Below are 144,179 nucleotides of genomic sequence, written 5' to 3'. Positions count from 1 at the left end.
CCAAGATTTTTGGATTTTTTCCATGTCTTCTACCTGTAACCCCAAAGTAAAATAAAAAAAGGAGAATCAAGATTTACTGAGAGATCATGTCAGCGATATATTCACAAAAAAACATGCTTAGGAAAAGAAGAGTATCATAGTACAAATACATTTAAAATATGTTATCACAATGCAATTGAAATAAAATGTTGTCTATGCCCTATGCAACTCTAGAACCCTGGCTAAGCTATGTTCAGTTGGTGTGTTTGAAGGTAATCACTGTTATGGAAATATGCCTTGAGTCCCCTCCTCCTCCTCTCCCCCCATCCGCCATTCTATCCATTTTCTACTGTCAGGAATAATTTTATAATAACTGAGGAAACAAAGACCAAGCTATGTGATTTATTAACAACTTCTGCAATTGCAGAACAAATCAGGTGGAGGAACCCCTCAATAGACATAAGGATCTTGAAGAGAGATTTAAAGGTTTTTATGTTAAGTAAATTTACTATTTTTAGCAGTTACTATTTTTAGGTTTAGGGACTTTCTAGAGCTCAGGGTCTTTTAATTGGTTGATCCACCTGCATCCTGCAAAATAATTAGTGGCACAATAATAAATGACTTTCCTGAAATCATGCAATTTACAGGAAAGCCAAACTTAACTCAGGAAATAAAACAACTCCAGAGCTGTATAAAATGTCAGTGATAATATAAAATGGAGTCCATTTGGTTCTCTCCCTTTGATCCATGGGAGGGTTAACTTCCGTAATATATGAAATTAGGGACCAGAGGAACCTCACACCCTTTCTATGTTGTTTTGCATGGTTTTTGGATTATGACCATATCCAACTAGGGGGGCTCTTTCCTTTTTGATGTTTAAACCACCATGCCTTCAGATTTCTGCTGGATTTTTTTCCCCCATTAGTTCTATGGTGTGATAAAAAACTGGTATTACTGGCGAATTCAAATTCACCAAATAGGTGAATCCCATATATCTCAAACTACTTTTGAGGAAGAGAGTAGTAAGCCTTGTCATTAGGAGTCACCAAATTCACTAAGGGCTTCAAATGAGGCAGATAAGACATTTTGCCTGGCAGAGGCATCTTAGCAGAATGATATCTAATAGACTAAAGGTTATTACTAAAATTACCAGATGTAGTACCTTTGAATGTCTGATTGCCAAGAAAAACTTAATTTGGAATGGTCTTGTTATTGGAGATCATGTTGTACACAAATGCAATAGCTCACAGAAAAGGATTCTGGTTAATGACATAGAGGGACTGGACAATTCACTGCACTACCCAAATCCAAAGTGGCATTAATTCCTTCTTTCTGTTTAAATGCAGAACGCAAACAGAGAGGTTAATACAGCTAAATGCAGCATTTCAACTTTTATTACACGGTGATAGAATCACTGAACTGTCCAAGAAATATACCATTTTCTAATTCAACAAAGATAATAGCTTAGGGAAATGTCCAGTCACTTCCCTTCCTCTCCCCCCTCCAAAAAAAACTGGATATATTAGTCCTTAGTTAGCATAAAAGGAAAAAAATCATAAGGTGGTTCCCTATCTCCTCCAGAGACCTACAAAATGCCTCCAGCAATTTGATGTGTTACAAAATGATTTCAATCTCCATAATGGGAAAGACTGCCCATGAGTCAAGTTCCCTTTGATGTATATAATGACAAATCCAAACCCAAATATCCATGAAACTTAATATATTTGAGGTGTTATAAATTGTGACCCATCCCATTAGGAAAATTACTGAGAGCATTGTCTTTTCCATTCCTCCTAAGAGGAAAAAATATGGGAACACAAGGCCAAAAAAGGAATAATACAAATAATAATTTTAAAAAATAAAAAAAGGAATAATATAAATCACATAGAGCAAAAGCATGAAACAGCAAGACGAAGGGGGTGGGAGACAGGTTTCATACGGGAACAATGTATCCAAGAGTCTCTTTCCCTCATCTTGATAGAGGTAGGGCTAGTCATTAGCACTTGGAACAGGCTTTCCCAAATAGGCTGAGTTCCTTTGGTTGTCTAGAAATTCTTGATGTGCCCCAGATGAAAGTCATGTAGTGAAAAATCTAAGTGTCCATCCTATGTGAAGTCCGGGCTAGCTCCCTGGAGACCTCAAGAACAGCCGGAGTCAGGATAAGCAAAACTCCTTGGTCTTTAGGGGGAGGAGTACAGAAGATGGACAAAACTGTCAGGAGTTTTGCCAAAGATCTAGAGTCCAGAATCTCCATACCTTTCTCCTCTTCCTGAGGCCAAGTGAAGTTCTCTCACCTCTCTCACTCCACCCCCTAATCCTTACCTACAATTCTCTTAACCCCAAGCATTGAGCTAGCATTAACTGTGAGAAGAGAAATTCCAAACATTCTAATAGAGTTATTGTCCAATAGGTAATTAGCCTAAGTACTCCATTATCTCATTCAAGAGCACCTTTTCAGAATTTCAGCCCTTTACCATATAGCCACTTTCTCATCATGGAGGAGACTTCACCTGGGCATTACTTTTAATTTCACCTTTAGCCTTTTCGTGCCATCTGAAGTAATTCTTATGAAAGTACTTTTTTTTTTTTTTCTGACTGGGATTAAATGAAAAAAATCAAATGAATAATTTCTGCACCTCATGTGCTAAGTAAATCTAGATCTGCATACTGTTTAGCACCTTTACATAATCTATTATTTTTTTTAAAAGTTTCATTTCGTTTTTGAATTGTCTCTTAGAATTTACTCCAATTTTCAGTGCAGATGATATAAGCTTCCCTAGCACTAAGGATTCTCTAGCCTGAAGTCATCTAGTATTATCAGCAAATTGGGGTTCTATTGTGGATCCTGTAATGACCAATTTGGGAGACCTGTAGAGACAGAAACCCTCTCCCTTGTTGGAGTTTGTGATTAGTAATTTTAATAATGTCAACTCTTTCACAGGGGGAGAAAAGGTTTCCATCAAGTCAACCATATCCACCAAAGTGGAATTATAATCCCTAAAGGTAGCTTGAAATATAATCACTTCTGGATCTTTCTCAAATTTGGGAATGTCCCTTCTCCAGGTAGAAAGATCAGAGGGACTGAAAGACTGATGATTCTTAATCATGACAATGACCAGACTGTGCTGTATTATGTACAACCCTTTTTTGAAATGAGAGAACATTTGTTGTGGGTTCTTGCTCATAAGTAATTAAAATTCCAGTTAATTCAAGAAGAGAATAAGATGGGAGCACAGAGGAGATGAAAGGAAAAAAAATTGGCAATGGCAGAAGATGGAATAGCCAAAAGGGGTTGCAAAGGAGCAGGAGAGAGAGCAGTCAAGAAAAGATAAAAAAAATATCTGCAGGTATATCGGGCATATGCCACAAGAAAGGACAGTCCAGCAGAACCAGAATTCCACCTGACTTGGATGTTTATCTTCTATAGCTAGTCCTAGATGATTTAATGTATAATACTCAAATATACTGAATTGAGGCCAAAACAAACTATCAGTTGAAACTGCAAGAGTGGCTTCAGACCAAATTTTTTATAACTTAATGGTGCAATTCTTGGTCATTCCTGGCTCAATAGAAAAGTTCCCCTGGTGTCGTGCTATAATGAAATTTTTTTCAGGTTGTTTCCCTTAGTAGACTATTACCAGATTACATTATTCCCTTATAGGGACTTCCCCAACAGGAAAAAGACTTACCTTAGCTCTAGAATTGAAACTAAAGAGTCTGACCTCTGAAGTAGATTCAGCAGAGAAATCCTTTAGTGAGAAAGTCAGCCAGAGCACTCAGCCAGCAGCCACTCTCTACCTCCTGACTGGCTTGCCAATTTTCATGACTAATTTTATAACGACTGAGGATAATTGAGAAAACAAAGTTGAGCTGATTTATTAGCAAGGCATGCAATTGCAAAACAAATTGGGTCCAGGGCCCCTTCAGTAGGCACAAGAATCTTGAAGAGATTTACAAGAATTTTTATGATATAATTATGATTTGTGGCATTTGCTATTTTTAGATTTAGAGATTTTTTTCCCCATAGCTTGGGGACTTTGGTTGCATTCATCTGCATCCTGCAAAACAGTTAGTGACATAATAAAAAATAACTTCCCTGAAATCATGTAATTTATAGTAAAACTAAATGAGACAACTCCAGCAGCTGCACAAAATGTAGGTGATGATTCAAAATGGAATTAATTTGGTTCTCTTACTACCAGAAGATCAAGAACCAAAAATCAAACAGCAAATCTTTTAGTTGGGACAAACAGCTAAGCAAATAACAAGTGAAAATCCCCCTGAAAGGGTAGGATTTCCCACAGATTCCCATGTCACAGTGGAAGAAGAAATATTCCTGGCAAACCAAGGCTCCTAGGGTTGAATCTTAGCTAGAACACCTTCCATGACTTCATCTCCCAGTAACTGGATATACCCCACTATTAATAATCCTAGGTTCATTATCATTCCTCTCTGTCTCTAAAGTTGACATGTATTGCTTCTCCACAGAGCTATTGCTGCCAACTTTTGAAAAAGGTAGCTTCAGCTGCTAGGGCTTCTTCTTCCCTAAGAGAATGTGATATCACTATTTTGTGAGATTGGTCAGCTAACATTTCTGAGGATCATTAATATATCCCTGCCCTTTTATTAAGCCCTTGGCCATGCCCAGGAAATTCATGAAAGACTCCTTACATCAAAGATGTTTTTAGCTACACTTGCCCCATCTCTCAACAACAGATTCCCCCAACTTTCTTTCATATTTAGCTTAAGACAAGAAAACACTTCTCAACTGTTTGGCAATTAGGCATAAGAGGCAGGCAAACTGCCTGAAAGTTTCAACAACCTTTAGACATATTGCTATAACTGAGTCCCTGTCCTCCTCAAACATAACTTCATAAACATAAGGAGGTTCATTGTAATATATTATTTTTTTATAAATTGGGTAAAATTCTAAGGACAGCCTTTAAATGTGAAATGATTTTCCTCTACCACTACTCTCAAAAAAACAACTTTCACTGACTTCCTATTTTCAATTCTATCCAATTCTAACTTCTCTAGGGCACTTCCAAAGCTCTCCATAACCTGCCCCTACTCTAACAATCCAACTAGTTCTTAAGACAATTTTTTGGTTAAAAAAATAATAATAATAAATAAAAATAAAAATCAGGTCCATCTCCATGCTGTCCCCCACCACGTCACTCTCATTTTTATCTTCTTTTCTTGGCTTGTCTCCCACACCTAGAATGACCTATCTACCATCTCTCCCTATCTAATCCTACTCTTTATTTCAGGCCCAGCTTCAGGCCAAGATCCTCCATGAAATCTTCCCTTATTTTCCCAGGCTTCATTGATCACTTTTGCTCTCAACTATGCTTATACTAGTTTCGTATGTGATTGTCTTTTATTGATTTATTTGCTTCCCAACTAATTTGTGACATCAGTAACCATATGATATGGCCTCTGCATAAGCATGCCAGAAAGAATAGGGAATAATTTTAAAAGTGTCATCAAATAAGAAGCTTTGACTCACCTTCTGGTGTCAGATTATCACCACTTGAGTCAAGTAATGTATGTGATAGACCAGATATACTATCAGCCTCAAAGTTCTTTTTCTTGATGAATGGAAGAAAAGTTAGTTCAGACCTCAGGGCTATTACTAACAGGATTGTTATATACTTACTGTGGAGATTTTAGGGGATTTTGGTTCTTGAGGGGTTTTTGTCTTTAAAGAATCACTGATCGGAGCTCCAAAAGACATCAGAGGTTTTATATATATATATATATATATAATCCAACTCCTTTATTTTAGAGATGAGGAAACAGAAGAAGCCCTGAAAGGTTAAGTGATTTGTCTAAGATCATGCAGCTAGGAAACAAAGGAGCTGGGATTTGGACATGGTTCTGTGACACCAAATCCATTGCTCTTTTCTTAGTATCATAGCATGGGTGCTAGGTAGCATAGTAGGTAGGACAACAGGCCTGGAATTGGAAAAAATCTGAATTCAAATTCAGCCTTAGACACCTAATAGCTTTGTGACTTTGGGCAAATCACTTAAGTTCTGTCTCAGTTTCCTGAACTATAAAATGGGTATGATATTTGCACCTACCCCACAGAGTTGTTGTGAGCATCAAATGAGATAATAATTGTAAAGCACTTAGAACAGTATCTGGCTCATCATAGATGCTATATAAATTTTAACTATTACATAAATAGGGTAGCTAGGTGGCACCATAGTACCTGGAGTGCTAGACCTGGAATCAGGAAGATTCATCTTCCTAAGTTCAAATCTGGTCTCAGACACTGAATAGCTGTGTGATCCTTGTTAAATTACTTAATCCTGTTTGCCTCAGTTTCCTCATCTGTAAAATAAATTGAAGAAGGAAATGGCTAACCAGTCCAGTATCTTTATCAAGAAAACCCTAAGTGGGGTCAACAATAACAAATTATTAAAGCTCTTATATTTTTTGTGTATTCCAACATGGCATCTAGCACAGTGCAGAAGTTATGATCATAACACATAACTTATATATGCCTAATCCTGTGTTAAGCACCTTCACTTATATTTATCATTTCAATAACTATACTATCAGAAACTATGTGGTATAGCAAAATGAGTATTGGATTAAGTCAGAAGACCTTGATTCAAATTCTGATTCTGACATTTATTGATGGGTACCATGGGCAAATGGCTTTGCTTCTCTGGGTTTCATTTTTCTTATTTACAAAAAGGATAGAATTGAAAATAGGAAGTTAGTGAAAGTTGTTTTTTTGAGGGTAGTGGTAGAGGAAAATCATTTCACATTCAAAGGCTATCCTTAGAATTTTACCCAATTTATAAAAAAAAGATACATTACAATGAACCTCCTTATGTTTATGAAGTTATGTTTGAAGAGGACAGGGACTCAGTTATAGCAATATGTCTAAAGGTTGTTGAAACTTTCAGGCAGTTTGCCTGCCTCTTATGCCTAATTGCCAGACAGTTGAGAAGTGTTTTCTTGTCTTAAGCTAAATATGAAAGAAAGTTGGGGGAATCTGTTGTTGAGAGATGGGGCAAGTGTAGCTAAAAACATCTTTGATGTAAGGAATCTTTCATGAATTTCCTGGGCATGGCCAAGGGCTTAATAAAAGGGCAGGGATATATTAATGATCCTCAGAAATGTTAGCTGACCAATCTCACAAAATAGTGATATCACATTCTCTTAGGGAAGAAGAAGCCCTAGCAGCTAAAGCTAGGTAAATAAAAAATTTTATTGTAGTTATGACATATGGATCAGTAAAAGGAGGTGAGGTTGACTAAATAGGGCTTCTTAAACTTTTCCCATTCACAGTTCCTTTTTGCCTAAGAAATTTTATGTCACCCCAGGTATATAAATATGTAAAATAGGTATATAAATCAAATATTTGCTGATAATAAACCCTAATTTCACAATCCCCACATTCAGTTATAAAAGATATATTGGGTCATGAACCACAGTTTAAAAAGATAGGAACTAGGGAGCATAAATATGATGTTAGAAAATGTTGTCTGAAGATTAGAAGGGAAACAATAAACTGGGAAAACATTTCTATATCCAAAGAATCTGATAAAGGTCTCATTTCTAAAATATATAGAGAACTGACTCAAATTTATAATAGTTCAAGCCATTTTCCAATAGATAAATGGTCAACGGATATGAACAATTTTCAGATGAAGAAATTGAAACAATTTGTAGCCACGTGAAAAGCTGCTCCAAATCACTACTGATCAGAGAAATGCAAATTAAGACAACTCTGAGATACCTCTACATACCTGTCAGATTGGCTAAGATGACAGGAAAAGATAATGATAAATGTTGGAGGGGATGTGGGAAAACTGAGACACTGATAAATTGTTGGTGGAACTGTGAATGGATCCAACCATTCTGGAGAGCAATTTGGATCTATGCTCAAAAAGTTATCAAATTGTGCATACCCTTTGATCCAGCAATGTTTCTACTGGGATTATATCCCAAAGAGATCTTAAAGGAGGGAAAGGGACCCACATGTGCAAAAATGTTTGTGACAGCCCTCTTTGTAGCGGCAAGAAATTGGAAACTGAGTGGATGCCCATCAGTTAGAGAATGGCTGAAAAATTATGGTATATGAATGCTATGGAGTACTATTGTTCTGTAAGAAATGACCAACAGGATGATTTCAGAGAGGTGCAAAATGAAATGAGCAGAATCAGGAAATCATTATACAAGGCAACAACAAGACTATATGACAATCAATTCTGATGGATGTCGCTCTCTTTAACATTGAGATGATTCAAACCAGTTCTACTTGTACAGTGATGAAGAGAGTCATCTACATCCAGAGAGAGAACCATGGTAACAGAGTGTGGAACACAACATAGCATTCTCACTCTTTCTGTTGTTATTTGCTTACATTTTGTTTTGTGTTTTTTTTTCCCTCAGTTTTTCTTTTTCTTCCTTCTTAATCTGATTGTTCTTGTGCAACAAGATAACTGTATAAATATGTATATACATATTGGATCTAACATGTATTTCAACATTTTTAATATGTATTGGATGACCTGCCAGATAGGGGAGGTGGTGGGGAGAATAAGGGGAAAATTTGCAACAAAAGATTATGCAAAGGTCAATATTGGGGAAATTACCCATGCATATGCTTTGTAAATAAAAAGCTTTAATTAAAAAAAAAAAAGAAAGAAAAAAGAAAATGTTGTCTCAATCAGTGCCAATGGGAGAAAGAAAAGGAATTTTGGAGAACTGAATTGATTTTTTTGGTAATTTTCAGTGCTGCAGAAAGTGACTAGGCCTTTTGTTTGGTTTTGTTTCTTTATTTAATTATTCCCTTCTGAACAAATTTTAAAATGTGATCAGCTGAAAGAGCCAAACAACCTGATTGTTTTCAATCTAGCAACAACAAAAAACCTACCCAAAAAAGTGCTTTCATATATACACAATAGACATTAAAATAAATAAGAGTAGAATGAGAATGTTAGTAATAAAAGATCTTTTTAAACAGATTCAACCCAATAGCCATAGTTTTATAGATAATTCTAGATATACATTGTGTCATAAAGTTCTTAGAGTTTAATGACATTGGAAGAGAATCAGCAATCTATAATAAACTTTGTATTAACCATTAGCTACTGTACTTCTAGAAGAAAAAAAGATTTTTTTTCAAAGTGAGAAAATAATGAAAAAGAAAACTAGATTAGAAAAGTGGAGTAAAAGAAGGAATACCAATACAGAGAACAAGAAGGCTACCAGACAATAAGGGAGCAGAAGTCATTCATCTCTTCTCTATATACAGATACAATTCAAGCACATAAACCCTGTGATTTCTCTAGGTGCTGGATATTATTTTACTAAGTTGCTGGGGTAAAATATGCTTGACCTCTTACATTTTTCTTTTTCTAATGTATTTATTTTTTGATTTATGGAATAAAATAAGAACTTACATAACATAGTATGATAAAAAGATGACTTCACATGAAATCACAAATCTATTGTGTACAACTTGCTATTACTTTTAAATATATGATAAAGTATCATGCAAATATATATATTATATATATAACTATTCTATACATACTTGTATTTATCAGTTTGTTTTCTGAATGCAGATAGTATCTTTCTTCATATGTTCTTTATAATTAATTTGGGTATTTATAATAATCAAAATGACTTATTCACTCAAAGTCATTCTTAAAACAATATTGCTGTTGCTGTATATGATTTTTTTTTAGTTCTGCTCATTTTACTCTTCATTATTTCATGCAAGTCTTTCATTGGACTTTTAAAGATCATTGAGCTCATCATTTGTTAAAGCATAATAATATTCCATCACAATCATATGCCCCAATTTATTCAGCCATTCCCAGAAATAATCTGAGGGGAGATATGTATATATACAGAGAGAGAGAGAGAAAGAGAGAGAGAGAGATGTAAGGGAATGGCCCTGTTCCCATACTTTTTGAGCATCCAGATGATTCTGTTTCTAGTGCTATTATCATATGATTAAGAACTTTTAATCTTGGCTGCTCAATAAGAGCTGGGTAAGCATTCAGAAGTCACTAAGGCCACAGTGAGTTTTTCTCTCTTTCCTTCTGGCTGCGTTTTAGTGAGAAGGTACGAAACATTCTATGTTTCCAGCTAGAGAGAGAGCTATCAGCAGTAACCTACATTCACTGGGTGATTCATGTCAACCAATATAACACAGGACCATGAGTGTATGCCCCTGTTGCTGCTATTGTCCCTGTTGGATCTATTCTTTGCTACTTTAGATGAAAGATTATTGGAGACAGAGGTTAAACTGCTCCTCTATGAGCTTCCAAAATTTAGGAGAACACCAGGGTGCCAGAAACTGTAATCCATGCCAGAGTTTATGGATGTCTAAGATGGATAAGAAGCTAAGCAGTGGTATGTTGGTAAATGTTTAACAATCTCACTGCAGGTCAGGATGTACACATGACATACTTTTAAATTTAATCTGCATCATTAACATTTTCTCAATGCTCTCTTAAATTTAAACAATTAATTTCTGATTTGTAGCATTTGTCAATTTTCTGAGGTGCAAATGCATATACTGGAAGTTTAACAGTGAGTTCTCATGGCCTAGTAAGAGCCCAGCACAGTATAGAACTGTCACAAATGGCTGATTTGAATCATCATAGTAATGGATGGAAGATAGGGAAGAGGAAACAATATGGTTATATAGTGTAGATTGAGTGTTGATGAGAAGAGTTAATACCTCAATTATTGCTTGGTCCTCTCAATAAACATCCCTTTGCAAAGGCTAATTAGCATTAATGGGTTAACTAATTTGCTGGGACTCTAATTACTGATAATTGATAGAAAGAAGCACTCACTGGAATAGAAGTTCAAACCAAACATCAGAAAGGCACCAAAGATCTTCAGGAATACTTCTAAGACTCTAAAGCAAAGCTAGCCTTGTTCTCTGTGGTGTCAAATAAAAATGGATCTCTGCTGAGTCATGTAATGACTAGAAAGCCACAAATTAATATTATCTATATTGCATTATATTCATTTACAATTTCCCAATTATAACATTTCTAGTTGTACTGGGAGAGCTGAGATTGACCCTCTGTCTTAACGGATTCACCTCATAAGTGAATGTGAGGTTAAGAATCTCACAGTTTTTTAAAGACTACAGTATTATATTTATTAAATACTTAGGGGGAAATGAAACTTTGGGAGGAAGTACACTGTACATTTTTAGGTTCGTAGATTTCTAGAGTCTGAAGGAATCTTAGTGATTACCTAGCCCAATCTACTTATCTATTAGGGGAAAGAGTGCCATAACTTGCTTTTAAAAAGGTAAACCATTTAGATATGAGGTAAATTAACTCAGAAGCTATCTAGAGAGGAAAAGCAGCAGCATAGTGGTAAATGTGCTGTATTTGAAAGCCTGAGGGAAACTGATGTTGAATCTGTTTTACGAATTATAGACTGATTGCTCTTTTGATCCTCATTAGTGGAGGGAATTGTCATACTGGGAATTGCCTGCTCATATAAAATCATGAGTCCTTTGAATTACAGAGGATATAATGGAAGTATGGAGAAAGAAATAATACCAATTATTATTATTAAATTATTTCCTTTTGTTTTACTTATCTAGCTACAATATCTCAAAGAAAACTTAGATAAACTTTATCATTAGCATTTTTATTTTTAAGTGGAGTATTTCAGCAAGATAGTTGAGTGGCAATATCTAAATTGAGTTCCATTTCATTACTTCAAAACAGCAAAATATGTGTCAAATTACAGGGAAAATAATTTTAAATAGATGAGTTACAAGAAAAAAGAAGTCCTCACATGGAAAATCTCACATTAAAGCTAGCAGAAAGACTAAGCAAATGAGTAAGCCAAAAAGACCTCACAAATAAGTTTTTTCCTTAAATTATGAAATGAAGTAATAAAAAGTACAATCTCTAAGAAAAGGAAATAATGATGTAGTATCTACCACTATGGCTCCAGAAGTAAGAATGGAACAATTTCAAGAAGTTTCACAGTGGTTGAATAGCTTAAGTAATTAACTAACTAATAATACAAAATAATGGAAGAGATAAGGAGTAAAAATAGAGTTCTTAAATATATTGAAAAAAAGAAACAATGACTTAGAATAGAAAATGGAGAATCTTAACAAAGTGGCAAAACCTTTGAAAAAGAGAATAACAGCCAGGATGCAAAAATTCAATGCAATTATACAAGACATATTAGCACAAAATTTTTAAAAATGCAAAATTGAAAGAATTCTTGAGACTCCTAAAATCAAAAGCAACTGCCCCTAAAACAGAAGACAATATGATTTTTATTAGTCTCCCAGAAAAACATAAAGATGCAAACAGCCTGAATAACATACTTCTGGAGATCACCCTCATACCAATTCTTCCCAAAGCCCAGAAGTATTACAAACAGGTCAAAGTACATATGGCTAGAATCCACAGGATTCTGTTTTGCTATAAGTTAGCTAACATAGTCAGCTTTTTCTTTAGGTGCTTTTTTGTTATGCCTTTTAGTGACAATATATTTAAGACTGATATTTGGATGTTTTCATCAAATTATTGTAGTAACATTTAAAGCTATATTCTAAGAGAATATAAACTTTTTGAAGGCAGAGATTTTAGGACCATTTCTCATTTTTTTGTGTTCCCAGAGTCTAGACCATGGTTCTCAAAGTATGGTCTAGAGAATCCTGGGGATCTCTGAAACCCTTTTAGAGGGTCTACAAATTCAAAAATAGTTTTTATTTCCAATATGGTAAATATCTATAAATATAATCCAGATAAACAAAACCGCTTTGGAGAGATCCTCAATAATTTTTAACAGGATAAAGATACTGAAAACAAAAGTTTGAGAACCACTGGTCTAACACAATGCATTTCGTATCATAAGTACTTTCTTGTTATTAGGAATAAAACAAGAATGATTCCTGTTCCAAAAGTTTCTTGACACAACCTAAAAAATGCTACCTATAAAAATAGTTGACTGAAACAAAAATATAATTTATTCCAATTTGCAGAAAACATGATGCAGTTCTTAGAAAAAGTCTAGAAAATAAGTAAATAATTAAGATGATTAATAGCATAATTAAAATAACTAAAATATAAAATAAATAAACAAAGATCTTTAGCATTGCTATATGGTACTAATAAAAACCTGTAGAGAATGATGAGAGAAATTCCATTTAATATAAGTCCACAATGCATAAAATTTTAGAAGATAACCATACATGGTATTTTAAATAAATATAACTATAAAACATACTCTATATTCAAGATAATATAATATATATAATGCTATATTAATTTGACCACTTGTAAGATACAGTGTAGAACTAGCAAAATAATAACAAATTTCCTTTCTTAAAAAAGGTCTAGAATCACAAAAGAAATAATAATTTTAATTAATTAAAACAATAATTTTAAAAGTAGAAATAAATTTTAGACTTTCAAATTATTTTATGAAACAACAATTACCAAAATTATTTGGTTCTAGTTAAAATATATCAATGGAACAAACTAGAAAAGCAAAAACCAAAAACAATTTTTAAAAAGTAGTCCACTATGTGATTAATTTCAAAACATAAATTACTAGGAGACTGACTCAATATTTAACAATAACTGTTAGGAAAATTAAAGCAAGTTTAGCAGAAATTAAACTTACACAAGCTTTTTACAAACATTTACCACAAGATATTCCAAATGGATATGTGGCCTGAATACACAAGGGTTTATGATTCATGAATTTAGAGCTAGAAAGAATCTCACAGATTATCTAGTCCAAAGTCCTTTTTTTATGGGTGAGAAAACTGAGGTCCAGAGAAGCAAATGATTTGTCCAAAGTTTCACAGATAAACAGAGCTGAGATTTGAACCCAGTTCTGAATTCTAAATCCAGTACTCTTTCTCCTATACCATACTAGTGACAGAATTAAAAAAAAAAAAAAAAAAAAAGGAAGAATATTCCTTTCAAAACTATAGGTAGAGAAGTAATTTTTAACAAAATAAAGGACAAAATAGAAATTTTCAATTACATAAAATTTTTAAAAGCTTTTACACAAACAAAATTAATGGAGAAAGTCATTGAAGTGGTAAAACCTGATTTTAAATCCTAGCTCAGACACTTATTAGTTGGGTGACTCTAGGCAAGTCACTTAATCTCTGTTTACCTCATTTCTCTCATCCATAAAGCAGGACAGTAATGGTATCTACCTCTCAGAATTGTTGTGAGTATAAAATAAAATATTTATAAGGGTACTTTGTAAATTGTAAATATTAGCTATTGTAATTGTTGTTATAGAAAAAGAAGATAAACTGTCAGTTGGGAAAGAAAAAAAAGCCCAATACTTTGTATCCATATCACTAATCAAGGTGTTACATCTAAGATATATATAGGAATTGGCACAAATATGTAAAACCAAAAATTAGCATCCAATAAATAAGTGATTCAAAAAATATGAATAGTTTTTGAAGCAGTATAAATAGCCATGTGAAAACATTCTCACAATTGCTAACAAGAAACATTAAAATTAAAACAACTCAGTTTCATTGAATATCCTGTTAATTCACAAAGGTTAAAAAAAAAGGAAATCGTCAACATTAATAAGACTGTGGAAAGATAAACACTGTTGCTGGAGCTATGAATTTAAATAACCAAAATTATTTGGAATTAAGTAAGAAAACTGACTAAAAATGTTTGTATTACCTTTTAATCAGCAATCTCATTACTGAGTATAGATCCTGCAAAGGTCAAAAATAGGACAAATAGGACGAATAGTCCAACATGTACCAAAATACTCATAATAGCAATTTCTGTGACAGCAAAGACCTTTAAATAATTTTGAGACATATAAATTGGGCAAGAGAGAACTGATGCATATATTCAAGTTTTAGGCTGACAAAACAACCCTTTAGTTCCTATGATGGCACTAAGAGAAGGAAATTGCATCAGAAAGGACTTAACAGTTAGTTAGAAAGAGTAACCTATTCTTAGAATAGTGCCTGGCATACAGAAAATGATTAATAAATGTTTGTAGGGTTGATCTACTCAAAAGAAATTAACTGGCTTTGCTAAAATTTTCCATTTAATGATTGTGTAGGACTTTTTAATGCTCTTTCTTGAACTTTCAGTGAGTAGAGTGAAAAAGAGTTCCTGTTCCTTTGACTCACAGCAATGGAAGGAAGAAAATAAGTATTTTCCTACTATGTGTTGGGCATGATGCTAAGCACTTTACAAATATCGTCTTATTTTATCTCCACAACAGTTCCATGAGGTAGGTGCTACTATTATCCTCATTTTATAGGTGAGGGAACTGATGCAGACAGCAGTTCCTTCCCCAAGGACATACAGAAAGCATCTGAGGCAGAATTTGAACTCAGATCTTTCTTACATCAAGCTCAGTATTCTATATACTAGCCCACAACTGCCTCATGAATGGCATTTCAACCAAGTGTTAACCAAATGAGTCTGAAACTGGATCTGAGAGCTTTTTTTTTTTTTTTTTTCCTGTTTTGCTATTCTTTCTCTGGGCATAAGTGACTGAACAATGATCCTGTAATGTTCATTTGCAGATTTGGAAATCAGGTCATTTCCTGAATTTCAGAAGTTGAAAGCCTCTGCATTCCTTTGTGTACTTCTGGCTGTACTGGGAGAAATGCTCCCCAAAAATATATGTATTTTCATAGAAGATAATCACTACCAGAAAGATGAACCCAAGTCATGTTCTGAGTTGACAGAAGATAGTAAATTGGAGGGAGGAATTCCAACAGTACAGAGCCAAGTTAAATGGCAGTTTCATTCATTCAATATTCCTGCAAAGTGTTTCATGCTTTGATGTTTTAAGGATCAATTTCCAAGAGCATATAATTGTAGTTGTAGAATACTACATAATGTCTGAAATCTTTAGCAATACACCATCTTTTTTTTTTAATGTACTATCTTTTAAAGAGACAATTGATATAAGGCAAACTCAGGGGAAGTGGGGGAGTATATATCTCCCTCACTTCAGCTCCTTTGATGAAATCACAGAAAGGAATAGAGAATAGAGAGACCAGGTGCCATTCGGTTATACAAAGTCCAAAGACTAGTCTCTACTCTATGATCCCTTTATGAAGTGTGAAGATGTTTCTCTATAAAATTAAAAGGCCTTTTCACCATTAGCTGGCTTAAGATTTGTCATGCTTTTAGTGACCCCTAAAAAGCAAATTTGCTAGAGAGATAGTAAGATGCATAGTTAAAGCAAAAAAGCCAGTTTGGCAGTATAACTTCTATGCCTCTCCCAAAAGGGATTTTTTCCCTCCTTCCCTGCTCCATGGGGTCTTGCAATTAAGCAATAGATCTATTTTAAAACCCCACATCCAGCATGGAGTCTATTTAGACAAAGTGGCAGTCTGTTTCAGAGACAGTGAGCCCTTCAAGCAGAAAAATAGAAATAAAATAATTTAAGGAACAACTAGTCCAGGCAGCTAGAAGCTGATTGGTGGATAAGAGCCTGTCCAAGCTATTTTCAATTTTAAAGGACATTATTGCTAAAAGTTTTGGGGGAAGAGACTATATACAGTATCTGAACCACAAGTCACTTGGCCATGTGCCATGCTCATTAAGGGTATTCCTTTCTACTGGCCTACTCTTTGTGTATACTGTGGGTGAGTATGTACCAAGTTTATGAGGGAAATATTTTATAGTTATCTTTGTAGTTATTCATTTTGGTGATATATTTGAATCCCATCCATAGTAAATTAAGGCACTGGGATCCATATCAATGGAGAGAATAGAAACATTTCTCTAGCTATCTCCCATTCCTAGAAAGATTTTCCTGTTCATTGCCACTTCCTGGATTACTTCAAATCCTCACTAAATCCCACCTTGACAGAAAATCTTTTTCAATTTCTCTTAATATATATACATATATATACACACATGTATATATATATGTATGTATGCATATGTGTCCAGTACATATATATGGATTACACTATACCATACAAACATATATTTGTTTCCAATTAAGTCATATGTATTAATGGATTGGATTATGAGTTCCTCAAAGGCAGGGGTTGTCTTTGTCTTTTTTTGTATCTCTAGCACTTAGCTCAGTACCTGGCACATATTAGATATTTAATCTTACTTTAATAAACACTTATGGACTAACTGCAATCAAAAGTTATTTAAAGTATCAAAGTATTTACTTTCCCTTGTCAAATATATATGTACACACACACACATAGAAATAAAAATTGAACTTAGCCAATTAGGAAATAAATCAAAAGTTCTTCCTAACTTTCTTTCTGGTCTCATTATGTATATCTATCTGTTGAAATATACTTAGTGAATTTTCAGATGATTAGACAATTAAAATATCCTCTATTTTGTTTCACTTGCACTGTTTATTTATCTATCAAATTCTTTCCTGGTTACATTGTTCTACAGTAAATGACAATGAACAAGGATTCCCCAAGTATATTTGAATTTCACAAATTTTAAATTTTAAAAGGTGTACTGTTGCACAGGCTGTTGATCCTCCCTTTAAGAATGATTTAAAATAATAATCTGCCTTTGTAGCCAAAGTATAAGCTAAACTTGTTAAATGATCTGTTGCTTCTTCTATAAAATGAAAAGGTTGCATTAAATAATTGTTTATATTTTTTCTAGCTCAAAAGTCCTATAAATCTGTTTCTTTCCTGTAGAAGATATTAGATAAGTCTTTCATTTAGTATACATTTTATAAAATCAGTTTCAATGTAATAATCTTCAAATTTTCTTCATCCTTGACCTCCTCACACTTTCAGTTTCCTGGGACAACAAATTTTTCCTTAATGGCAAGAAAAGTGATAAGATATACTATAAGCATGTATATGTAGGAGGTTGGAAAGAGAGATGGAGATAATTTTTCCCCCTTCTCAATCTTCTTGGAATTAGAATACAGCTAGTTATTGACTAGCCAAAGGATCATCTGTGCCCCTAGTGGTCCTTTAAAAGTAGCTCCAAAAAGTAGTTAAGTAGTAAGTAGGGGTTTCTGGCAACAGAAAAGAGAGCCAGCCTAGAAATAAATAGACTTAGAATTCTGTAACTTTATTGTCTTCTCTGGCAATCAAAAAGAAAATTCAGTCAGATGAATAAAAATAAAAGAAATTCAAGTAGTATATAGGCAACTAGGTGGCACAGCACATACAGAAGTAGACCTGAACTCAGCAAGACTTGAATTCAAATATGACCTTAGATAATTACTAATTGTGTAGCTGGTAAAGTCATTTAACCTGTGTCTACTATAATTTCCTTAAAATGGTGGTAATAACAGTACTTCTCTCCCTGGGTTTTTGTGAGGCTCAAATTAGATAATATTTGTAATGTGCTTTGTAACAGTACCTGGAACATAGTAGACACTAAATAAGTGCTTGCTCCCTTCCTTCCTTTTAAAATCTTATTTCCAAATTTAAATAATATTTACAAAGTGTTTAATATAATGCCTAGTACATAGTAAGCATTTTAAAATTGCTTGGTTTTCTCCTTTAAATACCTTATTTTCTAATTCAAAGCTTAATACCTTTATTAAAGGCAAGAATAACTGATATTTAATTCTTAATTATTATTTCCTATAATCATTTCAAGGCTTTTCTTCCCTATAGATAATATTATAGGGGCCCCAGGATAATACATCATGATCAAGTAGAATTTATACCAGGAATGCAGGGCTGGTTCAATATTAGGAAAACTATCAATATAATTGGCCATATTAATAATCAAATTAACAAAAACCATATGATCATCTCAATAGATGCAGAAAAAAGCATTTGATAAAATCCAACATCCATTCCTATTAAAAACTCTTGAGAGTATAGGAATAAATTGACTTTTCCTTAAAATAATCAGTAGCATCTATTTAAAACCAGCAGTAAGCATCATATGTAACGGGGACAAACTGCAACCATTCCCAATAAGATCAGGAGTAAAACAAGGTTGCCCACTATCACTGTTACTATTTAATATTGTATTAGAAATGCTAGCTTTGGCAATAAGAGTTGAGAAAGAGATTAAAGGAATAAGAATAGGCAATGAGGAAACCAAATTATCACTCTTTGCTGATGATATGATGGTATACTTAGAGAACCCCAGAGATTCTACCAAAAAATTACTAGAAACAATCTACACTTCAGCAAAGTTGCAGGATATAAAATAAACCCACATAAGTCATCAGCATTCTTATATATCACTAACAAAATCCAACAGTTAGAGTTACAAAAAGAAATTCCATTTAAAGTAACTACTGATTGTATAAAATATTTAGGAATCTATCTGCCAAGGGAAAATCAGAAACTTTATAAGCAAAACTACAAAACACTTTCCACACAAATTAAGTCTGATCTAACCAACTGGAAAAATATTAAATGTTCTTGGATTGGGCGAGCAAATATAATAAAGATGACAATACTAGCTAAATTAATCTATTTATTTAGCGCTATACCAATCAGACTCCCAAAAAACTACTTTGATGAATTAGAAAAAATAACAACAAAGTTCATGTGGAAAAACAAAAGGTCAAGAATTTCAAGGGAACTAATGAAAAAAAATCAAATGAAGGTGACCTAGCTGTACCAGATCTAAAATTATATTATAAAGCAGCAGTTACTAAAACCATCTGATATTGGCTAAGAAATAGACTAGTTGATCAATGGAATAGGTTAGGTTCAAAGGACAAAACAGCCAATAACTTTAATAATATAGTGTTTGACAAACCCAAAGACACCAGTTTCTGGGATAAGAATGCATTATTTGACAAAAATTGCTGGGAAAATTGGAAATCAGTATGGCAGAAACTAGGCATTGACCCACACTTAACACCGTACACCAAGATAAGGTCAAAATGGGTTCATGACCTAGGCATAAAGAATGAGATGATAAATAAATTGGAAGAGCATAGGATAGTTTACCTCACAGACCTGTGGAAGAGGGAGGAATTTATGACCAAAGAAGAACTAGAGATCATTACTGAACACAAAATAGAAAATGTTGATTATATCAAATTGAAAAGTTTTTGTACAAACAAAACTAATGCAGACAAGATTAGAAGAGAAGCAATAAACTGGGAAAACATTTTTATAGTCAAAGGTTCTGATAAAGGCCTCGTTTCCAAAATATATAGAAAATTGACTCTATAAGAAATCAAGCCATTCTCCAATTGACAAATGGTCAAAGGATATGAACAGACAATTTTCAGATAAAGAAATTGAAACCATTTCTAGTCATATGAAAAGATGCTCCAAGTCACTATTAATTAGAGAAATGCAAATTAAGACAACTCTGAGATACCACTACACACCTGTCAGATTGGCTAGAATGACAGGGAAAGATAATGGGGAATGTTGGAGGGGATGTGGGAAAACAGGGACACTGATACATTATTGGTGGAATTGTGAACACATCCAGCCATTCTGGAGAGCAATTTGGAACTATGCTCAAAAAGTTATCAAACTGTGCATACCCTTTAATCCAGCAGTGTTTCTACTGGGCTTATACCCCAAAGAGATACTATAGAAAGAAAAGGGACCTGTATGTGCCAAAATGTTTGTGGCAGCCCTGTTTGTAGTGGCTAGAAGCTGGAAAATGAAAGGATGTCCATCAATTGGAGAATGGTTGAGTAAATTGTGGTATATGAATGTTATGGAATATTATTGTTCTGTAAGGAATGACCAGCAGGATGAATACAGAGAGGACTGGCGAGACTTACATGAACTGATGCTAAGTGAAATGAGCAGAACCAGGAGATCATTATATACCTCAACAACGATACTGTTTGAGGATGTATTCTGATGGAAGTGGATCTCTTCAATAAAGAGAGTTTTAATTGATCAAAGATGGACAGAAGCAGCTACACCCAGAGAAAGAACACTGGGAAATGAATATAAACTGCTTGCATTTTTGTTTTTCTTCCCGGGTTATTTATACCTTCTGAATTCAATTCTCCCTGTGCAACAAGAAAACTGTTCGGTTCTGCACACATATATTGTATCTAGGATATACCGTAACCCATTCAACATGTAAAGAACTGCTTGCCATCTGGGGGAAGGGGTGGAGGGAGGGAGGGGAAAAATCGCAACAGAAGTGAATGCAAGGGATAATGCTATAAAAAATTACCCTGGCATGTGTTCTATCAATAAAAAGTTATTTAAAAAATAAAGATAATATTATAGGGGGAAATTGTACACATGCACTATGGTTGTGATTTTTTTTTGACCAGAAAAATGTACTTCTACAAATATTTACCTAGCTATTGTTAGTAAAAATAATATAATTAAAATGTTTTCATGTTATTTTTCCTTTTTTGTCTGAATATATGAATTTGATATTCACATAATATATATATTCCTCCCTTCCAACGGGAATAAGTCATTTGACATAGATTACCTATGTGCAACCATGTAAAATAAATTTCCATATCAATCACATCTCAAAAGAACTAGACCAAAAGAAAACAAACAAACAAAACAAAGAAAATAAAAACAGTATGCATTGATCTGCATTCAGACTCCATCAATTCTTTCTCTGGATGAAGATAACATTCATCATGAGTCCTTTGGAATTGTCTTAGATTGTTGTATTGCTGAGAATAGTTAAATCATTCACAGTAGATCATCATACAACACTGAAATTATTGTGTACTTTGTTTTACTGGTTCTGCTCACTTTATTTTGTATCAGTTCATGTAAGTCTCTCCAGGTTTTTCTGAAATCTACCTGCACACCGTTTCTTATAGCATAATAATATCCCATTGCATTCATAGTCCACGGTTCGTTCGGCCATTCCCCAAACAATGGGCATCCCTTTAATTCTCCATTCTTTTCTACCACAAAAAGAGCTGCTATAAATATTTTTGTACAAACAGATTCTCAAGCTTCTTAAAAATTGAATCAAAAGGGATCAACATCTCACTATGGAGACATACTTTCAACATTTGTTCTATATTTTCCTTGCAATTTTGGATAGTCCATCAGGGACATGTCTTGTATATCTTTATATCCCTTATACCACCTTATAATGTAATAGGACTCCTTAAGTGGTAGATAGAAGGTAAACTTAGAAAAACTACAACTTTCTTGTGATAACAGTTACTCTTTCTTTTGCCAAGTGATAGGAGCTATAGTGTTACAGATCTTTCTACTGCAATCATTTCTAAAGCAGGGAAAAGTTTGGAATAGCAAATAAGTTTTCTTATAAAACATCTGTGTCTAGTTGAAGAAGGGAAACCATCTGACGCAGATTTTGTAGCCTAAATCCCCAAGAAATCCAACTAATGGCCTAGTAGTTAGGTTTCTACCACAAAGTCTAGAATTTATTCTGATAGCAGAATTAATACAAATCCAGGGATGGTTATATTGATTGAATTATACCCTATATTTAGGGTTTCTGGTTGCAAACCAAATAAGCTCTTTAAAGAAAGAGTATGATCTTCCTTCCCAGGGAAATGCATCTCCCATGATACAACCTGTAAATATGGGGAAAAGGTGTTTATTTTAAAATGTCACTGTATGGATCCTGTATGGATGAAAGCTTCATTTAATATCATTAAGGAATATCTTAATAGAAGGAGTAGATTATGATGAATTTTCACAGATTATTTGAGTAACAACATTTTTGGCACCTCAAATAGCTTAGTCTCTGCTCCTTCTGTATGTGTATTGAAAGGCTCCTTTCATTTCTCTAGAGAATGTAGTTAAAGCAAACCTGAAGTCATTTGTGCAGGGGATAGGAGGACAATTCCATAGAAATTTGTCTTTAACCTGAAGATTTTAGAACACACATTGGCTTCTGGAGTACCATAACCATATGAATCCTGAGAGAATGTGTAATAATGCAATAAGAATAAGCCATTTATCAACCACTAAAAACTTAAGAAACGTACAAGGCATAAATGAGTTTTTCTGACCATTACATAGATCCTCTCAGCAAATAGATAACTAGGGTTTCTCTGCATATATGGTCCTATATTGATATAAATATAAAATGCAAGTGGTTTGATTAATTTTATTAAGACAATACATGTGCCCACATTTTCAATTCATATCTATAAAGATCAAGATTTCTTTTATTTGAATTAAAACAAAATCTAACTTAGGCACAAAAGTTTAAATTAAGTTATTAAAGAAAAGCATAGAGTTTGTTTAACTAAGATAATATTTCAGTTTGTGGCAGTTTCTTTCTGAAAATAGACATTCCCCATAGTCTCAGATTTTCCTCCCTAATTTTTTTTTTGCCTTCTTAGTTTTATGAGTCCTTCACTATGTACCTTCTATGCAAAAATCTAGGATGACTAGCAGAATGAATTGTTTTAGTCCAAAGAGCAAAAGAACAAGCAGAAAATAAGTGGAAGATGTAGAAGTTGGTAGAAGTCTTAGCATTTCTTATCAAAAAGCTTCTAAAAGTCCTAGGGTGAGAGGTAGTCCTTGCCTGGTATGGAAGAAAAATGAGCAACAGATGTACTAGAAAGAACAAAATATACCCCTTCTCCTAACAGATTAAAATGATTAGGTTCATATAGAAATTATAATTCCTTCCTATAACAATGCTAGAAGACTTATTTAATGTGATCACAGACAAATCTCTAGACAGATATCTAGAGATATATTTGCTGTGAAAAGATTAGGAATCATCACAGACCACCCAATCTAATTCAAAAGCACAATGACAAAATCATATACCACTCTAGTGATATTCAGGAGGAATCAAAGATCCATAGAATGAAAAAGTAAGAAAAGAATTTGGAATCATCTAATCAAATCCCATTATTTTTCACACCAAGAAACTGAGACCCAAAAACATTATAAATGGTTTGTCCAAGATCAGACAGATGTTGAGTCAAAGAGATAGAATTTAAACACAGGCCTTTTTAACACAAACTAGTATTTCTTTATGTTTTAAATTTTCTAGTTTTATTATTATCTAGTATTATTATCTAGTATTATTAGATGAATAAATGAAAATAAGTCATCTTTTAAATTATTGTCTGAAGTTACAAAATATCACAAGCATGCTACACAGCAGTACTACAGAACATACATATACCACTTAAGGTGGTATGAAAATTCTGCAAATGATATTACTATACAAAAACACCAAGCAAATAGCTTTAGTTCTTTGTTTTGCAGAGCAGTACCAATCAATCTCACCTCTTTCTATTATGTAATTATTCCTGTATAATTTTCTAGAGCAAATATAGTAGCATAATCTTATTAAAAACTATCCTTAGAAACAAAATAGAAGGTGTTCTTGAAGTTTCAGTGTTGTTTTTATGCTCTGATAGTTTGTGTCAGATATCTTACATTTTTATTGTTTTAAGTATTTACAAGTTATAATTATATTCTTAACATGGTTGTTTCCAGTAAATTTTTTTTCAATTGCCCTTTAAAAGATTTCAATATAACTCATATGAAAATTTGCAGTAAGTATTACTTTAGATGCACAGTGATTAAAGTTTAAAAAAATTTAATGTGGTGCAAAAATAATTTTTAAGCTCTGATAACTTAAAATAGTATCAAGAGTTTGAGTGCATCCAGTACCTTAAGTTAGTAAGTGTTATTAATTTTCACATATGTGTAGCAGGTATAACTGTGTAACATGAGTATTTATATCAATCTGCAACAAACTATATTACTCACTCATCTCAGATTATGTGAGAGTAAGATGATGTCAACCCTGAAAAATGAAAAAATATTTTTTCAATTCGATCTGGAGAAAATTCAATTTTATTTTAAATTGTTAAAATCATGTTTTGTGACAATTTTCTAGGATCTAGAATGGAAAGAGGACATCTTGTCCAATCCCTTCATTTTATAGATGAAGAAACTGAAGCCCAATGAGATTAAATGACTTGTCACATATTACAGAAATAAGTTAATAGGAAAACTAGGACTCAAACCAAGATCAGATCTAGTTTCCTATCTTTTGGTGGTGGTAGTCCTTCCCTCTGGATGAGGACCAGTAATATCAGGAGACTGATATCTTGACTTGCAGATGAATTGGATTTAAGTAAGACAGAGCTGTGCAAAGTTATCAGCCCTACTGTCTCCTCCAAATCATCAGACTTTGTGGCAAGACATAAGTCAAGACAACTGGAGATGGCCCAGCTCTATCTATTGTACTATGCTGGTACTATGCCAGGTACCTAGCCCGTTACTTTCCCCATTGTTTGTAGATTCCATTGATTTACGGCAAATAATAGGACAAGAAAAAGAGAACTTTCCTGAGGGCAAAAAGAATGTATTCCAAGCCATAAACAAGAATTAATAAAAATGTTAGGGTCAAACCAAGGGATTGGGGAGGCAAGAGGGAGACATAAAATTGCAGAAGACTATGCAAGAAATAAAGGTTGGAGCCTTAGTCATAAGTGAGTAGCTAGTACAGGTCATAAACTGGTGTGATAATTTTAAAAGATTTGAGAGAAATAGTTTCTGTGGTAATTTAACCATTTTATTAATAAGGCTAGCGAGTATTAACAAAAAAGATGATCATTTGGCCATCTCTCTAAGACAAAAGACAATTATGGTGGCAGGAGTCATAGTTTATATATCCTTCTAAGCAATGAGGGGCTGCTACTGACTTCATGTTACCCATGAATAGAGAAATTATCTCTATTCAGACAACCTGAAGCCTTAGGCTATCTAGACAAAAGAATCTGCCTCCACTCAAGTTTGAATGGAACACAGTGGGCTTCCCTACTCTAGATTAAATTCCTTGCAAGTTTGGACCAGGATGAGGAATGTCAATGCAAACTTATCAAAAGTAATGACCTCCAAGAAAACTAAAGTTTTTAAAATGAGGAATTTAGAAAAAGCGGAGTACTAATCTCCCCCTAAATACTGGTTATTGATTACCATTTCTCTTACTAGTTAGGACAATGAATCTCATCTAATATTGCAGAAGAAGGCACTATAGCACAGTGAAATGCTATATTTGGAGTTGTTGGGTTTATTCAGTCCTGTTCAACTCTTTGGGATGCCTGTGGGATTTTCTTGGCAAAGATACTGGAATGTTTTGCCACTTTTCTTTCCTTATTCATTTTATAGATGGGGAAACTGAGGCAGAGTTAAATGGCTTAGCCAGGGTCACATAACTAGGAAAAATCTGAAGTCAGATTTGAATTCATGAAGATGAGTTTTCCTGATTCCTGGCCTGGTCCTCTGTCCTCTGTACCACCTAACTGTCTCTATCTGTGTTTGGAAGAAGAATGCCCAAATTCAGATCTGAATTCTGCCACTGATAAACCATGTAAAGTTAGGCAAAACATTCAACTAGAGCAAATTACAGTTTACCTCATACAAAGTTTAACATCAGGCTAGTTTCCTATTATTCTGGGCATTTTCTAAATGTATTTGTTTCCCTGGATACAAATCCAGGGACCTGGATAGCTTAAAGTAAAATAATTTTAAATAAAATTTTGAAACCTCTACTTAAATTAATTTAAAACAACAAACAAATCCTTCATTAGTTTAACACGAGTATAATAATTTTGTCTTCTGAAGATTAAACAATCACACACACACACACACACACACACACACACAAAAAAAAAACTACAATAAAAGTAGTGGTTAATATAGTCTGAATGTTAATGAAGATGATCAGTCAAAACAATATTAAATCATAAAATTTATTTTTGTGCTACATTAAAAGTGTTTTTAACCTAAATCATTGTGCATCTAGAGTAATATTCATTACAAATCTTTTCATGAATTATATGTAAAATCTTCTAAAAGGCAATTTACAAAAAAATCATAAAAATCTACTGAAAACAAATATGTTAAAATATAATTATGAGATATAGATATTTAAAGTAACAAAAATTTAAGACATCTGCCACATAATAACTGTGCAATGAAGAAAAAATAGAAAATTTACATTGTCATATGAAGGTATATACTGTTGGACATGACTTTAAGAATTAACTAAAAGTTTCTGGCAATACTATAGATTATCATTCTATTATTAAAATCAGCTTAATCCTAATTAGTGGAGAGTGTGTTCTATTTAGAACTGTAATTAAGAGCTTTGGCAGCTGGGGCAAATTCAGTTGAACTGGGGAGAAAGGAGACCTAATGAGAATTGGCATATAGAGTACTGCCCACAGAGGGGGCAGCCCCTTCCCCAGATTCTTTCCCTAGGCCCAGTGACACAACTGATCCCTGACCCCCCCCCCCATCTAGGTGGTATTTGTAAGTATATAACAATCAAATCTCTAAGTGGGGGCATATCTACCTGCAAGACCCTCTTTTAAATTTAATCTGAATTATTAACATTTTCTCTATTACTTTCTTAATTCTAGACAACCAACAAAACAATAAATCAAGCTCCAATTTGTATCTTTTCTGATTTCTGAGGTGTAAAATCTCACACTGATAATTTAACTATGGTCTCTCACCAGCAAACTGACTCCTAACCCAACTTTCCAACCTTCAGCATGATGCAGCAGGAGGCATGGTGGTAAGAGAAAGCAGGCTGCAGGAGAGGGATAGACATTGTGACATTGTGTGGCATGATGAACCACAGGAGAGGAAGCCAGAGAATTACTCACAGAGAGGAGGAATATCTCTAATAGACCAAAATGCCAGGATCCTATGGCAAAGCCCCAGTACCTTTGCCCTGATTATAATTCTGATTCTATTAACTTTCCAGAAAACAAAAAAGATTTTGAAGTTCTCCCATTCTTGTCCCTAATAACATTATATTGTGTCTTCAATTGAGTGGTGAGGGGGTAGGGAGAGAGGGTAAGATATAGCTGAATTTATTTCATGAGCTTACTACTTTGAACCATTTGTTGTTGTATCTTATTTATGCTGAAAGCTTTTATTTGTGTGAATGTCATTAGAACTGAACAGGAGAAAAGAAAAACCATTCTATTCCATAGAAAAGTCATAGAGTAACTTTGGGTTTAATGTTGAGCCCTAAAACGAACTCATTAATTCAACTCCATTTATGCTTTTCATTTTCTCTGGGCTTAAGGTCATTTCCAAAAGAAGAAATGATAGCTCAATTGAAATTCAAAACTATTTTGTCTATTAATTTTCCAAAGGTCTATGGGTTATAACCATCTTAAGAAGACTGCTACAGATGTCAGCGAACTCCTCTCTCTATTCTGAGGACAAGGAGGTTTTCTATTATCTTTTTTGCTAGTATTATAGCTTCAAAAGGCCCATGTCTTTGAAGTAGCCAGAAACTAATTAACAGGTAACCATGTCATATAGAAAATGATACTATTAGAATTGAAAAAAAATATGGTCCATGGGTAGAACCCAATTGGAAGGACACAATGAACCAGAGTTTGCCCCTAAACTCAGGGTGCATGTGGCAATAGACAACCCAAAATAATAACATGCCCAACTCTGGTGTAAATTAAGTGAATCATAAGTGAAGTCATTATTTCCAAGACTGACTCCTCAGTATCAGAAGCTCACTAGGATTAAAGAAATCAATCAGACCTTTCCCAGTATGACTACCCCAAGCTATAGTGATTCCCCAGTTTTGTTTTGTTTTTTTATCACATTCCTGTCAGTAAAAAATTGTCACAGCATGCCCCAACACCAGATATATTAATTTGCATATATTATGTATGTTATAAAACATACACAAAATCAGACATTTAAAAGGATAAGCTAAAAATAAAATAAATAATATTTCATTATCAGCCTCAACTTCTTGTATTTATTTAGACCAAATATCTAAGCACTTGCAAAAATCTTAGGTTTTTCAATTTTTATTTCTATTCCTATTTCATAGTACCATTTATATCTGTCCCCTTCTCTCCATTCACATAACCACAGTCCTACTTAAGGTCTTCCTCACCTCTTTCCTAGACTATAGCAAGGCCTTCTACTTGGTATTCCTGAATAAAAGGCCCTTCCTACTCCAATTCATTCTTCACAAACCTTCCAAAGTGATTTTCCTAAAATAAAGATCTGACCATGTCACCCCTTTAGTTGATGAACTCCAATGTCTCCTTATTGATTACAGAATCACATATAAACTCCATTTGCAATTAAAGAGCTTCATAAATTGGCTCTAATCTATCATCCCAATGTTTCTTTCTCCATATGTGTGTGTGTAAATATATATTTACACACACACACACACACAATTCACATATATCACCCCCTTTCCTGCCTTCTACTATACAGTCAAATGTACCTACTTGCTATTCTTCACACATACAAAAGCACAACTAACATATCCACATGAATGGGACATTGAGATATGATATCATTTATTAAGCAACATAAAGAAAAGGGAACAGTTTTGTATGGAAAGCTTTACATTAAGTTGAAATCAGAAATAATTCATGTTGGTTTATTGTTTTGCATTTTGTACCATGAGTGTCTTCATGCAGAGAAACATAATTCTTGATAGAAAATTGTGATGCTCACTGAATATTTGATTATTTTAATATTTGATTGCTGGTTGTATATCTTTCAATAAACATCTAAGAAAATGATACTCATGTGCTTGGCTAACTACACTGATCAAATTAGTGAAATAATTACTGACAAATAATTATTTATGAGACTACTCTATCACCTAGGACATACACAAAGATTTTTGAAAAATACTGAAGCATATTCAAAAATACTGGTCTCACTGAAAATATTATTAATCATAATGTTTTTAGTGAGAAAAAAGTTTTTAGAAAATAAAATTTAAAAATTCAAAAAGATTGCTTACTTCATTCATATCTCATTTTTAATTGTCAAAACATTGAATGTTTTGTAATACACGTAGGTTACATATATACTTAATGCTTGTGTATGCATATATATGATATTACAAAGTCTAAGTGAGCTATTAAAACATATACATACATATCGACATTTAGATGTCAATATATAGTTCATAAACAGAGATAAGGTATCCCAAAAGTATAATTTTTTCCAGTAATTTCAGACTCTTCATGAAATCATTTGAGGTTTTCTTGGCACTATATTGGAATAGTTTACCATTTCCTTCTCCAGTACCTTAAGGGAAACAGGAGTTAAGTGAAGTTCCCATAGTCACATAGCTTGTAAGTATCTAAGGCCAGATTTCAATTTAGAAAGATGATTCTTCCTGATTCCAGGCCCAACATTCTATCCATTGTACTACTTAGCAGCCCTATCTCACTATTGACTTAAATCTTTCAAATGTCAGTGCACCTACTACATGGGTACCCATATAGTTTACACCAATGTGACTTCATAAAGAACTGGTCATGCCAAAGTAACCTAAATTTCTTTCTGACAAAAGTACTAGAAAAGTAAGCTAGGGGAATTTCGTAAACATAGTATACCTAGATTTCAGCACAGTTTTTAACAAAATCTTTTTATTATATCCTTATAGACAAAATGTAAGTTGGGTTATATCATGGTTAGGTAGATTCAGAGTTGGTTAAATATTGGAATCAACACAGTAGTCTTTAATGAATTAAAAGAAACTTAGTTGTGTGGTATCCCAGAGATATGTCTCAAGTCTTGTAGTAGATCATATTTTTAATTTACAACTTGAAGTTTGAAGAGATAACATGATTATCAAATTTGAAGAAGATACAAAGTTGGGACAGATGAACAGCTCACATGGCAAGAGTTAAGATCCAAAAAGATGTTGACAGGCAATTAGGATAAATCACATTTAATGAGATGAAATTCAATAGTGCTGAATATAAAGTCCCATTCTTAGTTTTAAAAAGCTCAACTTGACAAATATCCTCCCCACTATCTTAGCTGAGAACTTTGCCTCATATTTCAATAAAAAAAAAATTGATACCACTCATGGAGACTTCCCCTTTCTTCTCTCCTCCTACATCTCAAATACTCAGATAGTTTCAGTTGCCATCTTCAGTCAGTCATATATGAAGGTGTGGCTATTCTCCTTGCCAATGTGAAACACTGAAAGAGGGATTAAAAATTATTCTTAACAGAAATGTTTTTCCAATCCTGCTTTTCTTATAGTTCTTCTGTTTTCTATCCATGTATGACTATCACCAAGTTCTTTTCCCTGAGGAAATCTGGGTTGTGACTTAGTATGAGGTTTGTCCCAGGAATTTGCTTCCTAAGCTACTCTTGAAGTTGAGGCACATACTGTTTGATCAGACTCATTCTTAGGACAACCATTCCCCTCTCAGCCCTGGCCTTGATGGCCTCTATCTAGCAGGGCAAGGGTTTCCTCTCAATAGAAGATGGGATAGGATCAAAATAGTCAGGTTCTCAGCATAGCTCTTCTCTCCAAGCCCATAACTGGTCTTTGTTAATTGAATACCAATCTTAGCCTAGTTCATTTGTATAGCATGGTGATCTTTTTAAAATTTAAAATAAAATGAGAGGGAGAAACCCAAAAATTATCTTCCCCAGTGGTCTTCAATAATGCTATACTTCTTCTCTCCATGACTAGAAATAACCACCATTAAAGACACCCCTGTGAATTAAAAAGAGGTAACAAAAGTATTTCCAGGAGTTTGTTAAAAGAAAAAGACATCCCTTGGGGAAATGGGGCTGGGTCCTCTCCCTTTTTTAATACATTAGTTCCCATTGATATATTAGCATGATTAGTTTTCCACATTAACCTGCAGAGAACGAAGTCCTGAGAAGTGTCCTATGAGACTGGTATGTCCTTGTGGAAAACAAAGGAGTGGTCTAAAAAGACCAAGAACACAGGGGATGTCTGGGGAGTGTAAGCCACAGTTGAAGGCATTGAAAAGGTAGGTGTGGATCTGCAATATGAGAATACAGGATACTCAATTTAGCTATAATTTTGCCTTAGGAACTCAATATCAAAATTGCCGATATGAAAGTCAGGTATTTTTACCTAAATAATCACAAATATGTGATTTCAAAGTCTGTACAACAATGACAATCAAAAAAAAAAAAAAACCCAAAGTAGAAATAAAAAGTTGGTAAAAAAGATTGTAGGAAGAATATATTAAAAGAACAAGAGGTGCATTAGACACTGAAGTAGCACTGATTTTAGAGTAAAAGAGACCTGGATTCTGCCTCTAATAAGCATTCAGGTATCCATGGACAAGTCATTTAATCTTTTCAAATCTCAGTTTCTTCATCTATAAAACAGGATAGCTGCAGCATCAGCTTCATAAGGTTGTTGTGAGGATCAAAGGAATAACGTATGCCAAGTGCTTTGTAAGCCCTAAAAGTTATACATCAGCTGTTTTTATTTTTAAGAAGCAGTTTTTGAAGTCTTCCATCTTTTAGTTACATTAATGAAATAAGAACAGCATGTGTGTTTTAAGTCTCAGGGTAATTAACAACTGTATGATACCTAAAAGTTCTGCTGAAATTCCTAAACTAATAATAATAATAATAATAATAATAATATTTTATTTAAAAAGCTTTGCAATTTGATAAGAACTTTTACATAATTACTTCCAATGATACGCAGTACAATCCTGTAAGACATGTCACATTATTCCTGTTGCCATTTTACATATGAGGAAACTGAGACCTAGAGAATTAAGTGATTTGTCTAAGGTCCTACAGCTGGTTAGTGATTAAACCAAAACTAGAACTCAGATCTTTGAATCTTAGCGTCCTACTCTTTCAAGCTGAGCAAAAACTATTTATTTTTGTGGGCTTCTTTCCCCAAAACCTAACCTGATTTATAGCCTAAAGACACATTATAAATTTTAAAGCATCATATATGAGCATGTCAATTTCCAGAAGGGATTTTATTGCTGTGGAATAACAAAAGATATTTTTTAATTTATTACTTCCATCCATGCCTTCTTTCATGTCATCCCTTAAACTTAAAATAAATTCCCCTTTTCTAACTGTACCAAAGGCCCCTTTTTCAAGACATTTTACCAAAATACCAAAAAAGACTTCCTATTAAGGAAGAGAATTGATGACCATTCCTATAGTATTATAAGATTCAGGTTTTTTTTTCCTTTTGTTTTTCTTTGCTAAAAAAAAAAAAAAAGGAAAATAGACATAAGTAAAGACAACACTACTACATGATGTTCATCTTGTTTCATAAAAATATACTCCTAGAAGAGAAAAGGCTATTTATATTGTTTTTTGAAAGGAAAAATTTTCTTTTGATACAACAAAAAAGCCTAAACAAAACAAAATAAATTAACAACACAGTATATTTCCCCAAATCAGTAGGCATGATAGCCTTAAAAAATGATTGTTATTGAATGTAGATATTACTTTATCCTTTTATGACATTTATTAAATGAAAGGAAGGGTGTGGACTCAACTCTAACAAGTTAGTAATAACATCATCCACTGTATTTTCTCTGCATTTTTAGATTTTCATTCACATAATGGTGGTCAGTGTGTATTACCTGACATATAGTCAACTATGTGTGGGTATGTATGTGTGTTGGTGTGCGCGCACGCGCATACATGCGTGTGTGTTATATGTTAGCTATCATCATCATCATCATTATTATCTTGATTTTTATTATATTATTTGACTCCAATTTCTTCCTGAGCAATTCTAATTTTTAAGCAGTTACTTTCTTTAGTGATATTTTGTACCTCTTTTGCCATATGGCAGATTCTGATTTTTAAACATTGTTACAGTAGGTTTTGGAAATGAAATAACAAAAATAAAACAGTTCCTACCCTCATGAGGTTCACAATATATCAAGAGAGGCAATAGGTACCTAATATAGAATCATGAAAAATATACAGAAAGTAATTTGGGTACTAGGATGAACAAGAAAGGCTTCATGAACAACATGGAATTTCATCTGAGCTATGAAGGATACCAGGGAATCTAAGAGGTGGAAGAAAGGAACAAAACACATGGTGCAACATAAAAGGGGGTTCAGCCTGTGCAATAAATTCCAGTGACTTTCCATTATCTTTAATATAAAATACAAATGCCTCTGTTAGACAATTCAAACTCTTCACAACCTGATTCCATCTTGCCATTGTAGCCTGTTATAGTTTACTACCCTCAACAAATACTTTGATAGAGTCAAATTGCCCTATCAAAGTAGGGCTCCTCACATATAGCATTCCATCTCCCAGAATTGGAGAAAAAAATGTTGTTCTGGAATAGAATGGAGCCTAAAATCTATAGACCGTTGAGTTTACTGATTTCTGGCAAAAATTCTAGTATATGTTTTTTAGGAGTTAATAACCTTATAGGTAGCAAAGCAGATAGAGTGCTAGGCCTGGAGTCGGGAAGACTCATGAGTTCAATTTGATCTCACATATTTAGTAGTTGTCACTTAACCCTGTTTGCCTCAGTTTCCCCCATCTGTAAAATTAGTTGGAAAAGGAAATGATAAACTACTCCAGTATTTTTGTCAAGAAAATCCCAAATAACATCATGAAGAGTTGAATATTTGGACAGTTGGAAAAATCAGCTAAACAACAACAAACATCTAGAAAAGAAAGCAGTAATAAAGAATGTACAAAGTTCAAGATCATTCATACTAACATTATTTTCTTTTTTGACATTACTAATATGATAGATGAAGATGAAGTTTCCAGAAGAGATACCATTAGCTCTAGAGAAATCTGTTTTTCAGAAGGTTGCTACAACTATGCCAATTCAAATTGCAGATAAACTAGTGCCAGTTCAATACATCTGGTACACACTATCAAAATTAATAAAAATCTGCAGGGCTCCTTTTGATTTTTTGCATTTTTACCATCCAACTATTTTTTTAGCTCCATAATTGAAAGCTACTCCTTCCTAAAACAAAAAGTCTATCTAAAGTCAAATATAAACTGAGGGCCACTAACCTGTACATAAGCATCCCTGCAGGCCATGTATTAACTTTAAAAAAGAACGAAAGGCACCACGTGTTAATATGTTTTGTTGTATTTTTATTTTAAAATAATATTTCCCAATTACATTTTAAATAATAGTAATGATGATGCTGATGATTGTAATGATGCATGTGAGGCTGGCCTTGCTCAAGATTTTTGTGGGTTGTATGTGTTGACACATCTGAAATAGTACAATTTGGTAAATTTGGAACTGGTCAAAAGGAGAAATCAAAAGAATTGTCATTAATAGTTCAATGTCAGTTTGGAAGGACATCTCCAGAGACCTGAGCCTGACCCTATGCTATTTATTATTTTTATCAATTCTTGGATAAGTGATTTACATTATCAAATTGGTTGATAAAAATTTGGGAAGGATAGTTAACACTATGATGTACAGAGCAGAGGTTTAAAAAGATCTTAACAGGCTTTGACTATCAGGCTGACACTAGTAAGATCATATTGAATAGTGGAAAACATAAAGAATATGAAGTCTTAAACTTGGCCTCAAAAAATCAACTTCAGAAGTTTAGGAAGGAGGGGAAGAGATTGGAGGTTTTAATGGAGTAACAGCTCACTTCTAATTTGCATCTCCAAAAGTTAATGTGAATTTGGCCTGTATTAAGAAAAATATGGCTTCAAGAAATAAAGACAAGTTAATTCAGCTTTATTCTGTTCCAGTCAATCAATGAACATTTAATTAAGCAACTAGTGTGATAAACCAGAAGATACTAAGAATTTTATAGCAGAAAGACAGCCGATGCTCTGCCTTGTATAATAGTAAATTTCTGGACAAGAGAAGTATTCAACATTAGATTGGACGATCATTTGTCTTGGAAACAGCAGAGGGATTCAACTAGATTATCTCTAAAAACCAAAACTACAATTCAAGATTATATTTCTTGGTTCACTGCTTTTATAAGTTAAAAGGTAAAGCAAATGTAAGTCCTAAAAGACCTCCATTGAGCTATAAATTCCAGAGGAGACTAAAAGCAAATAAAAATAATTCATTTGAATAGTGCTTTCAAGCTTGCAAAGTACTCTTCACATGGAGAAAGTTTAACAAGAATGTCTTTATTACCTGAGTGAGCCTTTGGTTGTGATTTTGATTAAATGTGTTTGAAGACATGTAAATGATTCAACAAGTACACCAAACCATAGTCCTTATCCACTCTTGCCAGAGAAATCGCTATTGGATAATAATACAAATACTATAATCTTCCTTTTATAAGTGAAGAAACTAGCTGAAAAAGATTAAGTAACTTCCCAGGTCACACGGAAATCAAATCAAACTCCAAATCTTGTTGTTGTTTGGTCCTGTCTGAGTTGTCATGACTCCATTTGGGGTTTTTTGGCAAAGATACAGGAGTGGTTTGTCATTTCCTTCTCCAATTCATTTGACATATGAGGAAACTGAGGCAAACAGGGTTAAGTGACTTGCTCATGGTCACACATTAAGTATCTGAGTCCAGACTTAAATTCAGGACTGGCACTCTATCCACTTCACAGCCTAAATGCCCCAATTTAAAATCCTACATAGCATGTTATTTATATCAATTTAAACTTTTGTTACTTACTCAAGTAATGCTAATAAAACTTGAAAACATAGGTTATATTTTACAACAGTAGAATAGAATGCATTTCATGAAGCCATGCTCACTTATATTCAGGCACAATTCACTGCCCAGACTATTCCTTACCAGTAGCCTTGCCCTGGCATGACACTCTCCTTTCTTTCTCCTCTCCACCTCTCTCACACTTTCCAGTTCTCCTTTATGTTTTGTTCTCCATTGTTAGAATGTAAGGTTCTTGAGATTTGGGACCATCTTGTTTTCCTATATTTGTATTCCCAGAACTTGGCTTAGTAACTTTTGCTGTTGTTGGTTGCCCTTTGTTCTCCAAGAATACCATGACATCAAGAGCATGCAAGTGTGGATTGAACTGAGGGAAGGCTGTGCAGTCAGTCACCTGCCTCACTTTCCCCTCCAGAGCCCTGTGGGTCTAATGGCAAGATATAGATCGAGACGACTAGAGATAGCCCTGGATGAAATGGGAGACCTTATCCTTTTTAATCTAAGGTCTACAGTCCTTAAAAAATGCTTTATCTATCTAAATCTGCCAAAGTCTTACCTGAAACTAGCCAGTATAAACATGATATAACAGGCTTATTATCTGCCTAAGAATATTCAAACATTAATAGTAACACATAAATATACAAATTTAACTCTGCTGTATATAAAATCTAACATTAACTTTCTTGAGTATTGTAAGTTTCACTTGCTTACTTCACTAGTATCATTTGTATAAATTAAAAGTGTCTTAGGGATACTTAAAAGGTAATTTCCTAAAAGGTCGGTATTTTGTAACTCTGAGCGAATATATATCTTCATGGTCTTTCAACAAAATAGAATAAAATATAACTGCTATTGGAAAAAAAATCTAGTAAATTTCATTCACTGGAATTATAGTTGTTTTTTTGTTTTGTTTTGTTTTTAAAGTTGTTGCATTTAGAAGTTTTTACTATACAGTAGTATTAGGGTAAATTTGAAATATTAGTTACCAGGAATGTTTGTCTTTTCATATGGATATTTTGTTTCTGATAAAGTTTAATCTTAACTTCCAGGTATCCACCTATTTTCTAGCTGATGTGGGAAAATTTATATTTTGTTACTTAATTTTCTTTTGGAACCTGAAGCCAATATGTAAAAAAGTACAAAGATGTTCATTTCAATGATTCACTTCTTTAAGAAGAAAGCTTTCTTACAAGATGCATGTGAAGACTAATTTTTTAAATTGCTTTTCATTCTTGTTTATATTTGATAAAAAGAACAATAGATAAACAAGATTACTCAGTGTTTAATGTTTGTCATTAAAATTTTTTTGTTTTGTTTTGTTTTTAAAGGTGCATTCATTTTACATTTTCAAATTTATTATTGCCTTTAAAAAAAGACTTGGAAAAAGCCTATTGTCTCATCATGTATGAAAAGAACTCTTCTTAAAATTTTTGCTTATGGAGTACAACCTGTCAGATTTTACTATCCTAGATGAAGTATGAAGAACGGAGTGGGCTATCCCTGGACCAATTAATCTAAATATGGGAAAGATTATCACCAGTAGGCTAGCCTTTATTACAAAAACAATAATAATAGCCTGCATTTACATAGTGTTTTAAAGATTCCAACTTATCTTACATATATTATCTGATTTGCTTCTCAAAACAATTTTGTGAAGAGCTCTTATTATCCCTGTTTACCCATAAGAAAAATGAGACTGAATTGTACAAATTCTCAGCTAGGGCAACTAGGAGGGGGCAATGATTAGAATACCAAGCCTGTCGTCAGGAAAGCTACTCTTCCTAAATTCAAATCTGTCTTCAGAGAGATATTACTGGTATGACCCTAGATAAGTCACTTTACCCTATTTGGCTCAGTTTCCTCATATGTAAAATGAGCTGGAGAAGGAAATGGCAAATCACTTTATTTATGTTTGCCAACAAAACCCCAAATTGGAGTCACGAAAAGTAACACCAACTGAAAACGACTGAACAGAAATTCTCAAATGTAATCCTGCCAGCTCTTGATCTCATTTAATTATGAGCAAAATTCATTGTCTGTCTATAGCATCTTTCTAACCTATATGGTAGATTAACCCAATAGGCTTTCCATCCAACTGCATATAATAATCTGGGAAGTTAATAATCCAGTATTCTTTTCCTGATACCCTGAGCTAGAATTGATGATCTTCTAAACCAGGGATTCTTCAACCTATTTTTGTGTCATGAATCCCTTTGGCATCCTGATGAAACATAGGAATACTTTCTCAGAATGTTTTTAAATGAATAAAACAAGACATCGGATAAAAAAGAAAACTAATTATATTGAAATAGTTAATTACAAAATAAACTAATAACATTGAAATGCTTATAAAATGTATATTTAAAACAAGCTAAGCTAAGAAACTTTTGGTTAGGAATCCTGCTCTAAACATCAGTTTGTACTACTACCTATCTCACATTCTGCTTCAATGTTATTATATTGATTTATACCACATGAGTCCTACAAAAAGCAATTACTAAAGGAGTTCAAAATAAGGAAGCATCAAGGGTGAGAGTTTATATAGGATTCCTAGATTTTTAGCTTGGAGAATTCAAGCATCTTCTGAGGTGGCAAATAAGAGGACTGTGCCTAAATGTAGTCACACAACTCTTCACTACCTCCTCTGAAACATAAAGCCACAATTGGAAACAGGAGGTCCTGGAATAAAGAAGTCACTCTCCACGGGCAGTATATCTGGCAATCCTAATGCCCCAAATCTATTTGCCAAATCACTGAATTCTTCAAGCTGCAGAAACTGGGGTCCATAACAGCTGTTTCTACACTTAATTTGAAAATAGATCAGAAAATAGTGTTTTCACCGCCAGCACGGCAGATTCTTTGACATCTGCAGATTTTCAATACCAGCTGACTGGCCCTGCTTCTACTTGATTTGTAAAAAAAATAAAAAACAAACACATCGTGAATTCTTTGGAAGGAGTAAAAGCTTAAGCATCAGTATTTCTGTATAAATAGCATGAATGTTTGCATTAGAAAAGAAAGCCTTACCCTTGGTCTGGGTGTTGGGGCGAGGGGGGGGGACAAGGGAGGATTTAATTAACGCTTTAAGAATCGGAGAAAGAGATTGGGAAAAGGATTGGGTGGGAGGCTGGAGAATGTGACCAAAAACTCCATTCTAGCCCAGGCTAGGCTGGATGATTTCTTTGCACACGGATCTACCATTAAAGGAAGCCGAGAGCTCCTCCTCCATTCTAGCAGCGGAGCGCAAAGGGCGGGAAAGGCCCCAGTCCCGAAGGACTATGGGGAAGAAGGGAGGGGGAGAAGAAAGCCGACTAAGGACGAAAGGCGCGCGCTCCCGCGGCCAGCGCGGCGCCTTCTGCCCCACCCCCACGTCTCCTCCCAGCCCGTCTCGCTCTCAGTTTCCCTCAGCGCCCACGCCTGGCCCCTCCCCCTCACGTCCGCCTTCCCACCAGCCGCCGGCGGCGCGCGGTAAGTGCGTCACGTGACGGCCGGCCCCGCCTCTTCCTCTCGGTCCCATATTGAACCCGAGTTGGAGGCGGCGAGTCCGGTCTCAAAATGGAGGTAAAACAGCCGCCCGGCCGCCCCCAGCCCGACTCCGGCCGCCGTCGCCGCCGCCGGGGGGAGGAGGTATTAGGGGGAGAGCGGGGGGTTGCTGGGCTGTGGCCGGAGCGGGTGCCCCGGCTTTGGCGGGGGGAGTACAGAGGGGGCTCGGTCGGTCGGTCGGTCCCGCGCTCTGCGCTGAGGCGGTGGGGGGGAGGGGAAGGGAGCGGGCCGCGGTAGAGCTGCCGGGCCCTCGGCCACCGCCGCCGCCCCCTCGCCCTCCTCCTCCCCCCCGTCTCCTGAGCCGCCTCCCGCCTCCCTCCGCCTCGAAGGCTGCCCCGCAAAGCCGCGGCTCGGTGGGGGCGCCATCCGGGGGCGGAGCGGGCCTGACCGCGATGGCTCCTGATTTTTAGGCGGAGTGCGGCATGGCAGGCGGGCGGGAGGGAGGGAGAGAGCGAGCGAGCGGTTGGGAAAGAGATGGTGGGGGAGGGGAGAGCCGAGCCGAGCGGGGCTGGAGAAGGAAGAAGGGAGGGAGGGTGAGAGAGGGGAGGGGGCGGGCAACCACATCCGGGAGAGCGGACGGGCGGCGGCCGCCGCCACATTGACATTGATCCTCAGCTCTATGAAATGGCGCATTGGCCCGCAATGGCCGCCGCCTCCACCGCTTCGCTGCTGCTGCTGCCTAGCGAGAGCGCGGGATTGGGCTGGGGTGGGGGGGGCAGCGGGGAGGGTGCTGGCGGGAACGGGAAGGAGGGGAGGAGGGAGACAAGGCGGCGAGGGGAGGCGCTGCTGCAAATAATCTAAACGCTTGCTGCTTTTTGCAATCACAGCGTCTCCGCCACCACGTTTCTAGGCCTGAAAGAACCATTCTTCAACCGCTGGGAGAATGCTTCAGTCTGCTCCCTGCTCCTTTCTTCTCCGAGGGGTGGTGGTGGTCCCTTAGATGTCCGGGCAGGGAGTGAAACATTTTTTTTTCCTCCTTCGGTTTACTCAAAGTATTTTTCATGGCCCTAAAAGTAATGAAAGTATGACTTGAGCCTTTTCACGAGCCACTCTTAGAGATGAAGGAAATTTTCCCTCCCATAATTTAAAAGGGAAGACTTAAGGATCATGGTATCAGCTATGAAAGTCTGATGTGTCCATAGCCAGTTTTTTTTTTTTTTAAAGAATTTTTGTTAACACGATTCCTTTTATAATGTAGATTTCCCTTTCCTCTAATAAACTATCAGATTGAAATTGAGAGGACAGGCTTTGTATCAGACTAAAATCGAAAGTTACTAGTTGGTTTTATTTCCAAGGCTTTGAATCATGGTTCTAATGCCCTGATTCTAAAAGTAGATTGGATGTTATGCGATATGAAACATTGAAATTTAAGCTCGTTTAGTAAACTTTAACGTTAACATAATACTGGTTTCTTGTAACATCAGGCTTGTCTTTAAAAAATTTTGGACGTTTGAGTTAAAACGACAAATTATTAGTGTAGATTTGACCATCCTTATTAGGCAAAATCTATCAAAATAATCAAAACTAACTCTACAAGTTGTAAATATGGGAAGTGACTTTTAAAACACTATTGTGGCATGTTATTTAACAGTTCCTATCCCATCATATTGAGTTTTTTGGAGGGAAATTTGTACCATCATGCAGTACCAGTTTGGAATCTAACAATACATCAATAAACTGAAATGGGTATGTGAAGAAATACTTAACAGGATGTAAAATGTATAGCCTTTTATAAAATACTGGAAGAAGTTTGATATCGAGATCATTCTAATTTTCTGGAAATGTACAGAATTTTTAAAAGTATTAGCATGGTATATAAGTACAAAGTTGCTAAATCATATTTTCCAAAACTTCATATTCTTAGAATTGAATTATATAATTATATATAAATTATATAAAATATAATCTTTGTGTATCTGTAGTTTGAAATTGTCTTTAAGCAATAGAATCTGGAAGAAAGTATTCTGATTTCTACACAACTGCAGCTGATTCCCATTACCTGCACAGGATTATGGGAGGGCAAGGTCTTGCTCTGTTAATATTCCCATTTGAATCGGACATACTTTGCCTAGTAACAAGTATTTCTAAACACTTCTTATGTGAATGAAGGTGTGTAGAAATATAGCTATATCTTAGTTTTGTTGTCCAAAATGTTATTTCAGTTGAAGAATAGTGGTAATTCTAGACTAACATATGAAAGACAGGCTGTAAGTTTCTTGAAAAATGACAGTATTTCTTGGATACAACAACTCCATTACATTCATTCTTACTGAGTTTTCATCTAACAAAACCACATGGAAAGGCTGCACAAGTTTTTTGTTTCCTAATATGTTGCTACACTGCATTAACTGTACAGAAAGAAATTGCTAACAAATTCGATAGTTTATTTTGCTACTCCACTCAGAATGGTAGCAACAATAATTACTCTAAAGATCTATTATCCAAAAAAATTTGATGAATGTGAGAATTATGAACCGCTAAGTTTGTTTATTTTTCTAAGGGTCATGATCCAAAGGAACCAGAGCAGTTGAGAAAACTGTTTATTGGTGGCTTGAGCTTTGAAACTACGGATGATAGTTTAAGAGAACACTTTGAAAAATGGGGCACTCTCACAGATTGTGTGGTAAGTTGTTGAAATTTGAACTAAAGATAAATAAGGTGGTATTTTAAAAGTTACTTATATAGCCATAGGCAACAAAATTGTAACCTGTAAATTGTGTTTTATAGGTGATGAGAGATCCTCAAACAAAACGTTCCAGAGGCTTTGGCTTCGTGACTTATTCTTGTGTAGAAGAGGTAGATGCAGCAATGTGTGCTCGGCCACATAAGGTTGATGGGCGTGTAGTGGAACCAAAGAGAGCCGTTTCTAGAGAGGTATGCCAATGATTCATATGTTGTAAACCTAATATGAACTTGTTGCAGAAAATTTGCATTTTTATTTTATTTTTTTAAACAGGATTCTGTAAAACCTGGTGCACATCTAACCGTGAAGAAAATTTTTGTTGGTGGTATTAAAGAAGATACAGAAGAATATAATTTAAGAGACTACTTTGAAAAGTATGGCAAGATCGAAACTATAGAAGTTATGGAAGATCGACAGAGTGGAAAGAAGAGAGGATTTGCTTTTGTAACTTTTGATGATCATGATACAGTTGACAAAATTGTTGGTATGTAACAGTTGCACGAATCTAGAAATGGCAAAAAGAAACATTCTAGCTTGAGTTCTGAACTGAATTTGTTAATACTTCTGGTACCACATTCACATAATTGAAAGTACATACTTTTAAACATGTGTAATAATTTCAAGTTATACCTTGTTTTAAACTTGCCTTTTCTAAAGATAAAATTGTAACCTTTTCTTATTAAAACTTTCTTTAGTTCAGAAATATCATACTATAAATGGGCATAACTGTGAAGTGAAAAAGGCCCTTTCAAAGCAAGAGATGCAGTCTGCTGGCTCACAAAGAGGTAAGTTGGATATAAATGTGCATATATTCATAAAGGGTTTATAAATATATTTAGTCTTGGCATTTCTAACCCTCCTAAATTATTTTAAGGTCGTGGAGGTGGCTCAGGCAATTTTATGGGTCGAGGAGGAAACTTTGGAGGTGGAGGAGGAAACTTTGGCCGTGGAGGAAACTTTGGTGGAAGAGGTAGAATAATTTTGACTCTTGTTTCTTAATATGTCTGACTAATTCTTAAGGAGTTTATATCCACTATTTTGCTCTTTCCTCCAGGTGGATATGGTGGTGGTGGTGGTGGTAGCAGAGGCAGTTATGGAGGTGGAGATGGTGGCTATAATGGATTTGGTGGAGATGGTAAGATTTTAAAACTTTTTTCCATATTTCAGTTTTTTGCTATGTGTTCTCCATTAAAGTAAAAAGGTGATTAGCTTTTCTGTTGTATAATTTCAGTTGTGTGATTTAGAACACTAAATCTAAATTTATTTTAGATTATAAATAATTTATAGACTTATAGAGGTAATTATATTGAAGCCTTTCATTTTGCAGATGAAACGTAATATAAATCTTTAAGATTGTTGATGGATTTATTGGCTACTCTTTCAAATGGTATTTCATAGCATCATATATTTAGCGCTGGGAGGGAAAGAGGATCTTGCACTATTTATATACATATGCATCTTACTGTTAAAGTCTAACCTTGCTTATTATGTAACTATATGATCTTGACCAGACACAGTTGTACTACTTCTATCTTTTGCTATTTTAAAACCATCAGTTCAAGTATATAAGTAGCATTGATAAATAGTTGGGTTTTTTGTTGTTGTTCAGAGATTTTGCAACCGCTTTCAACTTTGTGAAAAGTTTAATGTACCAATAATTTGTGCCTAAGTCTTTTTTGGGTCTTCACTTAATATTGTTCTTCTAGTTTATGTGATTAAACAATTATTAATTTTTTTTAAAATAAAAATACTAGGATTAAAGTAACTCACTTAACTAGTTAAGCTTTTTTTTTTTCTGGAAAATATTGTTAAGTATCAAGTCACAAGAGTATATGTAATCAGTTTAATGACTGCTAGAATTATGCCTCACATTCTTAACAAGGGACAGATTGTTGTTTTGGAGTACATATCAGATTAATAAAGTTATTGGGAAGTTTGATTGCAGTGTGATAGTTTTACTATAATGTGCTTAAGGATGTGAATTTAGCATAAATTAAATACTCTGTGGTATGATAATTATTCTATTATTTAGCCTTAAAGAATTAAGTTGGGGTTTTTTTTTTTTAAGTTCTTTGGGTTATAAAATTGACATGTATTCCTTGTACATTTACATCTAGTTTAGCTTTAATGTTCTTGCTTTATTCACTTTTTTTAGGTGGCAACTATGGAGGTGGTCCTGGCTACAGTAGTAGAGGGGGTTATGGTGGTGGTGGTGGACCTGGATACGGAAACCAAGGTGGTGGATATGGTGGTGGTGGAGGAGGATATGATGGTTACAATGAAGGAGGAAATTTTGGTGGTGGTAAGCTATGCACATTTCTTATTTCAATAATTTGGGTAGGTTTAAATATATTTAGAAGTATGTGTAGTTCCATCCTTATGGGTGGTGTTGAAAAAACGGTATCTAATTAGCATTCAATTAAACATTTTTAAGATGTGATCAACCTTAGAAAAGCTTTTATTAGTAAAGTAAATTTACTAGTAGTAAATTTAGATTAGTAAAAATTTAATGTTAATTGATGCTAAATTGAAAGTTGTCTTTTTACTTCTGTATGGGGTTTTTTACCCCTTTAATAATGGTTGTCTGCCACATGTTTAGCTAAAATCAAATACCACTTTTTAACTTTAGGATTTTTTGTGGGTTTTTTTTTTAACTTGATTGGATTAATGTTCATGTCAGTAGATCTAAAGTAAAGGGGCAGACTTGAAAACCCTAGGTAAAATAGCAGCAAATAACTACTAAGCACTTTGACAGTACTTGGGGGTGGTATGTAAAAAACTTTCTAATAGAGATTTTGTTACCCATGTTAATGTAATCTTGAACATTATTTAGGTGTATAACTATTTGTATGAGTTTATTCCATTTTATTACAGTTACAGTACCTGCATGAGCCTGACAGTCAACAGCATTTGAGCGCCTTCTGTGTGCAGTGCTGTATCAATGAGTTTAGAAGTTTGGCTGAGTAAGAAATAATAGCAAATCAAACAGTTGCATTAACTTTTAGGTTATTCACTTTCTGCGTAGACAATAGAAAACAGGGATAGGCAAGTTCTACCATAGTATAGGGTTCTACTAAATGTTTTCGAAGTTTTGTGATATTCATATATACATGTATATATCACCTTGATTCTTGCCTCTTTTATTGTTTTGTCATTTCTCCTCTTGCCCCATCCCTTTCCTATTCCCCTACCAATGCCTTAGGCCTGTCAGCTGGCATCCATGGGTATTGGCATAGTCCCATTAGAGACAGATTTAAAGGGTTGCTAGCCTCTATGGAGAATATTATTATGGTTGACAGGAGAACATATGCATACAGTAGTTTTACGGGGAAATGTCAAGTTTGTATTGTACAGTAAAAAAATGACTTAATCTTTGTAATTTCAGGTAACTACGGTGGCAGTGGGAACTATAATGATTTTGGGAATTATAGTGGGCAGCAGCAATCAAATTATGGACCCATGAAAGGAGGCAGTTTTGGTGGAAGGAGCTCAGGCAGTCCTTATGGTGGTAAATATCATTATTTTCTAACTTAAAATTTGAGATTTCAATTGTAAAGAAAAATGGACATATATTACTTTATTTTCAGGTGGTTATGGATCTGGTGGTGGAAGTGGTGGATATGGTAGCAGAAGGTTCTAAAAACTCAACAGAAGAGGGTAGGTATTCTTATATATTGATCATAATGATAAAGAATAAATGAAACTATTCACTGAGTAATAATTTTTTTATCCTATATTATTCAACAGGCTACAGTTCTTAGCAGGAGAGAGAGCGAGGAGTTGTCAGGAAAGCTGCAGGTTACTTTGAGACAGTCGTCCCAAATGCATTAGAGGAACTGTAAAAATCTGCCACAGAAGGAACGATGATCCATAGTCAGAAAAGTTACTGCAGCTTAAACAGGAAACCCTTCTTGTTCAGGACTGTCATAGCCACAGTTTGCAAAAAGTGCAGCTATTGATTAATGCAATGTAGTGTCAATTAGATGTACATTCCTGAGGTCTTTTATCTGTTGTAGCTTTGTCTTTTCTTTTTCTTTTCATTACATCAGGTATATTGCCCTGTAAATTGTGGTAGTGGTACCAGGAATAAAAAATTAAGGAATTTTTAACTTTTCAATATTTGTGTAGTTCAGTTTTTCTACATTTTAGTACAGAAAACTTTAATGAAATGCGGTTTTGAAGGTGTTTCCTTGTTAGTTAACAAGTAGAGAAGATCATTGTTAATTACTATTTTGTATGAATTTTGCTAAAGTTAACTGTAAAGAAACACCTGCTGACTTGCAGTCTAAGGGGAATCTATTCTCCCCAAACCAAACCATAATACCCATTGATATGAATGGGAGTTGATAAGTGGAGAGAATAGGTATTTGTATGTTTGCAATGTGTGTTTTAGATAACAACTAGGATTGGGTATTTAAATTAGTATATTTGTGAATTAATAGCATTAAGCTTTACCTTTCAAATGAAAATTTCAAATTACCTTTTGGGTTGTGCATATATATTTTTTTTAATTGTAATTCTCTATGATTTAGTGTGTTAGCTCTGCCAAGTCCTAGTTGTGTTTATTAAAAAAGGTTTAAAAAAATCCATTCTAGAGTTACCTTGGCCACCTTTGAAACTGCTGCCATAACATGATGTTGGTATAGGAGATGTCTTTAGTCTCCTTATTAAGATCTGGATGATGGAAGGGTGGGAGGTGGGGCAGTAGGTTTTTTTTTCCCCTCCCTCTTGAAAAATTTTTCTTAATGAATTAAAAAAAAAAAAATAGCCAACCACTCTGCTGTATCCAAGCAAACAGTGGAAACCTGGGGTTTTTTCTTTGGTTTTTATTTTGTATTAATTGGTTTAGGGGTGGGAGGTGGGGAGAGGCCCAAAGACCTTCAAATACTTACCTTGATTTAATGTCTTTTTAATTTATACAAGCTGTCAGAGCAAGAGAATAAAAAGCACGCATTGTGAAACACTTAAATGGCTGGCATGCTTTCCTGCTTACACCATATGCATTTTTCTGGATGAAACCAAGGATAGCCTAGGTATAATCCTCTAAAACTACCTTCTTGCAGCAGCAATGTAGCACAATTGTTTGGTACACAAGCTTTTCGCTTTTGAAGACCCTGAATTCAAGTTTGATCTAAGTAAGAGTTCATTTGCACTTCAGTGCCTAGACATGTCATCACCATCATCATATATATATATATCTACTTCAACACAATATTGGTATGAGTTAACAGTTTGTTTGAAAAACACTGATTGTGAAGGAGTTTCATGATATAGATACCTTGCCCAGCACCATGTGGGTCAATATCCCCCACATAAAGTCAACTGTTTTGCGCCAGATGATGCTTAATGTTTCTTTTAAGTAGTAAATATATATGTGTGTGTCCCACTGTTGTCCTTTCTTTGGCCGTTGAACATTTTAATCCAGAAATCTCTATTTTCTGTTCAATTAAGCACTGGGCAAAACAAGCAATAAATGGAGGGTGGAACTGGTTTTCAATGGATTTACTTTTGTTGCTTTAACTTGTGCCATTGTTCAGTATTAATATATGGATGCATGCTTTGCGAGCATGAAATGGGTTGCAGATGTGGCGATTTACCAGAAGTCAAAACTCACAAACCAATAAATGTCATAAGCAGACAACACTGATTGTTAATGAGCATATGTCAATAAAGCAGGGCAGAAAAAATAGGTAAATACTGAAATGGTTAAGTCCTTGCCAGTTTTAAGTGCAAAGACTTACACAAGAACATATTCAATGTTCATAATTTAATCCTGGATACTTGGTTCAAAAAAAAAAAAAAGTTTGCAAAGTATTCCCCAACATTAGTGATAAAGGTAGAAGGGGAAGGGAGAGGAATCGCATTCTCTTTTTAAAGTCTGAATTTGTATCTTAAATAATGGTGACAGTATTTTTTTAATAGGCCATGAGATAATTGTACCCTTGTGTTAACTATGGAATTAGTTTAATTATGAGAATGTCAACTATGATGAAAAAAAATGTTTGCAACCTATAAGCAGGGGATTGTGACCTGTTTATAAGTTCTATTAGCTTAGTTTTTGTGTACAGTGTGGAAAAAGTAAGCCATGAGGAAGGCGGTTTAACCTGCATTAAAGGACCTAAGATGTGCCTTCTAGCACATTATGGATCAAAGGCAACTCAATAAGACAGGACTCCTGCAGCCTATTGAGTGGACAAGTCAGCATATTTAAAGAATGACAAGGCAGCAGCAAGAGCTTCAACTTCAGAGAAGGTGAAGGAATAAGATACTGTGCTGATAGTGAGCTGCTTTCCAAAGCTAGTTAAAAATCTGCAATATACAGCTGAAATATCGAAGAAAGTCTAGCAAGAGTTCTTCGCCTTTTTGGAACATCCTTGAGTGATAGCTACTTGAGTTGGCAGAGTCGATAGGTCTAGCATTTAGACCTGCAAGGAAGGGCAATAAGCATTTAGGTAAGGTTTGTCTTTGAATTTTTTCACTAATTAAAGGGTATTTTTTTGTAAAGCAAGGTAAGAGTAATCTTTTTGATTTACAGGTTGAATGAAAACTACTTGCCTATATGAGGAATGCCTTGCATATCATCTTAAATTCGAAGGTTTCTGGCTGGGTAAGACTTAACAGTGTACAGAAAAAACACCTGCATATGATATCATTTAGTTGCCCTCTACATATCCCATGCACATTTTAAGTATTTCATCCCTAGCCCAATTATGAGTGATTTTCTTCCTCCTCTCTCCCCTCTCCCATATATGCATCCATCAAACTAGCCATTTTCTTGATTCTGGAACCATTTTAATAGGGAATCAAGCATTATCTTTTATTTTTCTGTTACAAGGCAGTTTGAGCCCTTTGAAATAGTCTTATCAGCCTCAGTCATTTATGACAATCTTGTACAAAAATTACTGACCAGGAAACTCATTCACATAAAATTTGAAAGGTATTCAAGGCTTAACAGTAGTGTTGTGGAGATCATTATCTCCATTTTTTACATATGAGAGAACTGAGGCTAAAATCTGTCTAACCAATGTCTTCCCATTAAGCTCTCTGGAATAAAAGTTAACTTTGCTCTATATAATTAAAGTGAAACATTGTTGCCAGTCTTTAACAATTTAGTTTGTTTCTAGGGCCTTTTAAAAGCAATTTCTTATAGAAGCAATTTTTCAAGCACAGGCATACTTTGTTACTTACGTGTGCCAAGTATATTTGGTATTGATACATTTGATAGAAATATTTATATCAGTATACTTGTGCTTGCTAAGCACTTTCTATAAAGAAATTGTTTTTATGTTTATATCAATGAAAACTCAAGGGAATGTTTTAATATCTGGGGCATTAAGAGTTTCTTAAAACTTAACTTCTGGTTCTTTGTTTCTTCAATTCACCATCTCTTAAAATAATTATGAAAATTCAACCAGTCTTTTTTGTTATTCAGAAATAGAAGCTTGTGTTTTGCCTTTTTATACTCTGAAACATTTCTTTATCCTATCACTCCACACAAAGGATTTTTTCCCCTCATGATATAGGCCAATTCCCAATCGTGTTTTTAACCCTAAAAATATTGTTTTCTAAAAGTACAAAGCTAATTTTTAGTTACAAATCATGTTTGCATTAAATGAAGTTATGTTGGTATGATTAAATTTTAAAATACACATTTGTAAACATTCTTTGTAGAATTCTTAACCAGCAATTAATTCTTATTCAGATTTTACTGTGCCCACTCCTACTTCCCCAGGCTGTTTAAATAATTTTTACTAATCTTTTGTGGAAAATGTTACATTTTACACATTTTCCCTGCCCCCTTTTCCAGAGAAGTAACCTGACTCTTCTCTTTTTAAAAGTAGAACAAAATAACATTTTTCATAAAGTGAAAGTTTGATATTTTTAGTAAAAGGTAACAATATTGCTTTCCTAAAGTACTTAGATTTTCATGGTTGAGATTTTACTTAAGTACTTCATGTATACATTGTATCTTAAGGTTTCTTCCTAAAAATAAAAAGCTATATGGAAGTTGGGGGATACAATTCCTTTTTAAAGGTGTGAGCTAATAGGAATTTAGCCAAATTGTGACTCAGGTACAAATGAATTGGTAATAAAAATTTTATTAACCTCCTACAGGTGAGTAATTCTCCAAAAATTTACCTGAATTTATAATGAATGCACTGAAAATAAACACATTTTGGGGGTCCATATTAATAGCAATATAAACAAAAGAGCAAAGAAAGTTCTTAATGATCTTCAATAATTTTTTTCACTTGGTTTAGTGGTTTCATTTCATCAGGAATTTTGGTTTGCCTAGACAACATGGTAAAGAATAACATGAATGTTTTCAAGCAAACTTGTTTTTTGAAAACTGAAAAGCAATCAAATATTTAACTTCTGGGTCTGTTTCTAATTATAATGAACACAAGTTTTAACAAGCAAATATACACATTGAATAACTGGATTCAAAACTTTTGGATGTGTTTCACTGGAAGGAGTGGGGCACTGGGACTTTAACTAGAGTGTTTGGTGGGATCTGTAGTATCTCTAGGGTAACAATTGACCAAGAAATCTTGATTTATTCCTATACAAATTTCTACTATCCTAAAACAACAAAAAAGTCTTTTAAAAGAATTTCCTACTGAGGAGACTCCTAGTTTGGCTATTTGATGCCAAGCTAACAAATAGTTCAAACTATTGCAGGACTATATACAAACAATGGTGCAGACAACTTTGTTTTCAAAGATGGCAATTAAGTGCTGCTGTTGCAGCAGGTGACGTTTCTAAAATGGCAGGGTTTTTGTCGGGACACTACACTGCTTATTTACTTGGGATTAGGATTATTGTGTAAACTGAAATTTTATACAAATACTTTAGAAACTTGATAATCTGTTAGTAATTTAAAAGGGATTGCTTATAATGCATTGAAATGCTTGTAACAACAATGTATATAGAACCACTTTTTCATTAAAATCTTTTTGTAAAATGTGTGCAGTGTGTTCTGTGGTAACAGTTTTACTTGTCAAATGTATCAAATGTTTTCAGAGCAATAATGATATGTGGTCATATTCAGTGGAAATTAAAATGCTAATAGATGGCTGATTTAAAAAAAAAAAAACCCTATTTAATTATCCAAGCTCAAAGGGAATCATTTGTCTAACATAAAAGTAACTGGTAGAAATTGGGTTGAATGAACAGATTGGTCAATAACTGTAAATGGGATGCCATTGAAAAGGTTAGTAGAGAAGAATATTTAGAATGGTTACAAAGCACTCTGGAGGGCTGTGCTCTTTTAAGTCTAATTTAATGTACCATGCAGAGTATTACTGTATTTTTAATAGTGTTTAATGTATATGAACTTCAACCATAACAGCCACCAATGTCATGAGAAAAGTACTATTAAGCATTGCTTTCAGATTGGTAGGGTCATGTCTTTAGTCATGATTGTAGTAGGGTCATGTCTTTAGTCATGATTGTAGTTTACAGTTAAGGTTGACCTCTTAAGAATAGGCAATTTTTGACAATGGACACAAGAACAGGGTGATGGTGCAATCGTGCTTTTAAGTTGGACGTTTGAATTAGGTCATTCTACCCTTCACCTATAAAAGATTGGAGTAGATAGCCTTAACATGTGGTCTACAAGATTTTTGTTGCAAAGGAAGGAGTGTTTGCAACAAACTTAAAACTTTATTGAGGTAGACAATACAATATATGCAACATACATGCAAAGTAAGTTTTAAGATTTTTAGATTGTCAGGTTATGGAAATTATGCTCACATAGGAATTTAGGCAGTTCTGACTGGGATTAGGAGCATACTTAGTTTGTCCTAATAGTCATTGTACAATTAATGCAGTTGGTATTGATTGTATGTAAGGAAATGAGTTGATAAATTTACCCAAGCTCCTAAAGCAGTAGTGTTGAACTCGAATGTAAGAATCCCTGTGAGCTACCAAATTATACATTTCACAGATCTTTTAATCTAGTTTAGGTACACATGTAACGGCTAAGTGATATCTGCACTTAAGAATTCAAGGCGACACATTTGGCAGGACTCCTGATAATTCAATGAATATTTCTTCATGATACCAAATTCATCCTTTTGTTTTTAGGCAACTAGGTTGACAAGGATGAAGAGGATCCCCTAGGTATGGTGTAGAGGTGGGTAATATGAAATCCAACTTCAACGTGAAAAAATATCAAAGCATAGAAATGAAAAATTCAAATTCCCCTTCAGAACTGTCCATGATAGTTTTTCTTTGTTGTTTTTAAGCGCTTTGATATTTAATTTTTAGATACAACTGAGTGATCATTTATTGCTGGCTTAAAGTATTGCATTCAGTGGAGTTTTTCTGTGGCTTTGATTTAAAACATAAATACAGTTGGTCTTAACATTAAGGTTTCATACCTGTCAGGCGTGGGTACTATTAATATCCCCGTCTCTAAATGGTGATGGTTTGCATATGATCACTAGTATGACAAGATTGAAATCTAGATTTCATAGAACATAAAGGTAATATGGCATAAGAAATATAAAACACTCAACTTGAGAATCAGTTCTAAAATAGCACATTATATTATTTGATTTAAGTCAAGTTAATAAAAAGTAACAATTTTGGTATGAATGTGAAGTATGTCTTTCATGGAGAAGAAATTCTTTGAATTTCAGGTAAATTTTTTTTTTAATTGCCATGGATACCATGCCATGTAAGTCCGATCAATACATTGAAAATTTGCCAATTAATTCAGTGTAATCACAATTGAAGATCAGATTAGGTGGTAATCTGATTAAAGATACCAAATTTGTATTCCTTGCTACTCCACTTAAGGCCTCATGGCCTTATACAGTTCTTAAAAAAAGGAGATATAATGAAATTACATTGTCTTTATTGCTTGAGATGTTAAATTTGTCTTTAGTACTTTAAAGAGGGTCATGTCTTAACTGTCTGAATAGCCTCTTCACTGTGCTAATCATTTTGTAGGTATTTTAAGCATTTGGGAATAGAAAATATTCAGGGCTTTGATCTTTCTAGAATGACGTTAAGTATACATATTCCTTGGGAAGTGAGTTGTCTTTGATGAATTTTAAAGAGAAAAGTCTGACATCTGCATCAATTAACAGTGATAAACTACATTTATGTGGTGGCATAAAGGTTGTAAAATATTTTTATATTGCAAATATTCCAATTTGTAGCTGAGGAAAGAACAAAGCTTATGAAGAGGATACCTGAAGACCACAATACCTCAATTTAGTGGTATCTTCAAAATTGTTAGAGGGTTTGAAGCTGGCTGTTTTTTGAGAAATGTATTAAGAAATTTAAAGTGATTTTGATTTTTCCCATATTTGAAATGTGACTTCCATAATATTTAGTCAAGTCAGTGTCCTAGAGATTAGGGAGGCTAAAATTTTTAAAGCTGGCCCAAAGATTGCTTGGATACAGGTGGGAGAGTGTTTTGACATGGTAAGTAGGACATGAGTCTTAGAAGCCAATTCTTCAAAAAAGCTAATTCTTCAAAAATGAATTGTGTGATCCAGAACAAGTCATTAACCTCTTGCTTCAGTTTTCTGATCTTTAAAACAAGGGAGTGGGGTTTGATAGCTTTCTAAGGTCCCTTCTAGCTTTGAGTTCATGTCAGTATTTTTGTGTTGTTTTATGTGTCTGCTACAATTTAATCCATTCAAAAATAGCATTCCCAAAGATTTGGATTGTTTGTTACTAAAGTCATTGCTTGCTACAAGGAGATTCTGCTACTAAGTCATATTTTTGTCCAGAACTTTTATTTAATTGATGTGAGGGAAGCAGGAAATAATGAGGTGGTTCAGTGAATGCATTGGATCTGGAGTCAGAAGGGACTCCATATTAAATCCAGCCTCAGACACTAGCTGTGTGATCCTCGGGCAAGTCACTTAACCTGTTTGTCTTAATCCACTGGAGAAAGAAATGACAAACCATTTCACTATCTTTGCCAATAAAACCCCATTCAAAGTCACTTTGAGGTGGACACAACAAAATAAGGGAAATAACTCCCTAATGAGGAACTTTGTCTACTAATCTAGACTTTGGAAACAAGCAATTTACAATCTTGGTGTTGCCTGGGATATTGAGAATATCTCAAGGTCACAAACTGATGTATTGAGGCAGTTATTAAATCATTCAGATACATTTTGAACTAATTGCCATTTATCCTTCCAACTGAAACACATCATTTGAGTCAGACCTCCAGAGACCATTACCCTCCCCAAGCCAATGAATATTCAACATTGGAAATCCATCCCAAGGCTGAAATGTCCTCTGAAGTGAGTATATGTTATCACAAGCTGTTATATCTAGAGGGATCCACTCCATGCTTCATATATATGAAGTTTTGTTTTGTACACTTCTCTTCCAATTTCTAATTCTTCCTCTGGAACAACTGCCCTATGGCTCCACTCCCTGTGTTGTCTCTATAGAATGGAGCTTATAAAGAGGATATACTTAAAGCTAGAATCAGTCTCACAATTGTATTTATATCCCCAGCACCTAGCAAATGTAGACATTCTGCAGGCTGGCTCTGTAAAGCACTTCTTAAATCTCAAACTAAATGGCTACAATATTCCCAGCCCAACAGAATATTAGAGTGTATTGGCAAATATCTTTGGTGAAAAGCATAATAGTTTAGAAATCAATGGTCTTATGAAGTCTTGCCTTTTAAGTAACTGGAATTTTACGTTGGAAAAGAATTTAGTCTTATTTTATAGATTAATGGCTTAAAACAGCTAAGTGGCTTCCAAACTTTTAAGGCCACTTATATTACATTCAACAGAGAACCTACAAAGAAGTTGAGCTCTTTCTTGAGTTCCCTGAATTCTATTGTTCAAATCAGCAAAACATCCCATGAACTCCAGTATTTTACTTTGAGGATGAATACCAAGCCCTTAATCCCATTCTCTTGACTCTTCTGGGAACTGAGCTAAAGATCATCCTTTTTTCTCCCACTTCCAGTCCTGGTAGTTTTAAATCTGCATGAGAGTTAGAATATAGGTCCAGATTTTCATCTTTAAAACATCTTGCCACCTCTTATTTCCCATTTCCTTCTTAGTTCGTTGCTTTCTGGCCCACCCACAATTTGACCAAAATGGCTCTCTTCAAGGATATAAAGGATTTATTGTAGATGTATTAAATTGAAGATTTTTCTGAAGGTTTTTTGTAAAATTGTCTTCCTTAGAGCCTAACTAGAGCTTCATTTCTGCAAATGGCATGCAAGTGGCATTCAGTTTGAGACATCTTACAGCTGGAGATACGAGTATGGAAGTTAGGAAAGAGGTGGAATCTGCATCAGATAATTGGCCTGTGAGAGCTGATTTAGATCCCCAAAGTGATGTAATCCTGGCAAAACCTACAATTAGCAGATATGACTTCGATGGAGCCAGTCAAGGAGACTAAGGAAGTTGAGTGGAAGAACCAGAATATGAGTATTATTAGGGAAACCTAGGGAAAAAATAACATCAAGAAGACAGATCATCAAAGTCAAAGGGTGTAAAAGAGTTTAAGAAGGATCTAGAAAAGGCTGTCAAATCTGATAAGAGATCATTGGTAACTGGAGAGAGCAGATGTGGTTAAATGACAAAGTTGGAAGGCACTTTAGAGATAGCTTTGTAATTTCAAAAGGAAGACAAATGGGGCAAAAGGTAGTGGAGATAGATCAACTTAAGGGAGTGAGGGAGCCATGCTAGGCATTTTTATGAGTACATCTCTAGACTGTAGGAAAGCAACCAATAAATAAGGAAAGCTAGGAGCTGAGTGGGAGCGATAGATGGGGAAATGGGGAAATCTGCTGGAGAAGATGCACTGGAATGGGATCACTTGTGCAGGAAGAGTAGTTTGCCTTGGCAAGAAGATTCCTTTTCTGTGAGTGAAGATAGAGTGGCTGAAGGTATTTGAGTGAAATGGGAGCGTTCAATGAAATGGCTTTTTTTTTTTTTTTTTTCAGTGCAAGTGAAGCAAAGTTCTCAGCTGAGAGTATGATGCAGGGCAGAGGGTGCCATGGGAAGTCAGAGGTGGGATAAAAAGTTTTAGAAGAGTCTCTATGTTAAAGAGCCACAGAGTTACAGAAATAAATTTAAAAGCATTGCCTTGCAGCAATGAAAGCCCAGTTGAGATTATAAAATATAAATTTGTAATGGGAAAGTTCTGTGATTTTCTTCCAGCTTCAGCAGTATGTTTGTAAGAACAAAGACAACTGAGAGGTGGGAGTGATCCCAAGGCTGAAGCTGGTCAGGACAATATCAGCAATATAAGAGGGGAAGGGACTCAAGTGGACAATGCAGAATTGAATTGGTTCACCAAAAGGTCAAGATGAGAAAAAAGTATTGTAACTAATACAAATATCATTGCTTGGGAAAGAATTGAGGGATCAAGGGATGTAGATCACTGTGAGAATGAAAAACAGGGTTTGGCCTTTTTCAAGGAAGGAGAGGTGGAATAACAATAGATTTTGAGCAAATAAGGGAATTTCAACCTTCATAAACATGGAAGTGGTGCAGTTGTGGATGATGACAAGATCAAGGGTATGACCATCTTTGCTTGGAGGTGGGATGGTATCTCTACAATATATCTCTTCTCCAACCACAAATGCCAATCACCTTATATGAGCCTGTTATCTCCTCTAAGTTTGACTACTGCCAATAACTTGTTACTTTATCCAATTCTCATCCCTCTTACCCCCATCCATCCTCCATACAACTGTATTTTTAAATATGTGTCATATCCATATCATTTACCTGGTCAGAAAGGTCCAATGTAAAGTTTTTTCTTGGTTTTAAGACAAAATGCAAAGTCATCTAGTCAAAATTTTCTTTCCTAATTTTGGTGCACATTGCTATTTTTCAGTTTCCATTTCCAAACTGATCACCTTGCTATTTCTCAAGGATATTACATCTCCAGTTTCTATATAGACTGTCCTTTATGCTTGGAACAGCCTCTTTTCTCCAGTTTATGCCCTCCCTCCAAGAAAATATTTAGCAGTTATTTTTAAATGCCTTTTGTGTGTACAGATAATTAATCTTACCTCATTCCCGTCATCCCCACCTCTCCCCCCATGTAAAGTTAACTACAGGGTGATTAGGGAAAGTTGTTTTTGTCTTCTGTATCTCCAATATCTGGCACAATGTCTGACAAATAGTAGGTGCTTACTAAATGCTTGGTTAATAAATGTACTCCAAGATCAAAAGTAGAAAGCAACAGAATTGCAATTCAAGCCCAGTCCTATGGTCACCAATCAGATCATCTATTCATGAAGCCATAATTTGTCAAATGGAAGTAAACCAGTTGACTACAATTTTGTGATGATTTCACTGCTAAATCCCACAAACAGAATTTATTGCCCTAATTATATTCTTTGCAGCCATTAGAGATCTCAAGACAGAAGAATACTATGATTCCTTTACAACTTGAGTTATGTCTTTGCCAGCTGTATCAGCAAAAGTTTTAATCTCAGATCAGTGGGGATGAGCAGCTCCCCAGAAAACTAACTGGGAAATGCAGTCAACATCCAAAAGGATCTTCACTAGAAACCTTTAGGTTCAGAGACATCAGTTCCTAAAAGGGCATGGGAGGGTTGGGTGAGGAGGGAAGTTGAATGGCTCAAAGGCATCAATTTTCCTTTTTTCTACATAAAAAGATCTCAAATGATGCATAACAGTGGTGCTTACTTTTCCAATACCTAAGAATCCTAAGGAAATGATTGGCTAGATGGACTGGCAAACAGACTATTCCTACTTTTTTATTTCATCAGCATGCAGAAATCTATAGGAAGCAACATTAAAAAAAAAAAAAAAAACTACTTAAATTGTGCTGATATAATTTTTAAGAAAAATTGAGCTATTTCAGCAGATAAACTGCTATAAGCCAAAATAATTAAAGACTTCAAATTGTATATGTAATATTCTAAATTCTTTTATCTACAACTTGAACATGACAATTCTGTCTCATTCTACTGAAATGCTTTGCCTTCTCAATTCAAGTTTACTCATATCCTATTTTCTGCAAAAGGCCTTTCCCAGTACCCCACACTATTGGTCCCTTCCCTCTTCCCCAATTAGGATAGTTCCATGAAAGGCAAGGGCCATATTTTCATTTTTCTTTGTATTTCCAGAGTTTAAAAACGCTGTGTCTGACAAAAAAATAAGCACTGAACAAATGCTTATTGACTGACCACTATCCAGAGAATTGCCTTGATACATGTTCTTTGATGAAAGGATAACAGATCCTTTGCTTTAAGGATTTAGAGCTTTTTTCTTTAGAAGGTTCATAGAGAAAATGCTGCCCTAAATTTTGAGAGAAAATACTTCAGAGTCCTCATAGATAAATTGGGACCCTCACCCAGTTTACCAAAACAGCTGCATGTAAATGTGTATGGATGTATAAATTCTGTAATGAGTAAAAAAATTCATTTATTTTACAAAGGATGGCACTCTTAACTGATTCTGATGACATTGTTTCTGAAAATATTTTAATAGCTATTTCAAATGATTTCTAATCCAACATACTTCATTTTATGCATTTACTTTTTTTTTTTCTGATAAAGAGATCCATAGGCTTCACCAGACTCACATAAAGATCCATGACATAAGAGTAAAAATTCCTGCCCTATAAAGAAAATATATCTAAATCATTATTAAAAGGAGAATAACAATCACAAACCATACACAAAATTGCTTTGTGACAGTGATAACAGCCTAGACACTTTGCTAAGCATTTTCTCCACATCTCATTTGATCTTTACAACTCTGGGAGACAGGTGCTATTATCTTCATTTTATAGTTAGAGAAACTGAGGCAAACAGGATTAAGTAGCTTGCCCAGAATCATACAGTAAGTATCTGAAGCTACATTTGAGCTCAGGTCTTCCTGACTCCAGACCTGCTGCTCTATCCACTGTGCCACCTGTCATAGTTGGACATAGAAAACATAAAATAAAAGGGTCAAAGATTGAATAAGAATCTTATTCCAGTTTTAAGTTATTAAAATGTAAAACTACAGGTTTTAGGACGTTTAGGACACCCTACATTGATCTTTCACCCACTTCAATAAATAAAGCCATTAAAAATATTTCTTGCAAGTGGTATTCATTATATATTAATACAGATTTGATTTCCACCCCACTCCAGACCTACCCAAGGCAACAAGTTTAGAACTTACTAGTAAGACAGCACCTTAACACTGAACTAGAAGGCACCTCTGATGTCATCTTTTCAAATGGTCAAACTGAAGGCCAGAAAAGTTAAGGAACTTGGCTGTCACAAAGTCAATGACAGCTTTTACCTCTTTCCACTTTACCATTATACAGATAAACTTGTCCCCTTTGACTTTTGAGGAGCCCTAAGGCTTTGTCCCCCTTTTGAGGGGGAAGTTCCTGAGTCTCAAACTCTCCTCTAAAGGAGGCCTACCGTCAGGGACCCAGTTGGGTGGTCTCATTCAGTTGGAGATAGAGGCCAGGGATATGGTCGCATGCTCTATATCCTTGATAATTATTCTGGAACCACTCCCAGTAGCTCAAACTCCTAAAATAAGTAATATCTTTTTGATTGGAGATCTAGGCCCGGGGCACTGTCAACAATTGAGTGAATCTCATTCAATTTTGAATGGAAGCCTAACCCTCAGATGGCTAATAAAAGACAATTCTGAACCCCAAATCTTTGCACAAATCCTAAACAGGATTATGCTTGCCAAGGAAGCTATCCTGCCAGGACTTTTTGCCCACTGGTGAAAATATTCTCTTCTCAGTGTTAACCCTTGCTATCTCCCTAACAGGACCTTGCCCACTAAGAAGTCTGTCTTCCTAGCAAGCTGGCTTCTCAGTGCCAATAAATCCCTTTTGCCACAAAGATTTCAAGTTTGCGGAATTCGCACAGGACCTGTGCCTCTGAGCAGAGGGGATTTCCCATCCAATTCTCATACCTCATCACAACTATCACTGACCTCATCAAACTCAAATGTTTCTAAGTTGTTTCATAAAATAAAAACATAAAATGAAATTAAATATGGTGGCAGACACATTAATGATTCACTGTTGAAGTTGTGAATTGGTCCAACCATTCTGGAAAATAATTCAGAATTTTACTAGAAAAAGTCATTAAATATTTATTGCAATACTTTTGGGGTACCCATCAAGTAGGGAATAGCTGAACAAATTATGGTAGAGCATATGAATATGGCAGAATATTGTTATGCTGTAAGAAAGAACAAACATACATATTCAGGAAAACAATGAACGATTTGTAATACACTCATGCAAAGTGGGCAAAACTACAGCAATTTACACAATGATCACAGTAATGTAAGGGTACAAAGCACTTTTCTCACAGTAACCATCTAGGGAAGGTGGATAATAACATTTTATAATTAAGGTATTTGTGAATTAGATGATGACATGCCCACAATTGGCAAGGAGCAGAGCTGGAATTATAACAAAGAAGTCTAGTAATATTTCCACCCAATGACTAAATGTGATTAACTGTTAACCCAGCTGATTGAATCTAAAGCAGTCTTAAGATGCATATTCACACCTCCAAATGACTAATTCTGACCTTAATTCCTGAGCAGAACATATATAACCCGAGATCAAGGAAACACCACTCTTGTAGAACTGATAGAAAATAACTGAGGTTTCCAATCATACATTTGCAAAATCAACAATCTTCTGCTTCCTATCCTACCTCTCCAACCAACCAAGAGAAGCATAGCCTATGACTAGGAGGCTCCTGCTATTAACCAGAAATAAGGTGAAAGAATGACAATAGTCAATAAGGTGTGGAAAAATGTTACATACAATTTGAGTCTCCATAGAAAATCATCATTTCTGCCAATCTGTCATTGTTTGTGGGTTGAAGAAAACCAAAATAAAGTCCACTATTAATGACAGGAAGTTTCATTGGAGACCAAATTTTGTTCAAGGATCTTAAAAGCTAATTTTACATTCACTTGGCATATAAATAAAACCTCATTTGTAGAAGCCATTTTAAGTTGCTTTATGAGCTAAGATCATCAGTAGAGCATTGTTTGTTCCCAATTCCAAGAGTAAGCTAAAATCTATGCACCTTCTCTTTTAAGTCTAAGATGTGCTTTAACTTTTTCCAGCATTGTTCTCTTTAGTATTCTGTTAAATTCATCCATACTAAAAACTTATGTTCTGCTTATGGCAAATTTGTGTGTTTTTTAGAAAGAACTCACCAAACTATGCTAGGGAAGCTGAGTAATTCATTTGACCTCTTTATGGAGAGATACACTGGTCTCCCTTATCCCTGTTATTTCAGGGCACATGCTGGTCCTCCTAGGTATGAGTTGAAGGCTCAGCCTAATGTGCCAATATCACGAAGTCCTCCAAAATCTTAGTGTGGCACAAAACCAACTACACTTGAATTCTCAAAAGCTATGCCAGTTAAATTTAAGCTCTGACATCATCCTACTATCAGATTGTACTTGCTTTCCATTGCTTAACCTGCAAAGGAATTATCAACAGAAGTGGACTAGTAAGGGATAAATTCTTTGGCCACAGTGAACCATAAATCAGATAGAAATACAAAATGGTCCTCGATCCCATGTGAACCTCCTGAAGAAATCGTGGTAGAAAAGAGAAGAGAGTATTATTCAATATGACATCTGCCCAGTTACCCTATTGGAAGAACGGAACTATATCCATGTTGACATTCTTGTTATAAATGAAGCCAGAAGAGAGGATGATGTTGACATTAACTATAAGGATGGCTCATAGGTTCTCTTTAAAGAAGCAAAAAGAGATAATTTCATGTGCCCAAATATGCATCAAATATCACTTATCTTGATCTTATTGTGCTCATAATATGCATAAACAAAATGATGATCACTGAGATAATGATGCATAAGTTGCATTTATTTCTTTGAGAAGATAAAGTAGAGCAGTTCATTAAAGAACTTAATTTAAAAAACCAAGTACAGATGTATGTTTTAATATTCAGTTAGTACAATGTGAAAGTGGGCATACAAGATAGTGAAGAATATATTGGAAAACATGGTTTAAAATTAAGATGTTCCCTTATGCCCATTAAAAAAAAAGGCACTTCTGATGTAGTATATTGTATGTACTATAGGAGAGTCGGGAAAGACCCGGGCTCACTTTGACATGAGTACTAAGGCCAGAGACTAGTAATTTGTTGGAGTCTCGGTTTATTCATCTATAAAATATCATCAGTGCCTACATAAAGCATTCTGCAAACCTTGAAGTACTATATAAATGGCAACTATTATGATGGACTGTGATAAAAGCTTCACACCTATATATCATTTTTCAAGTCAGAAGGTCCTGGATATGGCAAGCATTGAGAATGACAAAAAATGAAACTATCTTAGCAGACAAGAAATAACTGATGTCCAATATGAAAGTTATTTCCGAATCATCTGTTTTTGTATCTTCAAGTCTTTGGTCAAAATACCAAATTAGGATAAAATTGAGAAAATACTACGTACAAATTCTGTATCTTCAAATCAACTTATTTAATCAAGATGTTGACTCTGAAAAATGGATAAGACACTGAAACATTATCTCTGTTTCTTAAAGAACTTTTAATTGATGTAAAACAGTAACCAGGACTTAGCCATAAGGGTCCCCAATCTATCCTCAACCAGCAAACACCTACTTGATCTCCTTGCCATTTAGAAAGGCATGGAAGCCAAGGGCAATTTTAGTTTAGAGCTTGTATTCTAAGAGAGAAGGATAGTTGAATAGGAACAGTATTTCCTTAAAAAGTTGAAGGAGGAAAGGCAGAGAAAGGAAAAATATTCTACTGTAAGGCTGTTATTAACAAAGGTATTAAAAGCTAAGATAGGTACACTGGCAAAATTTCCAGTTTTACTTATCAAAAATATTTTTTTAAAAATCTACTATAATGTATATATCCTACTCCCATTCCCCCCTCCCCACCAAAAAAGTTCCTTGAGTTTGATTTTTGTCTTTTGTTGCTCTAGCATCCAGCACAGTGCCTGGCATATAGTAGATGTTTAATAAATGTTTGTTGAATTGAATATGCAAACTGTTTTTAAGTTTAAAAGAAAAATGAGTATTACACAAATATACTTGAGTATTTCAGTGTCAAGATCCTTTCAGGGATTAGAGTCTCATCCTCTGCATCTTTCCTTTACTAGTAGGTCCCACATATTTAAAAAAGGAACTCAGAGTACAACATAGAAGAGACGGTTAAAAGACAAGAAAATGCTGCAGAATATTTGCTATTTCTGGTACAATACTTTAGAAACCATTGAATCTAAATACAAAAAGTCATAATAAAACCAAAATTAGCTATTGTGACACTGAATGCATATATATATATATGTATATATGCACACATATACATACAGAATATAGATGAATATATATGTAAAAATATATGTATATAGACAGAGCTTTATTAAAAATCACTTAACTAAGGAAAGAGGAAGAGAGTCCTAACAGATTAAGGGAATTATGTTATAAAAGTTCTTTACTGAACCTGCTACATTTTGCAAATTAAGTGCACAAAATGAAATAATAATTTGCCTGATAATTTTTTTTTTAATTTTAAAAATTACATAGAATGCTTTCCAGGAGAAAAAGATCCAAAACTTTTTATACATGTTAACTGATATGAAATAAATGTTCTTCTTAGTTAAAATAAACTTATTAAAGTGAAGAGATGTATACTGATGTATATCAATGACCTGCTGAGATAACTATACCTAAAGCTTTGCCCGATAAAAAATTTTTATGCTTGTAAGAAAAAAAAGTATATTTTATAAACATAAAGCACCAAAATGAGATAACATTTATAATCAGTGTTATTATGTCGAAAATAGCACAATGCAAATACAAATAAATGAATCACAAATTAATCATTTAATGAATACTCAATATTAAGTTACATCTTTATTAGTATTAGTTTTTTTTGCTAAATTAAATTTTTATGTAAAGCAAAATAACTACATAAGAAAATGACACTTTAAGATCATACCGTATTTATAAAAAGGCACTTGTGGTTAGTTTTCCAACAAACTGTACTTAGGGCAAGCTAAATCATATTTTCATATAAATCTATGAATATAACAAATGAGATAGGAACAGTATAAATAAGAAGTCTGCACTATTTACACTTATACAGAAACTAGCCCAAATGATGCAAGAAATATTTGCTGTTAAAAGTGAGATTATAGATTCTGCATACACATAGATATATGTATATGTGTATATATATGTATGTATGTGTGTGTGTATTTATTTTAATGCTTTTATATTGTATGCAATTTCTATACTATTTTGGATATATATTTGCATAGAATTTTTTTTTATAAAACATCACTTAATTATGCATTTCACATCACAGTAGGAGCTTTTAGTAAAACAGTACAAAAACACTACTTCAGTAAAGGGCAAATCCTCCCAATTCTAATTTCTCTTAATGTCAGGTTTCTTGCTCTTGGGAACAAGGAATACATTTCCATCCCTTGTCTGCTGTAGGGAATACTCACTAGGGGAATAGGGCTCTCCATTTTCATCTCGTAGCATGCTGAAGACCTCAAGATATAAGGTGCTAAGCTGTTTTTTCAGTAGATGGAGGCTTTTGTCATTTTCCCCTTTTTCTTTGAGCAGCTTTTCCTTTTCATCTTTTAAATGATCTAAATCTTGTTCCAGTTCCACTATATTTTCCAGTTTTCTTTTTCGGCAGTTCTGAGCAGCCACCTTATTTTTGCCCCTTCTCCGAATATCTCGAATAAGTGCGAGCTGAGCCTCGTTAAATTGCTCTTTTGACATCATTTCATTGAAGTCATCCACAGGAAGATTAATAATTTTTTCTACAGGGAAAGGGATATGAAGAGCTTTTGCTCTCATCTCATCTCTTGTGAAATGGGATTCGAGGCGGCTTGAATGCTTGTCTTTTGTGAATGGGGTTTTCTGGTGACCAGGACTGATGGGCAATTCTTTCTTTGGTGTGCTCACACTCTGCAGCGTATCAGGCACTGGAATGATCGGTGCCTGAGCAGGAGACATTGGATAGGTCACGTCCTCTTGAAATGGCACTGGTTGTGTCCTGGTGCTGCTCTGGTGAATGCTTCCAGGAGCATTGTCAACATCTTCCATTTCAGAATCACTGAGGCCAAGTGGCGTGTCTCCATAGATGGAAGACTCTACTGAGTGTTCTGGAGATGCCATGTTGGAGCTTGTGTTCAAAGAAATGCCCGAGTCAGAATCATTACATTCTGGTATGTTTTCAGGATGATTGCTCTTAAAAGCCTTACAAAGTGAAAGGTCAGAAATATCAATAGGCTCATTTAAAAGTTCTGAGAGGGACTGGCTGATGTGGGTGGGGGAAGGCATACTGTTGTTTATATTTGTTTCTGCTATGAAAGTTGAATAAAATTCCTCACAAAAATCAGTATTTGAATTTAAAGAGTTCATTCTCAACTGGATAGGGTCTTCAGCAGGGATCATGTTGCCAAAGGAGTCCTCAAATGCATTTAGGAAATCTGGACTGCAGGAAGGTACTTCTTTTTCCATTGTCGAGAGCGAAGTGTAGAAATTGTAACTGTTTTCAATTTCTGTTGGTTTAACTTCAGGACTAGGAACTATGGTAGTCTCAGTCAGCTTGTCATTTTGAATGTTAAGACACTGCATGAAGAAATGTTAAAATAAGATTTTATGTAAACAACTCGTCCCTAGATATCGTCCTCCACGATACATATTATGTCGTAGCCCACTTCCATTACATACTATCTAATAGGAGCTGTCTTTGCAATCATAGGAGGCTTCGTTCACTGATTCCCACTTTTCACAGACTACATACTAAATGCCAAATATGTTCATTAACGGTAGATGACATCCATATCTGAAGTTGGTTTTAGGTGGTGGGCATGTATGTAAGCATGCATATGCACACACACCTGCCAGAGTCTTCAAGTTGTTCTTAGAGAATTACATAACCTATATGAGCTGAAAGAGACTTTATAATCATCTAATTATTTTATCTAGAGATAGAAATTAAATGGTCATCTATATACCAAAGTATAGTCTAATTTCAAGCACAGACATTTCACAAATGATTTGCATTTTCTAAGCATAACCACACAATTTTCAGAATTTCTAGATCACAGTTAGAATGTTTGCTATCTGTCCTAATCATCATGGTGATGCATTATAATCTTGTGTTTAGATATGAAATGGAACAGGACCTGTTATTTTACTCAAGGAGGGCATTTCCTTTACCAGTATAGATTAAAAACCACTCTATCCTATATAGTTTTAAGAAAGTTGCATGGGGTAATGTGGGGTCAAGTGACTTGCCAGTGTCACAAAGTCAGTATGTGTCAGCGATGGCACTTGAATCCAAATCTTCCTGACTGGGAGGCCTGCTCTCCAAGACACTGAGGTGGCACAGAGGATATCCTGAGCACTGGGCCTGGAGGCAGAAAGACCTAAGGTCAAAGCCAACCTCAGATACTTACTAGTTATTTAACCTCTGTCTGCCTCAGTTTCCTCAACTGCAAAATGGAATCATAATGGGCTACTTATTTCCCAGGATTGTGAAGATGAAAGGAGATGAGGAATGAGATATCTGTATAGTACTCATCATGGAGCCTGGCATAGTAGGGGCTATGTAAATGCTTGTTTCTTTTTCTTTTTTCCTAGAGAGCTGTTACTCACAATAATTAGCTCTTTTGTATGTTAATATGAGTTATGTTAGTATGAGTTATGAAGGCTTCATAAAACCAAGACTTTTGGTTACCTGCAACTCTGGAATGGACAACAGCTCCTCCCACACCTGCTCTATATCCTGCATACTGCTGTCCTCTACTGAATGAAGGACAGTTGATCCAGGGAGTTGAGCTTGACTGGAAGTAACGAAAACTGGATTGCTGTCAATGTGATCCGGAACAAGTGCCTGAAATGTGGCTGAAGAAACCTAAAATTGACAAATAATTTATTTAAAATATGATGTTCTTACCAAGTTCTTACCAATAATACATAAAATCAAAGTTCCTTAAGGAAACTCTTATTGCCTCAAGGTATGATTATAACTTTTTAAATTCCTGTGTCTCCCTTCTCCAATCCACTCCATATCTGATTCTAATTTCTTTTCTGTGAGGGATACAATTTTGTTGCTTCTGACTTAATTGGCCCTAGACCCCTCCCATTTGTTATATTTTTCATTATAAGATAAACTTCAAGCAAGGTCTATCATATATTTTTCTTGCAAATATCTTTATACAGGTGCATGAATTAAATGACTAAGTTTGGGGTGATCAGCCATAGTATTCTATACTTAATTATGTGCCAAGTCAGATACTGGTTTACTCATGTAGGCTTTATTTTTAAAGTGTAAAAAGTGGATAACTTGTTCCCTGACTATTTTAACTGCTATCTTTGGTTGTTAAGAGTAATAATATGACTCAGGCAGGTTTTTTTTTTTAATTTGGCTGAATTATTTTATTAAAAAATCAATAACAATGGCTACAAAGAAAATGTTTTGTGCATACTTCAACAATATGCTTTTTCTGCACAAAATTTCTTCCCAAAAGTTTTTTTTTTAATTTTCAAATAAAGACCATTTATGTGATAGCAAATGACTAAAGACAAAGTAGATAACCATCAAAGTAGAACAGCCATTCTGCCTACACAAACTATTATCCATGAATGTGATAGAATATGACTGCTGTAAGGAACAATATATGTGACGAAGACAGAGAAGCTTGGAAAGATCTATGTGAAGTGAAGCCAAGAAAACAATATATAGAGTAACTACAATAATGGAAATAGAAAGAACAACTACACGCACCAAAAAATCAAAAGTAAATATAACAAAATTCTAAAGAACCAGTAAGACTTGTCTGAAGAAGGATGAGGACATCTCCAACCTATCTCTGTGTGAAAATGGGATGTCTACAAGTATTGAACATGCCACATGTTTTCAGACTTTTTTCAATGTATTGATGGGTTGTACTGATTTTTTTCTCTTTTCCTATTTTTGGGGGATGGGGCAGAGTCTTTAAAAACGATTTGTTATAAGAAACAGCTCTATTAGGAGGGAGAGGAGGAGGGATAATGGGAAAAAGCATGATGCTGTAAAACAGAAGATAATTAAAGAAGAGCAAAGTAAGAATACATACTCATGTATATAGAACTGACTGTGTGAGTTCTAGAGTTTTGTTGGACATTAGCCTAAAGTTTTACCTCATCATCTTCTACAAAAGGGAATGTCTCTGCCAAAAGCTGCATGCAGTCATCAAAAAACAGACCATCTGCTTTGGGGATGTCAGCAACCTATATGAAAGAAACAGAAGTAAATGGGGAAAGAGTGTTGATAGCATTAACCAACAGATATTTACTGAGCATTTACTATGTGCCTAGTGACTCTCTATTCACAAAGTAATTGATATTCCTTTACACCATATTTAAAAGTTACTTCACAAAAAAACAGATTACTTACCTGGGAGTAGTTGGCAGATGTGCTAGGCTCAACGTGTTGGGCTGGCTGAACTGGGAGAAATTCACCTGTTTCTTCGTCTAGCTGCAGTTGAGCCAGAAAGGCTTTCTCTTGTTCCTTCTGGAGTTGTTCTTGTCTTTCCTTTTCAAGTTTCTTTTGTTTTTCCAGTTCATGCTCTTTTCGTCTTTGACTGAAATCAAACACTTCACGCCCTGCCCCAAGATCTATATCTTGTCTCCAGAGGATATCAATCAAATTCATATCCTATAATAAAAAAAGAAAAGGAAGTCAAGGTCAAGAGGATTCCTAAATGCAGCTTCCTTTTAACTTTAAGCACACTTTGTGGAGTATGAAAATGCTGCTTTCTATAAGCATGTTTGTGTTTACATATGTGTGCATGTATGTATATACATATGTACACACAGAGTATTTAACACTTATAAAAGATACTACATGACTATTTGAATTTAAAATTAATTTTGCCCAGAACATCTTCATTTAAAATACTTGCTAAAGGCAAGATAAAGTCAATTCATTGTTCATATGTGAATTGCTCACAATAAGTATGGAAGCCAACAATGACGTCACCTTTCTGAATTTTTTCTCTTTTGCTTAGAGAATGTGACTATTTTAATAGTATTCTTCTAAGCAAAATTTTAATTAGGCAGCAAACTTTTTGAAAAGTCTTAAAATGAAGAGCAATTATTGAACAATTAAGTGCACTGAAATGTAAATAAGTTTAAGAGGAATTCCTGTTCTCACCATCAATCAATTTATAGTCTAGATGGGGATAAGTCCTACACATGGAAAAATCATTTGCTCTGTTTTATAGTAAGTTCAAAAAACAAAATAAAACTCACCACACCAAAATCTAATACTACATACAATGTAAAGGGAAAAAAGACTGAACTCATTGAAGCTATGGCCCTAATTTGGTTGTTTGTTTTTGTTTTTTAATCTATGATCTAACAATGTCTTGCACCTGCTGTTGTAGTTCACTGTTCCCACTTCCCCTTTTGTCCAACTCTTTGTGACCCTATTTGGGGTTTTCTTGGCAAAGACAGTAGAATGGTTTGTCATTTCTTCTCCAATTCATTTCATAGATGAGGAAACTGAATCAAACAGGATTAAGTGACTTCCCCAGGGTTACAGACTCTAACTCCAGGTTCAGTGTGCTATACCCACCCTGCCACCTAGCTGCCCCATTTGTATCTGATAGTACTTAATAAATATTTGTTAGATAAATAAATCACTCACTTTGGGGTTTGAATTAGATAGTGGAAGTAATTATGTCTAAAGTAGACAAATGCAAATAAATATCAACTGCCTTGGTAAGTGATTGGAAACAGTTAAATACTCTTAAGATTTCAAAATCCAGTGATTAGCAAAATAATAACAACATTACAGAAGTAAGAAGTTCGGAAAAGCAATGTGTGTATTTTATTGTTCTTTCAGAGGTAGGGGGAGGGTGCTGAGTTCAATTTTACATATGCTGAGTTTGAGGTGACAGAAGCAACTAAGCATATAGGATAAGCATTTGCAAGTGAGATCAGGGCTAGATATATATAGACTTGGGAATCATGAGTACAGAAATAATGAAGAAAAAGTAAATTCATTGCATAGAATTTGATTCAATTTCGGGATCAAATAATGTTCAAGTCTGGAATTCTGTGGCCTATGGCCTATATATTGATTTAAGTAATACTAATAAGGTTTCCCATGCAAAAATAGCTTCATGCTGCTAGGTAGCATGATGAATAATTTAGATTCAAGAAGACTCAACTCTTGCCTCAATCATTTACTAGCTATGTGATGCTGGACAAGACACTGAGCCTCAGTTTTACCATCTAAAATGAAGATAATAAAAACCCTACCTCATAGGTTTGTCTCAGAATCAACTGAGATAACATAAGTAAAGCATTTTGCAATCAAAATACTATATTTGTATAATACTAGTATGAATCAGATACTTTCCTATTAACTTCTGAGGTTAATGTATTGACAGGATAGTGGCTTTGATTTAATGTAGAAAGGGTGAAGGGATAGTGAGGAAAAAGATAGTAACAGAGCATGAAGAATTCACTTTGATAGAGTATGGAAACAAGACCAGGAAAAGTAAAGTAGATAAGGACTGATGACCAATTTCACCAACTTTTGATTTTGTTTAACTGTCTTAATAACTGTGTTCAATCCCAGCCCCATTCCCAATCTTTTCAAGGCTAAAATTAACGATATTTCTGCAAGCAGTAAAGCTATTTTTAATCTCAAAAGTGGCGCCAAGCCACCAAACCTACAGGCATCCCAGTTTGTTGGATGATGGGAACACATATCCAGCTCCACACTCTTCAGGTCTTAAATTGTGTTGAAATCTTATTCATACTAAGAGCAATTTCTGGCATCAATACAATCCCAGACTTGACTTTTATAATATATAGGCATACATTTAAAATCTGATACAGTTAAAAAAAATAAATCTCCCAGACTTTAGAATTTGTTGAATTTAGAACTATAGGTTAATATAATTTGACAGTTAATCTATTCTTGATATAAAATATATCTAGGTGCATAAACATTATCTATCCCATATATGTACTGTGTGTGTGTATATTCATGTATGGAGAGATGGGAGACAAGAAAGGCAATTGAGAGAGAAGAAAGTGAGAGAAAAGGGAAAAAAGGAGATTTCTAAGATAAGAGTAAGACTTCTATTTTCACTTTCTAAACAGCTGGGGTCTTATCATTGTACCTTCCAAACCCCAAATTTAGTTTTTCTGAAGTAATAAGATTCCTGACACAGTACACTGTACTGAACTAAATGTCAAGAGACCTGCTTTAGTTCCAAGTCCACCACTGGTTTATTTATTCTAGAAGTAGAAATCCTACCATTGTTAATTTTGATTAAGGAGGCATTCCATGTCTTAAGAATCACTATGTGCCATCACAGAGAGAATCAAAGGAATGAATGTAAACATTCAAAATCTCATCATGTTTTAGTGTCTCTTAATGTAAATAAAAATAGGAATGATACTACCTACTTAGAACTTATCATAGATTTAAAATGATTTGAGTATTTTGGAAAACCAATACAAGAAAACCTGGATTCCAGGACTCCAATTTTAATATATTATGTCATGTCAGAGTTGTATGGAAGCCCTTCAACCTAATTCATACTTTAAAAAAAAATCTCCTATACAACATGAGAAAGATATTTTATTTTGGTGCTCCCCCCCCCCACTTAAGTGTTTTTAAAACTTATTTCCACATTTTGTTTTATGTACTTAAATACTTTCTCACACATCGGTTACTAGATTTGATGCTCTTCTAAATAGGAAGTGTTTCCTGCAAGAGGCAGTGTAGGCTGAGAACATGACTAAGCTCTTTTAAAAATTCTTGCATCATCCAGGAGGAAATAATCACTGCAAAACACTCAAGCTAGCTGGAGGTTAGGGAGGGAACTTCCCAAGGAAGAACTAAAACCACCCTACCATTTGCATGTAAATTTGTGAAAATAAAGTAGACAAGCCTTTTCTTTTGCCTGTTCACAGTAAAAGGAGATTCAGGAATGTATTCTATGGAATCAGGAAGATAAAATATATAGATATCAAATATTATGTTAACTAAGTTGGGAAGATAGAAAAGAATGAAGTTTTCTAAGAATTCTAATATATATTTCCTTGATATGGGTGAAAATGATGGACTTGTTAAGTGTAAGACTCCTTTCTTTTCAGATGGCATATAGAGTAAATATTGTCTAGTACTCAGTCTTGATTTTTTTTTTTCGTTCTTTTGGTGGTATGTTGTTACAGAATGTGTTCCAAATCACATTGCTAGTTTGGTTTAGACAAAAGAAGATAATTTTAATAAAATAAGCATAAATGTTCAACAATTCATGTTAAACCTCCATCTGGCTCCATTGGAAATATTCGTTTAAAATTTATATATCAGTACTTGCCATCTGTGTAATCTGTTACACATTTTATGAGGAAACTGCTTGCATTATGAAGATGGACAATTAACTCTTAACTGCTTTTAAACAAACATCTTTGCAATAGGATAAACAAAGATAGAGAAAGGCCCTGAATACATAAATGTCCATTACACATGTCCTTTGCATGCCTTTTAATTCCCGTCCCCACTTCACTGTGGACAGGTTCAAGGCAGATGGTTCTAAAAGAAGGAAGGAAGAGAATGAAGGGAAGGAGTCTAATTAAACTTTTTTTTATGACTTAATCCCATGGAAAATAATTTTAAAATGAATTATAAACAGGTTTCCTTTGGTGTTTTGTTTTTACATCAGGAAGGACTTCATCGCACTTCTGACTCCAAAAAAAATGAGGAAAGCCTTTGAAAAGGCTAATTTTAGCCTTTCCTTTGAAAATCCAAGCTTTTTCTCATGCTTGAAAATACTCTTCTTCCTCATCCTTATTCACTCAAGTCTGACTCTTCATGATTCCATATGGGATTGTCTTGGCAAAGATACTGAAGTGGTATGACATTTCCTTTTCTAGCTCATTTGACAGATAAGAAAACACGTAAACAGGGTTAAATCATTTGTCCAGGGTCACAAATCTAATATCTGAGTTAAAATTTGAACTCAGAAGAAATATGAGTCTTACTGACTCTCCAAGCCTGATATGCTACTTGGACTACCTAGCTACCTTACCTCATCTTTGCTTTTTGAATCTTTCAAAGGTCAGTGTACCTCCTACATGAGGCCTTTCCTGACTCCCTCCATATAGTAAAGCTGGTCTCCCCCAAATTCCACTCAATTATTTTGTAAATATGTACATTTTATTCCCCCATAGAAGGTAAGAGTGGAGGGCAGAGAGTATTTTATTTTTGTTACATGCTAGCACTAGATCTAGCATTAATTAATAAATGTTTGATCGAATGGTGAAGAGTTCAATAAAGGAGCTATTAACAGCAAATAAGTGAGAGTGATGAAACTTGACTTAAGGTGGTCAACTATTAATAAGTGGAGAGAAGAGATTGAATGTAAAGATGTAAAAGTAGAAATGGCAAGAATTGGCGATTGTATACATGGAGAGAGAGTGAGGATAATGCTGAGATTCTGAATGTGAGACACTGGAAGGATAGTAGTATCTTCAATATAAATAGGGAAGTTTGAAAGAGGGGAGGGTCTGGGGAGGAAAGATAATGGGTTCAGTTTTGGACATGTTGAGGTTAAGGTGTCAATAATTCTGCACTACCTAATCTCTCAAATTGACCACTTTTTAGGATACTGTACTTCACAAAGTATTATAAACTGCAACTGAGGGGAGGAGGAGGAAGAAACAAACATATTTAAGTTCATAAGAGCTACCCAACAAAACTACTTTTGGGCATTTTTCACTGTAATCAGACCATTCCTACTTTTGAAATCTTTAGCTCAGCTTTGTTGGAGACTAAGCACACACAGTAGAAAAAGTATTTATTTACTGAATATTTCTATCTGGTGATAAAGGAGAGTATTAAAAGAAGCTAGGGATTCTAAGAGTTGGATGCTGGGAGGGAGAACATTAGAAAGTCTGTTGTGAAAACTGAGGAACACCAAGCAGACTAGTAGAGGTAAAATATATAAAGAGGAGGGGGTATGTAAGAAGATGAGGAAGGTTAAAAGGCTAGGTTATGATGAGCTTTAAAAGTCAATGGATTATATTTGATCCAGGAGGTTACCATGAGGTTTGGGGAGTGGAGAGGAGGGAAATTGGAAGATGAAGACCTATGCTTAAGAGGATGAAGCAGAGACCTGAGGCAAGGAGTCTAACTCAAAAGCTGTTCTAATAGTCTACTCAAGAGGTACATGGCAAACTGCCCTCTCCAATGTAACACTTAGGAACCTCAGTCTACACCAGTTTCCAAATTGACATTTTTCTCAAGAGTTACTAATGCATTTTATTTTAAAGCCTTTTTTTTCCTCCCTGGGGCAGTGTTTCCCAAACTGTATTTTGTACAATTTGTGTCATATTCCATTTGATATGACAAAAGGGCCATTTGAAAAAAAAATTATGATGATAACAATATGTCTTTCCCCAAATGAAATTATGAAACAAAAATAATTGATAATTTAAAATAAATAGATTTAATTTCCTCTAAAATTCTAAGTTAGGCAGGTCCTTAAAAACCAATTTCATGGGTTTTGTCCATCTGTTTCATGCCTTCTGTGGCCAACTGGCTTGCAAAACATTGCCTGGGGTGATCTCTATTTAAAACTATACTTAGTTACTATACAGGATGTAACTATACTAGATATTGAATTACTTTCAATTGGCTGATTTTTAAAAACCTTTTTGTTTATCTCCTACTCTTCTCAAAGATTTATATGAATAAACTGTATCTTAAGGTAAATTTAATTTAACCTTTTCCAGTATAAATTGCCCAAGTATTTTTGTAAAATTAGGGATGTAACAAAAGTTGTACAGATACCTTACCTCCTGGAAGCAGTACTCAAGTAAGAACTCCTAGGAATTTGAAAAGGCTACAAAAATTAAGGGAAGATTTGTTTCTGGGATCGCAAACATTCAAACTATATTTCCTAATATCAGAGTCATATAACTTTACTTTTAACTCTTGTGAAAGCTTTTTTTAGGAGGCCATTGATAAGTTCTTCCTCTGCTCCCTCCATAATTCAATCTTAAATTTTTAGTAGCAGGACAAACATGGTATCAAAAAACAAACAATTTCTGTAAATTATATACATATATACATATTTATAAGACATACATATATAATACACATACATACATACATATAAACACACTAGAAAATGATCAGAAATAGAGGGGAAAATGGAGGAGGGTAAAGAGAGAAAATAGCTTATATTTAAATAAATAATTCTTTGGCTTCCAAAAACAGTTATATCCTAGTTTAGATTAACAAGAAGGATAAGTATGTGAGCACTATTAAAACCTTCTCACATACTGAAGTTTTTTGGCAAATAAAATAAAATTATTGTATTAATCAAAGGGTAAACTTATGGAGATATTTTGGCTCAATTTGTTTATTCTGAAAAGTCCTATATACAGATGCAATAGGAGATAAAGTGATAACGACTTTAAAAATTAATATAATCACAAGGGAAAAATCTTCTAGAAAAAGTTTCTTGAGAGACAGAAGAGAGCATGGTAAAGTGGAAATAGCATTAGATTTGGCATTGAAGAGGGCCAAGATTCAAATCCTGACTCTGGTATTTACAATTTGTGTAACCAAGGTTCATTTGTCAAAGATGGAGTTGGACTAGATATTTCTGAGAACCTTATAATCCTCCATGACTATATCTCTCATTATTTTTAATTTATTTATTGTATTTCCTTCATAGCCTAAAACAATAAATTACACATGGAATTTTAGAGAATGAAAGAATGTCAGAGGTCAAGGACTTTAGAGACTATCCAAAGTCTCTATTAACCTTCTTAATCTTAGGCCAAATGCTCTTTCCAATACATATCTGTTGCAAGCTAATGATGAAGTTATTTTCAAAAATACTGAACTGTGTAAACCAACATAGCAATAATCTCAGGAGATAGAAAATATTGCAGACAATGATGACTTGTTCAAGTTTTCCTTTGTTTTTATAATTTTCCCCATATGGGTTAACAACAACAAAATCCCGAGATTCTATAGGAACATAAATTCAAGGCAATTTCTAAACCAAATCAAGTTAACTATTTAATAAACTGAAATATAATTTTCCCAATCTATCCTTTTCTTTCTTGAGGTGGATAATTACTCTGTTCTTTCGTTATAAAGCAGTCTAGCTGTATTTAACTTGGCATGTTACTATATACAGGTATTTTCACATGCTGCTTCCTAAATTTACAAAGACAATTCCCTAATAATGACTCAATGATCTATGAAATATGGCTATCAATTTATAACACATGCTTATTATACAGTCTAGTAAATTACTGTAGCACAATACAAAGCTAAAGTTATAACCAAGCAACGATCCAAACATCCAATACAAATCATTTTCAGGATGAAAATATGTATCCTGACCAGAAAAAGAAATTGTAGTTGGCAGCTCATTTTTGAAACAGTGGGTTAGTGCCATTTGCTACAAGTATATCATTCTTATTTATGCTTTGAAGGTTATACACCTAGCATTCTAAAATAGGCTTCTATATTTAAACAAAGTACTCCTGTCAGTACTCATGATGAAAAAGATGTATGTGGGGGTGGATGGGTGTGATTACCTAGTAAGATCTCAGCTCAATGAAAGCAAACTACTTTCTCATTCTTGAAAAGAACAATTTTGAATTACCTTCTCTAACCTACATGGACTGATGCTAAGTGAGATGAGCAGAACCAGGAGATCATTATACACTTCGACAACGATATTGTATGAGGATGTATTCTGATGGAAGTGGATTTCTCTGACAAAGAGACTTAACTGAGTTTCATTGGAGAAATGATGGACAGAAACAGCTACACCCAAAGAAGGAATACTGGGAAATGAATGTGAACTATTTGCATTTTTGATTTTCTTCCCGAGTTATTTTTACCTTCTGAATCCAATTCTCCCTGTGCAACAAGAGAACTGTTCGGTTATACAAATATGTATTGTATCTAGGATATACTGCAACATATTTAACATATATAGGACTGCTTGCCATCCTGGGGGGGGGGGGAGGAAGAGGGAGGGAGGGGAAAAAACGAAACATAAGTGATTGCAAGGGATAATGTCGTGTAAAAATTATCCTGGCATGGATTCTGTCAATACAAAGTTATTATTAAATAAAATAAAATTAAAAAAAAAAAAAGAATTACCTTCTCTATATAAAGGTAACTACCAACCTATAAGTAGATTATGTATTTCCTGGTCAAATCTAATGAAAAGCTATAGTATGACTTTGGTTGTCAGCCATCCAACCAATAACACATAGCCAGCAGGTAGTTTGATGGGTCAGAGTGCTGGAAATGGAATCATTAAGATCTGAGTTCAAATCTGGCCTCTGATAATTACTGGTTGTGTGTCCCTAAGCAAGTCACTTAGCTGCTGCTTACCTCAATTTTCTCATCTTGGGCTTTTAGATGGATACAGTGGATAGTGTCAAGCCTGGAGTCAGAAAAACATCTGATCTCAGATACTTACTATGTGACCCTGAACAACTAACTTAATTAACCCTGTTTGCCTCAATATCCTCCTCTGTAAAATGAGCTGGAGAAGGAAATGACAAACTACTCTAGTATCTCTGCCAAGAAAACCCCAAATAGGGGTCACAAAGAATCAGATACTACTGAAACCACTAACAACAATATGGGGTTATAAAATAACAGCATTTACCTCACTCACAGGATTGTTGTGAGAATCAGGTGAGTTAACATACAAACAGGCTTTTTATACCTTAAAGCATCTTATAAATGTCGCTATTTACACATGCTCACAGAACCAAGCTCTCTAGGCCCTATCAGGAACATGCCAAGAACTTCTTAAGACACAGACTCTATATCAGCTCACCACTGACTGTGAGTTGCACAGATACTGACCATGATACCACAATGTCAGTGTTGCTGCCTCTCAGCAATCCTAATCACAGGCCACTGATTTGGTGAGAGTCATATGACTGAAGTTAGGAAGGTCTTTAGATCACCTAGTCTATTCTCCACACATGTGAAGTGACTTGCACAAGACTATGTCCCTCTACTGAGAATCTGTGTATCTCCACCTCTTTCACTGGGCCTCTGAGGGGCCCAGATTAACTCATTAGGACTACAAAGGAAGTCATTCTCCAATTGATAAATGGTCAAAGAATATGAACAGACAATTAGCAGACGAAGAAATTGAAACTATTTCTTGCCATATGAAAAAGATGCTCCAAGTCATTATTAATCAGAGAAATGCAAATTAGGAGGGAGAACAGTAGACAATGTGAGTTGACACTTTCCTTCCCAGATTAAAAAAAAATTAAGGAAGTAGTTTGGGCTAACGGTAAATATGCTAGACTAAGAATGCAGTAGACTCAAGGTCTAAAGTCAGCCCTGTATATAATCAAAATTAATCATGTCATAAATCATGGCAACACTAGACAGTTTATAGATACTACCAAAGCATGGTATGAAGACCTTTGTCCTAATGAAAAATATAAATTTTTTGTGGAAAGATATGAATATTTAGATAAAAGCACAAATAGATTAGTGATCTTAGAAACAAACATGGTACTTTTTTTAGATCATTAAATAAGACTATCTCATTTAGCTCTAAAATTTTATAATACAAAAGTTATTTTTCCAGTTGACCAATATCTTAATGCTGAATGGAATACCTATACCACACAAATACACAGTAATCTGGGTGCAATGCTGACAAGCAAAGAATTTTAATGTTTGTTTTTAGGATGATGAAATCCATCTATGTGAACTATCCAAACACAAAATCTTTATAGTGTGTTATCCAAGAAGATAGTGAAACCTAGAGTTCAAATTCTTTGTTGTACCAGAGTATAATAGTGGGCCATTGACTGAAGCTTTTTAATTTCTTGGTAATGACGTTGTTTATAATGGGATAAGATCAAAAGAGAATGTAGCTTTAATACTGAGGAAATCACCGATGGGTGACAAACATAAGGTATATTAGTCATTTGTTATGTTTATAGTGTGTCCACTGTACAAATTACACAACTCTGGTTTCTAATGATCTGATTCTAAGTAAAACTCTGGAAGAAAAAGAAGATAAGGAGATAAAGATTTAAAAAAAAAAAAAAAAAGCTATAATCTATCAAACCGCATTTTTTTGTCTCCCATTTTCAGTTCTCATGACCATTTTCTATTCTGTTGTCCCAATATTGATGAGATCTAATTATGAAAAGCAAACTTCTTTCTATCATTTGTGTATTTCATTAAAGACTACTAACAATTTAAAATGTTATAACTACCTCTATGTAATAATCAGATGACCACTTATCAGAAAGGAAATTAATCCATCAGCTAGGAGACCACATATTCCTGAAGCAACAGTATAGTGACTGAAAGACCCTTGTATTGGGCAGGAGAAGAGCTCAGGTTCAAGATCCATCTCTTTTACTTACAGCCTGGGCAGTCTCTGGGCCTCAGGCTCCTCATCTGTAAAAGTGAGGGAACTGAACAAAACAAGGTGGCTGTCAAATGCATCTGATAACCCTTCCAATATGGAGAAAACAAAATCTCACCTGAGTCCTAATCTATTACCTTCAAAGAGTAGTTTTTTCATCAATGGTAAATATATACATACCAATAGATAGATAGACAGACAGGCAGATATATAGATTCAGTTTTTCTTACATATGTGTGCACATATATTACTTAATAGTAATGTTCTTGAAAGGCTATGCTAAGGATGCTCAGTTTTTAAAAATATTTTTATAGTGAATTTTTTGTAAAGTAAATAACGTTTTTATAAAGCAAATAATCACCCTCACTGACTTTTCATTTTGACTTTCCTAAATTTCTCAATAGGATAATTAAATGTTCCTTTGGAGGTATGGCATATAATCTTCTTTATCAGCTTTCAGAAGTATCTCTAACACAGTTCAAGGAATATGTAGGCATGTCAAGTGGTTGATGAACTATTAGGTTTAATTAAATAAAAGTACTTGCTTATAAAGTACTAGCATCACTTCAAAATGGGTCTACAACATCATCATTCAAGTTTAAAATGAAGAGCAAAGAAAACTTCACACACAAAACCAACAACTAAACAGTATTTACTTAATCACCAAAATGTGTAACTGTTCTGGATCAGACATCTCTCTGTACTCTACTTTTACAACTTATGAACTAGCACCAAAATATATACAAAACAGCATGCAACAGAGATTCCTGCACAAAAGCTATAAAGATGAATAATATTAGTTTTAATTTTAAAGTGAAAAATCTCAAAACACAATATTCACTAAAATGAGCATAAAATATTTTCATAAAATATGGAAAACCTCACTCTTTAATACAATATCTTTTCTTAAGAGGAAGGCCAAATTAAAAAGGCTGACCCACTTAATAGCTTCTCATGGAACATGAAAAAAAGGACAAAATAATAGAAAGAGGTTTAAGTCGGACATCAGGAGATATACGAAGAGTTCTGACTCTTGTCATTATGCTACTAATTATATAGTACCAGAGAAGTTTCTTAACTGCTTTAGAATGAGAAGGTCGGAACGGGTGGGACCCTCTAAGGTGCCTTCTTCCTTATTATAGTTTCAACATATTCTTTTTAAGAACATTTCTCAGGCAGAAAATATTTAATCATTAATTTTATTTATGTGATGTGGTTCCCAATATATTGTTCCTTAAGAAATTAACTGTTATAGAAAACTTAAAAATAAAAAGAATAGATATTACTTTCTAAATCCTTGAGGGGGAAAAAAAAAAAAAGGTCACAATTTGATTAGGCCACGTTTTCTGAGGTTAACTTCCAAATCTAAATTGCTGACTCATAGAAACCTACAGGGTAATGATATAAAATACAGTTACTACAAGAATAAAATCATCACACATACTACTGTGTAAGTGATACACAGTGAGTTCACTGTGTTATTTGATTTTCTATGTATTATACTTGTATTTAATATATTAAATCTTCTTGTTTCTATCACACTCAGATAGGATTATAGGTAAGGGTTTTAGGAGAAAAGGGTATCTTCTATTTCTGGTCAACTTTCCAGCCAATACCATTACATTATTAAGAGTAATGGTGGCTCAAAAAATCAATGTATACATCAATTCTACAAATCAATAAACATTTATTAAGAATTTACAATGTGTAAGGAATGGTACTAAGTGCTGAGGATACAACAAGTAAATTGCCATTTTAATCTTGATTTTGTTTTATCAAAATTTGCAGTGTGACTCAATATAATCAATCATCTGAAGACTGAACACCCACTACTTTTCCAAATTTATGTAATTTTTGTGATATATAAAATAAAAAACTATGAAACAAACTGTATCACATATTTTAACAATCAATAGATAATAATAATGTAAAAATTGTCTACAAAATTTGATGTTTAAAGGGTTCACATTCTCAAAAAAGTTGGAAATTCCCTACCTAAACCATACTGCAGTTAGATTTCATTGAGTAACCAATGTCTGGGCCCAATAATGTAAAACTTGATGCAAATAATATCAATATTTTGCATAAAAATATAATTTATATTTTCCATCAAAAAAAGTATTACATACCTAACAACTCAAGTTCATTTACAATATGTCCTGCAGAAAACTGTTTTCTGGCCTTAAAACCTCATTTTTTTCTCTAGTGTTTTAAGAAAATAAAAATTTTTTTTACTGATACCAATTAGATTTCTGATATCAACAAAACACTATCCACATGTCCAAGGGAGCAAAGAGGACTGGAACTGGAAAATGATAATTCAAATTCTAGGCATGAGGTTCTGTCTCTCTGAGTCTCAGCATCTTCATTTATAAAATTGGCTAGAGGATCTCGAGTAAAAATACCAAATTGGAAATCACAATTTTCAGTATATTGAGTCTCTCTTTCCAAAGAGAGCAAATCTTTAACAAGGCTGAATTACATTAAATAGACAGTTCTTCTTACACTTAGTAAATGACTCCTTGAAGATAAACCAAACATATTGGGAATATTAATACTAAAAAGGCTGAATTTTCAAATAATTCTCTTCTTGAAAAGAGTTAGCCACTACAATCTTGAATCTTAATGAGTATTAATAATTAAAAATATGAATTATTTGATTATTTCTCAGTATTAATTCTTCCTAAGAGTTCACAATCCTACAATATGATCTTAGTTATAAAGGGCACATAAAAGATAAAGAGAAATATTGGGTTAAGTGGCCTTCAAAGAGAAAAACAACTTAGAAGGTTAGCACTATTCCAACGCCTGGCATATGGTAAAGACTTATCAAATGCTTACTGACTGATTAGTCAAAGGAGAACACTACCAGAATTAGGGTTTGGTTTGCAAACAATTCTCAGTACTAATTTAGTCTAAGGATTTTAAAAAAGGAGTTGGTTATTATTAGAAGTAATTTATCCTTTGACATTGAATAATAATACATTAGTAACAGAGGGATTAAGACAGACATTTCAGTAACTTAACAATACCTATCTATGGGTATGAGTATATATGTGAAAATATATACATACATACATTACACATATGCATGCTTGCATATATACTTTATGTATGTATAACACTTTGCAGTACCCAAAACACCTTCATATCTTTATAATCAATACACACACAGAGGAATTATTATATATATATATATTAGTGGGGGAAGTACATAATATATATATATATATATATATATATAAAGAACATAACAATTCCCATCTAAAGCTATATATATTAAACTTCATTCATTTCCAATTTCAAACTAAGATCCTATTTTGTTATGATGGGAGGAAGGAAAGAGGGAGATATTTAATGTCCACTTTTCTAATTTATCAGTTAAAACAGTGTCCGGCCACTTAGAATGGAAAATGAAAAATATGTAACTGAAATAGATTAAAAGTTCATCTCTCTAGTCTTATTATATCTCAATAAATTAATAGTTTCAGATTTCAACCCTAGAAGGAATAGTGGAATTAATTTACTTTAAACATCTCGTTTTTATAAATGAGCTCTGAGGCAAAAGATCTAAGAATGGAAGATTACATGCTCAGCAAAAAAAAAAGAAAGAAAAATATCTAAGTCCAGGGGTTACAAGAATCACAAAACCCCACAAGATTTAGAACTTTTTCTCCTAGGAGAATAAATAGTGTTGCAGAAATGGCATAGGATTAGGAATCAGGAAACTTGAGCTGGTCTCATTATTCTGCTACTAACTAGCATTGGAAATTGAGACAAGTTACTTCCAACTCTAAATGCCTCAGTTTCTTCACCTGAAAACGGGGTTAATAATACTTGTCTTATCTTACTTCACAGAGTTGTTTTGAAAGCCAAAAAAGATGTTATGTAAAAGTATTTTATGTTAAAAGCATGCTATGCTAAATATAATACATAAGATAACACTGAATCTTCCTTATATTCATACATGTGAAATGAATTCCCAAGAAGCATCTAACTTCTAGGCTTTTGGTTCTACCTCTATATAAAAAAGGAGGTCTAATAATAATATTTATTGACCAGAACCCACATAAATGATATCAATAAAATGGCACTGATTCTTAAATTTTTCTTTTAACACTGAAACATCCCTGGAGGACTCAAATCTAACTGGAAAAGTGTAAAATAGTTGTTTAAAGCCCTGAATTCTGTTCACTAGGAGACAGTTTGACCTGAATAAAAGTATTGATGATATATTCATCAAACATGCAGATGACACATAGCTAACACATGAAAGTCAGTATCCAAAATGATCATGGCAAACAATGGCATTGTTCTAAATTTAATAAGGTAAAATTCAATAGAGATAAAAGTAAAGTTTTGTACTTATGTAAAAATAAAATTTCATAATTACAATATGAGGAAGGCATGGCTAGACAACAGCTGTTCTGAAGAAGATAGAGGAGGAAGCTAGGAAACAACAAATTCAATGAGTCAGTAATGTGAATTGTAGTAGACCAAAAAAAGTTATAATGGAAAAAAAGCTAATGCAATCTTGATTTTAACTTTCAGGAATAGGCCCACTCTCATCTAGTAACCTTATAACATGTTTCAAAAGGACATTAATGAATTGTAAAGTTCCAGAGAAAACAGTGATGGTGGAGAGCTTTGAATTCAGGTTATGTGAATGTAGTTGAAGGAGCCAAGCTCAGTCTAGATCGGGGAAGATAGGGAGAAGGAAGGACATAGCAGCTACCTTCAGGTATTTGAAAGTTTGTCATGTGTAGGAGGGATATGATTTGTTCTGTTTGGTTGCAAGGAACAGAATCAGGAGAGATGGATAGAAGTTTCAAAAGAGAGGTAGTAGTTTTTCCCTACTTGAAGTCTTCAAGTAGAGGCTGGATGGTTACTTTGTCAGACATATTATGTTGTGTGTATGGAGTAGCTAGCTACTGAAGGCACTTCCAGTCCTCAAATTATGTGATATTAAATTTAAGGAGAAAGATCATAGGGGAAGAGGAAAGAGTTGAAGACTAGCTAACTTAACAGAAGCTATAATTTAGCACGAGTCAGCAGTGATCTCCCTTACTGTACTTGCCTCTGGTCTTCCCTCTTATCTTTCATACCAATCTCTAACTAAAGAACACATATACATAAAATGCTCTTTTATAAAATAACCTTAGGAAGCATCTCTTCACTTAAAAGGAACTTAGAATAAGAATCTCAGAGGTTCACAGAATAGATGCTTTTGGTCACCAAGACTTTTTTCTTTACCTCTACTGACACTTTTAATGTATTTTTATGGAATATTTTTATAAGTAAAAGAAACTTCAGTCTCACTTCTAGGACACAGATGTACTTCCACCACTAATAGAGAACCTGAACACCCACTTAACTGTTCAAGGTTTTGTTATTATTTTTATTTTTTAAAGTATGTAGAATGAAAGGCCAAATAAGGTGAACCACCAAAGGTCAGTAAGATTTCTAGGTTAAGGACTTCAATTTATGAAAATTCCAGATCCTCAACTGAGACTTGAAAAAGATAATGAGGAGGTTTTGTAATACAAAACCTATAAATACCATTCAGTTCCAAAAGTTTGATCTTACAAGTCATGTTTCTGGTAAAACTACAAGAAAGAAATTGTTTAGAAGGCTATTTTCTTTTACTTTTCCCCCTTTTGAGATCACTACTACAAACTGAACATCCAAGGTAATATACACTAGAAAATTTTTCAAGGGAAAAAATCTTAAGGAGGAAAGACCAATAATAAAATAAAAGCAGGTGACTCTAAGTCTATGCCACAACTGAAAGTAGTTTTTCTCACCTATTAGAACCACAGAGATTTCAAAACAACATTGGATTGCAGAGCAGGCCTATCAGAAGCAGAATGCCTCTTTAAATGTAAGCTTTTATTTACTTCCAATTTTAAGTTATTGTGACAGATGAAATCTGGCAATACCACTTCATGCCTAAACTATGACAACTACTTTTTAATTAGTTTTCCTGTCTCCTGCCTTTTTTTTATCTTGATACCATCCTTCACACCACCACCTGATTACATTCTAGGTAAGGAATTTAGTCACAGAAGGCCCAGCCAATATGAGCTAACTGCCATGTCCAAACACTCAGAGCTTTCCTACCATTGTTCACATTTGTTCCTTCTACTGGAATGCTAATCTTCACTTATCAAAATCTTATCCATATTTGAAAACCCAAATCAAATAGCATCTCCTCCAAAATGCCTTTCCTGATCCCCAAATCAACCTTCCTTTCCCTACATTCTTAGCAATGCTGCTTACATGGCATTTGTTACAATTACTATTTATGTTTATATATTAAATTTTATAAACATTTTCTTCCCAATAATTCTGAGAGTTAAATAGGATGAGTAATACCTGCTTTGTTAAGATGAGAAAACTAAAGATTAGGAATTTTAAATGATATGTCCACGTGTGTCAATGCTAATAAATGTTAGAGACAAGATTCAGAGATTTATCACTGAAAGGAATATCACTTAGTCTACCACCATTTACAGATAAGGAAACTGAGGCCCAGATATGTTAAATGACTGTCCCAAGTCACACATGTAACTAATAGCAAAATTGAGATGTGAACCCTGGTCTTTTGATTTTGAAATCTTTACATTGTACCAGGATGTTCACCCAGTTTTCCTACCTCAGATAGAAAACCGCTGTCTACCCAGACAAGGACAGAAATGCAATGTACTCCTCCCCAAAACTCTTCTCTTTCTTTATCTCTAAAATATAACTTTCTTGTCCCTTTCTCCAAATAAATTCAAATTCTGAAACTATGTGCTTACATTCTCTTTAGTCCTATTGGTTGACATTTTAACAAACTGTGTGTGTGCATGCAACACATAATCTGGGAATGCAGAAGAGCTGGGATAGGAGATGGAATGTCATGTATGAGAGAAAAAAGACCAGTTAGTTAGACCAAAATGTAAGAAGCTGAATAATTTACAATGATGCTACAAATATTGATTATTTTATATTGTATTAGTTGTATTGTAATTAAAAACTACTGCTACATTCTTGCTACAAATTCCACTTGATCAAAATGAGAGATGGAGAGGACACGATATAACTTTATTCACGTCTGAATAAAAATATTCAAATTTTAATATTTTATATCACTACTCTAATAATATTGATTAAATATTGATAAAGAATGCTTTAATGAAGTCTTTATTTTGGAAAATGGCTTGTGCAGTATACATATTACTTGTTCACCTGATGCTTCTAAAAATGGCACCTTATTAATGGAATGTTTATTTTCTTCTTATTTTATTATCTGAAAGCAGCTGGATGTCCCAGTAGACAGAGTACTGGTCTTAAAAATTAGGAAGAACTACATTCATATCCAGGTTCAAACATTCATTAGTTGTGTGACTCTGAGCAACCTTTGTAACCTTTGCCAGTCTCAGATTTCTCATCTGTAAAATGGGGATAATACCATTTATCTGACAGAGTTGTTGTAAAGATTAAATAAAATAATACATCTAGAGGACTGTACAAATCTTAAAGTGTTAGAATAAATACTAGCTAGTATTATAAATATCATCAACTATTTTCTCTTTTGTCCATTAGGCTTTGGGGTGGAGTGGAGAAGATCCAGATCTGTAATATAATGATATTAGGAATTACTAGTTAGGAAACTTCTTTTACTGATGCATGTCAGCCAATTGTTCTGCACCTTAAGAGTCTTAAAATTCTGAGCACAGAGAAGTTAAAGGATTTACCCAGGATCACAAGGCCAGTATCTGTCAGAAGGCAGAACCTGAACTCAGATGCTCTTGACTCTCCAGCCCTCCACTACCTGGCTATTTTACAAGTGCCTTTTCCATTTATTCTGACAGTGTTACCAATATATTATGATGTATAATTTCTGATAATTTTTTTTCTTTTGCATTCATTATGATTTCTCCTAATTTCCGATTTTGTTTTTTCTTCCTAAGTACAACTGCCAATTTTATAAGTTTTGTTCTTTAAAATAAAAAAAGTTTGTTTAGTTGAGGTCATAGTTTTAAAGCTGAAAAACTTTAGGGGTCCATCTAATCCAACTATGTCATTTTCTTCACTTCCCTGTAGCATAGAGAGGCTACTGGGTCCCTACCTGGGACTGGAGATGAGAATGCAGGTTTTCCTAATTCCAAATCCAGTATCCTATTCACTACACATCATATTGGGCCTTGTTTGGCATTTCAATTTTTCTTTTGTTATCTTATTGAAATTGACTTAGTTAATGATTTAAATTTCTGCTTTTGTTGGGACCCTACCCTAAAATATTAATATGTTGTATTTATAGTTAATCTTAAATGTAAATTTTTTTCTATAACTTGATTTTTAACCTTACTAAAGTTATTTTTAATCACCATTTAGGCCTGCATTTTTTAAAAATCATATTTCCGATTATATTGCATCATAATCCACAAAAGTTATTTTTTAAATTTCTGCATTTCTTAGATTATCTGTAACTTCTCTAAAGTATAGAATAAGATCACTGATCATTCTGCAAAAAAAGATGGAAGGAAGGAAGAAAAACACAAAACCAATTGTTGACAAAATTATTTCCATTTATATTTTCTTTAGTGATTATTCACAGCAGCACTCTTATCTACCTTTCATAATTATTCCCATTTGCTGGTCATTTCTTAAAGGAATCAAAGTCCCTATTATACCAGAGTTCAAATCCACAAAGATCTCAAGGATTTGTTAAATAAATCTCCTTCCTATTTCCATCTCCATTCCAACTCACAGGATTCACCTAAAAACCCCTGGTAGAAGTACAAATAAGTCTTTGGGGAGAGAAGAAGGAAAGAAGAAAAACCTATTCAAATAGCTTAAGTATCTCACCAAAAGGTATAAGAACATGTGAAAATAAAATAAATTCTTAATGATATTTCCAAAAGTATACAGAAGGTGAAGACAGAGCTTCCTCACCAGTTCTCTGTAACAGTGAAATCTTGGGCCTAGTTCCTATATCTATTCTTTTAAAGCTGCAGATGTGTGATCTGGGGTGGGAAAGACTAGCTGGTAGTTACCATATCAAATCAAAGAATCCTACAATAATAAATGATGATGATAATGGGGTGAAGGGGAATTAGTGCTCACTATTGCTGTTACTTCTACCCATTTCTCTCCTGACTACTAAGACTTCTGGATACATGATAGCTGAAAGTTTCCCAAAAAGAGGTCCTAGAAACCATGCCTTCAATTCAATTCAATAAACATTTATTAAACACCTATTATGCTAAAACTCTGAGGTCCTAAGAAAAGATTAGCTTCCCTGCTCTCAAGGAACTTATGTTCTATCTACTGTAGATAAATATGTAGATATTTGACTGACACTACTTCCTAACAAGTTCCTCCCACTGCCTACCTTTATAAAGAAAAGAAATTTGCTCACTCCATTTCAATTGGTTGCTTTGCCTGGTTTCAATTCTATGGAAAAAGATACCCCCTTTGGTCTCTATCTCACCTTCTAGTTTCTTTTATATGTCATCTTCCACTCATTAGATTGTTAAGCTCCTTGTGGGCAGGAACTGTCTTTTTATTAATTGTATCACCAGCACCTAGGACATTGCCACTTAGCAGGCATTTATGTTTATTGGATTGGATAAACATATAATATATGCAAAGTAATCGAGAAGGGAGACTCTGCCTTCCTTCTCTGATCATATCAACTTGAAGGCATTCTTCTCTCAGGCTTAGAACGAACAATACCCTGTGCAACATTCATCTTATTATGACAGTTTAACACCCAGTCTTATGTCATGAAGAGATTACACAATGTATTTGCTAAAGGAACTACTTATTTACAACCAAATGTTGAGAGTTTGGAAGGATCATTAGATCCAAGCTAGTTTAATCCTCATTTTGCAGATTAAAAAAAAAAAAAAAAAAAAACAAATAAATCTAGCAGAGACACCTAAATAGATCTAGCAAAGTCACACTATTAGTTTAGTGATATATCAGTGACTTCTAAAGATAAGCTTAATTTTTACCTCATGACTTTAGAGAATACTTGGATCCTAACATTCAAAAATTACATTTTCAATTATCCTTAATCAAGAGTCACATAACTACAGTATTCTCTCTAGGACATACTTTTTCATCTAGGGAATATATAGTCCAGATATTGCCACAATTCAGAAAAAAAAAAAAGGTGAATTATGTATTCTATCATATTCTTATTTAAGTAGGAATGACAGAAGCCAAAAAACGAAAACCATTAAGATGTGGAAATCCCTCAAATTCTAGAGAAGGATTCTCAATTGTTTTTAGATGCAAATTATAATTTGGGTTGACTTTTCTCCTCTATCCAATGTCTACAAGTATGTAGTGATTTAAAGGGAGGAAGATGCTCCATAGCTATTCTAGACCAAGAATTTGAGATGTCTCCACCTGCATTTCTTCCTATTCCCAGATGTGGGGAATTTTTTCTGGCTCTACCTTTCACTGGGGCTACTAGGAAGTAAATCTCTGTACCTCCAATAGTAAAAACTTCAAATTTGTAAATTTTGAGTACTGAGGGTTTCACGTAAATAAGTCTAAAAACAAAAACTGGAGATTTTAAAGAGATGTGAACTGCAACTGCTATTGAACAGATATCTGGTCTAAGTGATGTCCAATTGTGATTCTCCACTAAGGATTCTATGCCCTAAGCATGTAGACACCACTCCAAGAGCTTATTCTATTAGGAAAAATGATATTTACAAAGTAGCTAAAATATGACATGTACAAAGTAATGAGAAAGGGGTCATGTAACAACTATGGAAATAAGTATATGTCTGACTTAGCAACTAGCACTTTGCCTGAGCTTTAAAAGGGAAAGATACAGATTCTAAGAAGTGGAAATGAGAAGTAAATTCTATACACACAGGAGCAATCTTTGTGAAAATTTAAGAGATTGCATGTCTCATAGGACAAGCAGCAAGTAGGTCAATCTGGTGAAGTCTCTGGAACTTTTTGACTAAGAAAATGACTAGTTTGATGCTTGTTTTAGGAGTATCATTTTGGCAGCTTTATGGAGAAGGGAGAACTTTGAGGCAAAAAGAGCAATTAGGAGGATACTGAAATAGTCCAGGCAAGAGGTAATGACAGAGGAATAGCCAAGGACACGATACTTTTAAAATATTGTGGAAGTAGAACCAAGGAGAAACTGTTTGGATGGATGGGAGGGAAAAGAAAAGATGAGAATAACTCCTAAGTGATGAATTTAGGTGAACAGAAAAGTGATGATACCCTCAAAAGAAAAAAGTAAGTCAAAAAGAAAGAAGAGTTCAGAAAATGAATTATTTTGATTATGCTGAGTTTGAGAAATCTATAGAATATTCAGTTCAAGATGTTCAGTCAATAATTGGTGATTCTGTCCTGCAACTCAGGAGAAAGACTACAGTTGGATAAAAATCTGGGATTTATTTGTGTAGAGGTTAAGTTTCATGAACCCATGGAAACTGATGAGATTGACAATAGAGTAAATTCTTTATCTAAGAGAGAAGAAGAAAGCCCAGAGCAGAATGCGGAGGGATGCCAATGAATATCCAGCAAAGGGGAAGGGCAGAAAGATAAGAAAAAAATCAAGAGAAATCAATGTCTTGAAAACTTGGTGAAGAAAAAAGAATAGAAGGTGATCAATAGTATCAAATGCTATAAAAAGGCCAGAAAAGACAAGGATTATTTTTAAAAAGCTGCAGATTTGGCAATTAGAGTTCATTTGCTGTGTTCACTTTCAAAGACCATCTAGATATTCTGTAAATCAATATAGCAAAGCAAGAACTACCTTAGCTATAGGATGATCTAGGCAGTTTGGTAGAGGGTCCCACAAGCCTAAAGAGAAAGACCTTGGAAACAAAGAAGAAAGGCAAGCCAGCTGTTTCTTTCTTTTTTTTTTTTTTCTTGGTTAATTTCTTGAAATACTTTAATCTTATGTCATTAAAAAAGTACTTACCTCTGCCTCTTAGAACCCTTTGTTTCTTCCAAGATTCAATGTCTTCCCCATCCTACTATTGTTAGTATTTCACTCCTTTCCTCAAATTATTTTGTATTTGCTTTTCAATGAATCAATTAAACACTTATTAAGTTCCTACTATGTGCCAGCACATAAGTGCTTTTATATCTATATGTTATATTTTATTCAGCAGAATAAGAGTAGAGGCAAATTTTTTTTAATCATTAATATTACTTTTGCCAGGTCTTATGCATAGTAGGCAATTAATAAATTTTGAATTCAAATTTTAAAAGGTGAACTGTATATCCAATATAAAGATAAATTAATCACCATATCCATATCATTTCTCCCTTCACAAATTCTCTGAATTTATATTTTTAGACAAAAACATGAATTTGGGTATGTTCCTGTTGGGAAGTAAAGGATTCCTATCTGAAAAACATGATTAAAATTCCAATTTCTCCTAATGTTACTCTATTTTAGATTCCTTAATTTTTAAAAACACCTACTTTACTCAGTAGTAGTATATTTATTTTCCAGCCAAAGGGTGATTTTAAAAAACAACTCAGTATTAGGAAAAATGTACTAAAAACCAACATCAAATTACTGAAGGCTAACTAAAATTACAAAATACAACTTCCTAAGGAAAAATATTTTAACAGTTGCTTCTATTGAACACTCATTTACATACATCTAAAAGGAAGTGGAAATATTAAATATGCAGTCAAGGAACAATTGTATACACCATTTTGGTTATACAGTACAAACTCTGAACCAGCTTAGGTATAAAGGGTGGGGAGCCTGTGAGAGATGCGAGATACAAAGAACATGCCCACTCCCTAATCTATTAGCTGTGTTGCAATAATTTACTATTATGTAAGCTAATTTTTTAAAAGATAGGCCTAATCCCATACCTCAAAAGTCTATACAGTGAAGCCATTCCACAAAATCAGTATTCAGCAAACAATTATGATATGCAGGCCTTGTCATTAGTTCCCTTATATAATACAGAAACCCTTAAATACAAAATACTATTTCAATTGTCAAGCAGGTTTGACAAAATAGGTTATGCCAAAATAGTCACCTAGACAGGCTCAGAAAGGCTGGATGACTTACCCAAAATCATACAATTGGTGTCAAGGGTAGAGCTGCAATGAGAATAGGATTTCCTGGCGCCTTGCCTTTTCTACTAGGTTCCAACACTACTTCTCAGATGGAAAGAAACTGGGGGCCATTATGAAATCCTTTCCAAATATTCTGTACTAACTTTCTCTGAGTTGGCCCCAAGTATCTCAACCTCTCGGGTACTATCAATGTAAACTCCATATCTCAAATGAATAAAAGAACCTTTTCCTAACTCAAATGAAGAAAAGGACTTTGATGACACAGATGTAACTCAAATCTCTGGGAAGAGTTCATGAATCATTATTTATTGAATTTCAGAAATGTCATTTTAAAAAAAAATGTAAAAAAGTGCCTGGTGTCAGTCAACTGTCCACAAATAAAACACATCACTTAAAATGACAGGATGAAAGCTACCTAATCAAGGGTTTAGATCTACCTTCAACAAATATTCATTATACAATAGGTACTGCATGGGACAGAAGGAATGAGAATAGCTTAATAAGTTTATAATCAAGCTTGGGAAATAAAGGATAAATACACAAATACACAAATAAATGATGACATAAACACATGAAAAATGGTCAAATATGACACAGCTAGCTATCAAATGAGTAACAAAGTATCAAGAATGAAGAGAGAAATAACTATGAATTAGGCAGAGCAAGTATTTCTCCCATCTAGTTGAATGATTTTCCCTTATCTGAACTTAAAAAAAGAAAAAAAAAAAAAAAAGGCTAAACAGCAATGTGTTACTGATATCACAGTCCAAAAGTCATAGTTTGTAAGCTTATGAGAGAAAAAAAAAAAAGCTAAGTATTTACAGACTTTTAAAAAATCCTTTAGATTGTGCTGATATGCTAAAGTATAATGGTTTTCAAGAGTCACTTATTAACATAACCAACAAAAGATGGACTTGACTCCTAAATCCATTTTATGTTTAGCCTTTGTATTTATTAGTACCAGATCAAAAGCAAACCATAAGAGGAATTAATTCAAAAGTTAGTAGTCCTCTTCATACATCTAGGTTCTGCCACAGAGTAAAAAAATGTCTTCTATGAGAATTTGTTACTCCATTCTCAGACTTAATTCTAATATTTAAAGTATGCTTATTATGTCAGTTGCTCTTAAATAGAAAAATGCTCTGAAATGAGGATGAATTAATTCAATAAGCTTTTTATAAGTTTTTTTGCTCATGTTGAGAGTCATATAAATTTTAAAATACAAATGATATATTTCTGAGAACACTTCCATTGTTTCCCCCTGCTTTAAAAAAAAATTAAAAACATATCAGATCAATTATTCAGCATCTGATAAAATCTATAACATTTTCTTTTATATTAGTTGTTTAAGTATTTCTATAACCTGCTTGAACTAAACACAAATTTTCGAAATCTGCTGACTAGACATATCCATTTAGTTCAATTAAGTAACGAAATCCAACAATTGCATTAACAACTTAGAATACTACAATTTTTCATTGAAAACAAAAGAAGATATTTTATTTTGAATGTGACACTCCTAAAGACAATGTAAACTTTGAGGCAGCTAGGAGGCGCAGCAGACAGAGCTACAGCCCTGAAGTCAGGAGAGACCCAGACTAGTGACACTTACTAGCTGTGTAACCCTGGACAAATCACTTAACCCCAGATTGCTTAGGCAAAAAAAAAAAAAAAAGATAAAAACTCCAGCAACTTAATTAATCTGAAGACTTCTTAAACTTTGTTTTCTTTAGTTCAAAGTTCAAAAGTACTAAACAGGCAATTTTATTTATGCCAATTAATTTCCCCCTATGATTGATATTCAACTCAAATTCAGTCATCAATACACACACACACAGACATTACAGTATAAATATATTAGAGACTAGAAAATAGTAAAAAATAAAAAACCCTAAAACCATTAACTTCTTCAGTTTTCCTCAGTTTACCTACTTTTTATGAAAATGTGCTATTTCCCTTTCAAATAAAATTTTAATACAAAAGCAGCTTTTTTTCTTGGTACCCAAAAGTGTGAATAAAGGCAATGTTAAGAGAGTCCAGAACAAAGAAAAAAAATGAAAAAAAAAACCAAAAACCCTGAGATTTTCCCCAAATCTCGTGGGTTTCATTCGGCATTAGCAAAAGAAATGCCTTTTGCTCTTCTATAATGTCCATACTGAAGGTCTGTCCATAAATTATCTTGAAAGAAATAGAGTAATATTAAGGAAAATATAATTAGTCTCGATTTAACCTTATTATTCAGAGAATGAAAGCTTGTCCTTACTGTCAAAGAAAATTCAAATTTATCAGGCATAACACACAAAAAAAGCAGTTATTTTTTGCTATGAAAATACTAAGGGGGAGAGGGATGTTGTATACATCCTCTTACATGGTATTTTCAAAATATCTCAATAAGCTTCATATAACTAAAATGTCAAGTTGCTCTATCAAGAGATGCCTGATTTTTCCTCTATTCTTTTTATACTTGACACTTTTATCACTGCAGTGAAAAAGTAACTTCATCTCTCATTTGTAGCACAGCGTACAAGAAAATAAATGTAAAGTTTCTTTGAGGAGTGAGGAGAACTTCAAGTAATACTTAACTGCTCTCCTTTTTCTCTTATGTAAAGATGGCGACATTATCTTCCAGTACAGTATCATAAGGGAAACAGGGAAGGGAAAGGAATAAGATGAGAAGGGAATAATAATCTTTTATGTGTGAGGTATTTAAGCACTTTTTACAAATATTATCTCACTTGATCTTAATAAATTAATAGATTTTAAAGAAGAGGCTTCAGAAGGCTAAGAACCTACTTTTTATTCCTTTAACAATATCTAGCAAAGATTACAAAAATCGTTGTCTTTATTTTTTTTTTTTACTATCAGCCTCCTTTTATTTTTTTTACTGACTTTCAAACTGATTCCTTAGTAATAAAATTTTGCCATTTTATTATAATTCCATTCCCCATATTTTGTTTTCTCAAGCATGAATGTTAGGATTCATTTGAATATTATCTTCCAAAACATTTTCCATCTCCAAAAATGAATCTTGAATAGTATGCTGTATATTTTCAAAGCAGCATTTAGAGTCTCAGTTTTGAATCCAACAGTACATTTATCTTTATAAAGTAACCTAATAAAGCACAAAATCAAAATCATTCTTAGGGATGGTCCAAGACTATACAATTTCATAAATGCCCTGATTGGGTGAAAAATGAACTCTTTAGTGGTACCAAGTACAGATAACAGTTTTCAAACAAGAAGGCATTCCAAAACCTAATGATCAAAATCAAATTAAAAATTTCCATGAAACAATCTTTTTTAAAATTTAAATAAAACAGAAAATTTTAATAACCTATTTACTTTTGTGTCAGATTTTTAAAATGCACTATGATTTGTAATAAAAAAGGAACTTACTTCCAAATCCTTCCAACTCAGATTATAGAACTTGCTAGCAAAAGATCATTATGAAACAAGTATCCCATCATCTGTCCTTACATAAAAAAGCAGCATGAAAAGAAATAGAGAAATTTTATAACGGAGTAAGGAAGGAAGGGAGACTGGGAGGAAAGCCTAGAAAACCTAGAAAAGTCGTTTTAAGTAAAATATTTAATATTCAAGCATAAACCTCATTTTAAACAAAACAAAAACCCTCACCAAATTCTATTCTACACTTGCATACTTTGCCCATCGCTGCAAAAAATAAAAAAATAAAAAAAATTGAACATATTCTGCCTTACACATTTTAGAATTACAATCCGAAAAACCAAATCCAAAGACAAAGCAGCCCTGGGGAAAATAACAATTGCGCAACAGATCAACAGCTCTAACTTGTCCCTGGCCTTCAGCATTGTAAAGGCTGGCACGCTATAAAGCAGAAAGGGGCCAATCTAGGGCAGCTGTGAGCAACAACATATAACTTTCACTGAAGCTAGAAAAATGCATTCACATCAGTTCCACCAAGGCAAAAAAGCAGCACAAATTTAGAAATAATGGACCTAGGGGTCTGGGTTGTTTGGATGCCCGTGACTTGAAGAATAGACATTTCCAAAATTCCAAGTTTTGTAATAAAGGGAGGAAGGGGGAGGGAGGAGTAGGAGGCAAGGTAAACTGAACTGAGAATTCTTAATTTTCTTCCCGAAGATAGGCAGCAAATGGCTCTTGGGAACTTCATCCGATGCAGAATCCAAGCTGTGCTCTCTTCTACCATGGTCCGCGCCTGGGGTACCACTGTCAGCTAGGGACACATTAAGTTTTTTGACGGCTTCATACTGTCGCTGAGGGCGATTTAGGTCACTTTAGAAGCCCGTAGCTAACGAGTCTTTAAAACATTTGTTTTTCTCTGTAACCTAGAAATTACTAGTGGGAAGTGTGAGCATGAGAAAAAACAACCCTTTCCCTCCCTTGCCCCCATGATGCAGTAATTGGGGGAGTGGGCTACAGAAGATGAATCTCCAGAGAAGCCTAGGCTTCCATCCCAGACAAGCGCCCCGCAACAGGGAGGCTCGTCCACTCCTCGCAGACCCCCGGGGTCCAAGTCCAGCCCATACCTCATCCTCCCCCTGGCGACTAAGCACGCAGGCTTCAAGGCCAGGGAGAGCTGCTCAGGAATGGACGAGTGAAGGGATGAAAGAAGCCCGAGCAGGCCCGGCAGGCGCCCAGGGAGCTTCTCCTCCCTTGACAACCAGACCCAAGGGAGCAGCGTAGGGGCGGGGCGGCGCAGGCTTCACCCCACCCCCTCCCTCGGGGCAGATGGAAAGGATCAGAGACGCCTCCTCACCCCACACCCGCACCCGCGCAGCCGCAGTGCGGCGACCTGGGAGGAGGGGCAGCCGGAAGAGGTCGCGGGGGAGGGAACAGCTGTTGCCCCCCTCACCTCCCCCTCCCACCCAGAGCTGGGAATCCCCGCCCCCTCCCACACGTCTCCTTCCCTCCTCCCAAAGGAAAGACGAGTTGGCGCGCTGGGGCTAGTTACACGCGCGTGACGAAGTGAGGCGGGGGGGGGGGGCGGGGGAGGGAAGCTGCCCCCCCTCTCCTGCCCTGCATCCACTGCATCCCCGGGACTTCCCATCTTCGTCCCCCAAGGGCGCCATCCTTCACCCCTCCCCCTCCATTCTCCCCTAAGAATGAGGGGGGAGAGGGGATGAGTTATTTTTCCTTTAATGTCAGACTCCTCCGCGACTCTGGCCCTACCCGCTGTCCCCTCTCGCCAGTGGACAGTCCAGAAAAAAGAGAAGGGTCGTCTCACTTCGTCCCCCTCCTCCCCCCCGTCCCTGTTCCCATAGGCGTGACGTCTATGCCCCCTACCTCCCGAAGGCGTGACGTCTACCGCCCCCTCCCCCAGCCTCGGTCTGGTGTGTGACGTCTATGTACCTCCCCCCACTTCGCCGGTCCCGGAGGTGCCGGCAGCAGCACCTGTTGCGACGGGGGTAGTTCCAAGTCCATCATGTCGGGCTTCCGACCCCTACACTGGGGCTCCCCTGTCGGACTCCTTTCTCTCTGCTTCCGAGACACAGTGTGAAGAAGGAAAACGCAGTGGCAGCGACGGTGGCGGGGGAGCGTGGAAGTCGCTCCTTGAATCTCCCTAGTACTTCACACTATTCCACCCAAAGGCCGGGACTCCCCGACACAGCCCCGGCAACGCCCCGCCCCCGACCGCCCAGAGGGTGGGGTAGCCATGAGACCACGCCCATTGAGGCTGGCCGCTTCTTCCAGGCTCCTCCTCCTCCTCCTTCTAAAATCCCCCGCCCCCGCCTTGCTGACTTCCTGCGAGTTTGGGGGGGGGTAGGGGGTGGGGAGGGAGGTGGTTTGGGGGGTGGAATGGGTCCAGGTTTGCGTGGGTATCCACGCGAGTGAGTACTGGGGAAAAAGGGAGCGGGAAATGGCATGTTGGGAATCCTTATTTATACCTCCTCTCCATTCCTGTTGGGGTGGTGGGGTGGGACGGAAAGGTTCTTTCCCGGTCCTAAAGCACGGGTCTGACCATAAAAACGGTAGCTTTAAAGTTGGAAATTAATTTAGAGGTTATCTCGTTCAACTTCGTCATTTTACAGATGAGGAAATTGAGTCCTAAGGAGATGTAAATGATTTATCCAAGAACACTCATGGTAGTGAGGTGCAGAGGAAGGATTTGAACTCCGTTCCCTGATTCCAAAATCAGGAGTTGAACCCATCTCTCCTAGCTCCAAAGGGCAATTGTGTGTATTTAAAACAGCCACTTCTTCCTGCATGTGCATATTTTAAGACAAAACAGTTTTTCCATACGAGTATTTTAAAACGGAGTTGAAGGGAGTATCCTTTAAAACGAAACTCCTTTTCCTTCTTATCTCCTTACTCCTTACGAGATTGCCTGGTGTTCAAAGCAGGGCACTTGGAAGCATACTGCACGCTATCTCACCGACCTAGCAGAGTAGGTGCACTACAAGAAGCTGGCTGCCTGACAGAAGTAGAAGTTGAAGGGCCGTGCATAGTTTTATCTCGACCTACCGCACTTAGTCCAAGGTCAGGCGCCAGCAAAGGAGAACCAGAACAAAAGCCACAGGCAGGTAGTACCCACACCTTATCCTCACTTTCCCACCCTCTGCTCTCTGTGAACTCTTAATTCAGTGAAAGTGTAATCTGCGGTAGGAAGTTCTGGAACCACTCTGGGACTTTGGAATTATGCACTTCCTCCTCCCTCCCCTCCTGTGTTTGCTTTTGCCCCTGATGCCCTACTATTTACTTTCTCCTGCTCTTTAGCAACTTTGCAAGGGGTAGAGCTCCAAGGTCGATTAAAATAGTCCTCTTGGGAAAAAAAAGTCCTCAAGATTGAAGTTGATGTTGTTCATCTTGGGCTTTACAAAAACTGAAACCTTTTCTCCCCATTTGTCTCATCATGTAGCTCGAGCTGTTGTAGCACATATAATCCTTAAAAATAAAATTAACTTCTTGAAAGTAGCAACAGTCTCAGAGGGGAAGAGAGAAGCTGGACATGTTATTTGAAGAATATTGGCTATTTTTAAGAGAAAGAGAATTTTTGTGTGCATGACTATCGGGTAATTTTCTTTTTTTTTAATTTTTATTTAATAATTACTTTATATTGACAGAATCCATGTCAGGGTAATTTTTTTACAACATTATCCCTTGCACTCATTTCTGTTCCGATTTTTCCCCTCCCTCCCTCCACCCCCTCCCCTAGATGGCAAGCAGTCCTATATATGTTAGATATGTTGCAGTATATCCTAGATACAATATATGTTTGCAGAACCGAACAGTTCTCTTGTTGCACAGGGAGAATTGGATTCAGAAGGTATAAATAACCCGGGAAGAAAAACAAAAATGCAGATAGTTCACATTCGTTTCCCAGTGTTCTTTCTTCGGGTGTAGCTGCTTCTGTCCGTCATTTATCAATTGAAACTCAGGTCTCTGTCAAAGAAATCCACTTCCATCAAAATATGTCCTCATACAATATCCTTGTCAAAGTGTATAATGATCTCCTGGTTCTGCTCATTTCACTCAGCATCAGTTCATGTAAGTCTCGCCAGTCCTCTCTGTATTCATCCTGTTGGTCATTCCTTACAGAGCAATAATATTCCATAACATTCATATACCACAATTTACCCAGCCATTCTCCAATTGATGGGCATCCATTCATTTTCCAGTTTCTAGCCACTACAAATAGGGCTGCTACAAACATTTTGGCACATACAGGTCCCTTTCCCTTCTTTAGTATTTCTTTGGGGTATAAGCCCAATAGAAACACTGCTGGATCAAAGGGTATGCACAATTTGATAATTTTTTGGGCATAATTCCAGATCGCTCTCCAGAATGGTTGGATTCGTTCACAACTCCACCAACAATGCATTAATGTCCCAGTTTTCCCCCATCCCCTCCAACATTCATCATTATTTTTTCCTATCATCTTAGCCAATCTGACAGGTGTGTAGTGGTATTTCAGAGTTGCCTTAATTTGCATTTCTCTGATCAGTAATGATTTGGAACACTCTTTCATATGAGTAGTAATAGTTTCAATTTCGTCCTCTGAAAATTGTCTGTTCATATCCTTTGACCATTTATCAATTGGAGAATGGCTTGATTTCTTATAAATTTGAGTCAGTTCTCTATATATTTTGGAAATGAGGCCTTTATCAGAACCTTTAACTGTGAAGATGTTTTCCCAGTTTGTTGCTTTCCTTCTAATCTTGTTTGCATTATTTTTGTTTGTACAAAGGCTTTTTAATTTGAAGTAATCAAAATTTTCTATTTTGTGATCAGTAATGGTCTCTAGTTCATCTTTGGTCACAAATTTCTTTCTCCTCCACAAGTCTGAGAGATAAACTATTCTATGTTCCTCTAATTTATTTATAATCTCGTTCTTTATGCCTAGGTCATGGACCCATTTTGATCTTATCTTGGTATATGGTGTTAAGTGTGGGTCCATGCCTAATTTCTGCCATACTAATTTCCAATTATCCCAGCAGTTTTTATCAAATAATGAATTCTTATCCCAGAAGTTAGGATCTTTGGGTTTGTCAAACATAAGATTGCTATAGTTGACTATTCTGTCTTGTGAATCGGGTAATTTTCTAGAACTGGATAGGTCCCAAAGGCCCTAAAAACTGGATGTTAAATGTGAGAAAGATGAGGCCCAAGGAATTTGTGACCTAGCATTCTCTCTTCATCTAAGAACCTTTTTCTCTTTAATGAGCTCATCTTTTGGTTTTGAGCTTTTATTTTTAAGACTGCTAGAAATTAGGTAATACACAGATGAAGAATCCTTTGCCTATTTATGTCTGACAAACATTTAAGGTGTCCTTATGTGAAAGATGGACTTGATATGGTAGTTTCCAACCTGTGAAATGCTATTACTTTGGGATCCATCTCATTAAATGATTCCTCATTAAAATAATTAAGAATACTTTCTATAGACTGAATACTGTCACAAATGGATGCTTATTTTTCAAATATAGATGTGATTAATAAAAGTTTACTTTAAAACTATTATTGAATTCATAAGAGCTTTTTGTCATGTAATTTCTCACTGGATACTAAATAGTATAACAATCACAGGTCCAGAAAAAAAAATTTTTTTATGTTGATAAGTATATCCATACTAAAAAGTGTCAGTAGCCAATGGACTGAATATAAGATTTTATGAACCTATGAATTTCTGTACTATGGCAGATTAAAAAAAAAAAACCTATAATCTAGCAAGAGAGAAAAAATCTACATACAAGTATGAAAAAGCTGGAAAAAGATCAAGCTACAATGTGTTTCTGGGGAGATAAGTCAACAGTCTTCTAGATTTCTCTAACCAATCTAGCAATTTCTACTTTACATAGGACAGAAGAGCTGGTGGGGTAAAGTATTTTCTCTACCAAAGTGTTTCCTTTGTCTCTTTGTGGAGCTAGACCCCTGGGAAGATTTACCTCAGTCTGAAAGATATGATTCAACCTAAGAACTGAAGTGGGTTTTTGACCAAGTTGGGTGACAATTGAATTGAAAGATCCAGGAAAGCTGGATCATAGAAGATAGCATTAAAGTTCAGAGAAGAGAAAAAAAAAATCATTTAGTTTGAAGGCAAACTTCATATTAGCCTAGGCACTTGCTTCTCCTGTGGCACTTTGAATAAAAAGAAGAGAGTATCCTAACTATCCACTGAAGATCCTAGCTGAAAACAAAAGCAAAACAAATTTCATAGCTATTGGAAAATGAGGTTGACTAGGAGAATGAGGTTTAGTCCTTTCTGCTAATGAGAATATTTCTAATCTCAACACCTTCCTTCAGTAAATAAAGACCTGAGCTATGTCGATAGCTCTTAGGATAGCATTTGAGCTGAGTGCTGTACCTAGAAATAATAAATAAAATGGCATTTATATAATACCTACTATGTGTCAGGCACTTTATAAATATTATCTCACTTGATCTTCATGACAACACTGAGAATAGGTGCAATTATTTTCCCTATATTTCAATTCCCTATATTACAATTACAGATTAAATGACTTATTCAAGTTTACACAAATAAGTAGCCAAGGACTGCCTAACTCCAGGCCCAGCTGCCGCTAATTTTTGCACAGAAGGAAGCTGAAACAGTAGTAAGCTCCTAGATCAAATTGAAGGAATAGGAAATATCCTTTTCAGGAGAGAGGGGTTTATTAAGTAATCATGTTACTCTCCCATGGTGAAGGTAGCTAAAAGATCCAATAAAGAACTATAACAACATCTCCTGAAGATAGTGTACAGAATAGATGGTACACAGATAGATGATACAGTAGAGTGCTAGAGTTGGGGGCAGGACAACCTGAGGTTCAAATCTGGCCTGAGATACTAGATGACCTTGGGGAAATCATTTAAATATACCTCAGTTTCCTCACCTTTACATGATGATAATACCTATCTCCCAGGTTGTAGTGAGAATCAAATAAGACAGCATATATTAAGTGCTTTGCAAGCCATAAAACACTAGATAGATAAATAGACCAATAGATAGACAGATGCTAGCTGTTATTATTAAGTGAACCTGAAAATAATCAATTGACATTATTTGGATCAGAGAAAAGTGCCTTTTGAGCAAGCAAAGGAAAACTATATGGCAACAGGTCTGACAAAAAAGCCTAATAACATTAGTAGGAGATATCAGCACTTATTCAGTATGAAAGCCATAAGTTATCCCTTCATAGTTACACTCTAGTCACATCTATTTTCTACCTGTGCATCCCTTCATATAGCCACTGGATTTGACAGTGGCTCCTTTTCAACATCCAAGATCTATTATAAAATGCTTTGTTTATCATTCAAAGCTCTTCATAACCTGCTACTCCCATCTTTCTAATTTTCTTACATTTTATACCATCCCCACCCCCTATAACTCTATGATCTATGACACTAGCCTTTGATGTTACTTTAACAAGATTTTCCATCTCCCAACTCAGGACATTTTCATTGATTATCTCCTCTGTATCTGGAATGCATATCCTTCCTCATTTTTGCCTCCTGACTTCTCTGTCTTTCTTTAAATCCCAGCTATCGACATGATCTCCCTAAAGGACAGGTTTGACTATGTCTCCCTCCCTTTCCCTCCTTCTCCTGCCCCATCTCTTCCCTTAATAAATTCCAAATCACCTTCAGGATTCAGATTTAAAATGTCATTGTCACATGATTAAATTTATTTATACTATTATTGAATTAAATACCTTTATTACTTATTATTACTGTGGCTGGTTAAGAAGTAAAATATTACTGGGGGCTTATAAACTACTGTTAGGAAGAATTTTGTAGAGGCATTCTAATAATTTACAAGTGACTTAAAAAATACACTCATTACATGTAATTAGAAAAATGAAATATTATTAAAATATATGCCCACAACACAATTTAGATTTAATCTGCATTATTAACATTTTCTCCATAATTTTCTTGTCTAGAAAATCAATAAAAGACAAGCTCTGCTTTGTAGTCTTTGCCAATTTCCAAAGTATAAATGTTCACACTGAAAATTTAATATTTGCCTCTCACTGCTGATACCAGCTGGCTCCTGGGTGGCACTGATTTTGGCCCTATATGCCAGTGACTATAATACAAAATAGAAAGTGATAATAAGAAGGGAATGACAGAGCTATTACTATGATGATACAGAAGAGGAGAAAATGATTTCCACCATTAGGGAAAGAAAAGGCTTCATGGAAAGGATATTGTTATTTGATCCAGGCCTTGGGGAAAAAAAATGGAAGGATTTCAACAGATTAGATCAAGGTAAGGCTATTTCAGATGTTTAAAAAGAAACAAAAAGGACTAGAAAAGGGATATAGAAATAGGAAAGCATGGGACATGGGATTCATAGACAGACCTTAGAAATGATAAATTCTTCATCTTTAGAGATTAACAAACCAAGGTTAGATATGAAATTATTTGCTGAGGGTCATGAAAGGTAAGATTTGGAAACTAGATTTGATTTTTCTAGTAAAAGTGTGAGATACTTAAGAAGTTTTGAGTAATCCAATTTTACAACAGTATAGTGTCTGGGTAAGACAGGAAGGGTAAAAAATGAGGAAGTTTGACTAAATGACCTCTCTGAAATCTGGCTTTCCATCTCTGAAACTGTGATTCAATGAAAGTTGGGTTGGATTTTGGACGGCTTTGAATCTCAAACTAAAAACTAGTATTTTATTTGACAGCTAATGGAGAATTGTGGAAGATTTATCATCTTTTTTTGTTTTGTTTCTTCTTTGTGTGTGTGTGTGATTGGATTTCCTAATTTTTCTAAGACTGGAAGTTCAGCAACCTTACATGAGCCCAACACTAATGCTGATAGGTATAAAAGCTGCATCCCCAACCTGAGTCAGTTTGCCCTTTCTTTAAGCAGCCTAGTGACTGTGATTTACTAAATTGATACCAACTTTGGACATACTACAATTTAGAAATCCCCTTAATTCAAGTGATTCATTAACCTCATACCTGGTAGCATTGTTTTTATTTTTAATTAAGGAAGGAGATATGTTTAGCTCTCTGAATCAGGAAGATTAAGTTGATAGTAACATGCATGATGAAATGGAGGGGTGAGAATCTAAAAGAGGAAGCACATTTTAAAAGATTTCATTAATGAGTTGTGAGATAATAATACTGTGAATGAAGGCAGCGGAAGTGAGAATGGAAAAGGGGACAGATTCAGTATTATAATAGGATTTGGCAACTGATTAAATTCGGGGAATGAGTGAGAGGTAAAAGATGGAGCAAATGTTTGAAGCAACAACTTTAACTCTTAAATAAACTGCAAAATATGTCTCCTACCTGGATTATGAATTTTTGGCACTCCAACAAAAGATATATACTTTATATTTTCATGATATTTTATAATTTTCAAAGCTTACAAAAATATGATTACCACATACTACAATAACTCTATAAGGTAGATGGGATCCATTTAGCAGTCCATCAGTCAACAAGCATTTATTATGAGGTCATTGTGGGCCAAGCTTAAGAACTAAGGATACAAAAAGGGGGAAAAAACAAACAAAAAAAAACCTACTCCTGCCCTTAAAGACCTCAAATTCTGAGGGGGAAGACAGTGTATAATTAATTACTCAATACAAAATAGAGAAATTCTCAGAGGGGAGGGTACTAGCAGCTAGGAGAGAATGAAAAAGGCCTTCTGTAGCAGGTCAATTTGAGCTGTGTCTTAAATGAAACTGAGGAAGTTAAGAGATGAATGTGGGGACAGGGAACCCATCCCAGGCATGAAGGACAGTCAATCTAAAGGTGGGGGGAGATAGAGATGGAGTATCGTGTATCAAAGGCAAGACAGTCTGTATGGCTGGATTACAACATGATTAGAAGGGAGTGAAGTGTAAAAGACAGGATAGGTAAAAAGGGGTCAGTTAATGAAAATTTGCCAAAGAGAGCATGTGTGTATATTTGTGTGTGTGTATGTATGTGTTTGTGTGTGTGTGTAAGGAAACCATGGGAACTTATGGAACATAAGGTAATTGAGATATGGTAAGATACAGGCTTTAGGAAAATCACTTTTGCAGCTGAGTGAAGGATGGAATAAAGTAAGGAGAGATGATATATACATATATGTATGTATATTATATATACTTATACAATATACACATATATGTAGATAATAATACCCACCTTAAGCTTTGTTGTGAGGGTCAAATAAGATAATATCCCTATATATTTAATCTATATCTATTTATTTATCTCTCATATGGAGAGAGAGAGAAATATAAGAGATGTTATGAAGATAGGAATGATACAGTTTGGTAATGGATTGAATATATGAGTGAGTAAGAATGAACAGGAAAGGATGAAACAAGATTTCAAGCCTCCATAATGGGGAAAATGGTAGGACTACTGGCAATAAAAGAAAGTTAAAAAGAGGGGAGGGTTTGAGAGAAAAGATAATGAGTTCTGTGTTGGATATGTTAAGTTTGAGATGTATAAAAGGCAACCTGTAATTTAAGACTATAGCTCAGAAGAGAGACTAGGACTGGATATATAGATCTGGGAATCATCTTTCTACAGATGTTATTTAAATTCATGGGAACTGATAAGTTCATCAAGTGAGAGAAAATAGAAAAAAAAAAAAAAAAAAAAGAAGCAGGCCCAAAATAGAGCTTTGGGAAACAGGGTAAGTGAATGTGGTAAAATGAAGAACTAGCAAAAGAAACTAACTAGAAGCATAGGACAGAGAGAAGGGAAGTAGTAAAAGTGGAAGGGCAGGGAAGAATATAAGCATTTAGTTAGCTTCTTTTTGATTGGTGTTTTGGGGAGGCAATTGGGATTATGTCACTTGTCCAGGGTCACACTTGAAGTCAGATTTTGAACTGAAGTCTCCTTGACTTGAGGGTGGGTGCTCCATTCACTGCACTACCTAGCTGCCTCTTTCTATAGCTTCTTTACAAATATTTGATCTTCACAAAGGCTCTTTAAAGGAGGTACTATTATCATCCCCATTATTCAGTTAAGGAAACTGAGAGAGATAGAAGTTACTTGACCAGGGTCATAAAGATAAGTAAATATCTAAGGCTAGATCTAAATTTAGGTCTTCCTGATTCTATCCAGGGATTATGCTGTGTAGGAGAGAGGAGAGGTGTAAAAACCTAGAGAGGAGAGAGGCTCCAGGAAAACAAGCTATTCAACAGTATCAAACACTACACAGAGGTCACTAAGGAAAAGGTCATTAGATTTGGCAATTAAGATACATGAGATGAGGATCACATCACTATTAAATGGCAGAATTGGACCTCAAGTCCAGGTCAATTTTTAGATCAGTGTCTCTCTGTAGCTTTCATTAGTGTAAAATTAAGTGTTTGCCAATGTTCATGACTAATTGACTAAGCTTTGTGTTTAATTTAAAGCATGCTGATAGTTAACAGAAAAGACTAAAATCAAAGATTCATTTAAGGACAAGTAGATAATCCAGAAAAGGCTAGAATGACTATAATTTCTTCTCTCTCAAAAGAAAATATAATTAATGGTCATGCTGATTTGGAATTGTGTTTGTGTGGATCTGAAAACAATGAGCATATAGATGTTCATATTTAAAAGCAGCAGCATTATTCTAATGCTCCAAATACACTGTCTAAATATTCTTAAGATAAGTGAAGCCACAATTTCTTTCAACAGAAGCTGAAACTCAGCTTATTTTTTTAGTTGATAATAATTCCCAAGGAGCAGAACCTTTTAGGAACTAACATACTAGACAGAGCCTAGATTCAAATTTAGCTGTTGACATTCACTCTCTTCGAGTTTAGGGATTGTCATTTAGGTAGGAAACTACCAATAAAAAACCTTCACATCCCCATACATGTCAGTATCTTCTCATAAGTTTAAAGCCATAGAGAGTTGCTAAGAACAGTGAGAGATTAAATTACCCACTCAGGGCCAGAGAGTATTCTGTGTTAAATAAAAAACTTGAATCCTGGTGTTTTCAGCTCCAAGGTTAACACTTTATGCATTCTACCAAGCTAAATCATCACCTCTATGACTATGAACAAATCACTTAACTGCTTCCTTAGCTTCAGACAACTCTCTAAGACCCTAAGTCCTAATTGGGTTACTACCTGTGTTGGTGGAGAGAGTTCCTATGTGGATAAATAGTGTGTGAATTTTATTTTTACTGCAATTAGACGTATGTAAATAAACACCTAAGTACTCAGTAAAAGCTATTGATTAAGAAACTTAGTTGGCATATAAAAAATCAAGTTTAAATGGATGATGCCATATGGAACAGTGGATAAAGGGCTGCGCCTGCAGTCAGGAAAACCTGAGTTCAAATCTGGCTTCAGATACAATCTGCTTGATCCTGAACAAATCATTTAACCACAGTTCCCTCAATTTCTTCATCTGTAAAATGAGCTGGAGAAGAAAATGGCAAACCACTCCAGTGGATTTACCAAGAAAATCCCAAATGGGGTCACAACTAGAAATGACACAACAAAAATTGTATCAAAGACAAAGTTAAGTTTGGTGCTCCCTCTCCCCAATTTGACCATGAAAAAAATACTTAGCTCTGCCCTAACTTGGGTATTGGTCATGGACTTGGAACTGGAAGAGACATTAGAAACCAGCTAGATCACTCCTATTATTTTACAGATGAAGAAACAGGCTCCAAAAGAACAACTTGTCCAAGGTTGCCCAGAAAGTAAATGGCTGAAGTAGAATTTGGATTTTAGGCCTATAATTCGGCCTCCAGCACCTTTTCAATTGTGCCATCCTATTAAGGTTCTGTGGAAAAGATAAATAGATATATGCATATCCTCTCTCCTAAAGCAGCATATCGGGCTTTTGATATTTTCTCTTCATTAACTCTTCACTTAGGTAATATTAAGTTAACCACTTGAATATATAATATATTTTAGTGGAAATTCACTATCCTAATCACCTACATGTGAGGAGGATAACTATGATATAGATTTGAACATGTTTCAGAAATTTAAATAATACATGGAAAGGGAAATTATTTGGCAGGAAAAACATGCCCCAAACTGAACTATAGCATTAAAATGAAATTTTGAGAATTTTTTTTATGAAACCTTTTATCTGTATGGATACTGACATAAGTTTGGCTGTACCTGCTTGTCCTGGGTTCTTGCTGGGCCTAATAACCTATGTTCCTCTAATAACCTAAGCTAGCATGTTAGAGAGAGTTTAGATTCAAATGTGGCCTTTAATACTTACTTATTCACCAAGGTTGGAGATGAGTCCTATGATCTCATTGGAAACAACCAGAGAGAAAGCTTCTTATTGTGATGTTCTTTGGGTACAATGAGGGCACATCAGGGAGCATCCTGGAATAGGAAGTAGAAAGTTTTAAAAGTTTTCATATTTCCCTGTATGTTCCCTGGCTATTCCAGTGCCAGGCTGTCCTAGTCTTTAGTTTCTGTTATTCTTCTATCTTTCCTTATATTCTTTCTATCCATGTGCATCTTTGATGATGTCAACAGAATTCTATCCTTTTTACTTATTCAACAAATAAATTCAATAAACATTTATTAAGTGTCTACTGCAAATAAAGCTCTGTGCAAGGATAAAATATCTTATTCCTGTCCTCAGAACCCTTAGAGACTAATTGCAAAGTGTGCATGTGTGTATATGACAAATAATTTTTGCTTGATATTACATGACAAACACTTTGCATAGTGTCTTGTGAAATCTAAGGGGAAAGATCATTATCACCCAGGGGGTTAGGAAAGATTTTTGGAAGATTGGTTAAAATAAATAAAACAATATGTTTTAATATGTGGATTTCATAAAAGATAACCTATTTTAAGTCTTATGGACTTGGAGAGGTTTAGTAGTATTGGCTTTTTAAAAAATCTAATCTATGATGATTTTGCCAAAGGCAAAACCATAGAAAAACATGAGGATCTGGTCAAATAATTCTCTTCTTACTGTCCCCTGCCTCCCTTGGTGCCCCATTCTTATTTTTTCTTTCCTAATCTCAAAATGCTCTCACTTTTTAATGTCAGATATTCTTCAAAATCCTTTGGAACTACATGCAGAATTCACACTCAATAAGCTTGTACTTTGGGGTATATATGACATTAGTTTAGTGTATCCTAGGATTCCCCTCCTGCTATTAATAGAAAAAAAATCATTTCTAAAAGAAAATATTTTGACCATATTTTTAGAAGCTTGTTGTCTTGACTAGTAGTAAAAATTAGATCTTTTCGTTGTTTTGAAAGGTTATGGTGTTTTGAAGATCTGTTATGGTGGAAGGCAGTATGATACTGTGGAAAATATGCTGGTCCTGCATTCAGAAGAAAGCTAAGTTTGAAGCCCTCTTCTGACATTTACTGACTATGTGACTATGGGCAAGTCACTTAATTTTCCTCTCCTGGCTATGGATATTCTATGTTTTTCCTAACAATAATAATAACAAAATAGAAAACCACAAGGCACATATTCCAAAACATTATCAGGGTTCAGTTGGCAAGAGGAATGGAATAACTTTAGATTCCAGGGATCATAAACTTAGGTTACATCCAGGGATGTGCTAATAAATGTGTAATAGCTGATTCTCTGGCAGGAAAAACAAGTACTCATGATACAATTTTAAATTTAATAGCAACATTAACATTTTCTCCATCACTTTCTTAAGTCTAGAAAATCAACAAAACAAGAACTCAAATCCTGATATGTAGCATTTGCTGATTACTGAGATGTAAATGTTCACACCAAAAAATTTTAACAATAGATTTTCTCATCTGCTTGTCTGAGCTGTCTCCAGTACACCCCTGGCTGATATTTTTCTTGGATCTCACTCCAGCTCCAGATCTGTGGTGGAGCACAGACTATGGAGCACAGACAGGTATGAATATGCCTGAGTGGATCCAACCGGCCAAGATTCCTTTCCTGTTTATGCCCTGGAATGCCTTAGAATCTTAACTTCTATGTACAGTCCCAGTCAGAAGCCAGGATCCCTACTGGCTAGCATCCTACAAAATTTCTTATTACAATACTCATATTCCAAAGTATTTTGAGAGATACAGATTGTTCCTGGACAAGTTAAGCCATGTGTTCAACAATTATTAACAATTATCAATGGATAAATGGCTGATCATATAACCACAGCTCAGTTTCCTCAGCTATAAAATGAGGGTAATAATGCCCATAGAACTTACCTGACAGGGTTATTGTGAAGTGACAAAGAAATAATGCTTAAACATAAAGTGCTTTGCAAATCACAAAATGCTATATAAACACAAACTATTATTTAAAAATCTATTTAGTTATACTCTACAACTTTGCTAAATCAAGATTAATGAAAGGCTACTTTTATCTAGTATGTGCTAAGCATCATAGTAATCATCAATAAAATAGGGTTATGAATATTCCTAGAGATTCTGACCCTGATATGACCTTGTTATAACAGTTATATAAGATATATGCTTAATGAGTGAATTTGAACTTGAGAAGCAACCTGCCCAGTGGATAAACTGAATTTCTGTAACCTGTGCCTAAAATAATTGAAGTATTTATTTCAAAACACACCCTTTGAGTCCACACCTTATTATTTAAACTACTGGTACAATAAGATGTATATCTCACTACAGAGCCAGTTGTAACTGGTACAGGGACTCCCTCCTAACAGAAACTGAGCAATGGATAAAGGGAAATAATCAGGAATTTATTTAAGCACACCTTCTTTCCAAACTATTTGTGGCCTTATATTTCAAACTAAATTTTAATGACACATTGTGTAAATCTTATTATTATTATTATCATTATTTTTTATAACTAGTACATAGCTTATAGGATCTGGCAGAATCTTTAGTGTAAATTCTGTGAAGGTGTAAAATTGTTAATTTCCCTTAGCTCTCACTGGGTGTGCTAAATTGAACCCAATGGATTGGATTGAGAATAATTTGGTCACCAATTTGCCTTCATTTTTTTTTTAATTATAACTTTTTATTGACAGAACCTATGCCTGGATAATTTTTTACAACATTATCCCTTGCACTCACTTCTGTCCCGACTTTTCCCCTCCCTCCCTTCACCCCCTCCCCTAGATGACAAGCAGTCCTATACATGGTAAATATGTCACAGTATATCCTAGATACAATATATGTGTGCAGAATTGAATAGTTCTCTTGTTGCACAGGAAGAATTGGATTCAGAAGGTAAAAATAATCCGTGAAGAAAAACAAAAATGCAAACAGTTTACATTCATTTCCCAGTATTCTTTCTCTGGATGTAGCTGCTTCTGTCCATCGTTGATCAATTGAAACTGAGTTAGATCTCTTTGTCAAAGAAATCCACTTCCATCAGAATACATCCTCAAACAGTATCGTTGTTGAAGTATATAATGATCTCCTGGTTCTGCTCATTTCACTCAGCATCAGTTCATGTAAGTCTTGCCAATCCTCTCTGTATTCATCCTGCTGGTCATTCCTTACAGAACAATAATATTCTATAACATTCATATTTCTCCAATTGATGGGCATCCATTCAATTTCCAGTTTCTAGCCACTACAAACAGGGCTGCCATAAACATTTTAATTTGCCCTCATTTGTGACTAGAACCAAGACAGAGGCTTGTAGAAAGACTTAAGAAGTTCTTTGCTAAGAACTCGGCTAGATGGCCAAGACAGAACCACTGGCATGGGCAAGTTCTGCTAACAGACATTAGCTATTAATCAAAGGGCAAAAAAAAAAAAAAAAAAAAAAATCAAAAAGCCCACACAGCAAGGTGAATGCCAGGAGGCAAATACCACGACAGAGTTTTCTGTACTGTATCACTTCTGAAAGACAAGTTCGATTTCAGCCTAGTTCAGAAAGGGTATAGATCTGGAATTTTATTTGCATTTTAACCCATTATTTCTATTTAAATTATGACTATAATACTTTGCTCAGAATTCCAGTTCATTAAAAACTGCTTGTTCTTTACAAATTAGCTAATGGACAAATTATACCTGCAAGCAGCATATAATTAGTCTTAATTTGGAAATCCAGACTTTGATGGATAGAAAGCAATTAAATGATTTGCTCATAGTAATTGCCACATAGAGGTGTTACCTGCCTCAAGGAAGGCAGGATAGTTGAGGAGTGAGTGAGGCAGGATTGGCAGGCCAATATTCTAAAAGGAAGCATTAGCTTTCCTCTCACTGAGGCTCCTTATAGACATTGCATAAAAACAGAGAAGCTGGGGCCCTGAACTGTTATTCCTTAAAGTGGCCCTTACAAAATGTAAACTCTATAAATCACAGATTAAATGTAGAGTTGGAAGAAACCTCAGAAAGAAGAACCTTAGGAAGAAACTTAGTAAGAAACTTGGTCCAATCCGCTCATTTGGTTGTGACTTGTCCAGGGTCACACAAGAAGTTAGTGACTAAAGTTTATTCAATCCAGGTTCCTGGGAATGCTAACCTACCTCTGCATCATGACTCCTTATTGTTGACAGGAAAGAAAGCAAGAGTTAGGTGAGATCTTTTGACAGAACAACGCTCTGGTGAATTGGGACACTTTCCCTGCATGTGTGTATTTTTGTTTCTTTGTGTGGTATATATATGTCCCTAGGGAACGTCTTGTAGGCTGAGTAGTGTGTAGTAAATTGCCTGAGGTTTTATGCCCCAAGAACACTAAAGGGCTGGGGGGAGGGGGGGTGGGAATGGGGAGGGGGGAGAGATGACTCTATCATTAGGTCAGGGGAAACTGTCCTTAAAAAATACTTCCTGAGTCTTTTTTGTTTTGTGTTCTGAAAAAATTCTGAGAAAAATACCAATACACTATGAATTCTGTTCCCTTGCCAATAAGAGTCTGGTGGAGGTTACCTATGAATTGAATGAGAATTTCCAATAATTATAACAACTGCTTATTTGACTTGTGATGCAAGAGGAAGGGTCATACTGTTGACTATGTTGGATCCATCATTGCTTCCAGAAGCACCCCTTCCCAAGGGTTGGGGGTGCATAAAATGCCTTTCTAGGCCAGTTGGCAAAAGATAGAAATTAATTATGAACAGATTAGAAAGGGCAGAAGGTCAGGGGAGAATATGAGAGCAAATCAAGCCTGATTATGCTTGAGAGAATCTTTTCCAGAGCTCATTTAACTTGGATTTGGCAATGCTTTTGGTGAATGAAAATAGTTCCCATTTGGGAAACTAGGAAAAGTCATTGTTTTTATTAGAAGTGGTTTGTAGCCACTATTAGTTTGAGACTTCAAGCAGAAGGGACATACTGATGACTTATAAAAATGAGCTCCATCATCTGAGAACCATTTGGAATTGAGAAAGAAGGTAGTCATAGAAGAATTTAGAAAATATTTATAATTGAGAACTTTAAGGATCTTTTAGCCAGGCATCCTATGTGTGGAGATTTGACAGCTCTCAGAAATATGAACAAATAGCTTGGGAAATAGAAAGTCTATGAGGAGCCACTGCTATAATGGGAGATCTCCAAGCCCAAATATAGAAGTCAACTAGAAATTGTACTCTAAATGATGAAGTAATTAGTAACTCTCTATATTGTCCATGCTTCTGTTGTGACAACTCAGATCATATGGAGCAGTTTTAACATACTTGGGATGGGCACCCCCCCCCCAACCAAGGAACTTGGGAATTCCTTAAAAATAGGAAATGCAAGGATAGATGGAGACATCAGATTCCCAAAGTATGACCAAACCAAATTCTTCAGAACTAGTATTTCTAGTGCAAGATGCATTTACCTAGTTTGGTGAGTTAAGAAACAAACAATCATGGAGAAGTTTGTCTGAAGCAGGGAAACAAGTTTTGGAGGTATGGAGAGGGGATCTCTAAATCAGGCTCAAAGGAACATTTGCCTGGGGCCAGGACCAATTTTCTGCAAGTAGTAAGTGCTTAATAAATGTTTTTTTTTTTTAATCCATTCTTGATTGATTCTAGGACTTGGGGGATGAAAGTATTAGGTATTAGTATATTAGGTAATACTTAGCATTATATAAATTATAACATTCAAGGAGATAGTCCTTAAGAGGATGATTGACATGATAGGAAGCCATTGCACTAATATGGTTAGTCAAACCAGATAGTTGAGGGTATTCAAGATAGCTTCAGCAGGAATGGTAGGGTACAGCTACTGAATGATCAAAAATCCTCACCTTGATTAGAGCTCAAGCAAATATCCTGGGAAACGGGTTCTGGGAAGACTCCTGAGCCACACTAAATGGCCATGGCCTTAAGACAAAGTAATTCTAGAGAAAGAAGCAAGCAACATTCTCCTTTTCTTGAAGATGCTTTCCAAAAAATAAGAAACTTGTTAAATCTGAACCCCTAAAGCAGAATGAGGAAAAACTATGACCACCACAGTGGAAATGGAAAGAAACAAAATAAAACATAACATAACAGAGAAGGCTAAACACTATGTAATTGTAATGATAAAGCTTGTGCTCAAAGAAAAGTTGAAAAAAAATTTGTATCTCCCTGCGAGCACTATGGATGTTGAATATTGCTTATATTGTCACACATACCAGAAGGTAACTTTTTGTTAAGTGATAGTACGCTTAACAAAAAGAGAAGTACACTTCTCTTTTAAATCTTTACTACAACTAGTGAATCTCCAGGTATGAAGGAAAAAAAGGAATATTGTGATGTAAAAACAAAACCTATCAATAAGATACAAAAATTTAAACATTCCACCTGAGTTGAGAGGCTTCAAGAAAAGAAGACAGGATTTAGAGGTAATAGTTTATCCCTCCTGGAAGAATCCTGAAGATACAAAGTAGACTGAAGTGATTTAAATGATTATTGGTAATAACCAATGCTTCAAGAGAAGAGCCAGAAGGAAGATTTACAAAAAAGTTGTAGAGAACAATGTAGGAATATCAAGATCAAAATATATGTAAATACTTAATGGAACTTAATGACTGAGAAAAGTGTTGACATATTGATAACTATGCTGTATATTGCATACCAGTGCAAGAGTTTCAGGCAGTATATCCATGATCTTGCCAGTTGAGTCAATTCCATCAGGTACCTAGAGAGAGGTCAGATCACAAATTGTTTTTCAAGGAGAGATGGGGGTATATATGACACTTTAAAATGAAGAAGAATTAAAGAATTGTGAGAACAGAAAAGCATACTAAGGGTCTCTGATTTCCTCATATGCTGAGCCTGGCTTTGGTGTCCTGTAATGGCAGGTGGTGCATTGGATAGTGTTGGAACTAAAGTCAGGAAGATTCATCTTTATAAGTTCAAATCTGGCCTCAGACAGTTATCAGCTGTTATTTAACCATGTTTGCCTCAGTTTTCTCATCTATAAAATGTGTTGAAGAAAGAAATGGCAAACCACTCCAATATCTTTGCCAAGAAAACCCCAAAATGGGTCATGAAAAATGCGACACAATTGGGAAAAAAATGATTGAATGACAACAAAAACAGCAAAAGGGAAGACGACCCAAAAGTTCTAGATTGGTGTTCCTTAAAATGGACTTTTATAGCATAGATTTAAAGCTGAGTATTTTGACAAAAGTGGAATAAGAGAGCCATGTGAGACCTTGTTATGGCAGAGCAGGGCTGCTCTAGGGAGTCTGGTTACCTGGATAACTTTCTCTGCATGTCTGTATTTGCTTTCTCCTGGGAAAAGTGTTGTGGTTTGGGATGTTGTGCAAACTGGCTTAGGCTCAGAGTGCATGGAAGGACTGGGCAATGGTCATTCTATGTCAGAAGATCAATGATAGCTCTAACAACACCTTCTGAATCTTTCTTAGCTTTTTGGTTCCTATTTTATAGGGCTTTAGAACCTGATGGTAGGTCTCTAACAGTTTTTCAATGAGAATTATTAGAAGTAATCAGTTCCTAAACTCAGGGTAGCTAGGGGGCACTGTGGGTAGAATGCCAAGCCTGGAGTCAAGATGACCCTAGCTCAAATCTGGCCTCATACACTTATTAGCTATGAGACCTTGGGCTGGAGAAAGAATGGCAAACCACTCTAGTGTGTTTGCTAAGAAAACCCCAGATGGGGTCATGAAGAGTTGGATATGACTGAAATGATTCAACAATATTGAAAGCCTATCCTCCAACCATTAACTAAAGGGAATTAATCCTTCACTTTGAAAATCCTTTTAAAATACTGTATGTTCTGACAGTGTCAAAGGAATTTGAGGATTTCCCTCTCCTCTCTCCCTCCCATATATATATATATATATATATATATATATATATATATATATATATATATATATATATATTCCAAGAGGTGAAGAATCCACACAGGAATGACAAATATCAGTGGGTTGTGATCTGCATCATTGCAGGGATTAACCTCTTCAGGGAGATCTCAACTCCATGAGAGTATTAAAGTATCAATATATCTTACTCAGTGTTGCCTTGGCCAACAGTAATATCATTAAGAGAACATAGTCAAAGCCCATCATTAACACTGCTCAGCTGATCACTCATGCATAAAATTGTTGCTGTACAACTAACTGCCTGCTGTAATATGATTTTTGTCTAATGTTGTGTTTTCACAGACCCAATTACCAGTGTTAGGTGGGGTTACTTGTGCTAGCATCATAGCTCCCTATAGTCCACATTTTTCCACACTCTAATTAATTCCCCAGAGTGCACAATAACAAAGTGTTGTTCACTGGGGATAATACAAGAAAACAAATACATAAGGCCATGACTTTTTAGATTTGAAAATCCTAGGCTAGTGGGAGGGGTGAAGGTAGGCAGGAAGAACAAATGATCTGTTTGCCACTTCCGTCTCTTCATCTGAGAGAATTTTATTCCTCCCCCTGCCTTTTCAGTGAAAAAATCTGAGAAGGAGAAATAAAACATACTGACAAGACAAGCTATTATAACCCTTGCATATCTTCCAGTAAATTAAATCTGTCTCCATTAATCTGCCTCAATAAAAAAATTAACTTTTATAACAATGAACATTTTGAATTTTAACAACCAGCTTTGAATTCTTTTTCTAGGTCAGGTTCTGCTACATGTTAATATCTTCATCAAGTTCTCATAAAAAGAATGTCATGTTTTCATTTCTTGGGGTCAAACTCTTAAAAATCTGTGAAGATAAAGGGTATGGATTGATGGCTACATGAAGTTGTAGATCTCCTTTACTACTGGCAAAAGAAAACAAATTATTCATTCAAATAAGGGAGGAGAAAAAGCTGGGCAATTCAAACAAAATCCTGGATTTTGCTTCATTTTATTCCTTCAGAAATCTCCATTTTGAGGAAAGACCTGGAACATCCTTGCTTCATTTTCTGGACTACCTCTCCACTTCCACCCCCTACTTTTCAATTCTGCTTTATGTATTGTCTTTCTCCATCATAATGTAAATTCTTTGGGTGAAGATAGGAACTAGCTTGTCTTTTTACTTTTTTTTTTTTTAACATAGTAACATATGTTAACATAGTAAGCACTTAATGCTTACTGACTTACTTTGGGGGCCAGGAGATAGAATGGAGTGGAATTATCAGGGTAATTGAACCTCTCATACCTAGTGGTATATCTGATTTTTCTTTTTTTAACAAAAGGTTGATTTTGTTTTATTTAGTTCAATTCAACTTAAATTTTTTATTGAGTCTATTATATTCAGAAGATATTATTCTGGCATTGAGGTGGGATAAGAGGACTCTATAGGGGAGTGTTAGAGGGTATTCCAGGTATATAGATAGTAATATGAACAAAGGACAAACTTAGGAAAGTGTGGTCAACAGAGAGGAGTTTAATTCAGTCACATACAGAGTATGCTGTTGTTACATTGTTTTAGTAATATCCCATTCTTCCTGACCTCCTTTGGGGTTTTCTTGGCAAAGAATTTGAAATGGGAGTTTAAATTTTACTTAGAAGGCAATAGGGAAGCACTGGAGGGTATTATCTGAGAAATGATATAGCTAAATTAAGACATTAAGTCCAGAACTGGGTGGAACTTCTAGGCCATTTAGTCCAACCCTCTTGTTTTTTTACAGATGAGGAAACTAAGACCCAGGGAGATGCTTTGCCCAAGAGTTAGGGGTGACATATGTATGTACTGAGGTCCTCTGCCCCTGGACCTAGGACTATTTACACTACCACACATTTCTGGTTCCTGGATAGTCTAGGTCAGATGCTAGAGATTCTATAGGAAGAGGATCAGCTGAGGTCAGGGACATTGGTAGAAGAAGCACTTTTCTTGAGCAACAAGGAGTGAGGTTGCCTCTTCCTCTAAGACAAAAGGTATGGAGAGAATGGTCATTGATGATTCAAAAAATACTGAGGCTAGAGGAGAATAGCTGAGTCAACTTAATGCTTCTTTTCAGTGATTATTCAATATTATTGCTGTTCACTCATTTCAGTCATGTTTGAATCTTTGTAATTCCATTTGGGGTTTTCTTGGCAAGGATACTGGAGTAGTTTGCCATTTCCTTCTCTAGCTCTTTTACAGGTGAGGAAACTGAGGCAAATAGGATTAAGTGACATACCCAGAGTCACACAGCTAATAATGCCTAGGGCCAGATTTGAACTCAACTGTTTCTGACTCCAGGCCTAGGCTGTATGTACTGTATCACCTTGCTGGCCTTTCCAGTCATACTGTACTTCTAAAAGGAGGATGTGTTCAGACAATATATTTTATTATCAAATGGTAACCTGTGTTTGACTCAGTTTCCTCAACTGTCAAATAAACTGGCCTCCCAAGGATGTTGTGAGAATTAAATGAGAGCATATTTAATAAAGTGCCTGGGACATAATAGGTGCTTAATAAATGTCCTTTCTCTCTTTCTATGTAAAAATTGGCATAGGTGAAACTTGAAGTCAAAAAAGGAAACCAAGATCAAGGTAAGGAAGGTATTCCTTTCAAATTTGGGGCACAGTCAGGGCAAGACACAGGAAGAAGAAATTGAGTGTCACTTGTGAGAGGACTAGAGTACAAGAAGGAATTAATATATAATAAGGCTAGAAAGAAAGGTTGAAGACAGGTTGTATAAAGGATTTTATCTTAATTTGAATAGAATCCTGAACCCAAAATTCATTATTTTGGGAGTCTTTCCCAATTTCCTGTGCTTACAGGAAGGACAGGGATGTAGTTGATGAGATTGCAAAAAGGAGAGGTTCCTTCTCTTCAAGCTCTGGAGTTCCTTCAAGGCTTTGGACCTTCTTTGTGCTTCTTAGGTCTTTAGGAATCTCTTTAATCTATGTGGTTACTCACAGCACTTTTGACTTCCACCTTCAGGAGAGAAAGATACAAGATGCTAACCCTACTTCAGGTTGCTGAAGGAAAAGAATGGGAAAAAGAAGAGCTGGCATTCTCCAATGTATCCCTATCTCAAACCTGGTACTCTAGAGACTTTGGGGAATTTCCCCTTGGGTGAGATATGGAATGCTCTCTCTTGATCTCTTTTGATCTCAGTGAGAGAGCTTCTTCACTTTAAATTGTCTGAAAGATAGCTTCTATGTTTACTTTCTCTGATTTCTGTTTTACTATTGATTTAGATAAACAGGTTTCTTTGTAATTGGCTATGTTCATTTTGAATTGGTATTTAGGATAGATATAGATATATCTATAGAGATATATAGATAGATATAAAGTTTGGGTCCTCCTTTTTTCTTCAATGAACAGTGATCAGAGATTTAGCATGGACCTGAAAATCACATCCTCTAGACTAACAATATTTAAAGGAGCAGATGTCTATCAGAGTAGTTCTATCCTAGTAACCTCTCTCTCTGAGAAGACCAAGCAAAGTGGCCAAACTTCTGGCTCCATCCTCTTGTTATTCTTTCTAATTAATAGTGATTTAGAACATTTTATCATGACTATAGACAGGTTTGATTTCTTCATCTGAAAACTGTCTATTGTACATGATCTACAACCAATCCCATTTCACAAAGGATCATAAGATTTGCATCTGGTATGAAAATAATTGATAAAATTTTTAATATGGTTATTTTCTATAATGGGGTTTTACTTGGGGGATGCTTCCTTCAGGTCTCAGCTATAGTCTCACTTTCTATATGAAGTCTTTCCCAATATCTTCCCTCTGAGATTATATTCTAAATTAATCTATCTGATTTATACATTGGTTTTTTTTTTTTTTTACATATTATCTTATTTTCCCTGTTGGACTATGAATTACTGGAGGATAGGCAATATTTGCTTTCTCAATACTTAGCCCATAGTAGGCACTTAATAAATGCTAAGTGATTGGCTGACTGATCAGAAAGATCCCTAGAATTGTTTCTGGCTTGTTAGAGTTGAATTTTCTATAAAGGAGCTAACCACTACATAGTAGCGGCATGCAATACTTTTCTTTGTAATCTTTCTATTTTCATAGAGGGCCATGGCCAACTGCCAAGGGCCTTGAGCAGCTTCTGTCCATGCTCAGATTTCTCTAGATATGATAAAGAGATTGAGAATTAGTTTCTTTTGCTTTTTTATGCTGTCTTGCCATGGTATTTTTGAACAAACTGAATTTCTCCCAAGGACCTTTATCAGGTACAGTCAGTTCTGCTATAATGCTTGTTTTGAAAACACAAATTTGTTCTAACCTGATTGATATATTAAAGAACAATTTGAACATGACTCAAATTGTATATAGATTTATGTATGATTTCCTTCACAAAGTACAAAATTGCACAACTTCATATCTCACAAGTTATGACCCTTTTGATGTACATTTCTACAGGCAAACTTTAGATTTTTTTTTTCAAGGTAGAGTGTTATATTTATTTTATTTATATGATGTGTGAGTGTGTATGTGTGTGTATATAATATTTACATCTATCTGTCTGTCCATCTGTCTGTCTGTCTAATCTACTTAGCGTAGAAAGAAGCTAGGTGAAAGAGGATAGAAGGATTGTTCCACAGATACTACTCCATTCTTTCTTTTCCCTCTTTCACCAATTGTCCCAGAGTATCAGCTTGCAGAGGATCTTATTTCATTGGTCAATCAACTTTGTTATCCTGTTGCAACCTGTTATAAAATGGGGATCGGGTTGAGCAACAGTCTGAGTCCCTACATGTTACCACTACTTGTTATAATAATGCAACAACTTAACATGTATAAAAAGCTGTTTCCATTTTTATTAGGTTCTTATCTCTGTATCATAATTGTATCACAAATTAAATTTTTTAGTATTGTGTCCTAATCCCATTTTCCCCAGAAACCCTGTGATTTTTATTGCTTGATTTTTGCATAGCATAGTGATTTAAAAAAAAAATACATATATCACGTTATGGAACAGTTAGGTGATGCAATAGGGTGCTAGGCCTGAAGAGAGGAAGATGTGAGTTCAAATACAGCCTTAAAAACTTAGTAGCTGTGTGACCCTGGTCATGTCACTTAACCCTGTTTGCCTCAGTTTCCTTATCTGAAAAATGAGCTGGGGAAGGAACTAACAAACCACTCCAGAATAGAGTAAAAAATGTGTGGGAAAATCTCCAGTGGAATCACAGAGAGTAAGATATGACTGACCTACTACAACTATATCATATTACTGGGCCCAGATAACCTTGGAAGAGTAAGTGAAGCTGGTAACTTCATTTCAAACTATTTCACTTGCAAGTCATGATATCACCTTCCTGAAGCCATAGTCCTCTTCGAGAATGAAGGAACAACAACAGCAGAACTAACTGCATGTAGAATAATTTGGAGAACAAATAATCTGAATGCTGTCATTAACTTACTATGTCATTTTGGGCAAGACATTTCATTTTTCAGTCTCAGAAATCTTTTAGTTCAAATCCCTCATTTTCAGCTCCTGTATTTTCCTTTAGAAATCCATTTAAATATTGTTTGTATATATATACTCATCGTTGAGAAGTAGGAGTGGCAACTGTGCTAAGCACTTTTTAAACATATATTATTATTTTATTTGATCCTCACTATAATTATGAGAGGTAGGTGGTGCTATTATTATTATTCCCATTTTATAGTTTAAAAAACTGAAACAAACAGAAATACCACTGCTAGCCCTACTAGCAAGTAACTAGTGAAAAGTACCAGATGCTTCTGACAACTATTAGATTTACACAAACCAGGTTCAACCTTGGGAATATATCACAAATTACTTCCTTTGGCTCATTTGCCTACTCAGGGTGACCCCAGAAACATAACAATATTAATTATGTCTAAGACTCTAGAGAAAAGACAAAAGGCAAAAGAACCCTCAATTCTCACCCAAGCTAATAACTGAATTTCATTGAATGCAAAACAGATTTTATTTACCTCCACAAAACACACACAAACAGACATAGAGACAGAGAAAGACAGAGACACAGAGACAGAAAAAGAGAGACAGAGAAAGAGAGAAGAGAGACAGAGATGGAAAGAGAGGGAGAGGGAAGGAAAGAGAGGGAGGGAGAGGGAGAAGGAGAGAGGAAGAGAAGAAGAAGAAGAAGAAGAAGAAGAAGAAGAAGAAGAAGAAGAAGAAGAAAGAAGAAGAAGAAGAAGAAGAAGAAGAAGAAGAAGAAGAAGAAGAAGAAGAAGAAGAAGAAGAAGAAGAAGAAGAAGAAGAAGAAAGGGAGAGAGGGAGGGAGAGAGAAGGAAGGGAGAGAGGAAGGGAGGGAGAAAGAGGAAACCTATACCAAGAACAGTCAAAATAACTCTTCTTTCTCTCATGTAGGCAGGGACTGTACAATGCTTCAGACTTGTGGTGCTTCCTTTATGAGGAAAAAGCATGGAAGATTACTTAAGAGTTGACTCTTTCCCCTCTTCCTATATCTCTACAATATACATAACTCCCAACACAAATAGTGGGTCAGGTCCAAGTTGGCTTTTCTTCATTGTGAATTTGTCCTTAACTATTGCTTGGCTCCAGCACCTGCTTAGTGCGAGAACTCCCCATTTTTTTTTTTCCAAGAAGCTGGCATTGTACAGGAATTCCTCCTCTTCTTCCCAGGAGATTTGGTTTTCTCTTTTTGCTCAGAAACTACCTGATAATTTCACAGCTACCTCCATCTTCTTCTGAGGCCATATGGATCTTCCTCTCCTAGGGCCATATGGTTTTCCGGAGAAACTTAGCAGATACTCCAGGGAACTAAATCCAAATTTCAGTGAGTAGTCTTTTCCCTCATAACTGTGCTCCTCAGATATGGTTTTGACAGACAATTTAACAACTCTTTTTATAGAGAGTACAAAGTTGTAGCTCCCGTGATCTAAAACTGTCCCTACATTAATCCTTTATGTCATGTTAGCAGACTACGGAGTATACAGGACTAGGAGATTTTTACACCCCAGAAAGGAGAAAATAATGAATTCCAGAAGAATATCAAGTATGATGTCCAAGGGATTGCTTAGAGCTTTTATGAGAAGACATCTTTAATTTCTGAACCGGTCTGATGCCTTATTTAATCTTACAGTCTCTACTAATCTTTCTCTTGGGCATGGCCTCCACCAATAACATCTTCGAGTGATAAGGCAGAGTAGTACAGTAGAAATAGTACTGGATTTGCAGTCAGGAGATATGGGTTCAAATCCTCTTCCTAACATGGTTATGTTACCATGGACAAGTTGTTTAAATTCTTATTCATAGTTTCTTCATTTGAACAACAAAAATAATAGCAATCCTGTGACCTACTTCACAGGATGGCTATGAACAAAAATTATGAAGTGTTATATAAATGTTACTTATTATGATAGATTTATATAAATAATCTCTGCTTTAATTTATATTTTTATTTTTTACAATCATTTTTCTCTTCTCTCACTTCTATACCTTTCCTTCAATTAAACAATATAAAAGAAAAAGAAAACCCTCATTATAAATGTTTAGTCCAGCAAAAATAAAAAATCCCACCCTAATTATGCTCCCCACAGTAATTTTGAAGTTGAAATGTAATTTTCAATCTTTGTTTTGAAAATTCCTTCTTAAATTATTTTCTACTACCAATTCCAACCTGGAAATATAGAAGCTGAAGGAGAGAAAGAAAAGGTTCAGTAGTAACCTGTGCCAGGGAGTATATCTTCAGATTTTATCTACTAAATTCAGCCTAACACCTTTAAACTCAATCTCAATATTATAAACAAAAGTATCAATAAGTACCAGATTTAATAGTATATATATATATATATATATATATATATATATATATACATATATATATATATATATGTATATATATATATACATATATATGTATATATATATATATATATATATATATATATATATATATATATATATATATATATATATATATATATATATATGATGTGATCTCTCTTTCCCCAAAAAAGTCACTTTCTTCCCCTTAAGTCACCTATTCATTACCCCCAGGATTACAAAAATTTAAGTCTATTGTTCCAAATGAGATTCACATTGATAATAAACTATATACCCTAATTGTCTTCAGATCTTTAAGGCCTAAAGAAAAATTCAAAATTCTTTTAATGTCATGATTAAGACAACAAGTTGGGAAATTATATATATAGATGGTAAGAGGAGGAAAGGACTTAAGCATGAATCTCTTTAAAAAACATAAAATCACCAATGAAGCATTCATGCCTCTCTCATTCAGCCCTGGGGGACAATGCAAGTGTGGGCTCAATGAGAAAAGCTTAGGTGTGGGGATCTGAAAGTGACAAGTTAGAACACGGGGAGTGGGATTGAGCAGATGGCAGCAGCTTGCTTGTGAAAACTGGTGCCTTCTCTCAGTCTCTGTCATCTTCTTCTTCTTCTTCTTCTTCTTCTTCTTCTTCTTCTTCTTCTTCTTCTTCTTCTTCTTCTTCTTCTTCTTCTTCTTCTTCTTCTTCTTCTTCTTCTCTTTCTCCTTCTCCTCCTCCTCCTTCTCCTCTTCCTCCTCCTTCTCCTCCTCTTCCTTCTTCTCCTCCTCCTCCTCCTACTCCTTCTCTTCTTCTTCTCCTTCTCTCTCTCTGTCTTTCCTCCCCTCTCCCTCTGCTTCTGTATATCTGTTCCTCCCCCTCCCTCCCCTCCCTCTTCCCCTCCTTCTCTCTCTTCCTCTCCATCTTCCTCTCTCTGTCTCTTTTTCTTTGTATATCTGTTTCTCCCCCCTCCCTCCTCTCCCTCTTCCCTTCCCTCTCTCTCTTCCTCTCCATCTTCCTCTCTCTGTCGCTTTTTCTTTGTCTCTGTCTTTTTCTATCTGTCTCTGTCTCTTTCTCTCCCCCCCCCCCCCCCCTTCTATCTCTGTCTCTCCTTCCCTCTCCCTCTCTCCCTCTTCCTTTTTTCTCTCTCTCCTCTCTTTCCCTCTCCCTCTCCCTCTTTCTTTCCCTTTTCTTTCTTTTCTCCTCCCCCTCCCTCCTTCCCTCCTCTATGTTTCTCCCCCCCCAACCCCAGTCTTTCTGTCTCTTCCTCTATTGCTGCTTTGGTGACCTTGTGATAACAAGGAAGTTTGTGACTTCGTATTAGAGGGCAAACTCCCTCAGAGTTGCCTTGTGTAAGAGGAAGAACAACGTAAATTAAATACATATGTTGGATTGTATTTAGGATTGAGAAATCAGAAGTGTGACTGCTTTGATGTAAGACTATGCTGAATGCAGTCCTGACTGCATAGCCCATGCTGTTCTTTAGAAGGCCTCTTAAACTTTTCCATTGTGACCCCTTTTTGCCTAAGAAATTTTTATGTGACCTGGCTACATAAGTATATAAGATAGGTATACAAATCAACCATTTACTGATAATAAATCAAAATTTCATGACTCCCACATTCAGTTATGAAATCCCATATGGGACCATGACCCAAAATTTAAGAAGTTGGGAGTTAGAGGATACTGAATTCCTTTCTCATATCAATGGAGTGGATCCTAGTTAACCATGGTAAGTGGGTTTTAAGTGAAAACCCATGGGCAAATTGTGTTGGAGAAAATGAGCTTCCAGGCTTCTGGCTTGCCTGCTGCTAGTGGGGTGATAAAGAGATTAAAGGAAGACATAGGCTGGGGAATATGCCAAGAGATGCATTCATATTAACCTGCTTTGATTCCCATTTCTTATTTGGATCATTTTCATACAAGTACCTAATTATTAATACTTTAAAGAGAAACAGTAGAATAAAAAGGAAGGGAGGAACTGGTAGAATGGGGGCCAGGCCAAGATTGGATTGATAGAAATACCAATCCACACCCTAGCTAGGCAAGAATGTCAACATCACCCACAAAGGGGCAGAACCCAGAGATGAGTAACAGCTACCTTCTTAGCAGACTTGAGATAAGCACAGGAAATCTGGAGGTATTGGGTAATGACTATACACTTGATTGACAGCTCATATCCTGGTGGTGGAGAGGACAAGATCCTGGTCACAGATTCCTCTACAATGGCACACTATTGTTCCAGATTCCTTCTTTCTGGTCTTAAGCCTTTTACGTCTCTTGAATTTTTGAACATCATGATAGACATGGTATAGGAAATGTGATTTACATAAAGTAAGACATTTCAACAAAATTTTTAAAAAAGATAAACATCTGGGAAAGTGAGATAGTAGAAGGGTGATTGATTGTTGTCCTTTGTTCTCAAAGAGGACCAAAATGACAAAATTATGTTGAAATCAAGGTACAATGTGTCTGATAAAGCCAATACAAGCTCAGAAGACTCAATCACACCTCAGGCACAAATAGTACATGTAAACATTTAGAATGGAGATGTCTTTAAATGTGTACATCTCAGATTTCTTTTGAGCTACTGCAATTCTGCTTTTCTCATAGAACATGGCCCCTTCTTTGTTGTGGCCATGCTGTGCTAGGCTGTCCTTTGCTAGTGTTTCCTATGTAAGACAATTCCAAACTTCTTTAGAAAGACCTTGAGAGTGTGCTTTGTCTGACCTCCATGTGAGTGCCTGTATTATTTGAGTTCTCTGTAAAATAATTTTATGTAAATATATGTTTGGCATTGAATATTGTGGCCAGCTCGTTGAAATTACACTCTCTGTAGTAAAATTTGAATGCTTGGCCATTTAGCTAGAGAAAGGACCTCAGTATTTGTTATCTTATCTTGCCTCATGGTTCTCAGAACTTTCCTAAGATAATTTAAATGAGAGCAATTCAGGTTCCTGGCTGTTTGCTGGTAGACCGTCCAGGTTCCCCAAGTATACAACAATAAGGTCAGTACAATGGCTCTATAAACCTTCAGTTTGGTAGGTAGCCTGCTGTCTCTTCTCTTCCAAATTTTCCTTCAGAGCTTCCCAAACACTAAGCTAGCACTGGCAATATATGTGTCAACCTCATCATCTATGTGTACTTTCCTAGAAAGTATACTGCCCATTATATACTTCAACAACAATACTATATGATGATCAATTCTGATGGACGTGGCCATCTTCAACAATGAGATGAATCAAATCAGTTCCAATAGAGCAGTAATGAATTGAACCAGCTACATCCAGTGAAAGAACTCTGGGAGATGAATATGAACCATTACATAGAATTCCCAATCCCTCTATTTTTGTCCATCTGCATTTTTTATTTCCTTCACAGGCTAATAGTACACTATTTCAAAGTCTGATTCTTTTTGTACAGCAAAATAACTGTTTAGACATGTATATTTATATTGTATTTAATTTATACTTTAACATATTTAATATGTATTGGTCAACCTGCCATCTTGGAGAGGAGATGGGGGGAAGAAGGGGAAAAATTGGAACAAAAGGTTTGGAATTTGTCAATGATGTAAAATTACCCATGGATATAATTTGTAAATAAAAAGTTATAATAATAAAAAATGAAAAATGAAAAAAAAAAAGAAAGTACACTGCCAAGGTAAGTGAACTTATCCACAACATTCAATATTTTTCCATTTGCTATAACTGATGGTTTTCACATATGGATGGTGTGGTGCCGGCTGGTGGAGCACCTGTGTTTTCTTGGTGTTAATTGTTAGGCCAAAATTACCCAGGTAGCAAAGAATCAATCCATACTTTGTTGTATTTCAGCCTCAGAGACTGCAATGAATTCACAATCATCTGCAAACAAAAAATCATGCACCTACACTCTCCATTTTAACTTTGACTTATAGGCTTTTCAAGTTAAATAGTTTGCTATTAGTGTGATAGCTGACCTTGATGCTGTTTTGTTGTTGTTGTGTTGTTTTTGCTGAGGCAATTAGGGTTAAGTGACTTGTCCAGGGTAACACAGCCAGGAAGTCTTAAGTATGTGAGGCCAGCTTCGATTCCACATCCTCCTAACTTCAGGACTGATGCTTTATCTGCTGAGCCACCTGGCTGCCCCCTTGATGCTGTTTTCATCCTCAAGGAAGGCCTCTGACAACACTGCTAAAAACAGCATGCTAAAAAGCATAAGGAGTAAACACACAGTTCTGCTTCCTCCATTGGTGATTGGGAAAGCATGAGAGCATTGTCCATTACCCAAAACCTGTGCAAACATGCTGTCATGAAACTGATGTACAATACCAATGAATTTCTCCAGGCAATCAAATTCTGCCATAATTTTTCACAAGCCCTCAAGACTGATAATATCAGAGGCCTTCGTCAAATCAAAGAATGTTGTATACAAATTTTTGTTCTGCTCCTGGCATTTCTCTTGGCGTTATCAGGCAGTAGGTACCATATTGACTATTTCATGAATCTTTCTGAGGCCACACTGGCTCTCAGTTAGATGACAATCATCCAGATAAAGAATCTTGCCCATAGTTACTGAGATCATCACAGAGCAATCAATTTTCTTACTTTTAAAGAGAGGTAACTTTCTCTTGTCACATAATGTGGAAAATTTCAGGCACCCTTTTTTTTTGAGCAATAGACCCCTGCCTTACAAATCTAAGTTAGAATAGAATCAGCAGTAGGCATTTTGCCACATGAAGGGATCCAAACGGGACTCAAAACCTTTTCTTCAGTTGGGAGTTACTCTAGAGAATGATTGATTCAACCTGAGACTGGTTTTAGCATTAATTGATGACAGTCTGTTGAGAATACCATGGAAGTGGTTAGCCCTTCTGTCCAGGATGATGTCCTTATTACTAATTAATGTGGCTCTATCAGCACTGAATTGTTAAGGTGTATCATAGGTCTTTGGACCATAATTAGCCTTTAGAGTATCATAAAAGCACTTTGGATTGTAATTATCAGTATAAAACTGAATTTTATCTGCCTTCTTACTGAGCCAAGATTTTTACTGCATCTCTCTAAGCTCCACTTGCATTTTGTTTTTGGAATTAAAAGCTGCCTTCTTAAAGATGGATGAACTATTCTGCTGGGTGGGGTTTTCATTTTTTATTTAGCATCTTCTAAATTTCCTCATCATTTTTGTCAAATCAGTCTTGATGTTTGCAAATGTTGTGCCCCAGATGAATAAATGTGGTGCTGTCCATCAAATTTCTGAAAGCTGCCAACTCTTCTTCTGCTCCATTGTAGCCAACTGTCTCTTGGTTTCCCTTCATATCAGATGAGAGAAGCGCTCTAATCTATGAATAAGTTTTCTAGTACTTGTTTTGCTTTAGGGGCCACTGTTTTTGTTGAACTTGGATATTTAGCTTGGAGAGGATAAGTCTGTGATCAGTCCAACCCTCTGCCACACACACTGCCTTGCTCACTCTCACATCCTGTCTCTTTTCCTTACAATCACATAGTCCATTAAATTCCAATGTTTGCTGTGAGTGTGCATCCATGAACATTTATTGTGTTTAGGTACGTAGAAGAAAATGTTGGTGATAAGGTCACAAGACGCACAAGCACTGTTGCTGTTCCCAACTCCATTCCTTTCAAGGACTCCCAGGCATGTCTGGTAGTTTGTGCTACTCTTTCATTGAAATCACCCAGAATTATGAACTTGTCCTCTTTTGGCACATTGATGATGAAGGTCTTCAGGTTTTCATGTAATTTTTCTTTGACCTCATTAAAGAAATACTGATATTGTTGGCATGGTGCTTTCCTATAAATGCCAAACACCTATCATTCTCTTCTTTTGATAAACAGACACACTTGTTGACAAAATTAGTTTAGATTGCAAAATTTACATGGGCTTCATAGTGCTCCCTTTTAGTGTGGCCACTCCAGAAACACCTATATCTAACTCTGACTTCAGGATGCTGACCTTCATTTGCCAGGTTTATTTCACTCAGGCTGCTGTTTAGATGCAGAGTTTGGAGAGAGTTTCTCTTACAATGAAAGCTATTTATTTTTCAGGTCTACTGATTTTCGTGTTGGTCCTAACCATGCACATCTTTCACAAATCAGTGGTGAGGAGAATCATCTTTGAAAAAGTTTTTATACATTTTTTTTCATTTTTCCACCTCCAGGTGGGATCCTCTCTGCCATGGTAAGCAAGCCAGGGTAAGGTTTGGTGAAGCAGACAATTTTTAGCCACTTTCCTGGCCCCTTCCTTATATGGAGGTAAGCAGTGTGGTCCTTTAAAAAGGTTCTTCAGACACTAAGGGGCTGCCACACCTTCCTGCTGCTTCAGTCCAGTAAGAAGACAACCTTTTGACTTAGGGTGCCCTTGTACAGGATTGTGATTACAGCACCCCGTGTATCCACACCTGCTGCTTCATTATTTGCTTGTTGCCACAGGACTTTGAGGTAAGTAGAAGTGGTAAAATGGTATGGGTGATGTCTTTTGATTCACATAAAAATTGCATTTATATAAGACATAGTTGCCTAAAATTGTTGACCTTATTCCTCCAGAGTCATTAGGTAGCAAGACAAAAGTCAAAATGATTGGGTGATGGCTTGAGATGCAGTGGATGACCTTGGTGTCTTCAAGGTCTAACCGAGCTCTAAGTGTTCTGTTGTACCTGTTTCTGTTGCCTTATAGCCATTGGAGCAAATATTCTTGTCTGCCCATTCTGCTGGGGGAAATCTTCACACGGTTGGTGTAGAAACTCTCCCATTACGTCAACTTAGTTTAGTCTGCCTGCTGAAATGTTTTACTGAGATAGTCACTATGCATGCTGCAGCTTCCAGGAGCCACAGGAGAGAGGTGGGTGAATCAGGTGGACACCAAAGTTGGAAAGCAGCCTTGAAAAGGGCTTAGCAGCCCTCACACAGGAGGTATTAGTTTTCCCTGAACACACTTTCCAGAAGGTAATTCAAAATGAATTAAGATAGAAAGACTTTGCTCATTGAAACATAAAAATATTTTCATGACTGAAATGGACATTTGTTATGTAAAATTCTTCACAATCAGGCCCCGGGTTATCTTTTCACACAGATTGCACATAATGCACTCTTCTGCAGGCTACAGCCAAATTAATCTTTCCTTCCCACCCACCAACCCCTTCATCCACCATCCTCTCCCCATTAATTAATAAAGGTGATATTACATGCCTAGAAGGCTTCTTCATTTGCATCTTTTGAAACCTTGAGTTTCCTTCTAGATTCTGTTCAAATGTCAGCTCCCTCCTTCTAGAGGTTAGCTCTCTTCCAGTCGTCAGCTCCCTATGCTAAATCACTATGCATTTCGGTAGTGTAGGTATCTGGGAACTTATTGTCTACTTCTCCCAAAATGGAAGTTCTTCCAGAGTAGATACCGGCTCATTTGGGATTCATATTTCCATTATTTACACAGTTCTTGGCATATAATAGGGGCTTAATAAATGCTTATTTATTGTTGATTGCTTGACATTGATAGTCAATAACATTTCAGGGTTGTTTGAAATGAAATTAAAATTATGGTATAGAATATCATGTGATATGCTGTTCAAATTTAGTGTCCGCTTATATAAAAAATTCTTAACAACTGGTGTCAGTGAACAATTATGTTCCCTGAGATTCTCAATCAAGTGCAATTTTTTTCCTTTCCATATTTTACCATCAAAATGGAAAGCAGCCAGATCATGTGAAATGATAACTCCCTACCACTTCCATAAAAGGGAGTACTGTCTGAAAAATGGTGACATTTGTGAGATGAGCTTATTAAACATAATACTACTCTACTAGTCCTTTTACATACAGTGGTATACTGGAAAGAGTGCTAAATACGGAGAGAAAGATAATTGGGATTCAACCAAGACAAATTGTTTCATCTTCCTCCCTTCCTTCCTTTCTTCCTTCCTTTTTTCCCTCCTTCCTTCCCTTCCTCCTTACTCCCTCCTCCCTGCCTTCCTTCCCTCCTTCCTCCCTCTTTCCCTCCCTTCCTCCTTCCTTCCTTCTTGCCTGTCTTCCTTCCCTCCCTCCCTCCCTCCTTCCTTCCCTCCCTGCTTCCTTCCTTTCTTCCTTCCTTCCTTCTTTCCTCCCTCCCTCCCTTCCTCTTTCCCTCCTTCCCTCCTTCTCTTCTCCCCCTTCCTCCCTTTCCTTCCTGCCTTCCTTCCCCCCTCTCTCCCTCCTTTCTTCCCCCTCCCTCCCTCATGTCTTTCTTCCTGGCTGCCTTTCCTCCCTGCCTGCCTTCCTTCTTGCCTTCCTTCCCTCCCCCTCTCCCTCCTTCTTCCTTCCTTCCTTCGTTCTTCCCTCCCTCCTTCCCTGCCTTTCTTCCCTCCCTCCCTGCCTTCCTTCCCTTTTTTCTTCCCTCCTTCCTTCCTTCCCTCCTTCCTTTCTTCCCTCCTCCCTCCCTCCTTTCCCCCCTACCCCTTCCTTCCTTCCTTTCCTTCCCCCCTTTCCCTCCCTTTCTCCCTTTCTTCCTTCCTGTTTTCCTTTCTTCCTGCTTTCCTTCATCTTTTTCTATTGTGATAGTGAACTTCTACTGGTGAAAATCTCTTTCCCAAAGCAGATAAATGCTTGCATTGCAATTTATAGTTTTAGAAAGTTGCGTGGGAGCATCGAGTGGTTAGGAGATTTGCCCAAGGTTAGATAAACAATCTATATCTCAGGAGAAATTGGAATCGAGGTCTCCTGGATTATAAGGACCATTCTATCACATTATACCAGGACTGTCTCTCTTTGGTTCTTTAAATAGGTGAGATTAAAAGTAAGAGTATACTGCATGTCAATTGTTTTGCTGTTGACTGACATTTTCATTTTTACAGGAAATGCTTTTTTTAAATTTTAGGATACATTTACAATATTTAATTGAAAATCAAAATTCAGTGAAACTAATGTTATGTGTTTGTGTTTCTGAGTGTATGACTAATGAAAATGTTAGGAAGCAAAGACTTAGAAAATAATAACCCAAGTTAACAAATATTTATTAAGCATCTCCTATGTGCCAGGCATTCTGCTAAGCACTGGGTACTTAATGAGTTATTACTAAATGATAGGGTAGTTTCCTTATCTCCTTATCCGTAAGTATTTATCACCAAATACTTTTGATTTTTCTGTTATTTGAAACATGCTATGGACCCAAGAAGGTGAATTTTTTTTTTGGGGGGGGGAATATATATATATTTTTTAATCTGAAAGAGCTCTAGGATGCAAAGTACAATTGTTAGCTAAACATTCCACTTGTATCTTTAGTACTTCTCAGAATGAGTTGTCCTATTTTGTCAATGTGTATGGGGCTCTTGTATTCTTTGCCCTGGGAAATAGGAACTGTTTCTTGTGTTCTCTGCAGCTATTTGGTTTTGCAGGTTATGAGCTTTTGCTGGCTGAACTTCTCTAAGCACTACTGCCAAGAATTCTAAGATTGTAAACATTTTCATTTGTTAAAATGTTAATAATCTTCAATTCAAACCCACATTAATGTCTGACCTATCAGGGCAGTTACCTTGTCATTTGTGTTTGAATTTCTCTCTGACTTTGAATTATTTTCCACGTCCAATTTTGTGTATAACTTAAAAAAAAAAAAACAACTTTCTATGTGAATAAAATGTGGTTATTAGAGGATAGTCAGCTAATGAGATCAATACTTATTTCAACTGCTAATCTGTGGTTTCAACAGGACAGGTCTTGTCTTACAAAGTTCAGCAAAATGGATGAAGGCTATAGAAGGCTACAGAAGGCTTTCTTTGTCCTGTCCCTAAAAATAAAACCTCTTATTCAATTCCATATACTTGTGTTCCTTTTATAGGGGACAAAGCCTCTCATTCCATCACTAGTGTTATGGCTTAAAATGCAAATAACTCTAGGAAAGAGAGAAAATCCATAGACTTAAATTTACTCCACAATCTTAATTGCAAATAAGGGATCTTTTCCACAGAGTATATTTTAATAGAGATGGGAGAGGAAGAGGAAGGGCTGTGTGGCAAGAAGAGTCTGAGAGAAAAACCTCTTTCACAATCTTGCCTGGATATCAAACAAATCACTTAATTTTTTCTGTCTCAGTTTTGCCCTCTATAAAGTGACAATAATAATTTCTCTTTAGTCCCTTCCTCAAAGAATTATGGGATATTTCAATGAGTGCAGAGTCCTGCATTATTGTAGTGTAATGGGAGAAGTGGAATTAGAGATAGGACACAGCTGAAACTGAAGCACAATTTCAACACTTTCAAGTTGTATAAACACAGACAAGTCACTTTTTAAAAAATCTGTAAAATGGTGATAATAATACAATTGGTATTTGTACTACACTGATTCTACAGGTTTTACTTATTCAACACACTTATTGTATATATGTGATAGCTGTAATGCTTTTTACATCAAAACACCAATTTATCAGATGGGGATGTTCCACTCCAGAATCTGCCTCCCCTCCTTCCCATAGATTGCTTGACCATGGTTGCTCTCATAAGGGTATTTTATAGGAGGGGTTCTGGAAGACATCTTAAAGATCTTGGAATCCAACACCCTCTCATTTAAAAAATGGGAAAACTGAAGCACAGGTTAGTAATAAGACTTGGCAAATGATTGTATATGATGAAAGAGGTGGTGAAAGAGAGGACTCAAGTTACAAATTTGGGTAGTGCCCATGACAAACACAGGGAATGCAAGTTATAGATTTAGTGCTGCTAGAGATCTTAGTTACCACTGACTCCACTATTTCAAACATTTTATAGAAGAAGAAACTAATTCTCTGAGAAGTTGAATGACTTTCCCACAATCACACTGTCAATAAGGCAGGATATGAATCCGAGTCTTCCTGACTCCAAATCCAGTAATCTGTTCACTATGCAATGTGGCCTCTTTGTTATGTCCTTGAAGAAGAAATTATATTAAGGAAAATACAGTGAATCTGGTTTGGACATGTTAAATTTAAGATGCTGATTTTTCATCCAGGTAGACTAGTTAAGCAGAGACATGTCAGAAGAGATTGAAAAGGAGCAATCAAACATGTAGGAGGTATATTAGGAGACATCAATGTCACAGGCACCAAAGCCAAAAGAGAGTGTCCAGGAGGGATGATCAGAAGAGCTGCAATGAGGTCAAGAAGGATGAGAATCAAGAAGAGATTATTGGAACGAGCAGTTAAGAAACTGCTAATAATGCTGATGAAAGAACATCTTCTCTAAGGATATGTTGGAAGTCTAACTGTAAAGAGGTTTAGAATTGAATGTTCAGGTCAGCAGTACAGGCAACAAAATTTAAACAACTCTTTCTAGAAGCTCAGCAGGGAAAGGAAGAAGTGATATGGGAATTGACAGCTGGCAGAGTCAAGAGTTGTTTTTTTTGTTTTTTGTTTTTTAGGACAAGGAAGATAAAATTGTTATTTGCTCCTCATTCTTGAAGAGGAGCAATGGTATCAGGAGGGTAATGTCTTGATGTGGGAATGAATTGGATTTAAATGAGGCAGAGCTGTGCAAAGTCATCAGCTTCATTCTCTCCTCCAGAGTCATCAGAATTCAATGGCAAGACACAAGTCAAAGCAACTGGTGATGGTCTAGGATGTAGTGGAAGACCTTGGTCTTTTTAAGCTAAGGAAAGATTTGGAGACAGCAGGAGTCAGTAGAAAAGGAAAAGGGAAGGGAAGGGAAAAGGATTAAGGTAAGAAGTAGAGAATATAAAATGGGATAAGTTCCTAGAAGAGATAGGAATAAGTATTTGGACTTAAGAAAAGACCATCTTGCTCCAAATCACTATTGATCAGAGAAATGCAAACTAAGACAACTTTGAGATACCGCTACATACCTCTCAGATTGGCTAAGATGACAGGAAAAGATAATGATGAATGTTGGAGGGAATGTGGGAAAACTGAGACACTGATACATTGTTGGTAGAACTGTGAATACATCCAGCCATTCTGGAGAGCGATTTGGAACTGTGCTCAAAAAGTTATCAAATTGTGCATACCCTTTGATTCAGCAGTGTTACTATCGGGCTTATATCCCAAAGAGATACTAAAGAAGGGAAAGGGACCCATATGTAAAAAAATGTGGCAGCCCTTTTTGTAGTGGCTAGAAACTGGAAACTGAGTGGATGCCCATCAATTGGAGAATGGCTGAATAAATTTGGCATATGAATATTATGGAATATTATTGTTCTGTAAGAAACGACCAACAGGATGATTTTAGAGAGGCCTATAGTGACTTACATGAACTGATGCTGAGTAAAATGAGCAGATCAGGAGATCATGATTTTGCATAGCTCTACTGCACTTAAATCCAATTCACTCACATATCAAGACATTCTCCTTCTTCTCCTCCTCATGTCATTGGTCTTCTTCAAGAATGAAGTGTAAACAACACCAGCCAAAAAAGATGATAGGTAAAAATGAAGAGAGCTTTTGATGTTTGGAGTAGAAGAGATTAAGGAGTTTTTTATTAAATATTCAATTTTCTCAATAAAATGAGGGTGGAGATTGGGACTAGTTAGAGGGGATTGAGGAGAAATTTCCTACCAATTGCTGGGAGAACATGGGAGTCAGTGATATAGGGCAGAAAGAATTGCTATGCAGCAGTGAGAGCCCATTCTAGAAAGATAACAGGCTTCTCTAGTGCATTTGTTGGCAACTGGGGATTAAGTTCCGAGAAGGTCAATGTTGGGGTGATCCAGGATTAAGGAATGTTGAATATAAACAGTGGTCAGGCAAGGGAGCAAAGAAGTCAAGAGTGGATGACAGCACACAGTTAACGTTGCCAACTCTATGATTTAATTTGTGGATGGGAGGGAAGAGAATGAGGCTAGAGCAAGGGAGAAAGATTGATGAGCAGAGAGGAATGGAGTGATGAAGTCATAGTGAGAAAAAGATAAGTTTAAAAGGGATAAGGTGGAGGGAGAGCTGAAAGGATAGGAGATTATGAAGGGAATTTCAGAAGTTAAGATTAAAATTGACACAGTTATGGACAATAGCATAATCACCTCCATGCTTGACTAAATCAGAGTGAAGATAGAGTTCATGATACAATGGAATATTATTACACAAAAGAAATAATATGAAGAATTCAGAGAAAATCTGGGCATAGTTCCAAATTGCTTTCTAGATTGTTTCTACAAATTCACAGCTTAACCAACAGTGCTTTAGTTTGCCTGTTCTCCTGTAGCCCTTCCAATATTTGTCATTTTTCTTTTTTTGTGGGGGGGATGAGGAGGTCAACTTTCCAATCTGATGAATGAATATAGAAGCACAAAGCATTTCTAGAATTTTTAGTAATTTGGGAGCATTTTTAATATGGAAACAAGGAAATAAGTATTTATTAAGCAACTACTTTATGCTAGGCACTGTAAATAATACTTTACAAATATTATCTCATTTGATCTTTATAAAAAGCTAGCTATTATTATCTCCATTTTATAATTAAAGTAAACAAAATTAAATAAGTTGTCCAGGACTATGCCCAAAAGGATTATAAAAGTGTGCATATTCTTTGACCCAGAAGTGCCTTTACTGGATCTATATCCCAAGGAAATCTCATAAAGGAGGAAAAAGGACCTACATGTGCAAAAATGTTTGTAGCAGCTCTTTTTATTGGAAAAGGGGTAGATGCCCTTCAATTCAGGAATGGCTGAATAAGCTGTGGTACATGAAGATAATGGAATATTATTGTTTTATAAAAATGATGAACAAGCTGATTATAGAAAGGGCTAGAAACATTTACATGTACTGATGCTGAGTGAAACAAGTAGAACCAAGAATACATTGTATACAATAACAGCAGGAATTTTTCAAATATGAAAAACTTGGTTCTTTTCAGTAGTTCAGTGATCCAAAGCAATCCCGATAGACTTTGGACAGAAAATGCCATCCAGAAAAAGAACTAAGGAGACTGAATATAAATCAACATATGCTATATTTACTTCTTTGTTTTTGGTTTTTTTGTCTCTCCCATAGTTTTTTCCTTTTGCTCTGATTTTTCTCTCCCAATATAATTCACAAAACAATGTGCATTAAAAACAAACAAGCTTAAAAAAAGTAATTTGTTCAAAGTCACAACTAGGAGAGCATGTGAGGTTAAATTTGAACTCAGGTCTTCTCAACTCAAAACCTAATTCTCTATCCACTGTATCACCTTGCTGCAGTAATATGGCTCTTGATAGCTTGTATTTCTTCCTTAGAATACTGACTGTTCATACTCTTTGGTCATAATTGGAGAATGGTTCTTATTCTTATAAATTGCAATCAGTTCCTTATATATCTTGGAAACAAGTCTGATAAAAGAAACTTATTGTCAAGATTTTTCCCCAGTTATTTTTTCCCCCAAAGCTTAGGAAGTCTTATATAAACTAATATGGAATGGAAAAAGAATTGGAAAAAGAGAGAAATTTACATAATAAATATAAGCTACATACACACACACACACACACACACACACACACACACAGCACCAGCACCAGCACCACTAACAACAAACAAAACCCAACAACATTAGAATTAGAATCAATGTAATGAATGACCTTGTTTCCAGAGGACTGATGATGAGACATACCTTCCTCCTACCAGGAGAAAAGTGGTGAATTTATAGGCAAGAGCATACTGGTACATCTTAACAGCTAGCTCTCCAGAACATCAATGCCATATTTTAAAGTTTAATCTGTTTTACTAGAATCGTCTCCATCACTTTCTTCAGGCAGCTAGGAGGCACTGTGTGTTGAGCCCTAGTCCTGGTCAGAATGACCTGAATTCAACTCTAACCTCAGACATATATTAGCTGTGTGATTCTAGGAAAGTCGCTTAACCCTACTTACCTCAATTCCTCATCTGAAAAATGAACTGGAGAAGGAAATGGCAAACCACTCCAATATGTTCATCAAGAAAACTGAAAATAAGATCACAGAGAATTGAACATAACCAAAATGATTCAACAACCACAAACCATCACTTTCTTAACTCTAGACAACCAACAGAATATCAAGTCATAGAAAATTATGGTGATTTTTAGAAAATCATCAATAAAATATTTTTTAAAATCATATAGCTTATAGAAGTTTAAATAGTTAATGAATTAGGAAGTCAAAGTAGTAGAGAAGATATCAACATGTACAATGATGTCTCTAAATATGAGAGCAGGGTTGGGATGGAGAATACTGTAAGCCAGGTACTGAATTCCTTTTGAAAGGAAGAAAAATGACCTGAAGGATAGTAAATTGTAGCTGAAACAAAAAGAATGTTACAGATTGTGTCTGAAGTATGACAGTGATATACAATTCACCTTCTTTCTCCTTCTCTTGATTTAATGTGTTGAGTGATACGTGTTGGAGGAGTGACTTACACCAAGAAATGTAGCCAGGAGTTCTCTTCTAGAGAAACTCATCTGTCTAAAAAAGAGTGTAAAATGAAGAGATCTGGGATTAAGGCTAAGTGAGATAGAGCCAGAACTCCAGAGAGCAAGTACACAAGAGAATTGGGCTAACTGGATAGCTAAAATGAATAGAAGAGGACTTTCGCCCTAACAAATGGTGAATGAATCATTGAAATTAAGGGAGCAAACAATGGGACTTTGCCAACCACAGGAACCAGCTGAATGGGAACTCCACCTTCTTAGCTACTATGATAACTGACACAATGATATTGTGTATGTAGTGGAGTCAGGTTCCAAATATCACAGAGTTGAAATCAAGGCAGTTAGTTCTAGGATTAGTAAAAGACCTGGTGATTGGCTCTTGGTACAGAACTGATTTCATACTTGGCATTAATTCTATCACTAGATTTCAGAATGTGTGTTTTGGAGGAGATGAGGAGGGGGGAATGGTATAGATGAGGAACACCCAGAAGACACACAGAACATTAACTGGGCACTTGCCCTTGGTGTGCTCTATGGAGATTTGGAATCCCTGTCAGGGGAGGGCCTTTAGTGATTGATTTAGGGTGCACTCAGAAGGATTGTGTAATTTTTCTGAACCTTGTCCAAGAAAATAATCCAAGAAAAAGAGACGGTAGGGTACAACTGACTATGGGATAGATGGCCAGGGACCTAAATGAAGAAGAGAGGAAAAATAGAATCCATATGGTTCACCAAGGGTCAAGATGGAGGAAAGGAAATAGAGTGGTTGATGCAGGGATGGTAGCCTGAGAGAGAAATAAGGGGCTGAGGGTTACAACTCTGTGAATTAGGAGAAGTCATTTAACTTCTTTGTGCTCAGTTTCCTTTTCTGTAAAACAAACTAGTTGGCTTTACTCCCACCTCTGTTACTACCTCATTGACCTTAAGTAAATTCATTTACCTTTTCTCAATTCTTTATCTATAAAATGATGGGTTTTTACTAAATGACATTCCATCTCTCTTAATTAGTATAAGCACAGAAATAGTTTAGGATTTTGCAGCCACTTCTTATTATCCTTAGACACATGTTCTACCTTTGGAAGAACGAGAATTTGGAGGTCCTCGGGCCTCTGCATTTTTTCATATGGAAACAAAAGCTGTAACTTTTTCCATGAGGCCACAGTTGTGCCAGGGTCATTACAGGCAAAAATCAAGTAGGCCTTCATCACAATTGCTTTGCATTATTGCAGAAATTAATCCCCAGGCTAAAACCTCATTTTAATTATCCTTTGCTGTATCCAACCATGGGAAGATCAAAGTGACAAAATTGCCAGAACATCTATAAGAAATAAGAGCATCACCTATATTTTACCACCTTCTAAAATGCATGCATATATACATGCAGAGCAGACACTAATGTGATTTGCAAGGTCCAAAAATCACATTCAGTTCTGGAACTCTTGCAATACTTTTAACTTCAAAATACTGCCCTGAATATAGGGCCCCAAAGAAAGTATTAGCTTGAGCCCAGTACTTTTCCTTTCCAATTATTACTTCTTTCTACAATCTCAGGTTTGGTAAAAGTCTTTTAGGATCTGAATTCACCAAATAAATGGGGGAGTTTTATTTTATTCATGGCTGGCCCCTTCATTTATCTAGGTTTAAATCTACAGACTCTGATGCTTCTCTGTGTCAGAGGTTCTGGCCCTAAGGGCATGGGTTCTTGTCAGCTGGCCACTGCTGCCTCCATAGCTCCCTTTCTAACAGGCTGATTTACACCTGGCTGGCATTTCACCCTCCTATCAATTGTCTGTCTATGGAGGGCCTATCACTGTATTGCATTCTATACCTTCTTTGCATGATTTGGGAAGCATTAAATCACTTCCTCTGTATGTCCTCCACTTGGGCAAAATTCCTATCATTGGAAATAGACCCCTTTGATGAGTTAGATAAGATAGTGGAGACATTGTAACAGGACTTATATGCATGTTTAGCTTAGTAGAATTATTACACATTGGCACAGATTACTATAGTTTGTCAGCTAAAAAGCTGGCACACTGGTCCTATACTACCCAACACTGAGAAATTAAATTAGAGGGATGAGAATGGGGATGGAGCATGGCAAATACAGGTTCTTCTTAGTGATTAGAAAGCCTAAGGGCCACTGAAGGTAAAAAGAGCTCCTATGGTGATTAAATATGAACTTCTCAACCTAACATTAAACTCCTTCATAAGTGGGTTCCAGTATATCTTTCTGGGCTTATTTCATATATTCATATATTCATTGTACCTTTAGACCGTCATTGAAGCTGTATTTCCTGAATACAACATTCCATTGTCAAACTCTGCCCCCTGGCCAATCAAAACCTCATGTCTGGAATGCAAAGCCTTCTCCCCCGTGGATTCTTTCAAAGTCCTGCTCAGTGATTACCTCCTACACAAGGTCTTTCTTGCTCCCTCCAGTTATTATTGCACACTACTCTGTAAATGCTTTTTACTTATGATTTGCTACATTGCACACTACCCCCCCCCACACACACACACAAATGAAAGCTCTTTGAAGGCAGAGATTGATTTGCTTTTGCTTTTCTATTCTCATTACTCTCCACATGCCTTATATATAGTAGACTGTTGGAATCCTAGTGTTAACTCAACTTGAAACAAGGTGATAACTCAAGGGAGATGTTAGAATCCTAGTGTTAACTCAATGTAATTGCTACAATGCTTGTGTTCACACCTTTACTCATTAGAGTTCACACATTTGGGAGATTTCAGGGTTTAGTATGAGATATCCAAATTCACATCTCCCTTGAAGCTTTTAGGGCCAGAGAGCACTCTGGGAGATTGAGAGCCAGAATCCCTCTCAGAGTGCTCCTCTCCGACCCCAGTCGGCGTTCCAAATTAAAACTCACTCAGAGAGGGCTTCTGGCTGAACTCACTTGACGTTCCCCTCTCAATCTAAATTCAGCTGAACTCCTGCAGCTTTGTCCTTTGCTTCTGCCTCTGCTTTCTTCAGCCTCCAATTCTGCTGAACTCTCTTGACTGGGCTTATATATGACTCTTCTGAGAGAATGGGAATATGGGTTTTCTCCCAGAGTGCTCTCTGTCCCTAAGAGCTTCAAGGGAGGTGTGAATTCGGATATCTCATACTAAACCCTGAAATCTCCCAAATGTGTGAACTCCAATGAGTAAAGGTGTGAACACAAGCATTGTATCAATTACATTGAGTTAACAACACTAGGATTCTAACATCTCCCTTGAGTTATCACCTTGTTTTAAATTGAGTTAACACTAGGATTCCAGCATTGTAGACATTAATGTTGAGTTGAATTCAATATGAGAATTCTGAGATAAGATAACAAAGAGGATGTTGACTGGAAAGCATTATAATGCTGTTGATTG

The 144,179-nt window shown here is 35.5% G+C and overlaps 2 protein-coding genes and 1 long non-coding RNA gene across 6 annotated transcripts; 1 reads left to right on the top strand and 2 right to left on the bottom strand.

Moving 5' to 3' along the window:
- The first annotated feature begins 39,768 nt into the window (after positions 1–39,768).
- On the top strand, positions 39,769–51,489 carry HNRNPA3 (heterogeneous nuclear ribonucleoprotein A3). 3 transcript variants are annotated; one of them, XM_051986150.1, is made up of 11 exons: positions 39,769–39,855; positions 42,338–42,460; positions 42,565–42,711; positions 42,794–43,004; positions 43,216–43,305; positions 43,395–43,490; positions 43,575–43,655; positions 44,676–44,822; positions 45,906–46,028; positions 46,108–46,177; positions 46,268–47,489. In XM_051986150.1, the coding sequence occupies exons 1-10, from the start codon at positions 39,850–39,852 to the stop codon at positions 46,158–46,160; spliced, it is 1,077 nt and encodes a 358-aa protein (XP_051842110.1). In that variant the 5' UTR covers positions 39,769–39,849; the 3' UTR covers positions 46,161–46,177; positions 46,268–47,489. The 3 variants fall into 3 exon arrangements, with proteins under 3 accessions (XP_051842110.1, XP_051842109.1, XP_051842108.1); XM_051986149.1 differs by lacking the exon at positions 46,268–47,489 and adding an exon at positions 49,056–51,489 and having other exon boundaries at positions 39,789–39,921; XM_051986148.1 differs by having other exon boundaries at positions 39,789–39,921.
- Positions 51,490–64,362: 12,873 nt separating this feature from the next.
- On the bottom strand, positions 64,363–98,656 carry NFE2L2 (NFE2 like bZIP transcription factor 2). Of its 2 annotated transcripts, none has more exons than XM_051986146.1 (5): positions 98,458–98,656; positions 68,964–69,224; positions 68,708–68,797; positions 67,263–67,439; positions 64,363–66,148 (listed from the first exon to the last, which is right to left on the bottom strand). In XM_051986146.1, the coding sequence occupies exons 1-5, from the start codon at positions 98,488–98,490 to the stop codon at positions 64,928–64,930; spliced, it is 1,782 nt and encodes a 593-aa protein (XP_051842106.1). In that variant the 5' UTR covers positions 98,491–98,656; the 3' UTR covers positions 64,363–64,927. The 2 variants fall into 2 exon arrangements, with proteins under 2 accessions (XP_051842106.1, XP_051842107.1); XM_051986147.1 differs by lacking the exon at positions 98,458–98,656 and adding an exon at positions 97,593–97,677.
- Positions 98,657–100,354: 1,698 nt separating this feature from the next.
- On the bottom strand, positions 100,355–140,335 carry LOC127554528 (uncharacterized). The gene is made up of 3 exons (XR_007952003.1): positions 140,263–140,335; positions 109,708–109,817; positions 100,355–100,446 (listed from the first exon to the last, which is right to left on the bottom strand). It is a non-coding gene; the product is annotated as an uncharacterized LOC127554528 (long non-coding RNA).
- Between the last annotated feature and the right edge of the window lie 3,844 nt (positions 140,336–144,179).

The sequence above is a fragment of the Antechinus flavipes genome, chromosome 3, assembly GCF_016432865.1.
Source record: "Antechinus flavipes isolate AdamAnt ecotype Samford, QLD, Australia chromosome 3, AdamAnt_v2, whole genome shotgun sequence".
NCBI lineage: Eukaryota > Metazoa > Chordata > Mammalia > Dasyuromorphia > Dasyuridae > Antechinus > Antechinus flavipes.
This window is presented reverse-complemented; position numbering and strand designations above follow the sequence as displayed.

Coding starts and splice junctions, on each gene's coding strand:
- NFE2L2 (XM_051986146.1), bottom strand. CDS start 98,490: ATGATGGACTTGGAACTACCCCCGTCGCAACAG. Junction 69,225..98,457: donor AACTACCCCCGTCGCAACAG/GTGCTGCTGCCG, acceptor TTTTTATTATAG/GATATGAATTTGATTGATAT. Junction 68,798..68,963: donor CATCTGCCAACTACTCCCAG/GTAAGTAATCTG, acceptor TCTTTCATATAG/GTTGCTGACATCCCCAAAGC.
- HNRNPA3 (XM_051986149.1), top strand. CDS start 39,850: ATGGAGGTAAAACAGCCGCCCGGCCGCCCCCAGCCCGACTCCGGCCGC. Junction 42,712..42,793: donor AGAGAGCCGTTTCTAGAGAG/GTATGCCAATGA, acceptor TTTTTTAAACAG/GATTCTGTAAAACCTGGTGC. Junction 43,491..43,574: donor AGGAAACTTTGGTGGAAGAG/GTAGAATAATTT, acceptor TCTTTCCTCCAG/GTGGATATGGTGGTGGTGGT.